At 37.6% G+C, this 144,179-nt stretch overlaps 1 protein-coding gene across 1 annotated transcript; it reads right to left on the bottom strand.

The window, feature by feature from the left end:
- Positions 1-52,057: 52,057 nt before the first annotated feature.
- Positions 52,058-135,559, bottom strand: LOC309807128 (E3 ubiquitin-protein ligase RLIM-like; the record flags this gene model as incomplete). The annotated part of the gene is made up of 4 exons (XM_082626399.1): positions 52,058-52,108; positions 77,103-77,557; positions 78,885-79,128; positions 135,491-135,559. 4 exons carry the CDS (start codon positions 135,557-135,559, stop codon positions 52,058-52,060), a joined length of 819 nt encoding a protein of 272 aa, XP_082482525.1.
- Positions 135,560-144,179: the final 8,620 nt, after the last annotated feature.

Here is a 144,179-nt window from a genome sequence, read left to right as displayed (position 1 = left end):
TCTTAAAGCTGTTTGGTCAAACCTAAGTTTATGTATATCTCTCTCAAATATGACATTCTAGGCAGAACTTTAGTAATATAATCAATGTTTGCAATTATGTGCTATTATAAGGAGAACAGATTCTTATTGAAATTATGCAAATAACTATATTGCCAAGAAAACAAGAATGTTCACTGAAAGCTTCTGAATTCTGGAGGAATCGGGTAGGGAGAAAAAGACAAATGATTCAATTTTTCTTACAAGGGTATAATTTACCAAACTGCTCTAAGCTTAAGAGAGAAAAACAAATTTTCCTACATTTGGAGAAACAAAACTTAAAAAAAATAAAACCAGCAATGTTTCAAATGTAAAAATCATAGGGCTTCCCTGGTGGTGCAGTGGTTGAGAGTCTGCCTGTGATGCAGGGGACCCGGGTTCGTGCCCTGGTCTGGGAGGATCCCACATAACGTGGAGCGGCTGGGCCTGTGAACCATGGCCGCTGAGCCTGCGCGTCCGGAGCCTGTGCTCCACAACGGGAGAGGCCACAACAGTGAGAAGCCCGCGTACCACGAAAAAAAAAATCATAAAATGGGGCTTTCCTGGTGGCACAGTGTTTAAGAATCTGCCTGCCAGTGCAAGGGACATGGGTTCGAACCCTGGTCCAGGAAGATCCCACATGCCGCAGAGCAACTAAGCCCACGTGCCACAACTACTGAGCCTGTATTCTAGAGCCCATGAGCCACAACTACTGAAGCCCATGCACCTAGAGCCCATGCTCTACAACAAGAGAAGCCACTGCAATGAGAAGCCCACGCACCACAATGAAGGGTAGCTGCCATTCGCTGCAACTAGAGAAAGCCCACACACAGCAACAAAGACCCAATGCAGCCAAAAATAAATAAACTAAATAAATTTATTTTTAAAATCATAAAATATTATAACCATCTTCTTCAGTTTACTTAGTCCCATGTAATTAATTCTTGTTTTGCTTGATCTTTTGTTAGAAGTTTTATGAAACCGTCAATTTCTCCATTAGGGTTTTGTAAATCCTTACTCAGTTCAGTGTAATGATTTGAAATTCATCAGAAACTTGTGTTCTAGAATACTTGTTAGATCCTTTTCCATGAATTTCTCTGAACATGAAACACATTTTCAGGAAGCTTTTGTAAAAGCATCTGAGTAAAACCATTGTCTAAGTAATAAAAGACAAATATCCATTACTAAAAATTTGATTCATTCTAATGGAATTGACAAGAAAATTTATCTCTGTGACACAAAACATTTAAGATAATAACTAGAATTATGACTGATAACATTATACTAGGACATATCCAATTTTAGGAATTTCATATACTTTCCAGAACATTTATATTAATAACATTCACCCTTATGATATAACCTAGAGTTTATGATCATTTAGTTAGCAATGCTTCCCACGTAAGTAACATACCAAAGAAGCCTAATGAGTTTCATAGCTCTCTTTTCTAATAAGATAAAACAAATCTTTGAGGGTGTTCCAAGGGGCCTCTGGAAAACCTGAACATTATTTCCAGGTCAATAAGACTTCATTTAGAATTTGACTTAGGGGAAAATCTACTTTTTCAAAAATAAAAATGTTTTAAAACACTTTGTCAAATATGATCATATGTCACTGTGAATTAATATTTAGTTATCAATTTAATCAAAGTGACAAAGATTCACATGTAAATACAGATAGTTAAATAGTGTAAAAAGACTTAGCTCTTTTAATATTGAAAGCACTCAGTTTTTCTTCAAAATTATCAGACTCATCAAGACAAAATGTACAATATTTGTTTTGCTAGACAGATTACATTAAATGTAAAAAAAAAAAGTCTTTGTTTATAATTTCTCATTAAGAGCAGACCAATAATTAAGAAAATTTTGCAAAAAGAGAGAAAAAACAAATTTTAATTTTCTACCAGCTTACTTTGGATATTAAAACTCAATCACTTTATTAAATTCATTCCAATCTTAGACCTGACTACACATAAAATTCCTTTCTAAAGATTCCTTTTTAACAAACCTCTTACAACTTTCTCTGCCCATTTTGATTTGTCCCTTGTTCTCTTTCCCATTTAGAAGTTACCAGCTTTAGGACAAAAATCACTTAACAAAGTTTTTACATGAACAAAAACGTCTCCATAGCTTACACTTTTTCTTACCCCAAAACATATTCTAATTTCCTTATAATTCCTAGTAGCTTTAACCACATATATTATTTACAATTCTTAATCCTTTGAAGCTTTAATTTTTTTGTAAAGATAAAGTTAAAAATTATTAACTGTGTAAGTATTTTGTGGCTTGGCAAACTTATAAATACATTTCATAATTTCTAGAAACATATTCTACTTCATAGTACAAGGTTTTTGTTTATTTATTTATTTATTTATTTATTTATGGCTGTGTTGGGTCTTCGTTTCTGTGCGAGGTCTTTCTCTAGTTGTGGCAAGCGGGGGCCACTCCTCATCGCGGTGCGCGGGCCTCTCACTATCACGGCCTCTCTTGTTGCAGAGCACAGGCTCCAGACGCGCAGGCTCAGTAATTGTGGCTCACAGACCCAGTTGCTCTGCGGCATGTGGGATCTTCCCAGACCAGGGCTCGAACCCGTGTCCCCTGCATTGGCAGGCAGATTCTCAACCACTGCGCCACCAGGGAAGCCCCATAGTACAAGCTTTTAATGAAGCACAAGACGTGTTTACTAATAGAACCAAACATATTTCGTGTGTAATAAGAGGTCAAAAGTAGGTAAACTTAGACTCGTGCAGCAATTAATATTTCAGTGTTTTGTCTTAGTTGGAAATGATCTAGACATTCAATTCATTTAATTTAACTTAGCAAAACTCTAAGGGTACAATTTGTCAAAGACATTTAGAAAACTATTTAAGTTGACTTAGCAAAAACAATTATTGCTAAAAAAAGTTTACCTAAAAGAATTCTTATCTTATGTCTATTTAATTAATTTGTCCTTAACAATCACTCAGATTACTCATGACAATTTCATAAGATGTTAAAGTAGTGTTAGCCATCATCTTAAATTATTATTATTATTACTGTTTTCTGAGAAATTTTGTAAAAGAGATAACATGAGCTTATTTGACTTTTAGTAAAACTACATAGCATAAAGCTATTATACTTAATGCTGATAACTCTTAAGATATGTCTGTATTAATTAAACCATTAAACCTGAACTAGATTTTACTTACCAAAAATTATCCAAGATCATGTGAATTTGAAAAATATTTGTATTCGTTTTTGTTATATTTTTGAGAATTTTTAGATTGCTTGTTGGAATAAATTAAGTTTACTCACTCAGATAGCTACAGTCTTTTATCAGTTATGGAGAAGACTTTTAAGTCTTCTTGCCCTTTAAGTGTACTTGCCCTTGATAAACAATTTTAAGGAGACTGTGATTTAGAGTTTGAGCAAGAGAGGGTTTTTTTGGTGGTTTTTGTTTAAAAAAAACACCTCTTTCCTTTTTTTTCTTTAAATTTTAGTTTCAGGTTCTAACAATTGAGATAATCTGGGCTCAGTCTCAGGCAATGTGGCTGTGTTTACGTTTCAAAGACATGGTAAGATTTATAACTTTAAGGGACAGAGAAAAAAATGTAAATTTTCTTCTGTGAGTTTTGGAGTGTATTTTTCTATTATCATAAGTCTCAGGGTAATTATTATTTTAAAAACTTTTTCTTCTTAAGTACAGGACAATTTTGCTCCAATTATCCTCAACTTTTATAATATCTACAAGAATTTGAGAGGAATAGGTTTCAGGGTTGGTGAAGATAAATGGGCCTTGACTTGTTCCTAAGTTGCATTTCTGGTTTGGTAGAGATTTGGAAGACAAAGATAATTGTTTCTATTAGCTCTTGAATATTGGCTTCTTCCAACTGATCTTTTCCTAATTATTTGTAGGAGGGCCTAAGGAATTGCTGAGGAGATGGGGCAATTTTTAAAATTTTTCTTACAAAGGGGAATTCACGTTGGATCTTTATTTTAAGTCTAATTTCTGTTATTTCATCTTAATAACGATTCCCTAAGGCTAGCTGTTATACATTATTTTTCCTTTCAATTTGATCCTTCCATAAATACCAATATGACAGCTGTTTATGATGAGAGCTCTCAAAAAGGTAATCTTTTAAATACAGCAAATTTAAAGGATCCATCATCTGGCCATTGAGGAGTAAGACCTTTCATTAATTTCAAATAGTGACTCAAATCAGTAAGGCTTTTTATGGAACGACCCAGAGGTAACTTTTCAGGCTTAGAATAAATCCTTACCATGGATGAAATAAGCATACTTTCAGATGGAGAGGGCACGGATGGTATAGCCCCTATAATGTGAAAATTCATTTCCAAGGATAATCTAAGAAAGCAAAGGCCTTCATTGCACAGGCAGTAAGGGTGGTATAGTGCAAACTGTGTCCCTGGTCTCTCCTGGGAATTTGAGGCACCTCTGATCCCAAACCTACTAATCTGTGACATCAGGCATATGCTGCTGGAATGGGACTTTTCCAACACTTACAAGGTAATGAAGGTTGAAACAACAAAGGCCCCTTATGGACTGGGTCCCCTTAGGACAAACTCCTCTGACAGCTGGCACAACAAGACTAGAGTGTGTTGTTTATGACTTTGCATCTCAGAACCCCAGTCAATTCAACTGGTTACCAGATGCACCCCAGTAAATACACCATCCAGATGGTGGAGACCAGAGAGAATATTCTCACTGGACAAAAAGCCAAACTCTCAGGACAGAGAAAAATACAGAAGGAAAAATCTTATCCAGTTTTTATATAGAGGACTGACAGCAAAGTTTGTCTTAATAGGCACTGGACTGGAGAGAACTGTTAACTCACCAGTCTGTGAGGCTGTCTCCAACAGCAAGCTTATAGGGCCTATGCCTGTACTCTGCCCTATGGTTCTTTCTTCTTATGAAACATGACTCAGGAGACAGACAAAAGAAAAACAGTGACTATCTCTGGGAGGAAAGGATGAAGAAAAACTGAGACGAGATTACTCATTTCCAAAAACCAGATTTTCTATGTCACAAGGATCTTGCTTGATAAGTATTTTCTTCTGCTAATCTAAATTTAGAGATAGAGAAAAGGAGACTCTTAAGCACTTTCCCGCCCACCAGACCTTACAGGCCTGGGAAGTTGAGGAGATAAGAAATTTTACCTTCTGCTGGCCTTTGTCATGTGTCCTAGGATCTCTCAGCTGCAGCAGTCTTGTGGTGGGAAGCAGGGTTTAGCCAGCCTCCTGGTTGTCTTGTCAGCTGTTGAGGAGGAAGAAATGTCCCTGCCAACCTTCTTGAGTTAAAGAAGTAACAAGGTTTATACAGCCTTCTTGACCCTGCCTTCCCTATCTCTGGTGCTAATGATGTCTTTCTACCTCCTGGTACAGGCAGGGCACCATTCACATGAGATATTAATTTCCTGCTTTCATGGAGACAGATAGGAAGGTCAGTGTGTCTCTCTTGCATCAGTCATTTCTTCAGTAACTTTAATTCAAAGTAATATTCCACTGAGGCATATTTTGGAGCATCCTGCCCTGGGCACCAACAAAGTCAAATGGTTTAGAGAGAAAGCAAGTCCCTTTGTCAGCAGTGACCTGTGCTCATGGTGATTGTTATTCCATCTCCACAATACCGTTGGGCTGGGTGCTCAAGAAACAGAGCTGTGAAAACATGGCTCCTGTCTCTTATAATTTATAGTACCAATGTTTCAAAGAAAAACTTTTATTTAGTGCCTCCTTTGTGTTAGACAATAATGCTGGTATATTTTCAAGATATACAAATAATAGAAAGAGACATGTATGGTACTTGAATTGTAGTGAGACATTAAAAATTTTCCCCCCCAAAAAATCTTTTTCTTTATACTTATAAGAAAAAAAAAATGTAGATTCATTTTGGACAAGATAAAGAAAATTTATGAAGTGATAAATCTAACCTGAGAAAGTAGAAAAGAACACAGTACATAGGCTCTGAGCATTCTACTCACAGAAAATATTGTCCTGTTCTTTTGCAATATGGACTTGTTCCCCTGTCCCTATGGCTGTCTCTTCCCCTCTCTGTTTCTGCTCCTCTTCTCTCTCTCCCTCACACATACAATTTTCCCCTACAGAAAAACCCATTGACTAAATGCTAATGGGCAGGCACTGTGCTCAAACTGAGGCTACAGTGGTGAGTTAAAAGCAGAGATCATTTTTCCATCCTCATCAAACGTATATTCCAAGATGGAGAAAGTGAATACTAACCAAAGAGTCACACAACCATAATATTGCAACCACAACTAACAACCATAACCACGGAGTTAAGCTAAGCAAGCCACTATTGTCAGCTTTCTCTCAACCCTCAGTAGAGTGTGTTCCACTTAAAGGCCTTGAGTAAGTCAATATTCTGTTGAGAAAATCCAGGAAATTTCTCAGTCTTCCACATCTGAAATTATGCAGTTTGGAATGTCAGGAACAAGAGTGAGGGGAAAGGTCATTCAGAACTGCAGCTAACCAGTTTCTCTCTTTCTGACTGCTGCAATAACCTCCTAGTCTATCCTGTGTTTACTCCTGTTCCTCTGGCCTGTTCACAGAGCTGCCAAAGTGGTCCCTTAAAATTTAAGCCTGATTGTGCCACTCTATACTCAAAATCGTCCAGTGAATTCAATTTAATTACAATAAATCCAAAGTTCTCACCAAGGCCTCAAAGTCCTTTTTGATCTCTTCTCCCCTTCTCCCATGTCTCTCTTGGCCTCATTCCTACCACTCTCTCCCTTGTTTTCTGTAATCCAGCCAAACTTGCTTCTTCTCCAGCTTTTACTAAAACACTACTTAGTAGACAAACAATTTATTTTAAATTAGGCAAAAACTTTAATAAGACACTTAACCAAAGAAGATACATGAATGGTAAATAAGCAACATTTTAAAATGTTCAGCATTATTAGTCATCAAAGAAAAATTAAAACCACAATGAAAATAACTTCACATCTACTAGAATGACTAAAATTAAAAAGATTGATAGCATCAAATGTTAGTAAGGATGGAGAACAACCAGAAGTCTCATACATTCCTGAAGAAAATGTGAAATGATGTACTACTTTGGAAAAGAGTTCGACATTAATACAACCCCCTAATTTCACCCCCTAGGAATTTACATGAGAAAAATATGTCCACACAAAATGTGTACATGAACGTTCATAGAAACAACTTTATTCATGATTGTGAAACTGAGTAGAATCCTGTGGGGCTTTCCCAGTGACAGACTCAAAGTGTTCCCTGCTTCTTGTTTGTAGAACAAAGCTTTAGTCTCCTAGGCCTCCCTTGATTTCCAAAGAGCAGTTAATGATTATAGAACTGACCAAATTCAGAAACAAAGGAAAAGCAGTCAAGCAAGAAAAGTAACAATAGATTGAAAAACAGTGTTGTCTCTATCCCTTTCTCCTCAAGGGATATAGATAACAGTCTGACACATATCCTTGATGTGGTGCTCCAAGGACAATGGTGCTTCAAGGACAAAGGACAACCCTCTCTGAAAAAGTGTCAGCGTTACACCCCTTATCAGACCCTTAATTGCCCTCCCCACCATGTTGTGATGGTTATGAAATTCCTGAGCCCAGCTGGGCGATGAGACCTGTCCCAAATAAGAAAAGGCATCTTCCCTGTCCCACTGCCACTCTATAGAAGGAAAGTATATGTGCCTCGACCAATCAGTAAATGAAATTTTCACCATGAACCATTCCTTTGATTTCTGGCTATAAAAACTGATCAATAGCACATGTTTGGGGTCGACTCCCCCAGACTACTAGGAAGTCAGCCTGCTGTTCTGGCAGAAAAACTTTCCTCTAATAAATTCTATCTTCTCTACATTCTGCCTTGTGTCCAGAAATTGTTTTCCAACCCACGTTTGGACCACGACACATGAGTGTTTTTTGTAGACACTAAGGCTCTCCACCTGATGGAGGATTTGACTACATGCTGATCACAAACATGTAGGTCCCAGACTGTTTGGAAAAAGAAGGCTGATGATTAAGGTTCCCAAGACATCACCCTGTCACCTCTCCACCAACTAATCAAAAGAATGTCCATGAACTGATAATTCACCCTGAGACCCTCACTCCTAATGTTGTCTTTAGAAACACTTGCCCAAAAGTCTTCAGGGAGTTTGGGTCTTTTGAGCATTAGCTGCTTGTTATCCTTGCTTCGCATCCTGCAAATAAACACTGTACTTTCCTTCACCACAACTGGTATCAGTAGATTGGCTTTGCTCTGCATTGGGTGAGTGAATCTGTGTTTCGTTTGGCAATAATTTTGGCAACCATGAAGGGGCCACCATCCCCAGTGGGCATCTCAACCATAGCACACTGGCCGCTGACCAGTGGCAGCTCATGGATACAACTCAGCAGCTGCTTGAGCACCTTTGTCTCAGAGATGGCCCTGAACACTTGCCACTGAGCAGGCATCATTGGCCCATGGCACTTTTGATTTCTGTGGTAAAGGGAAAAAGACACATGCTTTGCTGGTTGAGATTTCTCTAGTAAGTAGTGGAACTTGTGTGTGATAATACCAGGGTATTCATTCTCTTAGCCATCTGGGTCTGTCAGTGGCTAAACATTTGTTGGGATTTTCCCTTTTGGGCTGAGGAGTTTGAAACTCTGAGAGACAACATTTGTTTGTTTGTTTGAGATTTTAAGATTACCAGCCATAAACAACTGAGAATGGGTAATCAGAGCTCTGTTTCATCTTATATTCCCTACGGTGTATTTTGCAGAATTGGGAAATTCTTAGCTCTTAGTTTCGTGGGCTCATACCCATGAAAAGGAGAAGGTGATATTTTTCTAAAAATCATGTGGTCACAGTATTCTTTAGGCTCTGGAGAATAATGCCCCAGATGGGGCACTTTTTGACATTCTAAATCTTGTTTTTGCATATGAAAAAGCTGGCTTGTTAAAAGTATCTCTTCACTCTTCTGACCAGAAGGAAACAAATCTTACTAGGAGGAACTTACATTTTTCTCCCTGTGCCTCTGAAATGTAAATGTTCTTCCCTGGGCTCTAATGTACTCTCACTCACTCTTGTCTATACCATTGCCAATTCCTGAGACTGAGGGGGGAAAAGGGAGAAGAGTCCTTTTTAAACTCAGGCAGGAAAACTGTGAGATCTCTGTTTGTCTGGAATGTATGTATGTCCATGTGTACATTATAAATATATCTCTTTTCCTTTGGATGGTATTATCAAAGTTAGTTTGTAAATGAGCTCTATTTAATTGACTTAAAGGAAATTAAGCACTTACAGAAATTCTCAGAAATATAAAAGAAACTAACTTGAATGAATTTCAGATTCATGTGATCTGAAAAATATTCAATATTAAATTTGGGATAATGGCTGACTTGGTCTAATGTCTCATAAAGTTTTCTTGGGTAATCTAAACATAATTTTTGAGAACAAGTGAATAAAATAGAAGTAAATGAGACAAGAGTTTTTAGGTGAACTCTGGGAATAATTATGTTTTAGGAATGTCTACTTAAAAATAGCTTTTCTGGAAGTTTTAGTAACTTGAAATTTTAGAGTTTAACTAAATTAAGTTAAATGATGAGAATTCATTGAATATCGAGGTCTTTTCCAAATAAAATAATATACTGAAATATTAATTACTAAACATTGGCTTCCTTTCACAGAGAAAGTAAAGATATTTAAGACTATTAATAAATATGTTTGGTGTCACACTGAGACATTTTCCATAAGAAAGTACATATTTTTAGAAATAATAAATAGCATTTATTTATAAATTTGCCAATCTACAGAATGCTAATGTAAAGAACAGCTCATAATTGCTTACTTCTTAATTTTCACTAGGAATTTAGGTTTTTAAGACTTGAGAATTCTAATTAAATATTTAATTAAAGCCACTAGAAATAATGAGAACATTTTCGTATACAGGGTAATAGGATGTGTGTTTTCATTAAAAGAAGGTATGAAGAATAGGAATTTATTTTGTTAAAGAAAAAGGAAGTAATTTTGTCTTAAAGCTGGTTATTTCTAAAGAGGAAATAAAATAAAGGGCAAGTTAATATGAATATAGAAAGTTGTAGATTTCTGGGGAAAAAGTAATCTTTAGAAAGAAATTCTATGTGTTGTCAGGACTCACTAAGATTAGAATGAATTTAATTGAGTAAATGAATTTTAAGATTAAAAGTAAAGTGGTACAAAAACTTAAAATTTTTTTCTCTCTCTGTTAAGAGAAAAAAGTTTTCTTGGCATATTGATTTGCTTTTGATTACAGATTGTAAATTTTCTTTACCTTTTAAATAATCTGTTATAACTTTCTCTATTTGCTTTTAAAATCTTTCATTGTAACTTTGGTTAAATGGATACACATTGTTTCACAGTGAGCTGTAATCCTATTTGACCAAGTGTCTTGAAACTTTTTAACATTTTGGATAAACTTCTCAAGGATAGAATCCTAATGAAAGATATTTTGACCTCTAGATAGTTTTGGGATGTTTCAGAGGACCCCTAAGTCATCTCAAAGAGAGATATTAAACTAATTAGGATTATTTGGTATGTTATGGGAGGCACTGTCAATTGATTAGAGATAAATGTATCTCCAACATTTTAGGTTATACATTTAGATTATACTAAATATCATTAATATAGATATTCTTATGTTATATGAAATTAAATAAAATTTCTAAAATTTGAATATGTCAAATTTGTATGTTACAGAAGTAAACACATTTTTTTGTCAATTGCATTTTAACCAGCTCTTTAACTGTGTCTTTTTAAGTCTTTTTATCATTCATAGATGCTTTTGCAAAAGTGCTTCATCTTCAGGAAGATTCATACTAAAGACTTTCTGACAAGTGCAGGTTTCTGATAACTTTCAAATCATACCGTTGAATTGGGTAAGAAATTAAAGAATTCTAATGGAAATCCCGATGGTTTCATAAAGGTTAAGGCTGCAAACTGTAAACAGCTCAAATGTTCATCATCAAGTGAATGAGTAATTCACATCAGCAATAAAGGGGAATGAAATATTAATATACATAACATGGATGAATCTCAAAACATGCTGAGTGAAAGAAAACAGGAACCAAATACACACTGTTAGATTCTAGTTATGGAAATTTGAGAATGGGAAAACTATAGTCACTGAAAGCAAATCATCATATCACTTTTGTAGGAAGGTGAGGATTGACCACAAAGCAGCCTAAGGAAACTTTCTGGGTAATGGAAATTTTCTGTATCATGATTGTGGTAGTGATTACACAAATGTACATATTTGTCAAAATTTATCTAACTGTGCTATACACTTAACATGAGTGCTATTAGTTGTATGTAAATTGTACCCCAAAAGGGGTGATTAAAAGGAAATATATATTATGTATGACATATAAATATATGTTTACATATATTACATATATATCATGACAATAGAATAAAATATGTTCTTAGTGATTAAATTGCCATTTAGCCAACATCCAGAATGCCAAACATCCTTATTTTTTTCTTGTTTTTCCTTTCTCTAACCTCTCAAAAAGCATCATTTTTAAGTCACATCAACATTGCTGATTAGATTGGCAGTAATTTGAAAACACAGAAGACATTCCTTTTACAAATATAAACAAAAGCTTCTTTCATCTGCTCTCTAGATCTTTTTATTCTTATGCCACATTCTTTACACCAGTTGACCAATTGAGTTAGGCACTCATTTCCTTTTTCACAAATCTTTGTTGTGTTTCTGCTAGTTCTGCATTAGGGACTATTAAGGAGGAAAACCACTGACACAAAATGGTTTCATTTGTGCTGAAGCCCACGATACCACGCATATATTTAATGCCTAACCTACTTGCAATTTCGACCTTCACCAGAAATGTTATCTTAATTCTGAAATCTGGAATTTTCTGTTCGGCACCAATGTGGTAATCTATCACAGGGGCCCTCTCCATCTCCCCCAAACCAAGAAGAAGAGGCAATCTGCATGATAAACTCAAGGCTTCCCTTCCCTACAAAGAGAAGATAGTACTGGTCCCAAATAACCTTTTTTTCTTTTGCTAATGACTTTCTTGCCCACCCTCCTTTCTATAAAAACCTTCCACTCTGTATAACTTCTCAAAGTGCCCTTCTATTTACTAGATGAGATGCTGCCCAATTCATAAAGCATCAAATAAGGCCAATCAGATTTTCAAATTTACTCAGTTGAACTTTGTTTTTTAACAAGACATGATCTTAAACAAGATAAACATTGCCCCTGTTTCCATCTGAGGTGGCCTCAGCCTGCAGCTGCTTGAAGCAGGATTTTGGTTCCTGGCCAGAGATTGAAGTCAGGCCGGGGCAGTGAAAGCACTAAATCCTAGCCACTAGACCACCAGGGACTAGTGGCCAGTGACAAGTTCCTGGCCTGTCTGCTGTGTAGAAATGAATTTCCACAGACATGGAAAGTAGTGAAACAAGTAAAGTGTTTATTAGGAGGACAAAGAATACATGTGGCTAGACACATGGGTGGGCTCAGAGAGAGAGTTGCGCTCACTTTAGGTAGTTTGAATCACTTTTATGGGGAATTTCTTCCAGGTTTCCTTTGACCAATCATCTTGCTTTGCCTGGTTCTGAGTCCATATTTGGTATACCTCAGGGTCCTCCCGTGTTTATGTGCATCTCTTAGCCAAGATGGATTCTAGCGAAGAGGCCTATGGGTAGTTGACATCACTTACTATGGGGTGGTGCCCTCTCCCTTTTTGACCTCCAAGGAACCTTTCTGCACATGTGTAGCTGGGAAGGTCTCCTTGACTACGAGAATGAGGAACATCTAGTCTTTTATCTCTTATCTGGGCAGGGCACAGCCTCCTTTCTCGATTGCACTGTTATTGATATTTTGGAGTTTCTGTCCAGAGGGAATGAACTCCTGCTGCTTACCCTGGGGCCCATCTATCTCCTGCCTCACTTTCACAGAACTCACAATCTGCTGTGAGAGACAGTCAGAATATGAGCCCACACACACAAATAATTTTAAAGCCCGATAGATTTGAAGTCAATAGAAAAGACATTGAGGGCTTCCCTGGTGGCACAATGGTTAAGAATCCACCTGCCAGTGCAGGGGACACGGGTGCAAGCCCTGGTCCAGGAAGATCCCACATATCGTGGAGCAACTAAGTCCGCGAGCCACAACTACTGAGCCCGCATGTTGCAACTAGTGAAGCCCATGAGCCTAGAGTCCGTGCTGCGCAACAAGAGGAGCCACCACAATGAGAAGCCCTCAGACTGCAACGAAAACCCAATGCAGCCATAAATAAATAAATAAATAATTTTTTTAAAAAAAGAAAAGACATTGAAAAAGAAATGGGCCTCCTTTTGATAAGGAAGTCAGAGGTTTCTCTGTAACTTCTTTTGAGAACAATAAGCCATGTCTTTTCCTTCTTCTACATTTTCTCTCCCCACTGCTGACCCCAACAAAATGCTGAAGACTGAATTTGCACTCAATAGATTACCTTTTAAATTGATGTAAATGTATAAAGTATATTTATGTGCGTTAAAGTATGGAAGGGCATACATTTGGAGCATAAAAGCTCAGTACCTGCTGGAAATATCACATAATTGATGAATATAAAACTAATTATATAATAGGGAAATTAAAAAGAAATTTCAGGCTGTGTAGAGACTAAATTAAGAGAACAATAACATATATAATAGCTGAATATTTTGGCATTTGAAATTGGAATTTAAAAAATAGATAAGAGAGGAAGAAATAGGAGTCTTAATTAATAACTGAAGGACAAAGGGGGGATAGGTAGCTTATTTAGCTTATTTCTGCCTTTTTAGTTGCAGAAAATATCAGTTTTGAAACCAGATATGGTTGCAATGTATTAGTTCTGCACAAAGTGCTAGGATGAGTTTCCCCACACCCACGGTTTGGGGATAGTGCTTTACTCATAACTCATCTTTCATGCATTTGCCTAAATTCTCGTGGAATACAGCTGGACGTGCAGCTCATAAATATGACCTTTGGATGTGTTTTAAACACTACTGAACTCCATTTTAATTTTACATATTAAAGCCTCTGGGCTCTATTTACTCTTTCATTATATAACATTCATTTATCTTATGAAAAACGCTGTGATTCACTGTTGGTCTAGCATTTTTTTTTTCCACTTATTTGGATGATTTTTAGAATCCAAACTGTATTGTTATTTATCTTGGAAAACAGAAACACTTTCGGGAGTCAATTCTCTGAGTCCCAAACCCCTCACCTGACACCCTCTTGTGGTGCTGTGCCCTGGGGGGAGGACACAGCAGGATCTGCAGGTGGAGAGGCCTAGAGAGCTGAGGGTATTATGGGTCTGGTTTATCGCCAAGATTAGTCAAGCCCCAAATTATAGTGTTGAGGGAGAAATTTTTCACCTAATGGGGTATGGGGAAGTCATTTAGGCTTATACATGGTTCAGTGTAAACTTTGTGTGAACTGAAAGAGCCTGTCAAACACACACAGCACATCTGCTTTAACCATTAAGGAAAAGAAATGTCTGATTCACAAAGAAGGATAAATGACTCCCTTCTTACGATGCCCATGTTAACACCCTCTCGAAGATGAGCTTCCTTTCCCACGTGCCAGGATCCTACTGTCTCACTAGATATGTCCTCAATCTGTCTCTTTTGAAATCTTTAAGGAATAGACCCCTGTCATGTTTGATGTATGTTCTTTGTTCTGATAAAGCATAAGACTACCATGCTTCAGTGGAGAAGTTCCTTAGAGCCTTTTGAGGGGCTGCCTCCCAGATTATAGCCCTCAGCTTGGCTCAAATAAAACTATTTTCTGTTCCTATTATAAATTCTTTATTAGTTCCCTCCACAGTGTGTTATTCCTTATGAAGTCCAGCTGTTCTAGGCTGACACCAAGCCACCCTGAAGCAGCCATCGTGTCTTCATTGCCTCTTTCTCACATCTGGGTCCTTGAAGGTTGCTGAGATCACACTTGCTTGTCTGTGTCCATGGAACCCAGGGCAGAGCCCAGGTCCTCCCACCAGGGCCCTGGATTCTGGTACCAAACCCAGGAGAAGGTGTGCTCTAGTGATATCAGCCTCACCTGGCACCAAGGCCAAGATCGTCGTGTGTTTTTTCCCAGACTTCTTCTGTGGGAAAGGGTTTTGTGATGTTTTGTTTTCCCTAGTTCACCCTAGAGAGATGCAAGGAGGAAGTCTGATGCAGACTTTCCAGCTTACAAACATCTGAGGGCTGTGTCTCAGGTCAGGATCAATGTTCCCTTTTCCATGGGCATTCAAGTCAGTGAGGCAGCCTGACTTGAGAGCCAGGACTCTGCCTCTGTAGTCCTGGAGTTGATGGCTGAAGGCTGGGGACAGGGGCGCTGCAGTTCTGCCCAAGGGGAATTAAAGGCCAGAAAGCCCATGTTTCTGAAGGAGTCTGATCATCGCCTGAAATGTATGCCAGTTAACATATAATTTCTTTATCCTATTTATTCATTATTGTTATTTCTCATTGTACTTTGGGACTCAATTTTTTATTGTTATAGAAATCCAATGTTTTCAAAGATTCTCCCTCAAGGATTCTACTGTTAACATTTTTCATTAAGAGAAATGCCTGTCTATTCCAATCTTTCTTTCCCTCCATTATTGACTGTGTCTTTTCTAGGTCTTGTCCTTGTCTCCTGGGCCACAGTGAGTAATGTCTCCACTTATGTATTCTGAGTGTGTGATCATTTGGTCCAAGGGATTCTGCTGAATGAAGTATAAATTCTGATATCTTTCTCTTGCAAACTTTCAAAACCTACAAATAAAATGAAGATATGGGCAATATAAAATGAAAATATAGTTTTCCATTCTTATTAATATCTATCTCTATTTCAATAGAATTCAATTATTGGCCCCCAATGACTATATTTTTCAAAAGAATTCCCTAAATAATTACCAGTAATTCACTACTCCAATGTAATGTAGAAGATATTCTTAGTGTATTCTTCAAATTCATGTTGATGGAATGCTCAAGTTCCCTATATCAAATTGAGCTCCTATATTCCCTCTGAATAATAAAACTAAGATATGTTTGCTAAAGGTTGTTGAAAAACAACATTTTAGCTTGACATGGATGGTACAAATATAGTATCACTAAGGGTGAAAATTTAGTATATGTCCTGTGGACTACCAGTTTCATGTTCCACAATCACAATCAAATCATTTAAATACAGAATTATTTCCTAATTCTGTTAAATAAACCTCATTATAAATAACAAGCATTTTGAAAGCGTTAAATTTTTAACTATAGCTAATTAATTTGTACCTTTGCTCCTCTATCAACAAAAATTGACTTTCATGGTTAACTCAGTTAAAAAATAAAACAGCACAATAGGAAAGAAGTAAAATATCTCCACTGCCTACAATATATAATAATATATATAAATATGTTGATGAAAAAACGTGGGTCTGCTCTCCCATGTGCAGTAAAGCAAATCTACTGACACCAGGTTATGGCGAAGGAAAGTGTAGCGTTTATTGCAGGTGCCAGGCAGGGAGTTCAGGTCAGCTAGTGCTCAAAACACCTGAACCCCCTTTCCTGATGGGTTTCGTGAAAGCATTTTTAAATACCAGGTGAGAGAGGGGAATCACAGGGTATGTGATCAGCTCCTGCACAATTCTTTGGTTGATGTGAGGTAACAGAGCAGTGTCACAGTGGTTAACATTATCAATCCTCAGGCTCCAGTAAAAGATCTCCTACTTAAAACAGTTTTAAAAGTTAAAAAAAATAAACATTAACTGAGTAGAGGGAAGGTATCCTCAATTTCAGAACAGTGTAAAGTCAGCAAATATCACAACTGATGCACCCCTTGAAGATACTGATCTTGACTGGTTGCAATTTTTAAGAAAACACATTTGGGTAAAATTAACTCTGCACTTAAAAAAATTGAGCCACAGGTTTTAGGTTTTCTAAATGCTCTAAAAGTACTTATTTTTCCTTTCCAAGAAGGGACTTTCAACCTCCCCCAAAGTAAAAGGGCAGTGCCTCTTGTATTGCTTCTCTCACTGAACACACCGAAGAAAAATTGCATCATGTTGGTGTCTATCTGAATAATGTGCTCAGGGCTCTCCCTGAGTCACTGCATGGTTCTCATTTGCACGTGGGAGCCAATGGGTCTAAGTGCAGGCCACCACAAGATGTGCCACTATGGCATGTGGATTATTTTGAGCTGAAAACAATCAAGGCCCAAAAGACTCAGGAAGAGCCTTTGAACTTCCCCCTTATTGCCTAAAATAATTTAAGACAGGAGGCCTGTCCCAGGAAGAAGCTATCACTAGAGATAAATGTAGTATAATACTAGGTGTGGTAGAACAGGAGGAACGTTGAAAAGCCCATTTGATCAAAATCCTCTCTGTGGGGCTTCCCTGGTGGCGCAGTGGTTGAGAGTCCACCTGCCGATGCCGGGGACACGGGTTTGTGCCCCGGTCTGGGAAGATCCCACGTGCCGTGGAGCGGCTGGGCCCATGAGCCATGGCTGCTGGGCCTGTGCGTCCGGAACCTGTGCTCTGCAAGGGGAGAGGCCACAACAGTGAGAGGCACGCGTACTGCAAAAAAAAAAAAATCTCTCTCTGTCTCATTGTCTTTGGATGGATCAGCAAACATTTGTTTACCAAACATTAACTCTTTTTAACTTCCTGTGAATTACCTTACTTCCCCTTGAAATTTCAGACCCATACCTCCTTCTGATGCCGAAATTTGGCCTCTGTGCACTGGTATGGAATCGAAGTCGAGGGCAGAGTTTGGGTGAAGTAGAAAAGAATAGGTTTATCGCGTTGCCAGGCAAAGGGGGACACAGCAGGCTAATGCCCTCAAAACTGTGTGTCCCAACCTGGGGGGATTTGGTGAGGAGTTTTATAGCAATGGTTCAAGGTCAGGGTTGCTGATAAGGATTATGGTGTGTTCAGGGCCTGCAATCCTTTAATCTGGCCTCAGGTGGTCTCCTGATGAGCTTCTATGCTTCTCAAGGTTATCAAACTGTGACCTTCTCTCTAGAATGAAGGATGCTTCATCAAGCAGTTAACATCTTCCATTTGTTGGGGGTTTTAGTTCTGTAGAAGAGCTCAGTTATTGTTATATGTTTCCCTTGAGGCAGAACCAGGATCTTGTCCCAAAGCTGCACTATTGTTTCTTGACAGTTCCTCCCTTGTCTCTGCAGCCCCTCCCTTCCCTGATTAGCAACTATTTGACCCTACCCTTTGGAATTCAGGGAAGGTTGTGGAGGCTGAAGCCTAGTCCCTGCAAACAAGAAATGGGGGACACAGAAAGACTTTAGTGCCCAGGAGCGCCACAGGGTCCTGCTCAGTTTCACTTCTCTTTAGTCAAGAATATATATATGTCACCTTGTCTTGCTGTCTTTGGAATTCTTCATACTTACGTGAATTCCCCATGTGCACATAATAATTTAATTTTCTCTTGTTAATCTGCCTTATGTCATTTTCATTGCCAGCCAAAGAGCTAATGTTACCCAAAAACCTGGGTTTGCCTCTTGGTGGGCGTCAAGCTGAAAGGCACAACAAAAACAAAGATTGGGAGAAGAAAGGATTTGTTACTTGCAGCAAGTAAAGAGAACACCGGGGGTCTTTCCCAAAGCAGTGTCTTCCTGAACAGCAAAATGGGGGAATTTTTAAGCTAAGGGTATATGCATATTCATGAAGGGGTTTGGGTGGTCCACAGAGTCCAAGCTTTAGTGGACTGAAGTCATGAGGGTCAGAAAAGGTCAATATCATCATTCCTTATGTTCCCAGTTGGTCAGGCTAATCTTTACCATTGAAAGAGAACTGGGAGTCTTTACAATTATCTTTGTTATTGTTACTTTGACCTGAAAACAGTCCTTTGATTCTGCATTATTTTGTTCCCTTAAGATCATTAATTACTGAGACCCTTTCAACGGCAAGCATCCTGGCCAGGCTTAGATTGCAAAACGGCTTAGGCCAAAAATGACTCCTAGATATACATATTATTAAACTTTTGTTTTATTTTCTCCTGTTAATCAGTCTCACATCAATTTAATTCTTAGACCAGCTCAAAGTGTTACCTGAAACACTTCTTTTGTTGAGCCAAAAGACACAACCAAGCCAAAGGGCAGGAGAAGGAAGGGTTTATTACTTGCAGCAAGTACGGAGAACAGCAGGGATTTTCCCAAAATGGTGGCTCCTTGAACAGCCAAATTGGGAAAGTTTTAAACTGTCAACTGAAAAGAAAAAAGCACAAACTGAGAGTTGTGAGTTAAGTTTTATTTGGGGCAAAATGAGGACTATAGCCAAGGAAACAGCCTCTCAGATAGCTCTGAGGAACTGCTCGAAAGAGTTAGGGGGAAGGTCAGCATGTATGTGATTTTGGTGAAGGGGGACACATGTAATCAGGGACACATTTTGGCAGAAATTTGCTGCTAGTCACGAAATGGTGGCTGCTAGTCACAAGGAGCAGATGTCTCCATTAATGATTTTAGTGCTTTTCTAGATATGAGAAGATAAAAGAAACTGGGCTCATAAAATCTTCTGAAAATATCGAAATATCTGAAGGCCTGTTCTGCCGGGTTTTCTCAGAGCATAGACTGCCTCATTCTTGATCTCTGTCCTGAATTCCATTCAGGGTGTGTTGAAGGTTGTGAAACAAAATTTATATTTTATGGCAAGACAAGAGAAATTTAGACATAAATTCTTCTCTGCCCTTTGGTCTCCTCTCTCCCCACACTGTGCGCTGTGCATCTGCATTATACATTGACCAAACCTCCCCCATAGGCAGGGACACTTGCTCAACCATAAAGAGCAACATTCTCCTAACATCAACAAGACAACTCCCTCCTTAAGAGCTAACATTTCTTCTTGACCTTGTAAGGGGTTACATGACCAGCAGGATGGCACTTAGATCTGAATTATGTAAACGTTCAATAAAATGTCATTTGATGTACAGCCCTCTGTCTCAAAAAAAACTTATACACCTCCCTGGGTTTCTAATGGGCAGAACAGTTTTCAGAGTTTTCTGAGATGCTCTTCCCAGGTTATAATCCTCAAATTTGGCTCAAAGAAAAATTTCCAGTTCTCTTTTAGATCAAGTGATTACTTTTTTGTCAAGGTCAGAGACTACAGTGGCTAGTGACTTTATTCTTATAGAACCAGATGGTAAGGGACAATTTTATTTCACAAGATCATTAATTACTGAGATCTGTTCAAGAGCAAGCATCATGACCAGGCTGAGATCACAAATGATTTAGGCTTAAAATGGCTTCTCTTATGTCAAAAAGTTATATTTGATTCTTTTTCTTTGGGGAACCCCTACTCCATTTGCCTGCAGAAGGGCAGAGGAAAAGTTCTTCCTCTCTGACAGTCTTCATGACTGCCTGGAGAAACAATGATGGACTCAGGAGTTCTTCTCAGCCTCGATGTGCACAGAAATCTTTATGCCTATGGTAAAGGGGCATGGAAAGGAGAGGGTTCTCAATGTGTAGAAGTTCAGATGCTTTCAAAGGCAGGCAATGTGCCCTGCACTATAATGCCTGTTGGGCAGGAAGAAAGTTTCCTGTACCCTTCTAGATTTTTCTGGTTAGTCTAGGAATTAATTGACATGAGACAGATTAAGATTAACAGGAGAAAATCAAACAAAATTTAATAATATGTATACATGGAAGAGACCCAGGAGAACTCAGTAAATCTCCCAAATGGCTGAAATCCTCACCTTAAATACCACTTTCAACTAAAGACAAAGATGTTGGGTGGAGTGGTTTGGGACTTCAAAGGGGAGGAAGGCAATTCTTCCTCGGACCTCATACGTGAAGTCACCCTACCTCAAGGGGAAATTCAGTTTGCAGTACAACTTCAACTAAGGAACAGTTCTTCATGTAACACTGCCGGATATTGGAAGATACACAGGCCCCTCGGCCGACCGAAGGCATTCCTTCATTGAGGCAGTTCGCTAGCCTCAGAACACCCTGCTTTAAAAAGTTGATTCAGTTTAGGTCACAGTGGGTAGCTTGTGTCTCTTTTACTTGTTAGAAAACACACGTATTTAGGCTGCGTGTCAATCTAGACATGGCGTCTATAGCGAAAAGCCTGGTTTTCCCATTTTGAAAGCTCCATTCTTGCAGCCGGAAAAAACCTGAAAAACACTGTTGTTGCCGTGTTTCTAGTCCCTGCAGGCATGGCTCTGATTAAAAAAAGAGTTTTCTCGAAAGAAAGAGGGTGCTTCCAGGTCCTGGGTGGGAGCTCTTCCTGCCCTGCTCTAGAGCTAAGAGGAATCTCAACGGGGGCCCTAGCCTCGACGTAAGGTCTTGATTTGGCATCCAGAAGGGTAGGCGTGAAGCAGGTTCCCTGAGGCCTTAGTCGCAGTTCTGCATTCGTTTAATGGCAGTAAGTGTCTAGAGACTCGTGGGCCCGTCGCGTCAGCGCCAGTTTCAGGACAAGAACTCTGAGGACCCGCCGGCTCCCCTGGGCTTGCTGGGCCACACTCAGACCCGTAGGCCCTTCAGGGTGCCCCAGGGTAGGCCGAGGGAAGGGGAACACACTGCAGTCTACCTTGCGGGAGCTAGATGTTGATGTTACAACTACCGGGTATTTTTTTTTTTTTACAAGAACCCCTAAATATCCTGTGCCCTCCCTTACCTCTTCAGAACAGTCCCTCAGAGCTATCTGAGAGGCTGTCTCCTGACTTAAGTCCTCAGTATGTCCTCCAAATAAAACATAATTCTCAACTTTTAGGTTGTGCATTTTTTTTCAGTCAACATTTAATTGTATGGCTCATGTAGGCACTATGCCTAAATGTAATGGGATGAGCTGTAAATTATTAAAACTAGATAAATTCTGTCAGCTCTACCACTAGCTGAGATCAGGCTTTCATCTCTGGATACTTCTGTCATAGACCTTGGTAGATATGGGGTCTGTGTTGGTCTTAAAATTATTCTTAGAATTGTGGGGACTCATTCATTCTTTCAACAAATTTTACTGCTTATATTCTATGTGTCAGTTACAGTGCTGGGTCTTGAAATACAGAAGGCAACACACGAAAGTACAAGGATAAAACACATTTTCTACCATATTAACTTTTTTCATTCATTAATTCATCCTTAAGTCATTCAACACGCATCTTCTTATTGAATACTGATGAGGGATCAAATGCTATGCTAAACACTGAGTATATAACTGCAAATGAGATGGATAGGCCCTGATTTTGATGTCACTACTATCTTTTGTCGTGCCATATAGTGGGACAGCTTCATTATTCCCTTTACCGTAAGTTTTGGGTTTTTTTGCGGTACGCGGGCCTCTCACTGTTGTGGCCTCTCCCGTTGCGGAGCACAGGCTCTGGACGCGCAGGATCAGCGGCCATGGCTCATGGGCCCAGCCGCTCCGCGGTATGTGGGATCTTCCCAGACGGGGGCACGAACCCGTGTCCCCTGCATCGGCAGGCAGACTCTCAACCACTGCGCCACCAGGGAAGCCCTACCCTAAGTTTTTATCACAAATTGCTAATGAAAATAAAACTGTTAGTGGAGTTTCAACATGCATAGGTAAATGAGAACACAGAACTCCCCTTTCGCATGCCCCATTCTCCTCCTTCTAACTCCCTATGCGAACTCACTTTGTGCCAAGACCAAGAAGATGTGCCCCAATAAGAACCAAGCTGATTTCCTCACACTGACAGGGGCTATTGCTCACTTAGATGACTTGATGTTTAATTTTGATAAGCAACTAGAAGACCATGGAGACAACCTATAAAAATGATTTGTATTGGGAGAAAATACTAAAAAGGGTTAATGTGCTGTTTCACATGTCTAACCTCCTGGGATTAAACCACAGGCACCAAGGTCACCAAGGGTACTTGGCAACAATGAGCTAAAAATGAAAAAAAAAGAGCATCATACTGTTATTGTATTCATCTTCCCCCAAGGCACTCTCTGATAAACACCACAACCACTAAGGGAATTGAGAACAGCTTCCTTGTGGGGCAGGTTATATATGCATCTTTTTCCAAGAAGTTAAATCATATCCAGCTATCAGCACACCTTACTTAAGGTCATTGTAATGTATGAGATTAAATGTTCCTACCTGATTGGAAAACTTGTCCTCAATTCATTGGCTATACTGGATTATTTTTCTTGGGTCAGACCTTCAGAATTCTACCAGAAATCGTTCCTTTGGGGAAACCAGGCCTTCCCAGAAACTCAGGAAACTGAAATGGAGACAGCAAGAGAGAAGGAAATTATTTGGACATATAGACCTCAATTGTTTGGTTTTAAGTAAACGTCCCAGCAAACATCTTCTAAATGGTATAATAACTTTAGGGAAATTCACAGTTTATAAGTTTGTGTACTCATAAACTGAACATATTATGATAAAAGTACAGGTTGCATTTTGTGTCTTCAACTCAAGCAAAGACTTCAAAAAAGGCCCAGTTATCCTTTGTTCATTAAGACACAAAGAGAGGGCAAAAAGGGCAAGTTTCTAAGTCTTTTTCTTTAAAATTTACTTCCTTTCTTCAGTCTTCATCAAGATCTTCAGGAAATTAACTTTACTAAAGTTAATTATTCATAAAATAAACATAGGAACCTGCAGAAGACTATCTCACAGAGACCTGTAATGTACAATATCCATTGCATACATGCACCATGAGCTTGTCTTTTCTAGCACTGGCATACACAAAACTCTCTGTGTGTGTGTGTGTGTGTGTGTGCACATGTGTGTCTTTTTTTTGTGATGGAGCCATAGGGAGAAAATAAATCTATTGGCTGCAATTCAGTGATGTAGAAAGATTTAAGGGTAAAGGAAAAGGCTACATCAAGTGAAGCAATAAAGTCATGAGGTTGTGCTTCCATAATAATAACAATAGCAGTCTTCTGTAACCAAGGGAGCAGGCTCCTCAAATTATAGTCACACCTGTTAGACCATCTGCCCATAAATTTCACACTATCATTAATGGAAAACAAATGGCACTGTCTCTCCTTCCCTTTATCCATTGGCCATTCTCATATAAACGATTTTTCTCTTCAAGGTCGTGCTCTTTCCTATCTGTTTAAAAATATTAGGATTTAGGAGGGGTGATACATAATGTGCCATGCCTTGGTACTTGTACCAGTGATGGCTCTGTAAGGAGCACTGGATTGTTAGGAGGCTATAAATTGAATTCCCCTAGAAGCAGAACCTGAGGCAATAATTTGAATGCAAACTGTTCATCTGGGAGGTGCTTCCAGAAAACTCAGAAGTGGAGTGGGAATTGAGAATGGAGGCATGGAAGGAAGCCAACAGAGGTGCATTACTGAATCAATTACTCCTGCAGGGAACTGCTGCCAGTACTTCAGGGGAGTTCTGTGAAACTCTATAGAACATGTCTCAGAGTTATCCCAAGAATTGGTGAGAAACTTGAAGTACTTATCTTCCAGTCCCCTCTGTCCTTGGTTGAAAGCTACACCCAGATACATTAACTCCTGTACATTTCTGGCCTGCCCTAAGGTGGATAATTGCAGGTGGTAGCATGAGTCTATCAGCATATACTGGAATGATGAGTGCTGGGGAGATATGAGTGGAGCATTGAAACCATCTAATACAGTGGGGGCAGGAGATATCAATTATTGGCTTGCAAGTCCAAATGGGTAACCTTAAATTCCTGGGTTAATGGTTTTACTTTGAGGCATTTAAGCATGATGTATGAGTAAAAATTTCCTCTATTAAATCAAGTTGAAGATCCTAAGTCCCTAATCTTCTGGAAAACTGTGGGGATCTTTTTAACAGATTTTTGAAAAGTAACATGATTAAGATTCCAAACTGACCATCCATTCATTCATTCATTAACTCATTAAACAAACATTTATTGAACACCTAAAGTATGCCATGGGTTAAACTAGGCACCAGTGTTACTGTTACTAAAATCATTATCGTGCCACCTAGAAGTCAATGTATTGTGACACTCAAATAAGAAAATCCATAGTTACCGTAAAAATTATTACATAGTGCTATAGGAAGACACGGTAAGACCTTAATTCATGCTGTGGAGAGTAGTATATGGGGGATATCAGTAGGGCTTCCTGTAGAAGGCAATGGAAATGGATACGTAACATGAAGGAAGGGTGAATTTTTGAGGAAAAGAGAAGATAAATTCATGTTTGCCAGAAAATGAATGGTTAAAGATCAGTCCAGAAAGGAGTTCCATTCATAATCAGTATAAGAAATGTCACTGGGGCTTCCCTGGTGGCGCAGTGGTTGAGAGTCCGCCTGCCGATGCTGGGGACACGGGTTCGTGCCCCGGTCCGGGAAGATCCCACATGCCGCTGAGCGGCTGGGCCCGTGAGCCATGGCTGCTGAGCCTGCGCGTCCGGAGCCTGTGCTCCGCAACGGGAGAGGCCACAACAGGGAGAGGCCCGCGTACCGCAAAAAAAAAAAAAAAAAAAAAAAAGAAAGATATGCTCACTGGATTGTAAGAAAAGAAGACAAGGAGAGGGTGGTAGAAGCCAGACCATGGATGGTCCATGTATGTATACTAAGTGCTATGGTCTTGTCTTTGTGTTCCCCTCCAAATTTATACGTTGAAATCTTAATTTCTGGAGGTGATAGTAGTAGTAGGTGGGGCTTTTGGGAAATGATAAAGGTATTAGTGCTCTTATAAAAGAGACCCCACAGAGCTCCCTAAGCTCTTCTGCCGTGTGAGGTTACAATGAGAAGTCTGTGACTCAGAAGAGGGCCCTCATCTGACCATACTGCCACCCTATTCTTGCACTTGCAGCCTCCAGAATTGTGAGAAAAAAATGCCTGTTGTTTATGAGCCACCCAACCTGCACCATAATCTTACAGCAGCCCAAAAGGACAAAGAGAGTTTGCGTGTCAGATTTTACTCCAAGAAAGATGGGAATCCATTGAAGGATTTTAACTGGTAACTTAGAAGAGAGAAAAGTTTCATAACACAATCAAGTATTTTTATAAGAAAAATTTGTTTCATTTTCAGAAAGATCACTCTGGAAATACTGTGACTAGATTTTTGGAGAAGGGTGATGGCAGTCCCGGATATAGAAAGATGAGTTAGTAGTCCATTAATGTAAGTCAAACAAGAAAGTGGATATAGAAAGTGTGAATTTGTGGCTGAGCGTTCTTTTCTTTTAGCACTTGAAAAATGTTATGTCAATGCTTCTGACTCCAGAGTTTTAGACAAGAAATATGCTGTCATTGGAATTGGTGTTTCTCAATAAGTAATGCATTGTTTCTGCCTGTCCACTTTCGAGATTTTTTTTGTCTCTACTTTTCAGAAGTTTAGTTATGACGCGTCTTGGCAAGGATATCTTTGCGTTTTTCCTCTTTGGGTTTGTTCAGATTCTTGAATTTGTGTTTATGTCTTCTAAAAAATTGGGAACTTTTTAGTCATGATTTCTTTGAATGCTTTGTCAGTCCTACTTGCCCTCTGTTTTCATTCTGGAACTTTGATGATATGAATGTTAGTGCTTTTGTTACTGTTTACACGTTCTAGAGATCCTGTTCTTTTCCCATCTTTACCCCTCAATCTATTTTTCTCTGTACATGTGGTACATTGTATTGATCTCTTCTAAGTTCATGATTCTATGCTTTGTAATCTCCACTCTACTCTTGAGCAAAGTTTTTTGATTGTTGTAGTTTTCAGTTCTACTGTTCTCATTTGTTTTTATTGTTATAGCTTCTAGTTCTTTGTTTCCATTTTCTGTTTTTCCCATTTCTGTCAAGGAACACATAATTGCTAATTGAAGCATTTATGTGACAGCTTATTTAAAATCCTTGTCTGATCATTTCAATAGATGTTTTATCTCAGTGTTGGTGTATGTTTATTGTCTTTTCTCATTTATTCTGTGATTTCCTGGTTCTTGGTGTCATAAGTATTTTTCCATTGTATTCTAAACATTGTGAGTTATTATATGACTCTGTATCCCATTTAATTTTATTATTACTTTTTAGAAGGAAGTCATCCTATTTGAGGCGTAGTATGAGGACTGGGAGGTTACATACAGATTTCCATTGGGCCCTACTGACGATACCCCAGCAAAAGTGGGCACTTACATTGCCTCACTGCAGACAGATCAAGTAGAAGTTCAGCTATCCTATTGGCCCTTCTGACACCTTCCCCCCAAAGTGGGAACATTAATATCATTGTGTTGCCTTTTAGTAGGAGTGGAAGTTCATCTCCCCAGTAGATTTCTTGACACAGGGGAGGGGAGAAGTGAAGTGTTTGCTGTCCTGCCTCCCACTTCATTCCTTCTTGTTGATGCCGGGTGTGTGTAGAGGGTCAGCTTCCTGCTGGCCCCACTGACACCAGGGTAAGAGGAAGAGAACTGCCAACTAGCCCTGCTTGTGCCATCTCATTCTGTCTTACTGCCTCAGGATGGTTATGGGGATTCAGCACCTCATTGGGTCTCACTGACTTCATGTGTTGGGGGTTAGTGGGGTGCCTACTCCCTCCAACCTGTAACATCCTATTCTTATTGATGTCAGGGAGAGATGGACGCTATGTCCCACCATTGGACCCCACGACTGTGTGAGGGCAGCCCAGTGTTAACAAGCCTGTCAGGCACCACGTTATTTTTTGTTTTTAATAAGTAAATTTACTTATTTATTTGGCTGTGTTGGGTCTTCATTTCTGTGCAAGGGCTTTCTCTAGTTGCGGCGAGCGGGTGCCACTCCTCATCGTGGTGCTCGGGCCTCTCACTGTTGTGGCCCCTCTTGTTGCGGAGCGCAGGCTCAGTAGCTGTGGCTCATGGGCCCAGCTGCTCTGCGGCATGTGGCATCTTCCCAGACCAGGGCTCGAACCTGTGTCCTCTGCATTGGCAGGTAGATTCTCAACCACTGCGCCACCAGGGAAGCCCAGGCACCACCTTTTAAAGTCTGTTTGCTAATGGAAAGGGGTGGAGGCTCAGCTCACCACTGGACCACACTGAAACAACCCTGGTGGGTTGTTTCAGAGTGCTGGCTCTTCTGGAGGGCAGGAGTGGGGTGGTGTGGAAGATCAAATCCTACCTTGGCCCAACTGAAACCACAGGACATAGGGGATGGGTGCAATATTCCACTGGCACTTGGCTCGAGTAGTGTGTATATTCCACTGGCACTTGGCTCGAGTAGTGTGTATATTATTGCCCAAATGGTCTTCTCTCTTTAGCAACCCCTTTCCTCATACTTTGGCTAGGGGGAACTGGGTTTTGTGTTTTTTTCTGAAGCTTTTTTGTCTGTTGTTCTGTTGGTGGTTATTGATTGGGGGTTCCTGTAATACCCTCTCCAGGATGTATGGGAAGCAACAGGAAACACAGGGGACTCATCACCATGTTATTCCTCAAGTCCCAAAGTCCCCAGTTAAGTCTGCCTTCTCATTTCCACCTTTCAGGGTCTTCCTATGTTTGTTTGTTGTTATGTTCAGGGTTTTAGTTTTAAGTGGGAGAACCTGGGAGAAATGGGCTACTTCATCTTCTTGGAAGCAGAGGTCTGGAGGACTTTTGATGTTAAAAAGTACTGCTGACTGTAAATTAAAATTTGATGATATACACCTTGCCCTTTAAGAATTATTCTACTAGATGATGTGGCTTCCCAAAGTTGCTACAATTTGATTTTCATACTTCTAAAAGCCAAGTGTTTTGCTGGAGTTGAAATTTAAAGATAAGCAAGAGATGAGGCTAAGATGATCTATGTGGTAACAGACTAAAGTTGGAAACATCGATATACGTTCATGGTTAGCTTAATATTGCTTCATATTACCTTAATACACATGGTTATGTAGAGAGATACTTATAGATATGTGCCTATACATGGGTCATGCACACACATATTATCTCTTTGCTCTGTCAGCTGAGAAGATCTAGAAGCAATGACATCCGAGCAGCAATTAGCACACCCCACACCCAGATCCTGCTGTCTAATACCTTTCTCCACTAAAAAGACCTAGTTATCCATGAAGAAACAGCTGATTCTAGGACTGGGGCAGTAAATATACAAGATTTATAGACAAGACCATCTTATAGTGTCAGAAAGTAAGGAAGTTCCAAAAAAAAAAAAATACAGGATGGGGATACCCCAGAGTGGCACAAGAGCCAACTGAAAAGAGTTCACAAGGGTCAGGACTAGAGCAATTTGAGGAACAAAGTAACTAAAGCAGAATTAGATTATAACCCAAAGTATAAAATAAAAATCCATGAGTTCTTCTGATATAAATAAATAATTGGATACATAAATGCAGGAGAATAGATAAATCTCCAGTGCAAAGGAATTCCAAATAGTTTATGTAGTACTCCATCTTAAGCATAACTCCCTATTCCTTAGTTGTGGGCTGAGCATATTGACTTCCTTCCAAAAAAGGACAGTATGAAAAAGGGAAAACCGTAATCTTATGATGGAGAAACCTGAAAAACACTACTTCAGCCTGGTGATCAAAGTCGACCTCAGCATTCATAATGCATATTGATACTTTGTACACTTGATGTGATCTGACAGAATAACCCTTCTACTCTGTGGTCTTCCTCCCCAAAACACATAATCCCAATATTATCATGAAAAATGCATCAAACAAATTCTAGTAGTGGGCATCCTACAAAACCCTAACTACTCAAAATTGTCAAGGTCATCCAAGGAAAATCTGAGAAGCTATCAAACCCAAGAGGAGCCTAAGGAAACATGGCAACTAAAGGTAATGTGATGTTTTGGATGAAATCCTGGAATAGAAAAAGGACATTAGGTAAAAACTAAGGAACTGGACTAATGGATGGACTATAGTAAATGATAATGTATCAATATTTGTTTATTGATTGTAACAATGTAACATACTAATATAAGTGGATCATCATAGAGGGAAATGGGTATAGTGTATATGGAAACACTTTATACTATCTTCTCAATTTTTCTGTAAAATTAAACACTTCTAAAAAATAAAGTCTATAAAAACGCTGTGTTTTCTTGTTTTATGATTATGTGCCTGTATTTCCTAATGAATATGTCAATTTGCTTTACCTTCCTTGATACTGATATTACAGAAAATACTAAGTAACTCTGAAAGAATTTGTAACTCCAATTCAAGAAGCAATAATTCTTGTATTAACTTTTTTGAAGAACGCACCGAATAAATCAAAGCAAATTGTCTTTAAAGGCTGAATTTCTTTTCAGTGTTTAATCTTTTATATTATTAATGCATACCACAAAAAAGATTCTGTTTCAAAGGGCAGAAAACGTTGATTGTAGGCAATGTCTAAAGTACAGTGAAATATTAATGCCTGATGCTATAACAACTTTAATGTATTTTATGTTTTCAAAATGATGAATTGTTATTTCAGTCAATAAAGTATTCACTTTTATACATTTCCTACCCATCTTTTCCCAAGACACCCACAAGGAAATGATACTATCATCTGACATTAGGTTCATCAATTTAAATTGGAGTTTTTGGTAGCTGTGGTTGCCAATGGTCCTGGAATGTGTGATACTTTTACAAATCCTCTCCATGGCAAAATCTGATCCTCACAAGGTAAATCACAGGAGGTGCCTAAAGCCAAATGACATATTGCTTTGTAGCTAGATTACCAAGCATTTTACTTAGAGGCACAATAGGATGTAGAAAAGGCCATTTCTCTTTCTGTCTTTTTCTGCTCAAAGGTCACTCACCATCTTACTTTTTATCAGCCATTTCAAAAGTTTTCCATAAATTTAGACCATATAATGTCACTTAATGTGAATGTAGCTCAACCTTCTGTTTTAGTACACCTAATCTCACATTATTTTATTGGTGCTAAATATGTAAATCATCAGCAAATTTTTGTACGTAACTTTTTTTTTTTTGATGTGGACTACTTTTTAGAGTCTTTATTGAATTTGTTACAATACTGCTTCTGTTTTATTTTTTGGTTTCTTGGCTGTGAGGCATGTGGGACCATAGCTCCCCGACTAGGGATTGAACACACACCCCCTGCATTGGAAGGTGAAGTCTTAACCACTGGACCGCCAGGGAAGTCCCTGTACTTAACTTTTTTTTTTTTTTTTTGCGGTACGTGGGCCTCTCACTGTTGTGGCTTCTCCCGTTGCGGAGCACAGGCTCCAGACGCGCAGGCTCAGCGGCCATGACTCACGGGCCCAGCCACTACGCGGCATGTGGGATCTTCCTGGACCGGGGCACGAACCCGTTTCCCCTGCATCGGCAGGTGGACTCTCAATCACTGCGCCACCAGGGAAGCCCCCTGTACTTAACTTTTAAAAATAATTAAAATAAGCTATTCAACACTTTTTTCCTTAAAAAAAAAAAAAAGCAATTCTCCTTAGGCTGCCCTGGGCACATATGTGACTTTGCCATTTTTTCCATGGACTATTTTCTTATCTGTTTTACGGTGTCACATTTGTTCTACCTTCTCAAAAAGAAGCATTTAAAAATTCATCTACGCGTTCATGCATTCATACATTTATTAAATAAATCTATTGAACACCTACAGACGGCACAGAAAAAAAGGCAGAAAACTAATCTGGGTTGCACAGAAAGTAATGAACTCAGTTAAAATTTTTGGTGAAAACAGTTGTTAATCTACTGGAAATTACATTTCATTATGGGGACTCACAGACTCCAGGAAAACCAAGACCTAAATAATAATAAAGTAATAAAAGGACTAGCCATTTACTGAGTGCCTGCTTGTACCTGACTCTGAAACTCTAAAATCATTACGGATGTTCTGATGATTGTCTGATATAATTGTAATCTCCATTTTACAGATGAAAATAACAAGGTTCAGAGACATTAGGTTACTTGCCTAAAGTGAAGTGGCCCAGAAACTACAGAACTGGAAATTGAACCTTAGACTTCATAATGTCAAAGTCTGTGCTTTTAATCACAATGTGTTTGTGTGTGTGTGTGTGTGAGAGAGAGAGAGAGAGAGAGAGAGAGAGAGAGAGAGAAAGAGAGAGAATGTGTTTAATAGAGAACCTCTGAGAAATGGCAAGAAAACTGCCAGGTATCCATAAAACAATAATTTAGGAGCTTCTTACTATACAAGTAATTGTTAATCATATGGCTGGATTAAGCATCTCTCACTTTTGAACTAAGACATGAAAAGCTTCCAGAAGTTGAGTCTAAATTTTACACTTACATAAGATACTTCATACAGAATGCTAAAGTATAATAACTAAAGAGCTCTGAAAATACTGGAAGCATTCATATAAGTATGATTTCATAATGTGGATAATAGAGGATTTAAGAAATTGGCAGAATCAACTGCAGACTCATTTGTTATCATTTCTGTGAAGGGCAAGATAAATGAATAAAATGCGAAAAATGAAAAAAGAATGGCTAGCAATTTTAGGTAGTTTGCTTAATCTCCATACTAGGAAAGACTAAGCAAAAAAAAAAAATGCTTGAAATATTATTTTGAAAGCACCTACAAGTGTATATGGTCTTTTTATACCAAATAACTTGGAGTTATGAACTGTCAAATAAGTCTAATCTTCTCTGATGATAAAATTGCTGACTTTACTTGAAACTATGGAATGAAAAATGAGGTAATAATCAGAAATTCTTAAGAAAAGGAGTAGAAAAAACAAAATTATAAGAGTTATGTTAAGAAATATTTTGAAACAAACATAAAATCCCCATTACTGGTACAGAGCTTTTAAAACTTTATTTTGGTTTTAAGTTTTAATAAATATTTATATGTTTACATAATTACTGTCATAGGAAGACACAATTGTAGGTCAATTTTCTTCATTCTTTCTTTATTAAGCATTATTCTATTTTGCTCCATCATCTTGTAATTATACTATAGTAACTGTGTAACTTTCTACTAAGTGCATATTTCCTAAACTGTTTTCCTATTGTTAACAATTAAAGGTGATTCCAATTTTTTGTTATTGCAAATGACATGACAATGAGCATCTTTATATAATAATTTTCTGGATTATAAATCATTTATTGGCATAAGCTTCCAGAATTAGGGTTAATGTGTAAAAAGCTATTAACATTTTTATCTTGCTAGACATTGCCAAATTACTTGTCAAAAGATGGAACCAAATTATATTGCAAAAATCTTTGCCAACGGAAGACATTATACATAATTTTTGATTTTGCTAAATTAATAAGTTGGAAACCTATGTTCCATTTCTTTGAATTCTTTGATAACAGAGTGCTGCTGGAGGCTGGGAGGGCAGCCATGTCTGTGAAGGCTCCCCAGAGTTGGAGCGGGGAAGTGGAAAAAGGTAAAAAAAAAATACTAATTTTATTTAACCTCCATTGTTATCTCTCACTCTCTTCTGCCTCTGTGTAACTTATATCCAGGTAGCTGGAGAAAAATCATGTGGCAGGGCAAATTGATATTCCAATAAATTAATAATCACCAGCTTCAAGTGGATTTTCAAGACTGGAAATATTGCTCTGACTTACAGTAAGCTCTTTCTAATTCTCCTTAAGGACTATTTTCTTAGAAGCTTTACTTAACCTCCATCCTCTCTACTTCCTTCACTCTGAGCTGGTGAGGTGCTTCATAGCTCATTAAGAACACAGAAGTCAGTAAATAGTCCACTGCCAAATCCATTAATTCATTAGCATTTGCGTTGATCTTTGTATTCCCTTTTACTACAGGAGTTAAAGTTAAAAGGCCATGTGCACTACAGATAGCATTTCATTTTCCCTCACCTTCTCAAGTACTTCACAGCACTGCATTTTCTACAACCCATCTACTCCTTATGAATGATTCTTGCCAAAATTCAGCCTCATTCTAGACTAGTAACTCCAACTGAAAATGTTAAAAACTATACGTGTAACATGAAAGCCTCCCTCCTCCCCTAATCCCTGCATATCTTCTTTAGCCAATTCATGTCTGAGCTTTTCAAAATTGTTATCTTCATGTATTGTTTCCATTTCCTCACGTCCCATTTACTCTATAATTTACATCCATCTGACTTCTCTCACCATAGTCTCACTGCCCACTGTCCTGAAATTTTACTTATGAAGGTCACCAGTGATCTCCATGTCAGTATAGCCAATGAATAGTTTTTGTCCTATTTCTAGGCTCTTTCCTTCTTTAAAAAAGAAAAAGAATAAGAAAAACAGAAACCATTTTTTTCTTCTATGCTTTTACACTCTTATCATCTTCTGTCTTGGTATATTTTACTGGCTTTCTGTGTTTAATCTGATTTCTAATATTCCATTAGTTTCCTTTATCTTCAGTGGAATAAACCAGTATATGAAGGATTATTCTCAACAGTTAGTTCTCATAATAACAGTACTAGTAGCAGCAGTCAACACTCTGTGATGCTTATCATGTGCCAGACACTATTCTAAGACACTGTTTAAATACATATATACACACACACACACACACACATATATATATATATATGAGGTTTTCCTCATAGGCCTATGAAATAAGCCTATTATTATATCCGTGTTACAAATGAGAAAACTGAGGCAATGAGAGGCCAAGGTCACATGATCAGTACTTGGTGAAGCCCCGCCTGAGTTAATGCTGGAACTTTAGAGTAGACAAGTTAATAATGTCTCACAGATTGGCCTTAAATGTGAGCAGCATTTAATTAATGACTTGTGAAGTATCAGAAAAAAATGGAACATTTTAAATTGATTGGGAACTACTAAGTCATGTATCAGTAACTAAGAATGACTCTTATTGAATGAAATTATTTTTCATTATTCTTTTGAAAGAAGAATATTCTTGTGTTAGTGTTTCACAGTTTTTTTTATTCACATATTTATTCATTTATTAGACACACATTTCCTACACACCTTCTATGTGCCAGTGTCTGCTGCAAGCCTTGGAAGATTCAGTGGTGAGCAAAAAATTACAAAGTCCTTGCTCTTAAGCAAATGTCCAGTGGTGGAGGAAGACAGAGTAAACATGTAAATAAATTTTGTACAGCGACAGAAATACGACTGGACAATGGGACGGAGAGGCACTGAGGAGGCAGGTCTCTTTGGTCAAGATAGTAGTGGTGGCGTTTGAACCAAGACCTTAATGATCAGAGGGAAATTGGTCTGGGTAGAAGGATTAGCCAATCTAAAGCTGGGAGAGCAAGAAGTAGAGCTTGTTGCATCTGAGGGACTGAAAAAGACAACTTTGCCTCGAACCCCATGAAGGTCAGGGAAAGATGTAGTAAGTGACCAGAGCACATGGTCCCTGTGAGCCTGGCTAAGTAGTTGAAAATTTAATCTCTCTACAATAGATAGCCTTTAGAGGTTAGAAGCAGTGCAATAATAGCATCTGATTTGTGCTTTTTGAAAGACTACTTTGACTGTTGAGTGTCCTACAAAAGCAAAATACTTGTGTCTCTATGAAGTGCAGATAGTAAAATTTAAAAAGCCCAATGAGCTCATAAGCAGTTGGTTTACTAAGTGTAATCATTTATCTTAACTAGACTTCATTAATATAAGCTTGGTGACCTTGGGGCCCTGGGACATATTAGATTAGGGAAACCCAACTATTTTCAAATAGTGTGATTTAAAAAATTCTCGAAATTGTTGGGGTTCAGGAAGATTATTTTATTGCTGGGCCTGGATGGGAAGTTTAGAATAAGAAACGAAAGTATGATGGCTGGCTTCCATCTATTCTCCCTTCCTGTGGGAGAAATGATGGTGGGGTGACTACTTTGCTGTTGACCCAATGCTTACATTTCAGAGCTAGTTCAATCCAGTAAATATTTGCTGAACAACTATTATATGTTAGGCACCTTGCTGAAACTGGGAATATAGAGAATAATTAATAATAAAAGCAGGTATTACTAACAAGAGACAGGCACTGTGCTAATGCTAAACATGCACCATCTCAAGTTACATTAAGTTACACACTAACCATATAGGGTAGATGTATTTATGATACCATTTTCCGGGTGAGAAATCTAATCCCTTTAAGGGGCTTAAGTTACTTCTCCAAGGTTACACAGCTAGTTAGGGGCATAGGCAGTATTTGGACTCAGGTCTGGTATCAGCACCAATTCTCTTAGCCATTATGCTCTATAAGGACCTTACTTGAGAAGTTCAGGATTATACATATATGGGTACAACCAACCCTAAGACCATCTGGCAAAACTGGCTGCTTGAGAAGTCCTGGATTTATGTAAGATGCTCTTGGAATGGAGAAGATCGTGAAGGAGGGTCCCCAAAACACACTCTCTAAACTAAGGGGTAAAAAGAGAGAAAGAATTAGCCTACAGCAGTATGATATTGAGGACCAAGAAACAGTGTTTCTCTCTTTTGTGAATAGTTATTAAATTATTTCTACTTCAAAATATCAGAAAGAAATCACAGTACTATTGACAGTTTTCAGAGCCACCCTATCTTAGCGTGAATCCTGGCAGGTGTAGAGTTCATAGTATGACCCTGGCACCTAAGTGTAGTTAAGTAAGCTTTCATTTTTCTTTAGCCTTAAAGCAAAGTAGCTTTCTGATAGGTATAGTTTAGGAAAGTCTTCAAAGAAAATATTTAAAGTCCACTATCTCAGAGAAAAGCAATTTTGCAAAAGATCTGTCAGCAAAAGCAAGGCCAAACACACCAATTATTTAGTGAGACTTGTATTGTTATATCATTGCTCATGTTGTTTCTTTATGCATTTACCTGGAAGAAGGCTTTTAATGTTCAACAATTCTCAAAGAGATAAAGACCCACACTGACGTGTCAGAAAGAGCTGTGCCCTGGAATTAGATCAGTTTAGGTTTGACAACTTACTAGAATTAGGTAATGTTCTTAATCTTTCTGAGCCTGTTTCCTATCTGCAAATAGGTATAACACTATCTATTAGAGAAGGATGTGGTTAAATTAAATGACACATGTAAATGAAATATATCCTTCCAGACTGAGAACATACCTAGTAAATGTTAAGTGATCTGCAAATATTCTGCTTTCTTGAAATGGATGAAACCTGTTATCATGTTCTTAACCAATGGCCTAAATATCAAGACAATATTTAATTAAAAGTTATATTGGTTCTTTCACTGTCCATCTGCATTTTAACATATCCTAACATATTATCCTTCATCAACTGTGTCAATATTAGTAACATTTGTCATTTAAGCTATTATTGTTCATATGTTTAAAATATTTCAATGTGATAAAAGTCATTACTCAAAGGGATGCCTAGCTGGCTTTGTCAAAGATTTATTTTAAGTAAAAATAAAAGACACATTTTTCATTTTCACCAAGTTTTATTGAACAGTGTATTCATTAACTGTATGAACTCTGTGGCCAACCCAATACAGTAGCCAAGACACGGAAACAACCTCAGTGATTTTTGTGGATGAATGGATGAAGAAAATGGGGTGCATACAACCTACTATTATTCAGCCATGATAAAGAAGGAAATCTGGCTATTTGTGACCACATGGGTGGATTTGGGGGGCATTATGCTAAATGAAATGTCAGACAGAGAAAGATAAATACCTTAGGATCTCATATGTGAAATCTAAACTACTGAACTCATGATAGAAAGAATGGAATGATGGTTGCCAGAGCTCAGGGTTGGAGGTGAGGAAAATGAGTGAAGATGATCAAAAGATAAAAACTTCTAGTTATAAGATAAGTGAGTAATGGTGATGTCATGTACAGCTTGGTCGCTACAGTTAACAATACCGTATTTTCTGTTTGAAAGTTGCTAAGAGAGTAGATCTTGAAAGTTCTCATCACAAAAATAAAATTTGTAATTATGTGAATTAAGGTTAACTAAACTTATTGTTGTAGCATTTCACACTATATATATATATATATATATATATATATATATATATATATATATATATCATCACATTGTACACCTTGGACAGATACAGTATTTTATATCAATTCAATCTCAATAAAACTGGAAAAATCTCATTTATATTTTAGCATAAATATATCAAATGGGTTTCTTGACAAGATGAATAATAACTATAGATAAAAGGAAATAAGATATTGTTGTTGATGTTGTTTGCTTTTCCAGAGTGCAAAACACTAAAAAGGGGGGAGGTGAGTATGGGCTTGCAGATGCTGCTTCATGGGCCCTAATGCTATGATACAGACACTTAGTCCAGATCTGAAAGAGAACTTGAGTCATTTCAACAAATCTGCAAAACAGTCATGTTCAAACATGAAGAGATATCAGTAAATTATTTTTCACACTGCAAGAAATCTGCCTTCAGCTTTCAGCAAAACCTCAGTTTTTGGGTTATGAGGGTAACAGTTCTTAAGCAAGCAGTACAATGCTTCCACAAGTGCTTTCTCCCTATGATGAGTAAGTTTTCAGTCTCCCCACCAGTGCTCATCCCTTCTCCCCTTAATGTCTTGGCCAAAATTCAACCATCAGCCCAGAAAACTCCTTCCCAATTTCATTAACTGTACGTGACCACGTTATTTCAATCACCTTGGCACATTTATATTACCTACTTCCTAAGGTAGGTATTATATATATGAGATTTTAAATAAAAGAATGCCTGTAAAGTACTTAATGCTCAACTCCTAGCACAATATGAATATTCTGTAACTGCTGACTAGCATTATTATTATATCATTTACATTAAAACTAATCTGTACTTTCTTTCACACACCCATGTTCTTTGTCCCCAACTGGGGTAAAGGAAATAAATGAACATTTATTGATTATCTACAGTGAGAGTATAGAATGCAGTGTAGGCTATAGAATTAGTGGTGTTCAAGACTGAAACTGACCTGGATTTGAATTCCAGACCTCTCACCTACTTAGACTTTACCACGCCTCAGTTCCCTTACTGATAATTAGAGATCATAGACATTTCAGGGACCACGGTAAGGATTAAAAATATTATAATGTTTGGATCCAGAAAGGGCATTCATTACCTCATTTAATGTAAACTCTTAGATAATCTGATTGAGTTTTGAGAATCTGATAACGGCTCTGCATCCTTTTGCTATTTGCTAACTATTCATAGCATTTTGCATAGAATTCCAGGGCTTTGCTAATACGAAAATCAATCAAAGGCTTTAGTTGGCACAAAGAACTCAGAGAAATTGTTATGGGGCAAGAATTAGAATTCTTCTTGAAATACAGACTATCATCCTGGAGAAGAAAGAACAACATTTTAATGTGGTCAAATTTGGGTCAAAACTATGCACTGCCATAATGGTGTTTCTACCAGGTCTTGATTTCACTGGGATTGAAATTTCTGACATTACTGTCCCCATCACAGACTTGAAAACCTGGCAGACAATCACGTGTAACCTACAGTTAAAGGTCGCTCATCTAAAAAAAATGGGTATGTTACTACCATTCTGACAAGAGCGTTATGAAGATTAAGAAAAAGCACAAATAAACTCTCCTAACACCTGACAGCCAAGAAATACATCTTTCAGCTCTTTCAATTCTTTTTCCTTCTTACCTGACTTATTTCCTTCCTTGCTCTGAGTTCTCACTGTGTTTCACATCCCAAAATGCTGAAGTCATTGTAATGCTTTTACTCAGAAATCTCATTTAACATTTAGCATAGTAAATAAGAAAGCCTAAGAAGTGATTGAGGTAAACTGCCATTATTACATCATTCTGATAACCTGATTTGTCCAGAAATGTAACTATGTGATTCTCCTTTACTTCTAGTTGCTCACCATTCATGGGCACAAATTGAGTGTATATCAGATATATTAAATTCCTGCAAAATTCTCTGTGGTGTGATTTGGGGTTCTCTTTGTGTACTACAGCTTTCCTAAAACTAAACTATTATCATTTCTACTACTCTTCTGTCTGAAAATCCTCAAAACATAATTTCTAATTAATAGTTATACTAATTGGCATTATAGTCATTCTTTTTTGCTTTTTCTCTGATTATAAGTATCTTCTGACGCTTAAGTCAATCAAATGGGTTCTCTACATAGGAGGAAGTTCAAAGGGGAAAGTAGGAGGAGTAGGGTAAGAAGACATTCACACATAGAATTAGTGGAAGCCTTAGCAGTAACAAAGCTAGTGAAATTAGAGCTCATTAATTAGCAGTCAGGAAAATTTCATCATGTGTTGTCATTAATTGGTCGACTAGGGTAATTAGGCTTACAAACAATAGAAAGCAAAGAATAGAAAATCTATTGCTTCTTCCAGCTTCTCCTGCTTGTTATAAGCGTATTTTTCTCCTAGTTTATGAAACAATAACAGTTTGCTATTAGAATTTAAATGCCATCAATATAAGATATGGAGATATGTGAAGCCTACTACACTTTCTTCGTAAACTAGTACTATAGCATCATAACTTCCAGTAGAATGATTTAGTTGAAAGATAAAATTCATGCAGAGTACACTATTTGTTTAAACTTCAAAAGAATCAAAAAGGATTGCTATATCTTGGCACACTCTTCTTTGTAGAATATGCTAGAGCCGGCCTTTTTTTGATTAAGAGCTACTGTTCTGTAGAGAACACATTTTTCATATTCATAATCATCAGGCAAATAAAGGATCTGACTTCCTTAGAATCAGTAAGTGTTTTTTTCCTCACTTCTTACCAAAGAACAGAACAGCTGATAAGAAAACTAAAATACCTCTTTTTATTGATGTATAGATGATTTACGATATTATATTAGTTTCAGGTGTACAACATAGTGATTCAATATTTTTATAGATTATACTACATTTAATTATTATAAAGTGACGGCTATATTTCCCTGTGCTGAACAACAAAATCCCTCTTTTGTTAAAAAAATAGCAAATGATGGAATGTTAGAAAATTAATTTATTTCCCATGAATAATGATCAATAACTATGGGACACTGGCCCATGTAAATTAAGAGGCTTCTTTTTCCATGTGATTCTGAATACAAAATGTATCCATATTCAGGAATCGTTTTCAAAGTGAATTTTTTTTGGTTCCTTAATAATCATAATGGGTAGTAAGATCAATTTGTTTTAACACTTATGTAGATCAGTGTTGAATATAAAATGATAAAACGTAGGGTCTTTTCACTTTTTAATTTTAACTCTGTATATGAGACAAAGAAAACGAACTGCTTTCTATCATACTGTAGTTTTTGCTCAACTCCTACGACCAAGATCCTTGAAAGAGAGAATTACCTGTTTGTGTCCTTTCAGAACAAACCCCTTGCATACCAGGGCCATAAAAAAACAATAGCCTTGAGAGACCATTCAAGGAAATAATTGTTATTGATTCATCCCTCAAATAGGACCCAATTGAGCAACAAAATGATGCTGAAGTTTATCGTTTCTTCTCAGTGAATTTGTAACTCTGGCAGATTTAAATGTCTTTTCCTAGATGACAGAGGTGGCTTCTATACACATACTCAATGGACACATACACACAAATAACATCCTGATATCCATTTTACATCTGTAATTCCACTCTGAATACTCCCTGCCATTAACCAACTCAAATGCCACATTATTCAACTCCTTTCCCTTGCTGGTTGGATTGGGTTCAGGAAACAGGGAGCAATTTTAATGTCCTCTTTAGTAAACCTACACCCTATTTATGAACTAAGAAGAAGTAGTTTTGGTTTCTATTTTCTGATATCCTGAGCCTTTCATATGACTGCATCTCTCCAACTATATAGCTTGCAGAATTAGTATTATGACTAGAGATGCAGAAAAGTTTTGATGCCTAAAAATGTCTTCTCATCTACTAACTGATGGTTGGCACTCAACTCTCATCCCTTTATCTCGGAATCTCATCCCTTTAGCTTAAATCTTTTTTTCCCATTAAAATTCAAATACTGGTTGTGCTTTAAGATCATAGTCATTTTTACCTCAGCCTGAATGATCCAAAAGCAAGTTTTGATGATGTGCAAGAGGGAAGAGAACTTGAGGGCATAAGTGTTCTGCAGAGGGTATTAGGGAATAGAGAAGACAGAGCAATAAATAGACTCACAGGGGCATCTCAGAAAGTGGAGCCTGATGAAACAAGCAAACATCATGGTTTTGCTAAGGTCTATTCTAATTAGTTGTTATTTGTGTGTAAAAGTTTGCCTAAAAAGCATAACCTATGAGTGATTTGTGCCCCTGCATATTACGGATGTATAATATAATTCAAACAGTGCAAGGAACACACAGATTACCACATGGCCTCAGCCATGCTCCATTTTGTAGTCTGCCCACTTTGAGCATCAGAAAATGGATTGTAGAAATCTGGTTCATCTTATTTTACACTTCTCATTCCCCAAATTTGAAATAGTATTTATTTAAAAACTAGGCTCTTTATAAAGATTGCAAAAACACTATAAAGTATTCATTGAAAAGAACCTAACATTTACTACTGTAGTACATTATGTACAATTTATTGACTATTTCTACTGAATATACATTTATGTATTACATAATCTAACATTTATATTAAGTATAACTATAATATGATTCTTGTGTCAACCTTGACAAAGCTGGTGAAATCCTTTGCTACAAAAATATGTCTCTGCCTTATCTTTTTGTTTCAGTATTAGTTTCCACATTTGCCAGCACGATACTTTTCATCCTACTAAACTAATAGGCCACTTAGTTGAATACTGGATAAAATACAAATTGCAGAGAATTCTTCATTTTTGTTTATAATTTTAATAATTTCAACTAAAAGTGCAAAGTTTTTATCAATTTCTGTAGCTTGCTCTCTTCCTAAACCTACTTGCTTCTTCCATCAATATTTAAGTTTCTGGTTTTAAATAACTGTGACTCTCCTTTAATGTGTTCTCTGTTAAAGGCTTTCTCTCCCTTTAGAATTGTTAGTAGGAGAAGTGGTATTTTTGTGGGAAGAAAACTGCAACTTCTCTACTACTCAGCTGTCAGGACTATAGAGCTACATCCTCAGTTGTATAATCAAAAACCTGGCCTGGCATCAACTAGTGGGATTAAAAAGACTATGCAAAAAAGCCAGTTGTTTTAAAACATTATGGCTGGTGATATAAATGGCTGCAGCATATTATATCTACACCTGCATGTTTTTAACTTCCAGAAACTAAAAATCACCTCTGCAACATGCAATCAGCCATGAAGAAAGAAAGAAACAAACAAAAACCCAGTACTGAAAATTTTCTGCCTGATACGTGAATGTATTGGCGAACAAGCCTCCTACTTCTAGTATTTACATAAAGACAGTAGTCAAATAACCAATGCAGTAAAACAAACAATTCTTCTGTGAGAAAAAAGAATGATGCTACTTAGAGTTGATGGACATGAACTTTAGGAATTTTAGAGCTGAAAATAATCTTGGAGGCCTCCTTTTAGAGATGAGGAATATGAGGTCTATGGTGGTTAAGTGAATTGTCCAAGCCAGAGATGGGACTAGGGTCAAAGTTGAGGTCTTCTTCCAGGATGTTGAGCTTACTCTTTGAACTTGCTGGGTGTATACATATTGCATCAACAGAGCCTATATGTACTGGATTTTCTTCCATTTACTAATAGAAGCAAGTTAGTGCCTTTAAAGGTATTGTAGTATAAAATCAGCCCATTCAGCCAAAAATTAGTCAATCTAGGAGTCCCAAAGAGACAATGCTTTGCAGGCTTTTTCTTTTCTTTTCTTTTCTTTTCCACTGGAAATGGGAATTACATAGATAATGCATGTTTGTGTGAATGTATGTATGTATATATATATATATATATATATATATATATATATATATATATATACTTATATCTTGTTCAAATTTAAAAGAATACAATTTTTATAGTCTAATTATGTATGACATAAAAATAGAACATCGTTAATCAAATACATTTGCAGTATTTATTTTTGTAAATAACTTCCTTTCTTTATATATCTATACAGTTTTAAAGATAATGGGACGACACAGAAATATTATTCATTTTCAAGCTAACACTGATAAATAATGTTTTGTAAGTGCCCTAAATTATGTAAAGACTAAAAGTTCCATTGTTCTATCTATTCTATGGAAAGTGGTTGATGTTTAGCTATGAAATAATGTATCGATCTCAGGAAACAATTCTTAGGTTAAAAAAATCATTTTCCCTATGATGTCTTTTCACGAAGATTTAATTCAAAGAATTTACCTTTGTAAGATCTCCATCACTTTTCACCATTGTTCCCATGCATGTTCCTGTTAAGAGTGCCTGATTCTGTTGCTAAGCAACCTTGCAGTCTTGTTGGGTCATGATGGTGAACTAATGATTATTTAAAATGTGTCTGTTTGTACAGGGTCTTTTAAAGAATATCGTGATACTTTTGTGTAAGAGGCTGGGTAAGAGCGTTCTTCATTTCAACTTACAGTTCTATAGGAATATAAGTGATAGAATGATGTTTTCCAGAAGAGTTGGAAGAATGCCAAGAGTACACTAAAAAGCACTAGGTCTTACTTCCTCCCGGTATGCTTTTTGTCTAGAAAAGGGTAAAAGTCAGTCAGATGACAAGTCAAGAAATTTACCAAAGGATTTCAAAGAAATAAGAGGAACATCAATATTCCTTTTATTGACTAGATTAAATTATTATGTTTTTCCTTCTCATCCCAAATTCTTAAGAAAAATTGTCAAGCCATATTATGTTGAAAACTAAGTCCCATGTAAGCGAGACATGGGTATTTGCATTTTATCAGGCTTCCAGATAAAACTAAATTGTTGATTAAATCCTCTCCATCCTGCTTGCTCTTGTCCCAGACATCCCTCTCCAGTTCAGGAATATCCTCCTTTAAACAACATATTTAACCATATGGAACTGATGCCAGTAGCCTTAATATTTTCTGTACGGTATACTGGGATATATAAGGGGACTACCATCATATCTCTAGCATGTATTGAGTGTTGGTAAATAGCATTCCCAGTGTGTATCTGGAAAAACAAAAAGGTTGTTCCTTTAAACAATCTTTTTTGGTGATAAAGCAAAGAATCAAAGGTATTTCATTACTAAAGAATCAGAGAATGTCCTAACTCTAAGAGAAGAGCACTTCTAATGTCATCTCAATATCCATCCAATCCAGAAGCAGAGCTGATGGTGCTACCAAGAGACAGAGCCTCCTTGTGGGGACACCACCTTCAAAAGTTTTGGAAGGTACCCCCAAACATCACCAGTTTTCTTTACACCCTGGCTTGTCTCTAGTATTTAAAGATACATCTGATACTTATTGATTCTATTTATATTTTGAGGGTGATCCCTTCTTAGGGATATCATCTCATATGCAAAGTTAAAAGTATTGATCATTTTTCTCTCCTAAACTTAAACTATTATAATTTATGTTTAAGGCAGCCAAGTTTAATAGCTTTATGACTTGAGGCCATAAAGGCGAGTGTTTCAATCTTGGTTCACTGTTCTGTAGGTGGTATATGGCCACTCCAGGTATCAGTTTTCCTACTTATAAAATAGGGTTTGCAGTGCTTTCTTCACAGATGCACGATTAAATTTGATATGCTAACATAGTGTCTACCATATAGTGTACATTAAATGTGAGCCCTCTTTCCTATCTCCACTGGGTGTGGCCAACTTCTAGTTTTCTAGGATTTACTAGAAAATTTCATACCTTCTAGGAATATATGGCTTCTGATCATATTCCCTTACCATCTTCATTTTACTAACCTAAAGGCTCTTAATTTTTTTGTAATTCCCACATTCTTATTTCCTATCTCAGCTACTTTTCTGTTAATTTTTTAGAATTCAGTTTATTTTAGCAGGCATTAATTGAGGTAAGGGGAATTACAGTAGGTCCTGTGGTTACAAATGTAAACAGGATCCCTGTTCTCAGGTACCTTACAGTGTAGTGTCAAGAGTAGTAAACAGACAAAAAATTGCAATTTGACCTGATAAATTCTGTGATATTGGTAAGCCTGTGACAACACAAGTGAAATATCTAAATCAGATTAGGGAGGATGGGAGATTAAAGATAAAGGAGCTTGCCATACTTGTAGGCTTTTCTCTAGAGTTGGCAAACATCTGTACCTGTGTTCAAGGTTTAGATTGACCAAGACAGCCTTAACATTCCTTTCAGCTTAATAAAATTTTAGACAGATTTCTTCCTGACTTATAGGCCCTTGACCTCCCCTTATTCAGAAGATTTACTCTAAAAAACATGGAAATTCTTTTTTCACCCCTTTGACTCATAAATCTTCTTCTACTCATCTTGCCAGATTTACAACCCAGGAATGTCTTTCTCACGGACATGGGAGCCAGTTTTCGAAATGTAATCATCAAGAAAGATGGCACCACATTCTCTGTGGGAGGGAAAGAGTCTAACTTCAATAAGTGCTGATTAGCAAACACAGATGGCCTAATCACATTAACCAGTCTCCTCCTAATGTCCTCCAGTACCAGTCCACTAGCTCACTCCAGAATTGATAAACTGTCCCACTTTTTGTTTCAGCAGAGTTTAGTCCAATCTCTCTCTCCAATTGCAAATTTTCAATAAATTTTCCCTTGCCTGTTTAAGTCTGTCCTTGGACAGGATGCATCCAGGTTTTGTACAAGGGGAAAAAACGGATTTTTGCCCAATAATCTACTCACTGATGCCTGGCACTTGGTCAACTTTTGTAATTGCTGATTTAAATAAGTCCATCATGTCAGTGTCTAGGGGGAAATGTTTTCAATGGCTCTAAACACTTTGAGCAGTGATAAATGAAATCTCTGAGTTCACCATCTTCTAACTGGAACTAGAATTATTTTTCCAAAAATACATTTCTTTACACTTATGCACAAAATGAGCCTCTGCCTCAAAGAGACTGTGAGTAGGCTCAACTATCCACTTGTCCTAATAGCTTTATACTCATTCTTTTGGTATTTCAATTATCTCAAGTGTTCAGAATCATGAATAAAGTTGGGAGCAATTCATGATGATGTTAATCAATTATAAATTACTCAACAAGGGCTCCCCTTATTATAATCTCCATGAAGCTCTCTAGAGGATCAGCTCAGGTACTGGCCTCAGGCACAGTCTAGATTGAGATAGGATTTCAAATAATTGATGGCTTTAGCCAAAATTTTGAATTCTAAAAATGGATGGAAATTTGGAAATTCTAAATCAATCATAGCAAATTACAAATTACCATCAAGAAAGACTGCATAATAAAAATTTCTAAAGGTTACTGTAGAAATTAAGCTTAAATTCAAATTTAATTCTAAGGTAAATAAAACTATGTATTCTATTTTCTTTCTTCATTATAAAATTTATAAAACCAGAATTTTCCTTCTAATGTACGCATTTGGTGTACTTGCTTTTTATTTCCAAAAAAAGTTTCCCTAACTTAAGGACATATACAACATAAGGTACCTTAGAATTAAGGAAATATGGGAGAATGATTTTGATTACCTCCTCATGCTACATGAAAATTCATTACTTCAAACTTTCTTGAACAGTTTTTTTAAAAGATGCCAGTTACCTAACTCATACAAACACCCATATACATATGTACATCTTTCTTGTTGGGGAACAGACTTATATTCGTGTCAATAAGTGGTCATTAAAGTTAATGTGTTCATTTTATATAGTCATAATTTAAGATATAGTAGAAATTCGTTTGAACATGATATATACCTTTTTAAAATATATTAGAGACTTATAGAACCACCTCACAGTGACTATATTTGTCCATTATGATGTTTAGAATATACTTTACTACTTAAATGAGTTGAGTATGATATTTTATCATTATACCTCTGCTTTTATCATATATCGTGGATGTAGAGTCTTTGGTCAGAAACATACCCTCTATATTATAAAAACATCATTATAGAAAAATGTAGTATTCTTTTAATATATAATTTAACATGAAACTAGGACAGATTTTCAGCAAAAGAAGGGAGCTGCATATCGTTGGCTTTTACTGGCAGGCCTGTTTCTGCCCAGTAATTACCCAGTCTTTACATACATGTTACAGTTCAGTGCTTTGAAGGAAATCCAGCTTTCTTTGCTCTCTGATCTTTTCTTCTCACAAAATACTTAGCAAACACATAGCTATTAGCTCCATAGGAAGTGGTTGTATACATCAGGTATTTTTCCCAAGCCCACTTAACCAAGGTACCAAGTAATTTGACTAGAATCCAAACCAAATCAGTTGAAGAGCTAAGTGTGCAAAAAATCCTGTAACACACTAGATTCCATTGAGCCACAGTTTTATTAACACTGCATCACTTAGCAAACTCAGATGGGGTCTTTGGGTCTTTAGGTTGAGTTTCTTTAATTGGCAAATGCTTAAGAGCACACTTTACTGATTGATTGATTGATTAAAGAATCATCTTTTTTTTAAATTTATTTATTTTTGGCTGTGTTGGGTCTTCGTTGCTGCACGCGGACTTTCTCTAGTTGCGGGGAGTGGGGGCTACTCTTCATTGTGGTGCGTGGGCTTCTCATTGCGATGCCTTCTCTTGTTGCAGAGCACGGGCTCTAGGCACGTGGGCATCACTAGTTGTGGCACACGGGCTCAGTAGTTGTGGTGCATGGGCTTAGTTGCTCCACGGCATGTGGGATCCTCCTGGACCAGGGCTCGAACCTGTGTCCCCCGCATTGACAGACGGATTCTTAACCACTGCGCCACCAGGGAAGTCCCTAAGAGCCCACTTTAGATGCTGTTACACAATGACATCATGATAAGAAATGCTATAGGAATATAGGCATAGAAAAAAAAATTATCATCACTCACATATGCCCTGAGCATTTTCTGCTGGAGAATCTGAACTTCATAATGAGGGTACTAATATATTACATGCTTCTGATAGTAAGTTCTTATCACTTGAGAAATATCATTAAACGTTATATCTCTGCAGCTTAATCCTTCTTAACCTGAAATATACCTTTAGAAATAATATTTTAACAGTTTGAGAAAATTCAGCTATTACATAGCTATTTACCTAAATATTTACATGAGATAATTATGAAAGCATTCTATTAATAATTTTTTGAAGACATTGTAATAACAATTTAGTCTTAGAATTTTAGAAAAAAAATAAACCAATAAAGGTACTTCTTCTGGTTCAAACTGTACAAATGAAAATTCTGAAGCTAAGTAAATTGGGCAAAGTATGTTGCTGTTTCATAAGTTAATGAAAGTAAATTTATTTATTAAATTTTTATTTATTTATATTTTCATGGGTTTATAACACATAAGGTTCATGTGTATAATATTATATTTTGACATTTATATAAACTACAGTGTGCTCACCACCAAAAGGTTAGTTGTCAACTGTCATCATATTGTTGACCCCGGCATTGGGTGTCCAGCACTGTAGCTTGCTGGGCGTTGAATGAAGCTGGGTCTTGGTGTTGAGATGGAGATCTCTGGGAGATTTTCGCCATTTGATATTACATGGAGCTGGGAGGTCTCTTGTGGAACAGTGTCCTGAATTTGGCTCTCCTACCTTAGAGGCACAGCACTTTCGCCTGGCTGGAGCACCAAGAGCCTTTCATCCACACGGCTCAGAATAAAAGGGAGAAAAAGTGAATGAAAAAAGAAAGAAAGAAAGAAAGAAAGAGAGAGGAAGGAAGGAAGAGGATAAAATAAAATAAAATAAAGTAATATAAAATGAAATAAAGTTATTACAATAAAATATAATTATCAAGGAATCAATTTTCTTTTTAAAGTAAAGAACAAAAATGGACGGACAGAACCCTAGGACAAATGGTGAAAGCAAAGCTTAACAGACAAAAGCTCACACAGAAGCATACATACACACTCAGAAAAAGAGGAAAAGGGGAAAAAATAATATATCTTGCTCCCAAAGTCAACCGCCTCAATTTTGGGATGATTTGTTGTCTATTCAGGTATTCCACAGTTGCAGGGTACATCAAGTTGATTGTGGAGATTTAATCCACTGCTCCTGAGGCTGCTGGGAGAGATTTCCCTTTGTCTTCTTTGTTCGCACAGTTCCCGGGGTTCAGCTTTGGATTTGGCCCCGCCTCTGCGTGTAGGTCGCCTGAGGGCATCTGTTCCTCGCTCAGACAGGACGGGGTTAAAGGAACAGATGCTTCGGGGACTCTGGCTCACTCAGGCCGGTGGGAGGGAGGGCTACGGAGTGCAGGGCGAGCCTGCGGCGGCAGAGGCCGGCGTGACGTTGCACCAGCCTGCGGCGTGCCGTGTGTTCTCCCGGGGAGGTTGTTCCTGGATCACGGGACCCTGGCAGTGGCAGGCTGCACAGGCTCCCGGGAGGGGAGGTGTGGATAGTGAGCTGTGCTTTCAAACAGGCTTCTTGGTGGCTGCAGCAGCAGCCTTAGTGTCTCATGCCCGTCTCTATGGTCCGCGCTCTTAGCCGCCGCTCGCGCTCTTAATCCCCTCTCCTCGTGCACCAGGAAACAAAGAAGGAAGAAAAAGTCTCTTGCCTCTTCCGCAGGTCCAGACTTTTTCCCAGACTCCCTCCCGGCTAGCCGTGGTGCACTAACCCCTTCAGGCTGTGTTCAGACCGCCAACCCCTGTCATCTCCCTGGGATCTGACTGAAGCCCGAGCCTCAGCTTCCAGCCCCCGCCTGCCCCGGCGGGTGAGCAGACAATCCTCTCGGGCTGGTGAGTGCTGGTCGGCACCGGTCCTCTGTGCAGGAATCTCTCCGCTTTGCCCTCTGCACCCCTGTTGCTGCGCTCTCCTCCGTGGCTCCGAAGCTTTCCCCCTCCGCCAGCCGGAGTCTCTGCCCGCGAAGGGGCCTCCTAGTGTGCGGAAACCTTTCCTCCTTCGTGGCTCCCTCCCACTGGTGCAGGTCCCGTCCCTATTCTTTTGTCTCTGTTTTTTCTTTTGCCCTACCCAGGTACGTGGGGTGTTTCTTGCCTTTTGGGAGGTCTGAAGTCTTCTGCCAGCGATCAGTGTGTGTTCTATAGGAGCAGTTCTAGTAAACTCAGGTAGAATAAAATTTGTTTACATTCATTATTGTAATTAAACCAACACACATTTTAATTAAAATAACAAACTTAAACTAGGTTTTATTTACTGAAGATTATCCCAGATTAACACTTGGGTTAGTTTCTATATTTCTGAGAGTTTTAGAAGACCCAATTTTTTCAAGTACTTGACCTTCAACCCAACTAAATAGAGCTCTTTTACAAATTAATTTTGGCAATACCATCCTAAGGTAGAAAAATACCACACATATACAATGTACATATATAGACACACGTACATATATAGACACACATAAACATACAGGCAGATGCAAACAGGCCTTATAACTATAGTTTTAAAATTTTAGCTATGATTAAGGTACAGTAATATAAAACTCACTAGTTTATAAATGAACAGGTGGATCCAAATTTTGTTTTGGCAGTTGGAATAAGTGACGTTCACCTGCTCAGATGGCTAAAGCTTTTTATTAATATTTGTGGAGAGGACATTTAAGATTTTTTTTAATTGCCCAATTTCCAATTACCATCCCTCCCCGTTTTTCGGATGAGGAACATCTCCCTAAGATTTGCATTTTAGGGAATGGCTGTTGAGTCAATAGAGGAGATGGAGGTAGAAAATCTACATCACAGAGAAAGTATCCAAGTTTTCTCCAAGATGGAGTTTTTCAGGCATATTTGCCTGTTTTCAGAGGTCCAGGGTAATTACTATTTAAATTTTTCTTTTTCTTAAGTGCAAGACAGTTATGTCTCCAATGTCCTGGTTTTTAACAATATCTACAAGCATTTTGAGATGAATAGGGGAGGTTTGGAGATTGGTAAAATAGGTGGAATTTGATTTGCTTCTAGAGCCACATTTCTGGTTTTTTAGAGGTTTGTAAGACAAAGATTGTTGTTTCCAATTCCCCAAAGACCTGGTTAACAGCCTATCAAGGGACTGATGTGCCCATCCAACTAAACTTGCTTCTTTATATCAGGGAGATTTCCAACTAAGATGAAAATTAAAAGATTTCTAGAGCTTGAGGGTTTAATGCAGTATGCCTTCAAAAAGTCTGTCTAAAGCATTTAAGAAAGACCTTTCTGAGTACAAAATTCAACCTCAGACCAATTCACCTTAGGGAGAAAGCTGTACTATTGCTTCTACTAGCCCCTAAATATTGGCCTCCAGGTGACCCATTTCTCGATCATTTGTAGGAGGGCCTGGGAGAACTTCTGGCCATCTGTTTCCTCTGCAGTGGGGAGGTGTTCCTCAGGGGACTGCCTGGCTTGTCTGATAGCTGTAGTATAATCAAGGGTGGGAAGAACATCCCTTAACAGCCAATCTAGGTTGCTGTGAGTGTGGTTGTGAATGGCCACTAAGCTTTCCATTCCTCTCTAAATTTGGTAAGAGGTTCTGAAAGTTGAGGTAAAAGGCTTTATAACTTAGAAGATCTGCTGCTGTCTGGGGGCCATGAATTTTTTGTGGTGTGGGTCCTGAAAACAACCACAGAGGCATTGCATAGGAAGGCCTAAAGCTGGCAGAGCCTGTTTACAGAGGCCTGGAAAGTGGCATGTGTCATAAGGGATGGAAAAATGATCCCTACCATCTGTCTCTGGTACTTGTTCTAAATTCAGTTCCTTGCTTTTAGTATTTTAATGCCTAATCAGTATACCCCAGGCCTAGAGGTTAGGCCAGAGTGCTCTCTGTAAATCTTGTAAAGAAAGGGAAGTCAAAACAGGCAACTTGATGTTTAATGGATTTGGGGGGAAGTTGGAGGAATCTGGGGACCTAAGGGAGTTCACTGAGGTGATGGAGTTGGATTTTGAGAGGTAGGGTTTAGACCAGAGGCCCAGAGAGCCAAAAGATCTGGAGGGTCAGGGACAGGGAGTTGGGGGTAAAGGAATGTATAAGAGGATGAAAAAGGGGAATTTATGTCAGGTGTAGATGTTATTTTTGTTCTGAATCTAATTTCTGTTCTCTCGTCTTATTAAGGGAGTCCCTAACAATAGCCATTACACTTAAATATAGCCAATTCGAAGCTCCCATTGTCTGGCAATTGACAGGTAGGATCTTATCTTAATCTCAATATCAAATCAAACCAATAAGACTTTTTATGGCTTAACCATGGATGCAAGAAATGTCCCAAAGGAGACTGCAAACATGCAGCCCTAACAATATCTAGAATGAGACAATGAAGGTTGAGATGACAAAGGCCCCTTATGGCGCAGGGCCCCTTGTGACAGACTCCCCTGAGAGCTGGCATAGTCAGACAAAGAGATGCCAGTTGCAAGCCCAGATTGTTACCAGTGATTCTGATCAACTGGCTACCGCACTTGGAATCCCAGTCTTTTCAACTGGAAATGCACATAAGTATAGGTACCTTCCAGGTGGTGGAGACTAGACGTGATATTCTCACTGGTCATAAAGCTAAGCTCTTAAGCATAGAACAACACAAAAGGAAAATTTCCTGCACCTCTTTTTTTGTTTGTCATGTACACATGAATGGCTTCAGCTAAGCCTTGGGTCTCTTGGAGCCAAACTGATAGCTAAGAGGCATGTGCCACTGGATTGGGGATTGTGGTATTTTACCATGTACCTCATGACATGGGAATTTTCTTGAGGTTGGTGGTGACCTAGTCAATTTAACCCATTCATGGCCAACTTATCCTAACCTGGGGGTCTTGGAGTTAGGTTGCAAGTGCTCTAACAGCTTTTAAGTGCTCGACTGTGCCCACCAATTCTGTGGCTTGCTTCTGAAATTCCATTAGTCATAGCCTTTACCTCATGTGCACATTAACTCACAGTGCCTGTCTGGTGAGGACTGTGAACTCACCAGTCTGTGAGGCAGGCTCAAATGACAAGCTTATAGGACTTTTGCCTCTGTTATACACTGTGGTTTTCATCCTTATGGCAAATGACACAAAAGACATAAACAAAGAAAAGAAACAGTAGGAAAAGAATCAATAGAAAACAAGAGTACTCATATCAAATTTTTACCAGAGTAGGTGTTCCTAAGGAACGAATTCACCCAAATATTTTCTCCTGCTAATCTAAATTTAGAAAAAGCAAAGGACTCTCACCACCTTCACTTCCATCAGACCCTGCAGGCAGAGATCTGGGAGACTGACATGAGATTTCTCCTTTTGGCTTTTGTCAGAGGTCCCAGGTTCTCTCAGCTGCAGCAGCCAGAGTGAGCAGTGTCCAGCCAGTGAAGGTCCCTTCATGGTTGCCAACTCGAGTGGAAACATTTTCCTACTACCCTTCTAGGTTCTTTGGCTGGTCTAATAATCAAATTGACCTAAGACATTAACAGGAGAAAAACAAATTTAATTTTATATGTATGGGAGTCCCATAAAAATAAGAGCCCCAAAAGGCAGCCAGGGAATTGAAGCTTATATAACATTCTGAGCTAAGGAAAGGGGTAGGGGTCTGGGGGTACAAAGGGAAAGAAGGCCATTCACAGGAAGGAAGAGATGTTTAGAAAACAAAGTTTGCCCTGTTACGCAAGTAAGTCTCTTAGGTAAAAAGTTCTCTCTGGTAATAGCTTTTTTCCTGGTACAGGCTCCCTTTCCAATGAAAATTTAAGCTGTTGAGGGGCAGGTAAAGGGCTTTTCCTGAATCTGATGTATTTTGATTATCTTTCACTCAAAATAATCCTTATGCCAAAGAGACATCTTTTGGGGTAGAAAAATGTGTTCCCCTTTAATCCTCCTATAATAAAATACAGAGTAACAGGAATAAAAAGAGAATTTTAAAAATAAATTTATTTATTTTATTTTATTTATTTTTGGCCACATTGGGTCTTTGTTGCTGCATGCGGGCTTTCTCTAGTTGTGGTGAGTTGGGGATACTCTTCGTTGCAGTGCGCGGGTTCTCATTGCGGTGGCTTCTCTTGTGGCAGAGCACGGGCTCTAGGCATGCGGTCTTCAGTAGTTGTGGCTCGCAGGCTCTAGAGTGCAGGTTCAGTAGTTGTGGTGCACGGGCTTTGTTGCCCCGCAGCATGTGGCATCTTCCTGGACCAGGGCTCGAACCCATGTGCCCTGCATTGGCAGGTGGATTCTTAACCACTGTGCCACCAGAGAAGTCCCCAAACAGAATTTTAATAGCAGGTATACCTCCTATATACATGGGAGGTACCCAGGAAAACTGAGTATCTCCCCAAAATGGCCCAAGCCACCACCTGAGATACCATCTCCAGCTAAAGACAAAGAAGATGTTTAGTGTGGGGGGGCAGTTATGGGAGGTTACCGGGCAAAGCACAGTAAATAAAGATATGTTTGTTATGCAGATTTAAGTCATTTTCCTCTCTACTGATAAGAGTTTCTAGAGATTTAGAGTCATCCTTCCTTTTCTGATATACAGGGGGAGACACCCTTACAAATGGAGATTTCCCCTTGTAAATGTCCTTTACAAAAGGGTAACTTCTACTTGGTTTTCTGAGTTTCTCCTGAGTCTGCTCTTTTTTTAAAAATAACCAGTCTAAAATAATTCTTATGCCAAAGAAGCATATTTTGGGGTCCCAAATTTTCCTCCACTTTTGTATAATGGATGATAGAATTGAATTAATGTTAATTTTCATAAGTGTGGTAGTGGTGATATGTGTTTGTATCCTCATTACAGGCATAATGAAGTATTTAGAGGTGAAGTATAATATCCTCAGGCTAATATCAGATTGTTTGATAAAAGAGACATAGGTGTGTGTGAGTGTGTGAGTGTGTGTGTGTGTGCGTGTGTGTGTCTGTGTTTGGAGAGTGAGAGAGAGAGAGAAAACTGGCACTGTTGGACATTAATAGTTGGTATATTTATTCATTATACTGGTCTTTCAACTTTTCTTTGAGTTTGATACTTTTCTCACAAAAACGCAAAAAATAAAATATGAATTAAAAATTTGGTTTAACTGCTTATAGACATTATCAACTGTATGTGTATTTATGGGATTTTATAGATTTTAATATTTCATCTTTTTTTCCATAAATAATTGCATACCAAAAATCTATGGAACATCAATTTGAAGGAAACACTATAAGTACGAATACCAAAAGTGTTGCGTGTAGTGAGTATCAGCTCATGTTTTTTTTGTTATGTATATAGATGATTGTCAATGAATCTATCTGTGGACTCAAGGGACATTTTGATATCAGCATTCAGTTCTCTCCTTGAGTCCATAGAATAAATGTACAAAAATCATAGTTGACTATGAAAGAGAGTTTGACTTAGAATAGATTTTCAAGAAAGGCTCACAGTATTTTTAAAGAACAGTAGTAAAATTAATGCTAGAGTGGATTAATGTCTGTGAATTTGGATTTTTTTTCAAGTCTTGAGATATTTCTCTCCAATTAATTTCACGGAATTATTGTATAATGTGTCACCCAAGTAGAACTAACTATAACATATGGATGTTCATACATTATTTCAATTCTGTTTTGTTCTTTTTATACTATGCAATCTCATTATGAGGACACTGCATAATGATAGGTTTTACTCAATCTCACGGTAAGCTTAATATTCTCTTTTCATATTGTGTGAAATAATGTGGTTTGGGGGGGAATACATATTACTTTTAGAAATCATAACCAAATCGGGTATATAGAATGGATTGAAATGGGAATTAAATGATCTGGTTAAAAGTATTCTAGCAAGACCTAGTAACTGGAAAGAAAATATTTTTAATAAAAACGATTATTTTGTAGTTTCATTTTCATTGCTAAAGCATATATTTCACATTTTTATGTTCAAAAAGCTAAAATTTCCATTATTCTTTCTTTCACCTTCCACACTTGAGAAACCTATTTTTCTGTACCAGCGAGTGTCCTACTTTATAATAGTAACGCAAGTGCAATCCTGATAGCATTTATGCTATCATAAAAATTGGCCTTCTACTCTCACCTCTCTTAAAAATTATACTCTTAGATTAATAGATTACCTTCGCATGCTAGATATTTAATAGTCTCCCACCAAAGTTATATATAATTGTGCACCAGTAATTGTGCACTTTAGTCATAAAAGCTTTGGTTCCACCAGTGTTATATGATGTCACTTTCTCTACAGAAACTTTTATTTGCAAAAATAGGTCTACAGGATTCACATCAGAATCATATTTAGAAAATTCCTCAGTCTACAATTTTCTGTAGTCTAGCAGTTTTCTGGAAAGACATCTAACAAAGCAATTTTTACCTAATATACTGATGCTAGTTAATTGTTTCTTTTGTTTTTAATGCTCTTTAAGATAGCTTTCTAATTATGGTACATATTTTCACATTTACTAATGTTGAGGTACTCTGTAGCACATAACAGAGTTTATTATAATGGTTCACTTCTTGGAAGACAATTGTGCTATTTTGTGAGGAGTTTATGTTTATGATAATGGCTTTAGTTTGCAAAGCTCATTCATGTGAATTATTCATGTCAACACATGTTTAATGTGTACTTACTATGTTCCATATACAAGGTTATGTACTAGAGATAAAAGGAAAAGGAGGAAGAGAGAAGGACTGGCCCAAGGAGGAGGAGAAAGCATGATCTAAGACTCAGGACTTAGTAAAGGACATTGATCCATTACAGTTTTTTTTTTAACTTTTACTGTTTACAACTATTTAAACTTAATAAAACAGCACAGAATCACTAGTATATCCAAAACTCAGAGTCAAGATGTGATTTTTCCCTATTTGATTGGTACCTTGTTTTAGAATAAAATATTAGTGATACACATGAGAGCTCTCAAAGTCCATGGCATTTTCCTTGCTGCTTAGTTACACACTGTCTAAAGTTTGACTATACTCTAGCATCCATATTTTTGTAAATCAAGAATTTGTTTATAGTTAGAAATCCTATTCTACTCTTTTATATTTTGAACTTGCATAAATAATATATTTCCATTAGTAACTTGCATTTTTCATTCAATGTTATGTTTTTCCCCTCAACAGATTTGGAGTTTATCTATTCTAATTCTAGATTTTTAGTAATTAAAGGTCGAACATTCCTACTTGAGTGATCACAGTCTTATATTTAATAGCTCTAACCCTTACAGAAAACAAAATTGATGAGTTTCAAAGCATTGGTTCTGATTGTATTTTATATCATCTCCATGTAATTATCATCTCTATTTTGATTGTACTTATTTATTATTATTATTATTTTAGTTTCTAATTTCTTTTTTTAAAAAATATCTATATTGGAGTATAATTGCTTTACAATGGTGTGTTAATTTCTGCTTTATAACAAAGTGAATCAGTTATACATATACATATGTTCCCATATCTCTTCCCTCTTGCATCTCCCTCCCTCCCACCCTCCCTATGCCACCCCTCTAAGTGGTCACAAACCACCTAGCTGATCTCCCTGTGCTATGCGGCTACTTCCCACTAGCTATCTATGTTACGTTTGGTAGTGTATATATGTCCATGCCACTCTCTCACTTTGTCACAGCTTACCCTTCCCCCTCCCAATATCCTCAAGTCCATGCTCTAGTAGGTTTGTGTCTTTATTCCCATCTTACCACTAGGTTCTTCATGACCTTTATTTTTTCTTAGATTCCATATACATGTGTTAGCATACGGTATTTGTTTTTCTCTTTCGACTTACTTCACTCTGTATGACAGACTCTAGGTCCATCCACCTCACTACAAATAACTCAATTTCGTTTCTTTTTATGGCTGAGTAATATTCCATTGAATTGCACTTTATTTTATTTTATTTTTTTTATTTTTTATTTTTTAGTGTTTATTTTTACTTGTTGACAGTTTTGCTTTATTTATTTATTTATTTTTTGGCTCTGTTGGGTCTTCGTTTCTGTGCGAGGGCTTTCTCCAGTTGTAGAGCGGGGGCCACTCTTCATCACGGTGCGCGGGCCTCTCACTATCGCGGCCTCTCTTGGTGCGGAGCACAGGCTCCAGACGCGCAGGCTCAGTAATTTTGGCTCATGGGCCCAGCTGCTCCGTGGCATGTGGGATTTTCCCAGACCAGGGCACGAACCCGTGTCCCCTGCATCGGCAGGCATACTCTCAACCACTGCGCCACCAGGGAAGCCCCTGCACTTTATTTTTGACTTGGCCCCCAAATTAGTCACACAATTACACAGTGTTTAACAGTTAAACTTCTTGGATTTATCTACCTGTATATCACTTTCTTTGCTCAGTTTGTTCCTTAATCCCACTTCTTCACAGTGAGTTTAATTCCCTTCAGTAAGAAACCTATTCCTTGGAAGTTTTAGTATTGAAGATCTATAGGTAGAAATTTCTGTCTTTGTCCGAAAATGTCATCTCTTTCATTTTTTAATATGGTTAGTTAAATGTTCTATTCTAGGTTAAGAGTGATTTTTCCATTAGTACTGTAAGGATAGTGCTTTCAGTTATCTTCTGGCATCTATTGTTACTGATGAGAAGATTGCTACTAGTCTACTTGCTCTTTTTATTTGATATTCTTTCTTTCTTCCAAGTTGCTTTGTAGACTTTCCTCTTTGCCATTATGTGATGTGGTTTACCAGCTGTTTTTTAGCCTTGCTTCCCCAGAAAGCAGAGCCACAGGCCAAGAGTTTATGTGCTATTATTTAATTAGAGAGTACAATGCAAGTGAACCGGATTGCAGGGCAAAAGCAGTGAAGCAGGGAAGGATGGCGATTCAATATGAGAATGCATGATCAAGCTGGGATTTGACCTCTGGAAGTTCTGTAAACTGGATCTCAAAATTATGGGGAGGGAATGTGAAGAAAGGAGAAAGAATTCATCCATGGGTTTAGCCTGTGGGGGAACTGAAAGGGTTGCTTTAGGAATATTCTCACCTGCTGGAGTAAGGAGAGAGGTGGAGGATAGATTTGTTGGAATCATGAACACAGTGAGACACTGTCAGATTGTATATATAAGTAGTCTGCCAGTGTTGCACATTCTTTTAATGTGGAACAAAGGAAGGATCAGGCTGAGGTGAGGTATACGATACAGGATATAGTCATATATTTGTTTTTATTTCTTTTACTGGTGACTCCATGCACTTCTTTTATCTGAGGATTTATTTCTAACTTAATCTCTGAGAAGTACTATTTCTTCAAATACTTGTTAAATTCACTCTAATCTCACCTTCTAAAAATATTATTAGATGAATGTGGGTCCTCCGTTTTATCCTTTATTCCTTTATCATTCACATTTTCATTTAATCTCATCATTTTTTTCTTGCTTATTTTCAACTTATAAAATTCAAATTCAGTTTTATCAAATATGTTATTTAAACTTTCTATGGAGTTTTGAACTCCAATGAACATACTTTTTCTGCTTTTTTCTGCATCAATTGAGATGATCATGTGGTTTTTCTGTCCTTCATTCTGTTAATGTGGTGTATCACATTGATTGATTTTTGTGTGTTGAACCATTTTACACATAAATCCCACTTGGCCATGATGTATAATCCTTTTAATATGGTGTTCAGTTCATTTTTTCTAGTTGGATTATAGCTTATCTTTGAAGGTTCCAGCTTATCCTTGATCTCCTAACTTCAGATCATCTCTCATTCCTGACTGCCAGCCCTACTGACTTCAGGACTGGCACCAAGAGGCAGGGGCAGTGGATTTACATAGACGGCTTAACAAAGCCCCACTATCATGTAAGGTTTAGTCTCTATAATAAAGTCCTTCTAGTGGTTCTACTTGTCCAACCAAACCTTAATATAGAGTTTATCGAATGTCATTTGATATTCTGATCAAGGAAAAAGGAAGAAAGCCAAGGTATAAAGTATAGGAACAGAAAGAAAAATAACACAAAGGGAAATATATTAAATTTAGGATGATGCACGGAACATAAATATGCTGTAAAAATCTAAAAACTGGATGAAATTGATTATTTCCTAGTAAAATATATACCACCAGAATTGATTCCAGAAGAGTGTAAAAAACAAAAGAGAACCCTTAGAAGACCTTCATTGCTACTTTTGGTGAATTTGTCCACATTTCCATCTGGTTTGGCTTGGAGATCCCACCTCCATATTCTCGTGCTGGGCATGTGACCAAGACCTGGCCAGTTAGAATTCCCTGATCTTGAGGTTTTAACAGAAATCCCAAGCTGAGTCAGTCTTTTGTACAAAGGCTGTCTCTTTGCCTGGGTTCAGTAAATTGGTAATATACAAAAATAGAGTTGTGTTTGGTCATTTTTCTTGCCACCCCTTGGAGAAAGTTTTCCCCAAAATAATACAAAACAAAACAAAACAAAACAAACAAAACAAACTGCAGAGGGAAGAATATCCAAGTCAGAGAAACATTTTCTATTTATATCCTTTGGGCCCCCACACTTACCTGTGTCTGAAAGTATCAGCACTTTCAAACTTTGTTGTATTGTGAGTCAATAAATTCCTTTTTAGCCTTTAAACTAATTTGTAAGTGTTCTCTAAAATTACAGCTTAAAATTAATACAATGACCATGGCAGCAATTGCATAAGATTTCAAGAAGCTAATTTTCTTGCAAAAATGAAGTTATGGGTATATACTCTTTCAAGTTCAAATACTCTGAAACCCTTTCCCTCTTGCTGAATTTTTAAATTCCTTTATATTGGATTTCAAAATACAAAAGAAAATGGGCTCTGCTTCAAGATGTTTGTGACTGCAAGCATACGTAGCCATTACCTTTGCCTCTCAAAAACCTATCATAATAATGGTGAAATCTGAAAGAAAGGGAAGTCCACTACTATAATATGCAAGGAGGGGACTTCAGCTTCTGAGATATATATGTGCTCAGCAGAACTCCTGAGTAACTCAGGATGGCAAGAGGGAGACGTAGACTGAAAGTCTATGTGGGGCAGAGTTACTTCACCTACACCTTTTTCTCCAAACAAAAAGCCTGACAGAAAGGCATTTAACCACCCTCTTACCAATTCTTTCTTTTAAAAAGGAGCCTTTTAAAAAAGATATGTAAAGACTGTTTCCAGGTGATCTATAATGGCCAGTGTGTTTGTTACAGTTCCTGCCAAAGACTTATTCTTTCAACATTTGTATGTGTTTAGAATAGTGGCAGGTCTCCATGTGTTCATGGTAAAACTAAGCCTTTCAGGTTCTTTCCTAGTCCATGAATTATTCTTATTTCTCCCAGGATTTATTTTGCTATTTTTAATATTTATCTTATTCTCTCTTATGTCATGCCTATCTCAAATATCTCAACAAATATTTATGGAACATCGACTTTGGGCAAGGCAGTATTTTTGGGGTGCTATGACTATTGTAGTGAAAATTACAAAACCCTTGCTTTCCTAGGAGTTTACATTCTTCTTAACATCTAGAGATATTTTGTTTTCTCTTCATATTTACGAATGAAGACCATGAGCTCTGTGTTTATGATTATCTTTACACCTCTCATTTTTCTGTCTTGATTATCTTTGCTAGCTTCATTATGTCTGTCTTCTTTATAATTCTCCTGTTCCAAAGGATTCCATCCATCTCCCTCCACTACTACCATGGAACATACTTTCACAGGCAATACCTCATACTTCTTTGACTTCAGTCTGGCATCTTTATCCTGATTTTAGAAGCATACTTGATATTCCGTGATAGCGAGATGAACATTGCCACTAAAATATCACTCTGACATCTCAAATCTCAGAGATTCCAGCTGAATTGTCATCTATTCCTCTACTATGACAAACAAGTTATATTGCATTTCTTATATCAGTGGAACTTCTCACCATCTACTCAGTCACCTAAACCAGAAACTTAAGGTCATCTTTAAATTATCCAAGCTGCCACCAAATTTTATTGTGCTTCTTTAATACTACTTGAATCTATATGCATCCATATCTCAACTGTCTCACCATTATATCAGGACTTTATACTTTTTTCTTCCAGTTAATGCCATAACACCATAAGTGGGACAATCTAAATTTTGACAAACTGTTCATATCCCTGCTAGTATGACCATTCTAAAAATTGAAAAATTTTATTCCTATTAGAAAAATCGGACCCCGGAGGAAGATGGCGGAAGAGTAAGATGCGGAGATCACCTTCCTCCCCACAGATACATCAGAAATTCATCTACACGTGGAACAACTCCTACAGCACACCTACTGAACGCTGACAGAAGACCTCAGACCCCCCAAAAGGCAAGAAACTCCCCACATACCTGGGTAGGGCAAAAGAAAAAAGAATAAACAGAGACAAAAGGATAGGGACGGGACCTGCACCAGTGGGAGGGAGCCGTGAAGGAGGGAAGGTTTCTACACACTACAAGCCCCTTCGCAGGCGGAGACTGCAGGTGGCGGAGGGGGAAAGCTTCAGAGTAGCGGAGAAGAGCACAGCAACAGGGGTGTGGAGGGCAAAGCGGAGAGATTCCGGCACAGAGGATCGGTGCCCTTAGGCACTCACCAGCCCGAGAGGCTTGTCTGCTCGGCCGCCGTGGCGGGGGGGCTGCGAGCTGAGGCTCGGGTATCGGCTTTCAGTCAGAGCGCAGGGAGAGGACTGGGGCTGGCGGCAGGAAGAGAGCCTGAAGGGGTTAGTGCACCACGGCTAGCCCAGAGGGAGTCCGGGGAAAGGGTCTGGAGCTGCTGAAGAGGCAAGAGACTTTTTTCCCTTTTGTTTCCTGGTGCGCGAGGAGAGGGCATTAAGAGGGCTGCTTGGGGAAGCGCCGGAGAGAGGCGCGGACCTCGGAGACGGGCGTGGGACGCTGGGGCTGCTGCTGCTGCCGCCGCCGCAGGGCCTGTGTGCGAGCGAGGGTCACTGTCCGCCCCGCCTTCCGGGGTCCTTGCACCCCGCCACTGCCGGGGTCCCGGGACCCGGGGACGGCTATTCTGGGAAAGTGCACGAAGCGCCTCGGGCTGCTGCAATGTCACGCCGGCCTCTGCCGCCGCAGGCCCGCCCCACACTGCGCGCCCCTCCCTCCCCTCTGCCTGAGTGAGCCAGAGCCCCCGAATCAGCGGCTCCTTTAAACCCGTCCTGTCTGAGTGAAGAACTGACGCCCTCCGGCGACCTACACGCAGAGGCGGGGCCAGGTCCAAGGCTGAGACCCGGGAGCTGTGAGAGCAGAGAAGAGAAAGGGAAATCTCTCTGTGCAGCCTCCGAGGCAGCGGATTAAAGCTTCACGGTCCATTTGATGTGCCCTGTGTCTGTGGAGTGCATAAATGGACAGCGAATCATCCCAAATTGAGGAAGTGGACTTTGAGGACAAGGTTTAAGACTTTCCCCCCTTTTCATCTTTTTACAACGAATTATCCCAAATTAAGGAGGTGGACTTAGAGAGCAAGATTTCAGACTTCTTGCCCTTTTCCTCTTTTTACAACGAATTATCCCAAATTGAGGAGGTGGACTTGGAGAGCAAGATTTTTGATTTTTCCCCCTGCTCTCTTTTTGTGAATGTGTAGGTGTAATCTTCTGTGTAAGATTCTCTCTGTATAGCTTTGCTTCCACCATATGTCCCAGGGTTCTATCTGTCCGTTTTTTTTCAATAATTACTTTTTAATTTTAATAACACTACTATATTTCATACTTTATTCTATTTTACTTTACCTGATCTTTCTTTTTTTCCTACCTTCCCTACCTCCCTCCCTCCTTCTGCTCCTCCTTTCCTTCTTTCTTTTTCTTTCCTCCCTCCCTGCCTCCCACCCTTCTTTCCACTTTCTTTTACTTTCCTTACTCCCTCCCTCCCTCCTGTCTTTCTTTCTTTCTTTCCTTCCTCCCTCCCTCCCTCCCTTCTTCCATTCACTCTTCCTTTTGCTTTCACTCCTCCCTCCATCCCTCCTTTCTTTCTTTCTTTCTTTCCATCCTTCCTCCCTCCTTCCCTCCTTTCATTCTTTCTTCCTTCCTTCCTCCCTTTCTTTCTTTCTTCCATCCTTCCTTCCTTTCTTCCCTTCTTCCTTTCTTTCCCTCTGTCTTTCTTTCTTCTACTAATTCTTTCTGCTTTTTCTCCCTGTTATTCTGAGCCGGGTGGATGAAAGGCTCTTGGTGCTGCAGCCAGGAGTCAGTGCTGTGCCTCTGAAGTGGGAGAGCCAACTTCAGGACACGGGTCCACAAGAGACCTCCCAGCTCCACATAATATCAAGCAGCGAAAATCTCCCAGAGATCTCCATCCCAACACCAGCACCCAGCTTCAGTCAACGACCAGCAAGCTACAGTGCTGGTCACCCTATGCGAAGCAACTAGCAAGGCAGGAACACAACCCCACCCATTAGCAGAGAGGCTACCTAAAAACATAATAAAGCCATAGGCACCCCAAAACACACCACCAGACGTGGACCTGTCCACCAGAAAGACAAGATCGAGCCTCAACCACCAGAACACAGGCATTAGTCACCCCCACCAGGAAGCCTACACAACCTACTGAAACAACCTTAGCCACTGGGAACAGACACCAAAAACAACGGGAACTACAAATCTGCAGCCTGCAAAAAGGAGACCCCAAACACAGTAACATAAGCAAAATGAGAAGACAGAAAAACACACAGCAGGTGAAGGAGCAAGATAAAAACCTACCAGACCTAACAAATGAAAAGGTAATAGGCAGTCTACCTGAAAAAGAATTCAGAATAATGATAGTAAAGCTGATCCAAGATTCTATTTCCAAGATCCATAATCTTGGAAATAGAATAGACAAAATGCAAGAAACAGTTAACAAGGACCTAGAAGAACTAAAGATGAATCAAGCATCGATTAAAAACACAATAAATGAAATGAAAAATACTCTAGATGGGATCAATAGCAGAATAACTGAGGCAGAAGAATGGATAAGTGAGGTGGAAGATAAAATAGTGGAAATAACTGATGCAGAGTAAAATAAAGAAAAAAGAATGAAAAGAACAGAGGACAGTCTCAGAGACCTCTGGGACAACCTTAAATGCACCAACATTCGAATTATAGGGGTTCCAGAAGAAGAAGAGAAAAAGAAAGGGACTGAGAAAATATTTGAAGAGATTATAGTTGAAAACTTCCCTAATATGGGAAAGGAAATAGTTAATCAAGTCCAGGAGGCACAGAGAGTCCCATACAGAATAAATCCAAGGGGAAATACGCCAAGACACATATTAATCAAACTGTCAAAAATTAAAAACAAAGAAATCATATTAAAAGCAGCAAGGGAAAAACAACAAATAACACACAAGGGAATCCCCATCAGGTTAACAGCTGATCTCTCAGCAGAAACTCTACAAGCCAGAAGGGAGTGGCAAGACATAATTAAAGTGATGAAGGAGAGAAGCCTGCAACCAAGATTACTCTACCCAGCAAGGATCTCATTCAGATTTGATGGAGAAATTAAAACGTTTACAGACCAGCAAAAGCTGAGAGAGTTCAGCACCACCAAACCAGCTTTACAACAAATGCTAAAGGAACTTCTCTAGGCAAGAAACACAACAGAAGGAATATACCTACAATAACGAACCCAAAGCAATTAAGGAAATGGGAATAGGAACATACATATCAATAATTACCTTAAATGTAAATGGACTAAATGCTCCCACCAAAAGACACAGAGTGGCTGAATGGATACAAAAACAAGACCCATATATATGCTGTCTACAAGAGACCCACTTCAGACCTAGAGACACATACAGATTGAAAGTAAGGGGATGGAAAAAGATATTCCATGCAAATGGAAATCAAAAGAAAGCTGGAGTAGCAATTCTTATATCAGACAAAATAGACTTTAAAATAAAGACTATTAGAAGAGACAAAGAAGGACGCTACATAACGATAAAGGGATCAATCCAAGAAGAAGATATAACAATTGTAAATATTTATGCACCCAACATAGGAGCACCTCAATACATAAGGCAAATACTAACAGCTACAAAAGGGGAAATCGACAGTAACACAATCATATTGGAGACTTTAACACCCCACTTTCACCAATGGACAGATCATCCAAAATGAAAATAAATAAGGAAACACAAGCTTTAAATGATACATTAAACAAGATGGACTTAGTTGATATTTATAGGACATTCCATCCCAAAACAACAGAATACACATTTTTATCAAGTGCTCATGGAACATTCTCCAGGATAGATCAAATCTTGGGTCACAAATCAAGCCTTGGTAAATTTAAGAAAATTGAAATTGTATCAAGTATCTTTTCCGACCACAATGCTATGAGACTAGACATCAATTACAGGAAAAGATCTGTAAAAAATACAAACACATGGAGGCTAAACAATACACTACTCAATAACGAAGTGATCACTGAAGAAATCAAAGAGGAAATTAAAAAATACCTAGAAACAAATGACAATGGAGACACGACGGCCCAAAACCTAAGGGACGCAGCAAAAGCAGTTCTAAGGGGGAAGTTTATAGTAATACAATCCCACCTTAAGAAACAGGAAACATCTCGAGTAAACAACCTGACCCTGCACCTAAAGCAATTAGAGAAAGAAGAACAAAAAACCCCCAAAGTTAGCAGAAGGAAAGAAATCATAAAGATCAGATCAGAAAAAAATGAAAAAGAAATGAAGGAAACGATAGCAAAGATCAACCAAACTAAAATCTGGTTCTTTGAGAAGATAAACAAAATTGACAAACCATTAGCCAGACTCATCAAGAAAAGAAGGGAGAAGACACAAATCAATAGAATTAGAAATGAAAAAGGAGAAGTAACAACTGACACTGCAGAAATACAAAAGATCATGAGAGATTACTACAAGCAACTCTATGCCAATAAAATGGACAACGTGGAAGAAATGGACAAATTCTTAGAAATGCACAACCTGCCAAGACTGACTCAGGAAGAAATAGAAAATATGAATAGAACAATCACAAGCACTGAAATTGAAACTGTGATTAAAAATCTTCCAACAAACAAAAGCCCAGGACCAGATGGCTTCACAGGCGAATTCTATCAAATATTTAGAGAACAGCTAACACCCATCCTTCTCAAACTCTTCCAAACAATTTCAAAGGAAGGAACACTCCCAAACTCATTCTACGAGGCCACCATCACCTTGATACCAAAACCAGACAAGGATGTCACAAAGAAAGAAAAGTACAGGCCAATATCACTGATGAACATAGATGCAAAAATCCTCAACAAAATACTAGCAAACAGAATCCAACAGCACATTAAAAGGATCATACACCATGATCAAGTGGGGTTTATTCCAGGAATGCAAGGATTCTTCAATATACACAAATCAATCAATGTGATACACCATATTAACAAGTTGAAGGAGAAAAACCATATGATCATCTCAATAAATGCAGAGAAAGCTTTCGACAAAATTCAACACCCATTTATGATAAAAACCCTGCAGAAAGTAGGCATAGAGGGAACTTTCCTCAACATAATAAAGGCCATATATGACAAACCCACAGCCAACATTGTCCTCAATGGTGAAAAACTGAAACCATTTCCACTAAGATCAGGAACAAGACAAGGCTGCCCACTCTCACCACTCTTATTCAACCTAGTTTTGGAAGTTCTAGCCACAGCAATCAGAGAAGAAAAGGAAATAAAAGGAATCCAAATTGGAAAAGAAGAAGTAAAGCTGTCACTGTTTGCAGATGACATGATACTATACATAAAGAATCCTAAAGATGCTAGCAGAAAACTACTAGAGCTAATCAATGAATTTGGTAAAGTAGCAGGATACAAAATTAATGTACAGAAATCTCTGGCATTCCTGTACACTAATGATGAAAAATCTGAAAATGAAATCAAGAAAACACTCCCATTTACCATTGCAACAAAAAGAATAAAATATCTAGGAATAAACCTACCTAAGGAGACAAAAGACCTGTATGCAGAAAATTATAAGACACTGATGAAAGAAATTAAAGATGATACAAATAGATGGAGAGATATACCATGCTCCTGGATTGGAAGAATCAATATTGTGAAAATGACTCTACTACCCAAAGCAATCTACAGATTCAATGCAATCTCTATCAAACTACCACTGGCATTTTTCACAGAATTAGAACAAAAAATTTCAAAATTTGTTTGGAAAAACAAAAGACCCCAAATAGCCAAAGCAATCTTGAGAACGAAAAATGGAGCTGAGGAATCAGGCTCCCTGACTTCAGACTAGACTACAAAGCTACAGTAATCAAGACAGTGTGGTACTGGCATAAAAACAGAAAGATAGATCAATGCAACAGGATAGAAAGCCCAGAGATAAACCCACGCACATATGATCAACTTATCTTTGATAAAGGAGGCAGGAATGTACAGTGGAGAAAGGACAGCCTCTTCAGTAAGTGGTGCTGGGAAAACTGGACAGGGACATGTAAAAGTATGAGATTAGATCATTCCCTAACACCATACACAAAAATAAGCTCAAAATGGATTAAAGACTTAAATGTAAGGCCAGAAACTATCAAACTCTTAGAGGAAAACATAGGCAGAACACTCTATGACATAAATCACAGCAAGATCCTTTTGGACCCACCTCCTAGAGAAATGGAAATAAAAACAAAGATAAACAAATGGGACCTAATGAAACTTCAAAGCTTTTGCACAGCAAAATAAACCATAAAGAAGACCAAAAGACAGCCCTCAGAATGGGAGAAAATATTTGCAAATGAAGCAACTGACAAAGGATTAATCTCCAAAATTTATAAGCAGCTCATGCAGCTCAATAGCAAAAAAACAAACAATCCAATCCAAAAATGGGCAGAAGACTTAAATAGGCATTTCTCCAAAGAAGATATACAGACTGCCAACAAACACATGAAAGACTGCTCAACATCATTAATTATTAGAGAAATGCAAATCAAAACTACAATGAGATATCATCTCACACCAGTCAGAATGGCCATCATCAAGAAATCTAGAAACAATAAATGCTGGAGAGGGTGTGGAGAAAAGGGAACAGTCTTGCACTGCTGGTGGGAATGTGAATTGGTACAGCCACTATGGAGAACAGTATGGAGGTTCCTTAAAAAACTACAAATAGAACTACCATATGACCCAGCAATCCCACTACTAGGCATATAACCTGAGAAAACCATAATTCAAAAAGAGACATGTACCAAAATGTTCATTGCAGCTCTATTCACAATAGCCCAGAGCTGGAAACAACCTAAGTGTCCATCATCGGATGAATGGATAAAGAAGATGTGGCACATATATACAATGGAATATTACTCAGCCATAAAAAGAAACGAAACTGAGCTATTTGTAATGAGGTGGATAGACCTAGAGTCTGTCATACAGAGTGAAGTAAGTCAGTAAGAGAAAGACAAATACCGTATGCTAACACATATATATGGAATTAAAAAAAAATGTCATGAAGAACCTAGGGGTAAAACGGGAATAAAGACACAGACCTACTTGAGAATGGACTTGAGGATATGGGGAGGGGGAAGGGTAAGCTGTGACAAAGCGAAAGAGAGGCATGGACATATATACACTACAAAACGTGAGGTAGATAGATAGTGGGAAGCAGCCGCAGAGCATGGGGAGATCAGCTCGGTGCTTTGTGACTGCCTGGAGGGGTGGGATGGGGAGGGTGGGAGGGAGGGAGATGCATGAGGGAAGGGATGTGGGAACGGATGTATATGTATGACTGATTCACTTTGTTATAAAGCAGAAACTGATAAAAAAATTTAAAAAAAAAGGAAAAGAAAAATCGTGTTGACTGTGCATTGCTTAGAAGATCTAGTTCAACTCTTCAGCCTGATACACAATACCACTTGTTACCTCTTTGGCCTCATCTCTTCATTTCTTGCTAATGTACTTACATCTCTTCCTCTTCTACCCCAGAGCATGATGATTCATACTTACTGTTTACTGAGCCCTAAATTTTCAGTGCATCTTTACTGTTGCATGCAGTGTTTATTTTGCTTAGAATAAAATTAATGACTTCATTTCATTGGCTAATTGCTACTAGTCCTGTAAGATACAACTCAGATATAACCCAACTTTAAGGAGGTTTGAATTATTAGTGTAGATTTCTCCTCCTAGATCATTCCATTTTATCCTGTATCTGAATCTGTGTCAGGGCATCCCTGACATAGAGTGTTACTGTAAGTTTATTCATCTGCCTTCTTTAAAATGTAATACATTTCTTCATGATAATTGCTGTACTTCGTAACTATAACCCTAGCACCCAGCATCGGGCATGGCACATTCTTGGTCAGTGTTGAACGCCTGAAATAGTGATTTAGAAAATGGTTGGCAGATATTATAACTTAATAGGCAAGAAACCCTATACAAATATGTTAAGTAAGTGAGAGAGATCTAGGTTGAAATACATCAAATCCTGGATGGTAGGTAACAGTATTAAAATAGGTTTTCTTTGGAGAATAAAGGGTGAAAAATAAGTCTGGGATGCTCACAGTGGCCAAAAATTCTGAAGCAGTGTGTGTGTGTGTGTGTGTGAGTGTGTGTGTGTGTGTGTGTATGCCAGTAACTGTTCTAGTTTTTAGAAATGTAGTAGTAATTTTAAAAAAAAGAAAGATCTTTTGGAGCTTCTATTTTGGGATAGGAATGGGGAATAAAACAAGCACAAGATAAATAAAAAATGTTTTAGATAGTCACAAGTGCTACTAAAGAAAAAAAAAATACACTTCCAGAATAGAAGATGACAAGGCCAGGGGTGGTAGATAACTGTGTTGTGAATAGTGATGTGAGAATGGAGAACCCAGAGCCCAGAGTTGGCTTATAATTAGTGTCTGTCCTCTACGAATGGTGGATGAGAGAAAAAGGATTTTCCCCAACATGCTTTTCCAAATCTCCACATTTTTGCAGTGATGTTAAAGATGCTGGCTTGATGCTTAAAAATGGAGAGTTTTGAATATCACACAAAGGAGAGCCTCTTATTTCATAGGGAGAAAGCCTGAGTTAGGATGGTAAAGAATTTTCAAATCTTAAATAAAGTGACAGAAAAGAAATGCAGTTCAGTTTCCATTCGAAATTCTCATACCAGGAACTTCTCATTGAAGGGAGTATACATTCACGTCTCAAATAATGAAAAGACATGAAATGTTTGGTTAATTGTAGTAAAGAAGATACTGAAGATCTCAAAGTATTGCATATGGATAACAAGTAATATTACTTAACAGAATCGTCACATTTCTTTGTGAACTTTCCAGTACATGCAGTGTTTTGATGTTCATGTTGTTCGATGCTCAGGCTTGTTTGCATTTACAAAAGAATCTTTATACTTAATTCTTCATGGAATATTGAGAGCACAACTTATTTTCATGGTTAGCCAAAAAAGATAGACTTTATATTGCTATCAAAAACTTATCCACAGGCTATAACTACTTTCAAAAAGAATTTGTTATTCAGATAAGGGTTTTTTTTTTGGAATTAGGCCAAAATAAACAAATGTTTTAAAAACTACCAAGAAAATACAGAGAAAATTCTTAAGATGGAAATATTTATGCTCACAACCACAGTGATGCTGTGTATTTAAACTGATATTCTGTAATGTAAAAAACGTATCAGGTTGAGCTCAGAAGATTCAGGTACAAATCTTCTCCATTTCTGATTTGTCAGGGCAGACAGAGGAATATGATTTGGAAGAGCAATATAATACTCAGCAATCGCTTTGAGAGCAAAATAAGTGGCTCTATAGTTTCAAAGTCAGAGTGTTAAATTGGGTTTATGATATAAGCAGCATATACTGGTAGAATGAGATAGGGTGATGTGAAGTAAAGTTAGAGCGATACGATATTGGTGGTTGTTCAAACAGGAAGGATACTGTCTTCTAGCAGCTTCAGTAGCAGGAATTAGGGATTCCATTTTTGGGAAAAATGGTAGAATATAATGTTATAGTGGGCCTAGAACCAAGACATTAAGCCATTTACTTGTCTAGGACTCATTATAATCATTTTCTAGGTACAGGATGGATCCTAGATGAGAAGTTGTATTAGTTGTCTGTTGCTGCATAAGAAATTAGTACAAATGTAATGGCTTAAAACAGCATCCCCTTATTAGCTCACAGTTCTATAGGTGGGGATACTGGCATGGAGTGACTAGGTTCTGTGTTCAAGGTCTTAAAGGTCTGAAATCAGCATTTTTAAACCCTTGTCAGATAATTCTAACATCTAATTCATCTCTGTTGGCATCATCTGTCACATCTTATTCAAGCTGTCATGTATCTGGTTCTTGGTATAAGTAGTGATATTTTATTGTCTTTTGGACATTTTGGCTATTATGTTAGGATACTTTGGTCCCTATTTAAAGTGTTTTGGTTTTTTTAATTTTTAGCAGGCATTCACTCTTTATAGGTTTGGCACACATTTCCTGTACTTTTATGGACGGTGGTTCCATGATAACCTAATTTTCTGACCCTTTGTGGTACTCTTATGGTCTGTTTCTCTTGTGCAGGTGGGGTTACCTCTGGTCCCTTCTCATGCTGCTTATGGGGCCTGAAGTAGCTTCCCCAGGATACGGCACTTGGTGCTTCTGGTGAGGGAAGGGAATCTCTGGAACACGTGATGAAGAGTCCTTCCTGGGCCAGGCACTTGTGACAGGGTCTCCCTGGACTGTAAGGAGTGGAGGGTGCTTACCAGGTTGAGAGCTTTCTGTGGAGGGATCTCCGTTGCCGGTACCAGCAAGTTGCCTGATGTTTCTGGGGAGGGGAGAGGAGTCTCAGGCCCATCTGAGGAGAGCATTGTCCAGGTGGGAGCTTTTTGTGGTAGGAGCACTTTTGCTGGGACCCTTAGCCACTGATGTGTCTGGGTGGTGAAGGGGGATCTCAGGCCCAGTGGGGAAGGAAAGCACTTTCCCTGGTCACTTAGTGTCATCAGGGCTTCCAATTGTTCGTCGTTGCAGGTTCTGCAAGGCTCGCCTGGTGTTTGGGGGATTCCCATTTGATGTGATGGAGGAAGAGCCTCTTTGAGCCACTTCCTGTTACTAAGTTGGGAGTTAGGAAATGCTGGGCCTGGATCACATTTTTTTGTTGGTAGAGGGTCATAAGGTGCCCTGCCATGAGGCTGTTCATCCATTCTGAGGGTCCCTAGGCAATTCACCTTCTCTAGACCTTTCAGAGATCTCCTTTGGTTGTCTCATATTATTTCCAGGATATATAGTTGTGCGTATAAAGGGGGAGCAGGGAGAGGGAAGTATAAACCATCTTATCTGGATTAGAAGTCCTCTCTGCGCCTTTTAAGTGCTCACCTGATTAGGTCAGGCTCACTCTGGATAAGCTCCCAATCAACTGTGCTATATAACATAATCTAATAATGGGAATGATATTCCATCACATTCACAGGTCTCATACTCAAGGGGAGGGGCTCCTACAAAGATCATTGGGCATCATCTTAGAATTCTGTCGACCACAGAAGGTGCATGTGAAGGTACTGAAGCATTAATTAAGCAATTATCATCCTTTGGAAGGTTTTAATCTGTTAGGATAGTATGAAAGCCAAGTACTGTTATAATTATTCTACTCACTTTAAGTGAAGTATATCTGATATCAAAAATACTTCCTAAAAATCAGACTATTCAAACAACTTTCAGAAGTTAATGTAAATTTCAGAGGTTTGAGCCAAGCCTTTATTTCTGGCCATGCAGATATCTTCTGTGTGAAAAATATGCTACCTCAAAGATGTTTTCAAAAACTTCACCACCACTCCCCATTTATATTTTGTAGTTATGTGCAAATACTGTGGCTGCCAGCAATTCACATAGAAAAGAAAGGTCAGTGATGTTTCTGACTTTAACTTTTTAGAGAAGGTGTATACTTAACACTGCCTACATTTGTATAGGCTGCACATTGCACAAAATTTCTGATTATTGCTTTAGGTTATAATACAATGTACTCTCACCTATACCAGGATTGAAAAATTTAAGCAAAATTTTCTGGACTGGCCAATACAACCCCCCAAAAATAGCCTTCAGGCTGAATTAGGAGAAAAATCCTTCACTATGTTTAGGTTGGAAGGAAGCATGACCTAAATTTTGATTTCAAATACTCGGGGTTTTGGGTGATGGTTTTACTGGGGACAGTTAGAATTGAACTATGTAGACATGTTTCCTGAAGCCAAGGTTTAGCTTTAAGGCTTTCATATTGCAGCTTGTGAGGCTCCAAGCAGCAATTGGCTACTTTGGGTCATTCACATGAATTCACTCTTAATCATATGATTGAGTCATATATAAACCATAAAACCCTTTGTAAGAAATTAGAATCTGTTTTAAAAATTAATTATATGAACTAAACATATATAGAAAGAAATTGAAGCTTGAATATATTGAAGAAGCAAAAATTAAAGACATACCTATAACTGCCCTTTATCCTTAGTTGTTTACAATCACAGCAAATCAAAGTGTGACATGTTTAAGAGAAAGGTAATTAAGTTCTAAGGCTTTGTCATCTTATCACTTTTAAAAATACAAGATCTGAGTAAATGAAAGAAAATAGAGAGGGTTGTTAAAGAGCTGAGTCATAGAGTGGAATAGAGAACAAGCGGAAGCGGAAGAGGCAAGAAAGCATACACAGGCTGGGTTTGAAGAGAGTTGGGAATGCTGGTTGTGGTAGATGGTCTCTGATTTGCTTACCGGATCTACTCGCTATCCTTCTTAACCCTGCTTCGTGATTCCAGGAGGCTGATCTTTATCAGCTTCATGGACCAGTCTCTCTGTGTCTTCAGGTTGGGTTTGGTTAATATGAACTACTGATAAGTGATTAGAAGTCAGGAGGAAAGAAGGCAAGGGTATTTATTTCCATGATCTGCCCCCTTCCAAACTTTAGGTTGGCAGTGGATGCCATTTTCTAAGGTTACATCTCTTGTTGGGTGGGCTTCTCCTATAACTCGAAGACATTCTGGGTTGCAGGAACTGCTATCTCTCTATGCCCCTTCAAACCTAGTGGTTATAATACTGGCTTCTCACAGCTGCTAGCCTCAGGGTACTTCATCATCTCTTGGTTTCCCCTCATTCTTTACACACTTTAGTCTCTTCATTAAATGCTATTCCATCACTCTTTTAAAGTGTGCCATCAGTTTTTAGCTAGAACTGACTGATACATTGGTAGTGGGGAATAGGCGAAACGTTAAGGTAGTGTTAGGGAGGTGGGATAAACTGCTGTGGAGAGAGATAGGAAGAGAAGGGTTTCAAAGCTTTTTATGGCATTCTAGGAATGTAACATGACTTCTTTAGGTGAATGACTCTAATGTAGTCTTAAATGGCTTCTTAATTATTGATATTTGGTTGGGTTTCTGTTTCTTTGCATGCACAACCAGGATTGAACAGGGCTAAGAGATGTCTGGGATTTACATGACGAGATAATACTACTAGGATCTATCTAGATTCATTATATCATATTAAGACATTTCTCCCATGGAATCAGGAACATCCCAACCCAGTGCACATGCTAAGTTTTTATTGAAATTCAGTGAACTGCTGTGGTGTGAAATTAATTTTTATTGTCAGTCCCCTGCGTCGGCAGGCCGACTCTCAAGCCCTGCGCCACCAGGGAAGTCCTATAACACTTTATATAGCTGAGAATTCATCGATCAGGATTTTCACTCTCATTGGAATCCACTACTTGCCTACGACAAATCGGACACGTAGAGTTCTCAGACAGCCAGCGATCAATGCAGTGAATGTGATATTCATGGGAGCAAGGTAGTATGTGAAGCTTGCTGTTTTCTGTGTACTCTGTAAGGCAAATGCTACAGGCTTTTAGTGCATCATTTTCACCAAAAGATCTTACAGCCAAGCTGTCAATCTGTGCTTTGGTGAGTCCTGTAGTTTGCAGATTATGGGAGGACCCAGAGTCACTTTCATCATATATTATTAGGCTAATTTGTCTAACCCCTGGGCTGGTCTCTGATGATAAGTTTGTTTCTTCAATGCCTTCAAACATCAGTGATCTAATTCCTGAATTTTCATCACTTGAGCTGGAACCAGAAATAGGACTAGAACTGGAACTAGACGTACAATTGGGGCTTGAATGCCAACTCAGTGTGGAACTTGAATGGGTATCATAGCTAGCATTTGAATCAGAACCAAATGTACCACTACTACTACCATTAGGTGACTCTAGCCATTCCATGTTTTGACTTGGACGTGAGACACTATGCTCTAAATTACTGTCACTGTCCATAAGGTTATTTGAGTTACTAAATTCTGTCATTGTCTGCCTTAACGTGCTCTGAGTTGGAACAGATGTTGAATCATTTAAGCTAGTATTTAACATTCTGCAAACGGGATTTCTAATGGTATTGACATAAGCTCTCACACCTGCCTGCTCAGAATGTGAATACATATGCCTCAGTCCTCGTTCACTTTCAGAAGTGACAGTGTTGTTTGCTGTCTCAGATGTTAACTGAGTTCTACTAGCTCTGCTGTCTCTCTGAGAATATGCTCCAGAATGAACTTGTCCTACTTCAAGATTGAAGGGTATGGTTGGATATATTTCCCTCATTCCCCAAGATTCACCACTGCTGGTTGTATCTGGAGAATTTTCTCCATGAACGGCATTCCTTGTTCTAGAAGTTTCAATAAAACCGCTATTTTGCAACTCAAATCCAGTCATTTGCTGTGTCAATATTTCTTGGTGCTCAGTTCTAGAAAATCTCGCATTCTCACTTAGCAGAGGCTGCTCAAAATTCTGAGAGGGTATACTATGATTAAGTCTTTGTACAATTTCCCTAAGTGAACGTGGAGGCGACCAACTTTCAATTCTTGCTCTGGTTCTCCGATACTCTGGACTCCTACTTCTTGCTCGTCTCTGACTTGTGGTAGGTGGGAATTCCATTAATGTTTCAGTTGTATCTTGTTCAGGCATAGATGGTCTTGTAAATATTGATTCAGATTGGGGACTTTCCACTTGCCTTTGGCTGTCTTCCATATTTTCTCTTCTGGGAAGTCTTGCAGATGCTACATATTCACTCTCTGGATTTGGACTCCCATTATCAAGGTTAGCATTTATTTCTAAACTGAATATGAACTGATCACTTTTAGGATTAATTTGGCTCTCTTCTCTCCAAGATTGGTTTTCTCTTTGTCCACTTGTCATATTTTCAGTTTGTCCAGAACAGTTAAGCCAGTCTATTAGAGAGTCACCACTAGACACGTCATCTGAAGAGTCTCCTCTGTCTGTTAACAAAAAAAATGGGGAGGGTGCATAAAAGAACTACCAAAATTAGAACCATCATAAAATAGCACTCTGAAACTTTGTTTCAAAAACAAAAAATGAGAACTTAAATACTCAGATATTTTAAACTGATTTCACATTTATAGAGTTAATATTTTATAAACTGCACTGTGTAGATTTATAAGTAAAGGTAGAAAAGTTTCGATTCCATCCAAAAAGAGTGAGCTAATCCTAGATAAACTTAGAGAATTTTTTAAAAAGGGAATCCGGAGGAAGTCTATGTTTCAGTATTTCATCATATACACAGCCCTGTGTACCACTCTCAGAGGAATGTCAAGAGACTTTTTTTTCTGTCCACTGTCAAAACACTAATGCAATTAAACAAGGTAAACACCAGTTAAGGTGCAATGCTAGTAGTTTAGTTCAATTTACATTATTGTCTAATTTTCATTAGTCTCCAACATGACTACTTGTAGGCTCTTCACTTATGTGCTTTTGATAATAGATAAGCTGTTTTAAAATATAAGGTTATTGCCCAAACATAAACAAGTTTTATAGGTTTAAAAGTGTTTGCATTTTGAATACTTCTTAATGTTATCAAGATTTTTAATTGACATTAAATTGAAGGTCAGATCAAATGAATAGACTGAACCTAGCATGGTACATATAAGACCATATTCAAGAGCCAAAGTATTATAATATCTTCTTCATTAGACAGCAAAATCCTCTACTTCACACTGGAAGGGAAGGCACCAGACCTGAGTTCCGAGCAGGGTTTCTCAGCCTTAGCACTATTGACATTTTGGTGCTGGACAATTCTTTGTTTTGGGGAGCTATCCTGTGCATTGTGGGATCTTTGGCAGCATCCCTGGCCTCTGCCCACTAGATGCTAGTAACACCCATGCCTCCCCTGTGACAACCAAAAATATCTCTAGCCATTTTCAAATGTCCCCAGGTGTTGAAGAAAGCACAATTGTCCCCAGTGGAGAATATTTCTGTTTGCTTTTTTTACATGTCTATGTAGAAAAAATAATTCAGGAAGTAGGAGGGACTTTCAGTTGAGGTAGAAAACCAAGAAAAATACAAATAGGCTACTTTGCACTGTTTCCCAATTAAAACAACCCAGATGTGAATCAGGAAAACAAACAAACATACCTTGACATGCTCACCAAAAATCAAGTAAATGCCAGTTCTTTTTATGAGAAGTTACTTACCAAATTAATGTAAGTCACTTCTGTATAATTTACTATTTACTATTATGAAGTTACTATTTCCTATTATGAAGTTCCTTAGTCATCCCATCTGATTCCCTCCAAAAGCAAAATATACCTGTATTTTCATCTGAGTCTTGTGGTGCGTTTTCTTTGATTAGCTGAAGTCTTCTCAGCAACTCTTCTTCCGTACTTTCACCTGGAATGCCTAGAAGATTGTTGTCTCTCATAAGTTCGTAATCTTCTTCACTCAGATTATTTACGAACCTGGAGAAATCTTCTTCCCGAACCAATCGGTCCGTTTGACTTATGTGTTGGGCCGAAACTCCATCTCCTTCATCGTTGGAATCCGAGTTTTCCACCTTAATAAACAAGTGGAAAATTATCTGAAATTCACGACGTGGTGTTGAAATTCACCAATGGTCGTTTCGTTTTCTTCGCTTTCTACTTCCTGCCAGAGTGTCCGGTTCCGACTCAGTCGGATGACCCTCCGCACAGATTCCTCCCTTCTCCCTTCCCGACTCAGTTCTGTGGCCCCTGGTGACGCAACAGTTGGGAGCCGCCTCTAGCCCAGAACTTGCTAGACGTTGCCTAGGCACCCATTATCTTCCCCACTGTTACCGAGTAGGGACTGGATTCAGGTTAGGTTTCATTTCATTCAAAGCCAGCCAATGTTACTGAGAGTTTATAGTGTACCAAGCACCGTGCTTCACCTCGTTTCACCCACAGGAGCCTATTCTCAGGTTTTCAGGCTCTGATATGCTCTATTTATTCGTTACATTCCATATGACTGCCTTCTTCAAAATGCCATGCCAAAGTCAGCCTAGTTCAATGCAGCAATTCTCATTTTCAGGTGCCCAGGGACCTCCGCCTTTTCTCATGAATTTCTCAAATCCTAGACTCTCACTAAGAAAGCCCACAATTTTTGATAATTTACCAGAGCCCTGGCTGAGTCTCTTTAGTGTGTCCTCTCCCTTTTAACTGTTAATGGCTTCATCTTGCATTATATGGTCCTTTAGTCTTGTTTCAAACAAACAAGAAACACCAAAACTTTGGCAGGCTTTTCTGCTCAGCCAGGGAATTCCTTCTCCACAAAAGCATCAGGTTCATTTTTGTCCTCCTTTCTCATAAATATTATAAATAGTACTTAAGCAAAACTAGCCAGAACATCACAGGAACTTTTAGGACAGATACATAATAGTTACTTTGTCTGCCACAGTGAGTACTGACTTTGCTGATTTTGTCGCATGTATCACCTGAAAGGCTTGGTGAAAATAAAATAACGCTCATTTGCAATGCTATCTGGAGGAGACCTCTAATTCACTCTCAGTACACAGCTTAGAAGTTTAAGGAGCTGTGTAAATGCACAGTTGTTGTTTTGTTCACGGTCCACAGCAGGCTTTCTTGTTTGTTCTCAAGGAGATGGAAGGATGGTAACTTTACTGGTGTGACAGTGAAGAATCTAAGTCTATGTCCTGCTTTTGACATTTGTTCCATGCCTTGTTTAACTTAAGCTAGAAAAATCAATCTTTCCCCTCTGAATCAAATCTCAGCAAGACTTTGGATGAGAACAGAATCCCCTAGACTACCCTGCCTCCTTTATGGACTTCTGAGTGTATTTGTTATCTTTTACTGAAGTTATTCTTTTCACAGGGGAACTCTGTTGTAATCTTGTTTGCTGTGCCTCAATCAAAACTAGAAGTATTATGAAAATTCAGCGTGATTTGTACTCTTGATGCAGGAAACCCTCACAATCGTTAGTGTTCTTGAGAGTGATTGATTCAGTTTAATTCCATTCAATCAATTCAAGTGTCAAGTATGTTTAGCGTTTGTTAAATGTCAGTCATATTATCGGATATTAAGATACAAACATGAGGATATTTAAGAATCTGTTGTCATTAGAGTATAACAAACAATTGAGCTACACAGAGGTAAAATTACAGTTTTGAGGAGAAAGTGATTTGAGTGAGAGAGAAAATCGGTTTCACTGCATTTGGGTTTTAAAGGATGAATAGGAGTTTTCTAAGTGAATGAAAAGGGGAAATATTTTCAAAAGTGAGAACAGCAACTGCTAACACTCACAAAACAACAAGGATAGTAGATTTTAATTACTAAAAAAAGACATTAGTTAAATTGGCAGAGTAAGGTCAAAAAATGGAGACCTTTATGACATGTTTAGAAGTTGGACTTTATCATTAGTGCAATGGAAAGATGTTGAAGTCTTTAGACAGTTGATGGTCAAATTTGCAATTTAGAAATAATATTGATAGTAGTGTTGAGGATGAATATGAAGGGCAACAGTTCAGATGGGAGGGTCAGAAATAGATAGAGGGCAGCCTAGGCTAGTGATGATAAGGATCTGAATCAGGGCAAAGGAATATGATTAAAATGTAGGACTTTAACAGAACTCTAGGCAGCAGAACTGATTAAACCTAGTAATATATGGGAAAGAGGGAAAAGTGGGGAGGGGGAATATATGAGGGAAAGGCAGGGGTCAGGATTACTTCTGTATTTCTGTCTTTGCTTAGTGGACAGTGGTACCAATAAGAAGTAACACCTGATTCTGAAGTTGTATGGTTTAGCTTAAGAGGGAGCATGATTGCTTATGATTAGAATAGTATGCAAGTTACCTGAAGATTCAGAAAGTCTTACAGTCTTTCCAAATTTAGGTACAGAAGCACATGAACTATTAGTAGCCCCGGATGTTTGGTGTCCCCTGTAGTTGGCTCTCAGTGTCAATGACTCTAGCTTCCTGAACTATTTGTTCCTGGTTATGTCCCAATTCTGGTGCAAGTAACAGGGTATAGGGATCATCATCCCAGAGACCTACTTATTGACCTTGATTATTTAAATAGAAGCCACCAATACAGCTGTGCTTTACACTTAGTTCTCTCATGTCTTGACTTTCCTTCTGAATATTGCAGTGTAGGTTCAGTAGTTTTTCCTCTGGATGGCAATATTGCTGCTTTGGCCTTTGTTCTATCCCTCGTCTTGATATCAGAAGTCTTCTGAAGATATTTTTTCTTCACTTCTCATTTCAGAGATGGGAGATGCATCAGGAAGTCCTGAGGTTGACTAGAGCATCACTCTAAGTTGAGTTGGAGGGGAAGAGGTTGAAGATGGAAAGCTGCTTACTTTCAATCAGAGTCAAGCACTTAAAAATTTGGCCAATCCATTGTTTATGATGTGGTGAAAAAATGGGGTGTGTGTGAGCAGATTTGGCTGTTCTTTTATCCTGGTTGTAATAATGGAGTTTTGTAATCAAGAGTTTTCTTTTACTGACTCTGTCCAAGGAAGCTTCTGAACAGATTCTATGACTCAAAGGGAGACTGAAAATAAGCAAGAGATAGCATTCTCCCTGAATATGGGTAAAAGGAGTTCCGTGGCTTTAGAACTGTAAGAAATGATCAAGACATATATTCCAGATACCTATTGCAGTATAACAGACCATTCCAAAACGCAGTGGTAGATACAATAGAAACCATGCTGTTATAGTCAGGACTTTGTGAGCTAAGAATAAAGATAAAGAATACTGGGGATGGCTCATCTCTGCTCCATCATGACTGGGCCTCAGCTGTGGTGGCTTGAATGATTGGAGATAGATTAGACAACTTGACTGGTGTCATATGTCTGGGGCCTTGGTTCTGGCTAAGTTTTCTTTGAGTCACATCTTTTGGTGCTGAAATGTCCAACCAAGATGGCATCTTCATTCACAAATCTGGGGCTTGAGGTGGGCTGCACAGGCTGAAAAATTTGGGGCTGGCTTTCCCTGTGTCTCTGTCTTTCTCCATGAAATTTCTCGGTGTAGTTTTGGAGTCTTAGCCACCTGGATATCTCAAAATAGTTGAATTCTTACATAGTGAGTGGCTTTACCCAAAGTAAACATCTCAAGAGACTTGGCTGGAATCCGTAAGTCTTCCTATGACTTAACCTCACAAGTGCAAGAACACCTTTTCTCTTGCATTCTGTTGATTGAATAAGCCACTGGATCAACCCATATTCAAGAAGAGGGACACCACATTCTACCTTTCAATAGAGAGGTAACAAAGATTTTATGGTTGTATTTAATGTACTATAGCACATGATGAAAAAAATCTTATAATGATGACTTTTCAGTTGAAGTGGAAATTAATCTCTCCCTCTGTTTTCTGAATTGCATTATTCTCTGGGTAAAAATAAAAAAAAGGAGGACATAAAATCTGAAGTTCTTTGCATTCAGCCTGATTTTAAAGATACCCGATTAAGGATCTTTTTATTATGTGATAGTTTTCCCACATCACAGACCATTGGTAATATTCAGAGCTATTTACTGAGCAACTGTAATTGCTAGACACTCTGCTTGTGTTTTAACTTATTTGATCTCAAGCCCCATGCAAGATAGGTATTACTATTCTCAGAGATAAAGGCATTGAGGCTGATGCAAATTAAGTGATTTTCTCAAAGTTACAGTAATAGATAATATGTTTAGATTCAAACAAGGTCTATAGGATGACTCTCCCTGTTTCGCTCTACTCCGCTATGTTTAATGAAAACACAATTTTAGACATCATTACACAAACGTAGTAAAATCTCAGTTAAATGAGATGCTTGAATCATGCTTGATCATTTTCGTGTGCCATTTCAATTCTGCTTTGGGGTTAGTCTAGAATATCTTCGTTTTAACTTAATAAAGAGTAATTTTAAATCAAGAAGTAAACATAATTAAAGCTTGATAAGATATTTCATATATTTATGTCTTTTTCTTTCCCACCAGAAGGATGGGTTAAAAGCTTGAAAGCATTGATGCAGAAAAATGAATATAAATATGCATGTCTCATGGAATCTACTGGAATTGGTTCTTTGACACAAATACTTGTTTTGAATCTAAACAAGAAATTCTTGTTAATTGAAATCACACCCTTCCCACTTACATAGGCTTGACACTAGGAATTAGTTTCATCTCTTCCTATGCTTACCTCTAATTATGGAAATAAAAATGTATTTATTTAGCAAGGTCTCATCCCTCTTATGATTTCCTTTCTTCCCGGTTCTGCTCAGATTTAAACTTTTGATAGCTTTTCTATTAGTGCCGTGTCAGTGGATAGTTTGCTTCTATGCTTTCTCTAGTTTTGAGCCATTTTACACACTTTCTCTGAGGCATGCTCCAGGTCTGTTATTCACAAGCAAGTTAGTTCATATTTCCGCACATTTGTTTATCTGTAAAGTCTTACGTCCTAGATTATTGTAATAAATAAATAAACTTACATATACATAAATAATATTCTGTTTGTTACCTATATAGATATATTTAAAGATGAATTTTACGGTTCCAAGGATGAAACGGATATCAGGTTTGTTTCTCAAAACAAATGAACACAGAGAACACAAAATGAACAAGCAACACAAAAGCTCACAATATATGAGCAAAACCAAATTAAGCAGGCCTGCTGTATACAGATTCACAGGTTGTGCCCTCTAAAATTCCCAGGGGTCACCATTCATGTAAAGAAGAAAGTGAATGACACTCCTATAAATATGCAGTGCACCACCTGTACAACTGAACATGCAGACCCTGAAAATGAGCTTTAATGCTATCTTCTGCCTTCCTTCGACCCAGTAGGGAGAAGAGAAGAGGATAATGAACTCAGGGAGAGTAAATAGTTACTTTATTACTTGTTCTTCTCCAGACCTAGAATTTTATATGCTCCTATTGAAGGGAGGATGGTGATTCTGTTCAGTAGCCTGCAGTCACAGGGAGGTGCACTGCCTCTTTCACCAAGTATTTACACCAGTAGGTGTAACCACAATGGCAGCGTGTGGTGTGGGTAAAAATGGTCACCTCACATCTCTGTCATGTCGACTCTCCCTTTTATGGTGCTAATTGGGTGTTGTAGTCGCTCTTATGGAGAGTCACTGAATGGTCAGTCTGGGTTGCCTATTCAAAGAAACTCACCACATTTTCAAATTACTTTACAAAAAGGCCCCTACATTTCAGGCATACCATTTTGCTTAAATTCAAACTACTGTACTATAATCAAGTTGCCTCTCTTGCTTAAGTCTTAATATCCACAAACCTCAACAAATTCAATGGACAGTAGGTTGACCAAAGGGTGAAAGTTTTTTTAAAAAGTAGCATTTGTATTGGGAGCAGAGTTAGGGTTTCCTTATGGTCGGGTTTCCTGGGGCCTCTTTAATATTCAGGCTAAATGCAAGCTCTTATCCACACTATTAGAATGCATCCTCTATCTTCAAACACATTTGACAACTTATTGCATATAGAATAAAGTAAAATGTGTAGTAAGTCCTTACAAAAATCACTCTAGATTTGCCAACATTACTACATTTTCATCTTTCAAACTTCAGTTTAAATGTCACTTCCATGGAAAGGTCTTCCTGACCAGTTTATCTAAAATAAAATTGTGCATGTCATGCTCTGTCACAGGCGCTTATCTCTTCCTCCAATAAACTGTATACTATAAGAATAGTGATCTTTATAGCTCAACCTGTGTTTTCCATCTATTCAGTTCCTTAAAGTAGATACTAAATGAATATGCGTTGGAGAGTGAAATAAGTAAAGTAAGGAAGAAAGGCCAGAGGGAGGAAGGGAGGAAGGAAGGACAAAGATTCTCTCTCTGTCTTTTTTCATTCTGGCTGCTGTAACAAAATGCCACAGACTGGGTAGCTTATAAACAACAGAACTTTATTTTGTAATGTTATGGAGGCCTGAAGTCCAAGATCAAGATAGCAGCATGGTCTCATTCTGGTGAAAGCCCTCTTCCTGATTCATAGCCAGAACCTTCTTGCTGTGTCCTCACATGGTGGAAGGGGGCTAGTGAGCTCTCTGGAGCCTCTTTTAAAAGACATTGATCCCATTCATGAAGGAATTTGTGGAATCTAAAAAATACAACCAACAAGTGAATATAACGAGACAGAAACAGACTTACAGATGTGGTGAACAAACTGGTGGTTACCTGTGGGGAGAGGGAAGGGGAGAGGGTAGGGGATTAAGAGGTACAAACTATTATGTATAAAATAAGCTACAAGGATATACTGTACAGCACAGGGACTATAGCTAATATTTTATGATAACTATAAATGGAGTATAACCTTTAAAAATCGCAAATGACTATATTGTACAGCTGTAGCTTATATTGTATACCAACTATATTTAAAAGAAAATAATAATAATAGTCACAAAAAATCTGAAATAAAAGACATTAATCCCATTCATGAGGGTGCCACCCTCATGACCTAATCACCTTCCAAGGGCTCCACCTCATAATACCACCAATTTGGGGGGTTAGGATTTCAACATATACATTTTGAGGGAACATAAATATTCAGACCATAGCACTCTTCTTTGACCAAACGTGAGTCAGCCTTCTCTGAGTCCTCTTTCTAACTGGTCCCTGACCTTAGGCTCTGTCCTTGGCCCATTTAGACTAGTATTAGCATGAATTCTGGTGGGTCAGTTTAGCAAAAATCCTCTACCCTTGATATATGATCAAACTCTTTATCCCTCACCCTTCATGTCTTATCACCCTAGCCTGACTACAGAAAAAACTTCTGTCAAATTGATTTAGCCAGAATTCTCCTTAGCCCTGATGTTTCCTCTTAGTAATTTTCTACTGACCCCCACCCTGCTCTTTGCCTTTATATCTCTACTTGTTCTTATTATATTAGGAGTTGAGCCCCATCTCCCTCTCCTACTACACAGCCCCTCTGTAGTAGTCTCCCTGACTTATCCTTGCTATCTTTAACAAGTATCATGTAGACTTGTTTTCTTCAATACCTTCAAGGCTTTCCTTACCTACATCTCTCTGCATGTGCTGTCACTTTTTCCATGCCTTTGTTCACATTGTAATCTGTGCTTGCAATGCCCTACCCTTTATGCCCTAGTTCATATCAAACCTCTCTGTAATATCTGTACCCTTCTAGTCCTGTATTAAATACACTGCCCTTCAAGATGGCCTGTAAAACTCCTGTTTGCATAAATATTTGCCATTTTTCACCCTCCTCTTTCCTCTTAGACTCTTAAATAGAACAATGTGTGCACTTGCCTTCTACTAGATTGTAAACTGTAGTGATGCAAGAAGTAGGCATCATTATGTGCCCCTCTAATGCCTAACACCAAATGTTATGCACAGTTAGAAACTCAATAAATACCTGATTAGTTGAACTATGGTCCTATTATATAGTGAAAAATTCAAAGGCTATTGAATTGGACTCTGATCTCCCCCGCTCATGAGCTGTGTGACATTGGGTAAGTTATTTAATCTCTCAGTTTTAGTTTCATTATTTGTAAAAGGCAATGATAACTAAATGGGTTGTGGTAAACTTTAGTGACATTCTATGTAAAATAAAGTAAATGTGATACTATATGTAAAGGTGTCTCCTGCTTGAGGTCAGGAATCCATTTGTAAAAATCAAGCAGTTTTGTTAAAATGTAACCAGGAAAAAATTTCCTATTATTTTAATGGAAACCTTTAATATGTTTTATATGTTTGCCCAACAACCCCAACAAATTTCCTGAAACGCAATGAAACAAAAGAAACAAAAAATTGTTATAATATAGATATTTAAAATCATCATATCCTAACCACTTAATAATTAATATGGTTTTAACAAACATTGCTTTGCAGTAACATGGCCTCTCTTAACCCCAGTAACATCAGAGTTGCACATCCTCTTCTGTGACACTTTGCAGGCTTTTCAAAATGTCTACACAGGAGTCTGAAGTTTTACCCAATGTATTTGGAATGTAACTCAAGATTTTCTCCAACCACTGTGTTCTTATAAAAGTTACCTTGAGTTTGCAGATGCAAATATGTTTTATTGCTGTATAATCACTGGCTGAAGAATATTTGATTGAGAACTAATTAAATTCTCTGTAGTGTAAGTATTAAAGCAAAGAGCTCTTCTAACAGGGAAGTAATAGGAGATATTTTGTGTGTTATATCTTCATATAGGATTGCTAAACAGTGTTGTTCTTAATAAATGTTATTTTCTAACTTCCTTCCATTATGAATCAAATTAATTCTAAACCCAAGATTTAAGTTAGTCTTCATTTCTCAAATTCAGTTAAAACATTCATTTTTGGGGTTTTAAGAATTTAATTCAGTTATGCAAAAATATATCTAGGTGTTTATTTTATTTTTTATTTTTTATTTAATTTATTTTTTTTCTTGAAGTATAGTTGTTTACAATATTGTATAAGTTTGTGGTGTACAGCAAAGTGATTCAGTTATGTATGTATATATATATATATACACATATATATACATATATATTCTTTTTCAGATTCTTTACCCTTATAGGTTATTACAAAATATTGCATATAGTTCCCTATGCTATACAGGAAGTCCTTGTTGGTTATCGATTTTATATGTAGTCGTGTTTATATGTTAATCCCAAACTCCTAATTTATCCCTCACCCCCTTCCCCTTTGCTAACCATAAGTTTGTTTTCTATGTCTGTGAGTCTTTCTGTTTCATATATAAGTTCATTTGTATAATTTTTTTTAGATTCCACATATAAGTGATATCATATTATATTTGTCTTTCTGTGTCTGGCTTACTTCACTTAGTATGATAGGTCCATACATGTTGCTGCAAATGGCATTATTTCATTCTTCTTTATGGCTGAGTAATATTCCATTGTGTGTATGTGTGTGTGTGTATGTGTGTATATATATATATATGGAACACATCTTCTTTATCCATTCATCTGTTGGTGGGCATTTAGGTTGCTTCCATGTCTTGGCTATTGTAAATAGTGTTACAGTGAACTTTGGGGTGCATGTATCTTTTCAAATTATGATTTTCTCCTAGGGCTTTATTGATAATGACATACACTCTAGCCCACCTACCTCACTTATATTTCCATATATCCTGAGTGAGTCAGTCTCTTTTTTTTTGGCTTTTTAAGAAATCTGGATGCTTTCTAGATAATAGCTATCTCCATATGCACATCTGAACCATTTGCATGGTTTCTTTGTAAGTTTATTATTAGGGAAGCTTAGAATAATTTCATAACAACATAGAAAGTGATTGTATACAAAGTTTATTTTAACTGTGGACTACCCCCACTCCTACCCCAAATACTCATAGACTGAAAGGTCATCAGAGATGAGCTTGTCTTTGGGAATTGGAGCGTGGAAATCAGAGAAAGGAAGGAAATCACAGAACTACTTCAGTTGGAGATGAAGGAGTGGGTAAATGCCCTTTTCTTGGAAAAAAGATGAATTTCCTACTAGAGGAGAAATCTCTTAAAATATTCAGCTGTGCCAGTGATTAACTCTGTTGCAAATTTAGTTGCATTCGGTAGGAACTGCAGGGAACAACTAGTGTGTATGCCTTGGCATAGTAAAAAAAAAAATATGTAGACAGAAAGTATATTTCATTTATCTAGTTATTGAATAGCCTGAAATATAGAGCAGTCGAATACTATTTGTAATTTGCGTGAGTGTGTGTGTGTGTGAGAGTGAGCAAAGCTGTGTTTGACACTAACATCCATTTTTCCTGACTTAAGAACAATATTTTAATAGATAATTGTGGTTTAAAGAACTGATTGATGCCAGACAGGAAGCTCCCCTCATATTGATTATGTGTAAAAATGCCTAGGAGGGCTTGGGACTGACAGAAACCATCAGTAAACTTCAAAACTCAAACGAGAATTTAGTTGACAGCAGGGTGTTCAGTACAGAAAATAGTTTCAGCACTGACACTGTCTTCTAAGGATCAGTATCTATCCATCTGTATAACAGATATCTGTGCGAAAGACAGTGTGGTATGGTGGAATGAAAACTGAACTTGTAATTGGAATATGGGGATTAGGTTCCAGCTGAGTTCTTTCTCCTGGTGCTATCTTGGAGAGTTACACCTCTAAGAATAACATTCTTTGTTTTTAAACTATGTCTAAGGATCTTTTGAGCTCTATATTTCTATGAAACTCTGATCCTATTTTATCATTGTAGGGGTACTGTGTGTTGGAAGATAGCTAGATAGATCAATGGATGCATGTACGGGTGGGTGGAAAGATAAGTGAGTACATACACACACATATACATATACATACATATGTATGCACAATATATACATATAAAAATATATACTTATATATATAGGACTATATATGTGTGTGTGTAACACCTACAGGTTATTTCCATGCATATGTTTCTACATAGAGTGACATCACAAATTCTGGCCATGGTTTTCCTTTTCATTGGCAAATATGACAATAAATCATCTATCATCTATTATTAAAGAGGTAAGACCTCTTAACAGCAAATGGGTCTTGAAAGAGATTTTAACATTGTGAAAGATACATTAAAATAATCCACAAATATTCATATGCATGTATTGTGAAAATGCTTCTTAGTGGATACAAATGTAAAAGGTGAATAATAAAAGTATCATGAATTCTTTATTCTTCATCGATAAAGAATTCCAATATTGAAAATTTACTGGGCAGTACTAAATAAGTGAGTATCAGGAGTCTGATCTTGCCAAAATCATAACTTTAACTTTTGATGTATAGTATAAATACTATTAGCAGAAACATATTTTTCTAGCAATGACCTTAATAAAAATAAAGCTCCTGTAAATAACACACGTGAAATCTACATTTTACTCCGTTAATCAACATGTTTAGGTTCATGGGACACTAAAGACCACAGTCATCAATATTACAGAGCGTTTTATTAAGTATACATTATTACACCGTAAGTGGGTAGACATTTAGATCTGTTTTCTACACAGACTGAGTGCATTTCTGCGGCATAGTTGTCTTTAGCTGAGTGGAATAGGCCCATCGGTGAGAGGTCACAAGTAATCAGCTATCTATATATACTTGGAAGTTTAGAAATAGTTGAGAGTTTATTTATTTACTTTACTTTAAATGTGTACAGTTTATTATATATCAATTACACCTCACTAAAGCTAAATAATTGAGTTTTCTTGGGATTAGAGACAATGTTTTGAGATGGAGAGAGAATTATCTTAGAGAGTAAATGAAGAGTTGGGATAAATGATCATTTTCTCTGGAAGGAAAAGGGTTTATAATAGGAACCCCTAAGAAGGCATATTGAACTGGCCTTATTTAACATTTTTATCAAGGGATCAAGATAAGAAGTACCATGGGAGAATTTCCAAATTTGTGCACAGAACTAAGTTCTTCCAGGTAATAAAAAGATCATCAAAGTAGGATGAACAGGAGTTGAAATGAGCAGAGGAGCTCTAATGAGAGCAGGGAGAAACAGTTCAGGTAAAATCATTGAAACTCTTCTATGAGATGGAAGCCTCTGAGAACTGATTATCACTGCGGAAGAAAACCTAAGGACTCCGTTGCCTGAAGGTTCAGTCTAAGATTACGACCAGGAAACCAACACTGACCAAATTTGTTGGACATTATCACAAAGGATATTGGAAACACAGTGAAAGGTATTGTCTTACCCTTGGACAAAATAGAAATTTGTTTGAACCTAGAAGTTCTTAAGAAGTTTTGATAAGTACACCTTAAAATACAGAGGGAAGCAAAAACCATCGAGGGAGAGGAGGAACTTCCGTTTGAGAATAGGCGGTTGGAAGAACTCCTCAGTCTGGAAGACATGATGTGGGAGTGGGAGGGAATCTGAGTAGCTCATGTAACGTGTGTATAGATTATTCACTAAATCTTGAGTTAGCTCTTAAGATTGGGAAGAAGCAGCATTAGGGAAAAATAAAGCAAGCTGTCCTCCACATCCTAAGACACGGTACCAACTGAGACTATAAATCTGCAGGTCCAGATTCATTCACAGATGGTAGGCTGATGGGAAGCTGTTAGCCAGAGTTAGGGGGGTAGGGAGCAAATCCCCAACTTCAGATGCTGTAGAGGGTAACGATCTGCCTCTCTCATGCAGGGGGGAGATGGAATTCTCAGCTCAATGCCTCAGGACTCCGGTCCATTATCATGGCTGTTCTAATCTGTTTCTGAAGTGGTCTTTTCTACAGCATTTAAAAAAGTGACTGCATTATCCTGAACATTTTTATCAAGTAACAAATCAGCTGATATAAATGCATAAAGTTGGCTGAAAGCAGGCCAGGATTTCAAAGCCCCTTCGGCATGTCTAGGTTGGGCACACGTCATGGAGCCTAAGAGTTTATTTAGATGGGGAGTCTTAAAAGCTGCAAATAAAAGTGACCATAAAATCATCAAACTTTAAAGTTGGAAAAAGCCTCATTCTTTTTCAAATGTAAAAAAGCATTAACTGAGTCATTAAATGAGCTTTTAAAAAAGCCTCCTGGCAAGAGAGTGACAGATATAGAACTTTAAACCCATGCCTCTGAGGCCAATGCTCTTTCTATCACAAAATGTTTCTCCCTAACATTTGATGAATCAGAACATACACACACAAACACACACACACACACACACATAACGTTAAGACCCAGGGTTCACTCTTCAAATTGCTTTCAACCATATGGAAACTTTATGGATTGAGTCTTTCAGATATTATTTCAGAGCAGATAAGCCAAACGCTATTTCTCTCACCTGGCTCCAAGCACTGTTCAGTCTTCTCCAACTGGGTATAATTATTCACTAGGGATCTCACCTATTGTTCAACACTCAAACTTGTGATGGCCATGCTGTGGACTCCATTGTCTTGAGAGGAAAGCTTACACACCAAAACATTTGGGTGGGTGAAAGGAACACAGGAGAGGAGACTAGAGGAAAGGTATCAGTGAATATGTAGTGAGTTGTTGCTTTTCTACCTTGATTATGCCTGAATGGCTATTTTTATTAACATGAGCTTGCGCTACATGCTTGATGCATGACACACGCAGACTCCCTTAACTTAGAACATAATTGTGGCACATGTATCTCCAGCTACAAATATAGATACCAAAGAGCCTAAGGAGCTCTGAGAGTCATGTACCTTCATTTATTTTTTTGAGTTTTTCTTTTTTTGTGAGAATTGAAGAGAAATAAAAGCTAAAAAAATATCCCTTATTCACCTGGCAATTTCTTTTCATCTTCCTTTTCTCAGGTAACATCTCCTCTAGGAATCCTCCCATACCCAGGAAAAGATAGTTTCTCCTGCTCTTTACAATCAAAACCCCCTGGGCAACCCTTCCTCATATCTTTTATAGCAGAGTGTTGAATTGTGGATTTACTTGTCTAAATCTTCTTTAACCTGTGAGAAAATTGAGTGCAAGGGCTGAATCTTCCAACAGTGTATCTTCCAGTGTCAAGCACAAAAGTGTCAACTAACATGTAGCTTTAAAAGAAAATATCTTGTATATATTGTAAGTGTTCAGTATATTTGTACATCAAATACATGAAATAATCAAGGCTAAGAAATATGATAGGAAAAAATTAATGTTAAGGAGGATTTATAAATGAGTAGAAAGGGGATTTTAGGGAAGAAATCATGATTTAAGATTATTAGTTTTTTTAACCTGGTATATGTTGAGGATTGCTATAGAAGAAAAGGCAGTTCAGTACTTTGAAAATGTGTGAAGTCTATATTCATTAGTTCATCAGATAAAATAAGGTGGTATGCCCATAGCTGCTCATCTTTCAAATTTTTTCATAAATGTCAACTTGTTGAAAATATTTTTGAAACTAATTTTTCTTTACCTTTTAAATTCTCTTGGAATTAAACGTGGTGATTTACCACTAAGACCTTCAAGATGTATTTATTTATTTAGGCCACCGTAATAAATGTCAGAAAGAGTCTTTGTACAGAGATGCATTTTAAAAAACACAGTTAATCACCAAAAAGTAATTTATAAAGCAATTCAAATTTTAACCATTACTCATAAAAAAAAGGTGAAAGGAATTAAATTCATAAAAAGTTGAACATTCTTAAATCTTCATCCCCCTACTCAATTTTCTTGTACTTCAGTGCTGCAGAATCTCTAATACAGAAATCCTCAATTATATCCAGCACTTTTTGGCTTTTCCCTTTTCTTTACAAAACCGCCATTATTTTCTTTTTCTTTTTTTTAAACATCTTTACTGGAGTATAATTGCTTTACAATGGTGTGTTAGTTTCTGCTGTATAACAAAGTGAATCAGCTATATGTATGCATATATCCCCATATTCCCTCCCTCTTGCATCTCCCTCCCACCCTCCCTATTCCACGCCTCTAGGTGGTCACAAAGCACCCAGCTGATCTCCCTGTGCTATGCGGCTGCTTCCCACTTGCTCTCTATTGTTTTATATTTGGTAGTGTATATATGTCCATGCTACTCTCGCACATCGTCCCAGCCTAACCTTCCCCCTTCCTTGTGTCCTCAAGTCCATTCTCTATGTCTTTGTGTTTATATCTGTCCCGCTCCTAGGTTCTTCAGAACCTTTTGGGTTTTTTTTAGATTCCATGTATATGTGTTAGCATACAGTATTTGTTTTTCTCTTTCTGACTTACTTCACTCTGTATGACAGACTCTAGGTCCATCCAACTCACTACAAATAACTCAATTTCGTTTCCTTTTATGGCTGAGTAATATTTCATTGTATATATGTGCCACACCTTCTTTATCCATTCATCTGTTGATGGACATTTAGGTTGCTTCTATGTCCTGGCTATTGTAAATACAGCTGCAATGAACATTGTGGTCCATGACTCTTTTTGAATTATGGCTTTCTCAGTGTATATGCCCAGTAGTGAGATTGCTGGGTCGTATGGTAGTTCTCTTTTTCAGTTTTTTAAGGAACCTCCATACTGTTCTCCATAGTGGCTATACCAATTTACAGTCCCACCAACAGTGTAGGAGGGTTCCCTTTTCTCCACACCCTCTCCAGCATTTATTATTTCTAGATTTCTTGATGATGGCCATTCTGACCGGTGTGAGGTGATACCTCACTGTGGTTTTGATTTGCATTTCTCTAATGATTAGTGATGTTGAGCATCCTTTCATGTGTTTGTTGGCAATCTGTATGTCTTCTTTGGAGAAATGTCTATTTAGGGCTTCTGCCCATTTTTGGATTGGGTTGTTTGTTTTTCTGATATTGAGCTGCATGAGCTGTTTATAAATTTTGGAGATGAATCCTTTGTCAGTTGCTTCATTTGCAAATATTTTCTCCCATTCTGAGGGTTGTCTTTTCGTCTTGTTTATGGTCTCCATTGCTGTGCAAAAGCCCCATAGCAGTACTGTGAGTGTCACTGAAGCAAACTTGAGTCCACTTATCCACATGCAGTAAACCCAATCTACTGACACTGGGTTGTGGTGAAAGAAAGTGCCGTTTTTATTGTAAGGCGCCATACAAAGCGTCCGGGACAACTAGTACTCAAAAAGCCTCATTTTCCTGATGGGTTTCAGCAAAGTGTTTTTAAAGGCAAGGTGAGGGAGGGGAGTCCCAAGGTATGTGATCAGTTTGTGCACAGCTCTCTGTTTGGTTGATGGTGAGGTTACAGGACAGTGTCCCAGGGGTTAAGGTCATCAATTCTTTGGCTCCAGTAGGCCTGGGGGCTATGTGCTTATGGTCATTAAGTAGTTAACCTTCCATTTGGTGGGGGTTTTAGCATCTGTAAAGCAGGAAATGTGCATCAAATACTGTGATCTATGTACTTCAGAGAGGAGCTAAAGTAGAGGATATGGGGGAGGGGTCTGTCCTAGGAAGGCCCCATAGGGTCCTCCTCTGTTACATGAGCCCTGATGTTCTTTCCAAAATCCTCTTAAAGTTGAGGACAGACAGATTCGGTTTCCATTTTTTGCTACCAAAAGCATCCTAACTTATACACTTGGCATAAAAATACTCTACTAATTTGGTACCTGCTCAGAGGTCTTGCTCAGGGCTGTACACAACTCCAGCATGTGTCATTCTCATTGACATTGTTATGAATGGTACCCCCTGGAGTTGTGCAGTCCCCAACTTTCATAGTTGTAAAAGGCTGTGCTGCTTTGTATCTGCTCATCTTTCCAGCTCCCCTTCAGTTGTCTTACATATGTGAGCTACAGTTGAGTCAGTTCCAACTACTTTTGCTCTCCAGAGGAACCATGGTATTACTTGGGCTTTTTGTGATCACTTTGTTCCCAATGCCAAATACAGATTCTTCACAGTTTGTTCATCTGACAAAGTCGTGTTTATTCTTTGCTGGTCTTCTCAGATATCACCTTTACTATAGAACTTTTCTTGTCACATTATTTTCCTGCCATAGACCTTAGGCACTCATAGTAAATGACTTTATCAAATGTAAACATAGCACTCTGTGTACATTTCTATCAATGCATCTCATGATGGTTTTATGTTAGTCTTCTGTACTGACCTATGTGCTTTTTGAGCAAACAGATTTTTCTAATTGTGGCCTAGTAGAGGAAACCCTAGCACACAGCAGATGCTTAAAGGACTCTCTCTTTGTGGACTGTTTAATGTGTTCATTAACACTCATAATTCACTGAATGAACCAAATCATTTAATATTTACAGTTTTCCACAGCAAGATCTTTTTCGACCCACCGCCTAGAGTAATGAAAATAAAAACAAAAATAAATAAATGGGACCTAATGAAACTTAAAAGCTTTTGCACAGCAAAGGAAACCATAAACAAAATGAAAAGACACCCTCAGAATGGGAGAAAATATTTGCAAACAAAGCAACTGACAAGGGATTAATCTCCCAAAGATACAAATAGCTCATTCAGCTCAATATCAAAAAGACAAACAACCTAATCAAAAAATGGGTGGGAGACCTAAATAGACATTTCTCCAAAGAAGACATACAGGTGGCCAACAAACACATGAAAAGATGCTTAACATCACTAAGCATTAGAGAAATGCAAATCAAAATGACAGTGAGGTATCACCTCATACCAGTCAGAATGGCCATCATCAAAAAATCTACAGACAATAAATGCTGGAGAGGGTGTGGAGAAAAGGGTACCCTCCAACACTGTTGGTGGAACTGTAAATTGGTACAGCCACTATGGAGGACAGTATGGAGGTTTCTTAAAAAACTAAAGATAGAGCTACCATATGACCTAGCAATCCCACTCCTGGACATATATCCAGAGAAAACCATAATTCGAAAGGATGAATGCACCCCAGTGTTCACTGCAGCACTATTTATAATAGCCAGCACGTGGAAGGAACCTAAATGTCCATCAACAGAAGAATGGATAAAGAAGACGTGGTACATAAATACAATGGAATATTACTCAGCCATAAAAAGGAATGAAATAGTGCCATTTGCAGAGATATGGTTGGAGCTAGAGATTGTCATACAGAGTGAAGTAAGTCAGACAGAGAAAAACAAATATTGTATAGTACCATTTATGTGCGGAATCTAGAAAAATGGTAGAGATTAACTTATTTGCAAAGCAGAAATAGAGTCACAGATGTAGAGAACAACCTTACGGTTACCAAGGGGGGAAGGGGTGGGTGGGATGAATTGGGAGATTGGGACTGACATATATAACTACTATGTATAAAATAGGTAACTAATGAGAACCTACTGTATATCACAGGGAACTCTACTCAGTGCTATGTGGTGACCTAAATGGGAAGGAAATCTTAAAAAGAGCAGATATATGTATATGTATGACTGATTCACTTTGCTGTACAGCAAGAAACTAACACAACATTGTAAAAGAACTATACTCCAATAAATATTAATTAAAAATTTTAGAGTTTTCAATCCCCCATTATCACATATATCCAGATGCAGCAATATTTACTTCTTCTATCAGTTGCCAATGTCAACTAAAAAAAAAAAAACAAACAATACCAGCATAGTAAGGAGAAACTTTACTGAAAAGGTTAAGTGCAAGGAGGGGTCTATTGCAATTGGGGGAGGAGAACTATTGCATTAGGGAGAATGCTGTGACCCTAAGATCTGCAAGCCTCTCAGTGGTTAATCAAAAGGGGTTTTTCTTCTCTTGAGAGTAAGTAACAAGGGTATTAAGGGTAGGCTGTGGGAAAATGGGATAAAAGAGTAGCTTGAGTGGATGGTAGATCAGAGAATATTTTACCTTGAGGTCAGCCTGTTCTTAGGAGAGATTATATGTTGACTCAGTCTGACAGTGAGTCCGAGTTCTGGAGCCTGGAGGAAGGAGTGAAACTTTACAGTTTAATTAATTAGCAGTTTGTTCCAATTGATTAGTAGCAATAAACACTTCAGCTGATAATTTATGAGACCAAAAAAATGGCAATTTGGAATATCTTTGTCTGGCATTGCCATTGGTAAACAAGAGGAGGCATCTGTGGTGGTTCTTAGGATTAAGCTGTTTTCCACAACACAAAGGGCAGAGAGATATCTTAACTTTTGCTGTTTTCCAGGATTCGAGGGCTCAGGTAAAATTCAACATTGTCACTAATAATTGTTTTCAGTATTGAAGGACACAATTAGACTATATAAAACTTTATTTTCTTTTCCAGTGGTCATCACACAGCCAAGCAAATGTATCCACTTGTTAAATTTCATTACCTTTTATCTTAGAGAGTTCCCCCAAATTAAATAGGTCGGAAATTTTTATAAAGAATCAAATATTGCTTTCGTGTCTGAAAAGTGTGGACTGAGTATCAGAGACTTATCAGATTCCTTTCAAGCTAAAGTCACCTTCATTCACTTGATAAGACTGTAGAGGGCACAATTGGACTGAAACAAAGCTTGAGTGAAAGAGTGTGAGAACTTTATTACACCTAGCTAATACCCAAATGTGTGCTGTCAGTGATTCATATCTGCCTTTCAGAGCAAAGGTTTTTTTAAAAATCTTTTTAAAAGAGGGTTTTCTTATTTGTCACTTTACTTTCTTTTTACTTAATCCTAACAACATTTCATGTGGGAAAATGTGTTTGAAGAGATGGAATTATAAATGAGTCCAGCATTATTGTTATAGTCCCTGTATTAAAGTGTTACTGTAAGCTAAGGCAAGGAAGTCAAAGATAGTAGATTAAGAGAAAACTGCTGGGGAAATGAGCAAGCATTATTAAAAACAAGTGACAGGTTTGTATTACTCTATTGGAAGCAGCATATAGTAGTGGAAAGACTAAGGAATTAGTTGGGCTATCCGTAAGCTATTTGAAGCACAGCTTTTCCAAAGCTAAGTAAAGTTTTCTCTAATCCTCAGCTAATTTGTGGTTTCAAAATCCTGTAGTGTTCTTGATGCAGTTACCACCAAAATGAAGCATGCCCTTCTTCCTAATGGTCTACTCCTCCCCTTCCTTGTATTATATGTGCAAAACAAATGACATATACACTTTATGTTATCTTTTCACCCTGCTTTCATTCCACGTTGCACCAAGATTTTATTTTCCACATCAGTAATGCTTTATAATTTGCAAATTCAAAGGTTCTTCTTCTGTCTCATTTACCTTAAAATCTCAATTGCTTTTGATTTTTTTGCTCCTCACAGATGACTCATCTTTTTGCTGTAATTGTGTTGACTATGTACTACCTGTTACACTTTTCACATATTTAGCAAATCAGTTTGTTACTTTGAGTGCTTCTTTTTGATTTTTCCCATTCCATTATTTTGGGAATTCACCATACTTCTGTATTTTGTGTGCTGGTTCTCCTCTATCAGACTATTGATTCAATTTTATGTTTCCAGCTAAAACTTGTCATTGGATTGGCTATTACCTCAGTGGGAAATGGCTATGGTATCCATGTAATGTACTCTCACTAAAGCCCCAACTTTGTATTGCTAATTGTCTTCTAAATATTCATAAATGGATTTCTTGCTATTCCTTGAAAGATAGCTATTCAAAATCATTTTTCTCTCCAAACCTAGTCCCCCTTTCTGATTTTCTCATTCTTCTATCTCTGCCGTAGCCTTTAGATAGAAAAAAAATTGAATGTTTTTTCAACTAACACTCTGTAGGCTCCTTGCTATCCCCCTAGGCCAGGTCTTTGGGCCAAGGTAACTAGTCTCTGGATCCATTAGAAAGTCCAAGGGGGGAGAATTTTCTTTATGCTTTATTCATTAATGTAGCCTAATCACAAAAGATGATAACTAGCTCAATTAATATTCATTAATAAATGAATGAGCCCAAATACCCAAAGTTGTTAGGTTCTCCTGTTATTTATTTTACTTTAATTACCAGATAAATATTTTTAATACCACTTTTGTATTGCTACTTTTCTGATCAGAAACTTCATTTAGTCTATTTTGTCTCCTTTTTTCTGACTTTTAAGATTGTCCATTTTTCTATTCTAAGGAGGTCCTAAGAAAGTGAATTAATGTTGTGGGTAAGAGTGAACGTACTGGAGTTAAACAGCCTGAGTTTGATTATTGTTCTTTCATTTACTAACTGGGACAGATATTTAATTTTTCAGTGCCTTGATTTCTACATCTGTAAAATTGAGATAATGATCATTGGATTGATGTTAGGATGAAATAAGTTAGTGCCTCTTAAGCACTCAAACAGTGCCTGGTATTTAATGAATGCTCAATATGCATTATTACTATTACTATTAACATCTACATTTGAAAAGCGTCTGTACAGTCAGTGACATCCAAATGTTTAATACAACATATCCCATCTTTCAAACAAAATTTTACATGTAATCTCAATAACTTTATGAAATACACAATAAGTGTGGCTTTGATTATTTGTATCCTCCACTCTTTCATAAACTCATAAGTGTCCTTGACAAAATCCCCAAACTCCAAGAACTACAATTTAAAAACCACTGGTCTCAGTAACTTTTTTTTTTTAATATTTATTTATTTGGCTGCACTGGGTCTTAGTTGTGGCATGCAGACTTCTTAGTTATGGCATGCGGAATCTTAGTTGCAGCATGTGGACTCTTAGTTGCAGCATGCATGCGGGATCTAGTTCCCTGACCAGGTATTGAACCCGGGCCCCCTGCATTGGGAGCACAGAGTCTTACCCACTGGACCACCAGGGAAGTTCCTGGTCTCAGTAACTTTTGATATAAGTATTTATTGATTGACTAAGTCATTTTGAAAACCATTAGATTGTAGAAAGAGCAAGCATGTTAATAATGCATCTATTATATTCCTGTCTCAAATGAGGGTATTGTAAGACAAGGAAGTTACATTTGAAAATATTATCTAGCACAGACAATTTATATCTATTTTAGTAAATTAATTTAGATCAAAAGAATGAACTTTTTTATAATAAATGAGGGGTAAGTTTGAATTAGAAATCATATTTAAGGAATCAAAGTATTGTGTTTATATGGTTGTCATATATAGAATAGATTATTTGCCCTTTGAGCATTTGGAGATGACTTAAAACATTATTTGTTTCTGAACTAAGCCTATAAGATGTAAAAACAATTTTCTAAATGATAATATTCATATTAACAATACTTATCCTTTTACTTTCAACTCTGTAAGCTTAGTACAACTTCAGACTTTATTGATATCCCCATATCTAAAAGATATTTATCTCTACTGCTTAACTGGAAATTTTTGAGAAAAAATTAATTGATGTTATTAAAAGAAAGGTGTCATCTAAAATTACACTGTCGACTAATATCGAGGCCCGGAGGAAGATGGCGGAAGAGTAAGACGCGGAGATCACCTTCCTCCCCACAGATACATCAGAAATTCATCTACACGTGGAACAACTCTTACAGAACACCTACTGAACGCTGACAGAAGACCTCAGACCCCCCAAAAGGCAAGAAACTCCCCACATACCTGGGTAGGGCAAAAGAAAAAAAAGAATAAACAGAGTCAATAGGATAGGGACGGGACCTGCACCAGTGGGAGGGAGCCGTGAAGGAGGGAAGGTTTCTACACACTACAAGCCCCTTCGCAGGCGGAGACTGCAGGTGGCGGAGGGGAAAAGCTTCGGAGTAGCGGAGGAGAGCACAGCAACAGGGGTGCGGAGGGCAAAGCGGAGAGATTCTGGCACAGAGGACCGGTGCCCTCAGGAACACACCAGCCCGAGAGGCTTGTCTGCTTGGCCGCCGGGGCGGGCGGGGCTGGGAGCTGAGGCTCAGGTATCGGCTTTCAGTCGGAGCGCAGGGAGAGGACTGGGGCTGGCGGCAGGAAGAGAGCCTGAAGGGGTTAGTGTACCACGGCTAGCCCGGAGGGAGTCCGGGGAAAGGGTCTGGAGCTGCTGAAGAGGCAAGAGACTTTTTTCCCTTTTGTTTCCTGGTACGCGAGGAGAGGGCATTAAGAGGGCTGCTTGGGGAAGTCCGGAGACAGGCGCGAGCCGCGGGTAAGGCGCGGACCTCGGAGACGGGCGTGGGCCGCCGCCGCCGCCGCCGCCACCGCCGCGGGGCCTGTGTGCGAGGGCGGGTCACTGTCCGCCCCACCTTCCGGGGGTCCTGTGCACCCCGCCACTGCCGGGGTCCCGAGACCCGGGGACGGCTTTCCCGGGAAAGCGCATGGAGCGTCACGGGCTGCTGCAATGTCACGCCGGCCTCTGCCACCGCAGGCCCGCCCCACACTGCGCGCCCCTTCCTCCCCTCTGCCTGAGTGAGCCAGAGCCCCCGAATCAGCGGCTCCTTTAAATCCGTCCTGTCTGAGTGAAGAACGGACACCCTCCAGCGACCTACGCGCAGAGGCGGGGCCAGGTCCAAGGCTGAGACCCGGGAGCTGTGAGAGCAGAGAAGAGACAGGGAAATCTCTCTGTGCAGCCTCTGAGGCAGCGGATTAAAGCTCCACGGTCCATTTGATGTGCCCTGCGTCTGTGGAGTGCATGAATGGACAGCGAATCATCCCAAATTGAGGAAGTGGACTTTGAGGACAAGATTTAAGACATTCCCCCCTTTTCCTCTTTTTACAACGAATTATTCAAAATTAAGGAGGTGGACTTAGAGAGCAAGATTTCAGACTTCTTGCCCTTTTCCTCTTTTTACAACGAATTATCCCAAATTGAGGAGGTGGACTTGGAGAGCAAGATTTTTTATTTTTCCCCCTGCTCTCTTTTTGTGAATGTGTATGTGTAATCTTCTGTGTAAGATTCTCTCTGTATAGCTTTGCTTCCACCATATGTCCCAGGGTTCTATCGGTCCATTTTTTTTTTCAATAATTACTTTCTAATTTTAATAACGCTACTATATTTCATACTTTATTCTATTTTACTTTACCTGCTCTTTCTTTTTTTCCTACCTTCCCTTCCTCCCTCCCTCCCTCCGCTCCTCCTTTCCTTCTTTCTTTTTCTTTCCTCCCTCCCTCCCTCCCACCCTTCTTCTTTCCACTTTCTTTTTATTTCCTTCCTCCCTCCCTCCCTCCTTTCTTTCTTTTTTCCGTCCTTCCTTCCTTTCTTCCCTTCTTCCTTTCTTTCCCTCTCTCTTTCTTTCTTCTACTAATTCTTTCTTTCTAATTTTTCTCCCTGTTATTCTGAGCCGGGTGGATGAAAGTCTCTTGGTGCTGCAGCCAGGAGTCAGTGCTGTGCCTCTGAAGTGGGAGAGCCAACTTCAGGACACGGGTCCACAAGAGACCTCCCAGCTCCACATAATATCAAGCAGCAAAAATCTCCCAGAGATCTCCATCCCAACACCAGCACCCAGCTTCAGTCAACGACCAGCAAGCTACAGTGCTGGTCACCCTATGCCAAGCAACTAGCAAGGCAGGAACACAACCCCACCCATTAGCAGAGAGGCTACCTAAAAACATAATAAGGCCATAGACAACCCAAAACACACCACCAGACGCGGACCTGTCCAAGAGAAAGACAAGATCGAGCCTCAACCACCAGAACACAGGCATTAGTCCCCCCCACCAGGAAGCCTACACAACCTACTGAAACAACCTTAGCCACTGAGGACAGACACCAAAAACAACGGGAACTACGAATCTGCAGCCTGCAAAAAGGAGACCCCAAACACAGTAACATAAGCAAAATGAGAAGACAGAAAAACACACAGCAGGTGAAGGAGCAAGATAAAAACCTACCAGACCTAACAAATGAAGAGGTAATAGGCAGTCTACCTGAAAAAGAATTCAGAATAATGATAGTAAAGCTGATCCAAGATTCTATTTCCAAGATCCAAAATCTTGGAAATAGAATAGACAAAATGCAAGAAACAGTTAACAAGGACCTAGAAGAACTAAAGATGAATCAAGCATCGATTAAAAACACAATAAATGAAATGAAAAATACTCTAGATGGGATCAATAGCAGAATAACTGAGGCAGAAGAATGGATAAGTGAGGTGGAAGATAAAATAGTGGAAATAACTGCTGCAGAGCAAAATAAAGAAAAAAGAATGAAAAGAACAGAGGACAGTCTCAGAGACCTCTGGGACAACATTAAATGCACCAACATTCGAATTATAGGGGTTCCAGAAGAAGAAGAGAAAAAGAAAGGGACTGAGAAAATATTTGAAGAGATTATAGTTGAAAACTTCCCCAATATGGGAAAGGAAATAGTTAATCAAGTCCAGGAGGCACAGAGAGTCCCATACAGAATAAATCCAAGGAGAAATACGCCAAGACACATATTAATCAAACTGTCAAAAATTAAACACAAAGAAATCATATTAAAAGCAGCAAGGGAAAAACAACAAATAACACACAAGGGAATCCCCATCAGGTTAACAGCTGATCTCTCAGCAGAAACTCTACAAGCCAGAAGGGAGTGGCAGGACATAATTAAAGTGATGAAGGAGAGAAACCTGCAACCAAGATTACCCTACCCAGCAAGGATCTCATTCAGATTTGATGGAGAAATTAAAATGTTTACAGACAAGCAAAAGCTGAGAGAGTTCAGCACCACCAAACCAGCTTTACAACAAATGCTAAAGGAACTTCTCTAGGCAAGAAAAACAGCAGAAGGAATATACCTACAATAACGAACCCAAAGCAATTAAGGAAATGGGAATAGGAACATACATATCAATAATTACCTTAAATGTAAATGGACTAAATGCTCCCACCAAAAGACACAAAGTGGCTGAATGGATACAAACACAAGACCCATATATGTGCTGTCTACAAGAGACCCACTTCAGACCTAGAGACACATACAGATTGAAAGTAAGGGGATGGAAAAAGATATTCCATGCAAATGGAAACCAAAAGAAAGCTGGAGTAGCAATTCTTATATCAGACAAAATAGACTTTAAAATAAAGACTATTAGAAGAGACAAAGAAGGACACTACATAACGATAAAGGGATCAATCCAAGAAGAAGATATAACAATTGTAAATATTTATGCACCCAACATAGGAGCACCTCAATACATAAGGCAAATACTAACAGCCATAAAAGGGGAAATCGACAGTAACACAATCATAGTAGGGGACTTTAACACCCCACTTTCACCAATGGACAGATCATCCAAAATGAAAATAAATAAGGAAACACAAGCTTTAAATAATACATTAAAAAAGATGCACTTAGTTGATATTTATAGGACATTCCATCCCAAAACAACAGAATACACATTCTTCTCAAGTGCTCATTGAACATTCTCCAGGATAGATCAAATCTTGGGTCACAAATCAAGCCTTGGTAAATTTAAGAAAATTGAAATTGTATCAAGTATCTTTTCCGACCACAATGCTATGAGACTAGACATCAATTACAGGAAAAGATCTGTAAAAAATACAAACACATGGAGGCTAAACAATACACTACTCAATAACGAAGTGATCACTGAAGAAATCAAAGAGGAAATTAAAAAATACCTAGAAACAAATGACAATGGAGACACGACGGCCCAAAACCTAAGGGACGCAGCAAAAGCAGTTCTAAGGGGGAAGTTTATAGCAATACAACCCCACCTTAAGAAACAGGAAACATTTCGAGTAAACAACCTGACCCTGCACCTAAAGCAATTAGAGAAAGAAGAACAAAAAACCCACAAAGTTAGCAGAAGGAAAGAAATCATAAAGATCAGATCAGAAATAAATGAAAAAGAAATGAAGGAAACGATAGCAAAGATCAACCAAACTAAAAGCTGGTTCTTTGAGAAGATAAACAAAATTGACAAACCATTAGCCAGACTCATCAAGAAAAGAAGGGAGAAGACACAAATCAATAGAATTAGAAATGAAAAAGGAGAAGTAACAACTGACACTGCAGAAATACAAAAGATCATGAGAGATTACTACAAGCAACTCTATGCCAATAAACTGGACAACCTGGAAGAAATGGACAAATTCTTAGAAATGCACAACCTGCCAAGACTGACTCAGGAAGAAATAGAAAATATGAATAGACCAATCACAAGCACTGAAATTGAAACTGTGATTAAAAATCTTCCAACAAACAAAAGCCCAGGACCAGATGGCTTCACAGGCGAATTCTATCAAACATTTAGAGAAGAGCTAACACCCATCCTTCTAAAACTCTTCCAAACAATATCAGAGGAAGGAACACTCCCAAACTCATTCTACGAGGCCACCATCACCTTGATACCAAAACCAGACAAGGATGTCACAAAGAAAGAAAAGTACAGGCCAATATCACTGATGAACATAGATGCAAAAATCCTCAACAAAATACTAGCAAACAGAATCCAACAGCACATTAAAAGGATCATACACCATGATCAAGTGGGGTTTATTCCAGGAATGCAAGGATTCTTCAATATACACAAATCAATCAATGTGATACACCATATTAACAAGTTGAAGGAGAAAAACCATTTGATCATCTCAATAGATGCAGAGAAAGCTTTCGACAAAATTCAACACCCATTTATGATAAAAACCGTGCAGAAAGTAGGCATAGAGGGAACTTTCCTCAACATAATAAAGGCCATATATGACAAACCCACAGCCAACATTGTCCTCAATGGTGAAAAACTGAAACCATTTCCACTAAGATCAGGAAGAAGACAAGGCTGCCCACTCTCACCACTCTTATTCAACCTAGTTTTGGAAGTTCTAGCCACAGCAATCAGAGAAGAAAAGGAAATAAAAGGAATCCAAATTGGAAAAGAAGAAGTAAAGCTGTCACTGTTTGCAGATGACATGATACTATACATAGAGAATCCTAAAGATGCTACTGAAAAACTACTAGAGTTAATCAATGAATTTGGTAAAGTAGCAGGATACAAAATTAATGCACAGAAATCTCTGGCATTCCTGTACACTAATGATGAAACATCTGAAAATGAAATCAAGAAAACAATCCCATTTACCATTGCAACAAAAAGAATAAAATATCTAGGAATAAACCTACCTAAGGAGACAAAAGACCTGTATGCAGAAAATTATAAGACACTGATGAAAGAAATTAAAGATGATACAAATAGATGGAGAGATATACCATGCTCCTGGATTGGAAGAATCAATATTGTGAAAATGACTCTACTACCCAAAGCAATCTACAGATTCAATGCAATCCCTATCAAACTACCACTGGCATTTTTCACAGAATTAGAACAAAAAATTTCAAAATTTGTTTGGAAAAACAAAAGACCCCAAATAGCCAAAGCAATCTTGAGAACGAAAAATGGAGCTGGAGGAATCAGGCTCCCTGACTTCAGACTAGACTACAAAGCTACAGTAATTAAGACAGTGTGGTACTGGCATAAAAACAGAAAGATAGATCAGTAGATCAGGATAGAAAGCCCAGAGATAAACCCACGGACATATGGTCACCTTATCTTTGATAAAGGAGGCAGGAATGTACAGTGGAGTAAGGACAGCCTCTTCAATAAGTGGTGCTGGGAAAACTGGACAGGGACATGTAAAAGTATGAGATTAGATCATTCCCTAACACCATACACAAAAATAAGCTCAAAATGGATTAAAGACTTAAATGTAAGGCCAGAAACTATCAAACTCTTAGAGGAAAACTTAGGTAGAACACTCTATGACATAAATCACAGCAAGATCCTTTTGGACCCACCTCCTAGAGAAATGGAAATAAAAACAAAGATAAACAAATGGGACCTAATGAAACTTCAAAGCTTTTGCACAGCAAAATAAACCATAAACAAGACCAAAAGACAACCCTCAGAATGGGAGAAAATATTTGCAAATGAAGCAACTGACAAAGGATTGATCTCCAAAATTTATAAGCAGCTCATGCAGCTCAATAGCAAAAAAACAAACAACCCAATCCAAAAATGGGCAGAAGACTTAAATAGGCATTTCTCCAAAGAAGATATACAGACTGCCAACAAACACATGAAAGAATGCTCAACATCATTAATCATTAGAGAAATGCAAATCAAAACTACAATGAGATATCATCTCACACCAGTCAGAATGGCCATCATCAAGAAATCTAGAAACAATAAATGCTGGAGAGGGTGTGGAGAAAAGGGAACAGTCTTGCACTGCTGGTGGGAATGTGAATTGGTACAGCCGCTATGGAGAACAGTATGGAGGTTCCTTAAAAAACTAAAAATAGAACTACCATATGACCCAGCAATCCCACTACTGGGCATATACCCTTAGAAAACCATAATTCAAAAAGAGACATGTACCAAAATGTTCATTGCAGCTCTATTCACAATAGCTCGGAGCTGGAAACAACCTAAGTGTCCATCATCGGATGAATGGATAAAGAAGATGTGGCACATATATACAATGGAATATTACTCAGCCATAAAAAGAAACGAAACTGAGCTATTTGTAATGAGGTGGATAGACCTAGAGTCTGTCATACAGAGTGAAGTAATTCAGAAAGAGAAAGACAAATAACATATGCTAACACATATATATGGAATTAAAAAAAAATGTCATGAAGAACCTAGGGGTAAAACGGGAATAAAGACACAGACCAACTTGAGAATGGACTTGAGGATATGGGGAGGGGGTAGGGTAAGCTGTGACAAAGCGAAAGAGAGGCATGGACATATATACACTACAAAACGTAAGGTAGATAGATAGTGGGAAGCAGCCGCAGAGCACAGGGAGATCAGCTCGGTGCTTTGTGACCGCCTGGATGGGTGGGATGGGGAGGGTGGGAGGGAGGGAGATGCATGAGGGAAGGGATGTGGGAACAGATGTATATGTATGACTGATTCACTTTGTTATAAAGCAGAAACTAATAAAATAAAATAAATAAAATAAAATTACATTGTCTTATTCTTAGAAAGAATTTCCGGAGTAATCCAATGAACATGTGACTAAGAGTCATGTACCCTTAAAGGGGTTGAGAACACGTTGTTCATGAGATATTTTATTCCCTTCATTTTACAAATGAGAAAACTATGAGCCTGCTTAGCTAAGCAATTTACCAAAGATAGATGATTGCATATTAAATATTAAGAAGTATTAAAATCTCTCTTCTCAAGCCAGTACTCTTTCCACCATTTAGAAAATTAATCATACAGTCTCAAACATCAAAATATTTTTTCCTGTATCCAAAAGAGAACAGAATGTCATGTTTTAGAATCCAGATGTCATATCAACTTAAAAAGCAACATAAAAAACAATTTTAAAATAAAACTTTGGATTAAGCAGATGATGACTGCTTGATTGGTAGTGGCTTATACTGGAATATAAAGTAAATCAATAAGCAGAAATACTGCAGTCATCTGTTTTTCTGAATGTCAATAAACAGCTGTTCTAAGAAGGATTGAGAAATAGCAAAAGGCTGGTCTTTCTCCAATATGTGGTTGTCTTTATTGAACTCATTTTCTTTTTTCTTTGCCCTTTTAGGTGCCTCTTATCTCTGTTCTCTCCTTCTCCTACCAAAACTTCTTCTAGGAAACTTATACCAAACTTGTACTGAAATGTAAATGGCTTACAAGCTTTAAGGTGCTGCCTCTCCCAGGGAAGTGTGAGGAGTTAGATTTAAGAGGTTCAAAGAAAGGTAAAGTTATAGAATATATATCTAAATATGAAATTTTAAGCATCAATGAGGAAGAGAGTAGCAGTTTTAAATTGTAGGAGGACACACTTCCCAGTGATTTTAAAACCATTGTTAATCTCCACAAAGAAACAAAAACCAAACAAACAAATATGCAACAAATATAACAGCCAAACACAAAAACAAAAATAAAAAACCCCAAATTAACGGGACTTGACTATATTGAAACTGAGATTAATATGTGAAGTATTGATTTCTCTAATAAGTTGAGTCCCTCAGTCCATGAACATGGTATATCCCTTTATTTAGGTATTCTTTAATTTTTCTCAGTACTGCTTCATAATTTTGCATATAGAAATCTCCATATCTCTCATTAGATTTATTTTTATGTGTTTCACTTTTTAGATATTACCATCAAGAGCATCGTTTTCTGAATATCCTATTTGTTGTTGGTCTGTACAAATACAATAGATTTTTAAAAATACTGACCTTGGATTCAGCAACCTTGTTAAAATATCTTATTCAAATGGCTTACCTGTAGAATTTGTTTCAAATACCATAATGATTAAAAGATCAATTCTCTAAAACAATGTAATAAATCTAAGATTTCATACAAACAATAATGTTTTTAAAAAGTCATACAGCAAAACTTGACAGGAAAAGAAGAATAAATATGTAAATCCACAATCATCGTGGGAGATTTTTTTTTTTTTTTTTTTTTTGCGGTATGCGTGCCTCTCACTGTTGTGGCCTCTCCCATTGTGGAGCATAGGTTCTGGACGCGCAGGCTCAGCAGCCATGGCTCACGGGTCCAGCCGCTCCGTGGCATCTGGGATCTACCCGGACCAGGGCACGAACCCGCGTCCCCTGCATCGGCAGGCAGACTCTCAACCACTGCGCCACCAGGGAAGCCCTTTGTGGGAGATTTTAACACAACTCTCTCAGTAGTAGGTAGAACAACCAGCCAAAAGTCCATGGAAGATTTTTAATACAAATACCAAACTCAATCAATTTGAAATATATAAAACGCTCTATGCAACAATGATGGAAATCACACTTTTAACAAGTATATATAGACTATATTACAAAATTAATTATATGGTTGTACATAAAGCAAGTCTCAACATATTTCAAAGACTGAAATACAATAAAATATGCTTTCTGACCATAGAGATGTTGAATTAGAAATCAGTAACCAAAATTATTTAAAAATAGATCCAAATGTTCAGGAATTAAACATTTTACTTAAATAATCCACAAAGGGGCTTCCCTGGTGGCGCAGTGGTTGAGAATCTGCCTGCTAATGCAGGGGACACGGGTTCGAGCCCTGGTCTGGGAGGATCCCACATGCCGCGGAGCAACTGGGCCCGTGAGCCACGGCTACTGAGCCTGCGCATCTGGAGCCTGTGCTCCAGCAACAAAAGAGGCCTCGATAGTGAGAGGCCCGTGCACCACGATGAAGAGTGACCCCCCGCTTGCCACAACTAGAGAAAGCCCTCGCACAGAAGTGAAGAACCAACATAGCCAAAAATAAATAAATAAATAAATGTGGGTTTTAAAAAAAAATAATCCACAAAGTAGAAATCACAATTAGCATAAGAAAAGCAAAATTTTAGGTATACTCTCATGGTTTATTATATATGTGTGTACTCTAACACCATCACAGTTTCCCCCACAAGCATATGCACTAACAGAGTTTGTATCCTATTTATCTAGTTTCCTTTAGGGTCTGATAAGGCCAGTTGAAGATGCTTACTAAATGCTAATTGGGTGTATTGGCAGAACTCTTGGTTTTAAGCAACATGATATAACTTAGATAACTTTAAGAAAAGAAATATATTACAATGATATAGAGTAGCTCACAAAATGGTTTAGAGAGTCAGAGAACCGTGGGTCTAAACTATCAGCCAGGAGAAATGTCTAAACTTATTTCATGGTCTGATGGGGTGAAGATGAGATTGCCACTACTGCTGGATTACTTGATTACTCTGCAGATTATAATGCTGAGCTCACAAACACAGAACGTCAGACGCTGCTGGAAAGAGGATATTGCTTCCACTAGGGTTCTTTTGTGTGACCAGAATAGATTCTACAATTGCTGTTTTCCATTCACTCACTGGCAGCTTTTAATTGCAAATCTGGGGCATATGCATCCAACTGATAGAATTCCGTTTTTGTGCTAATGCCCTAGTTTCAGAGGAGGCTGAGAAAACAAGTACTTGAGATGTTTAGCTTCTATGGTGAAAGGTGGATTCGCCTCATAAAGAGGGAGATTCCTAAAACATAGGGAATGGACAAGGTTCATGCAATTTATCTATGACTTTCATGCAGACATGGGTCTTGCCAAGACACTTTGGATAGTCTATTTACTGATCTGTAGGTTCTCTGAGCATGATGTCATTAAAATAGAGGATAAGTGTGATGCCAGAAGGTCAAGGTCCCTATGAGCTAAGCTGTGATATAGAATGAAAAAGTTGAGACAATACAGTGAAATTAATACTGCTGCCTTGTGATTTGCAAGCAAATTGTTCTGATGTTCTCAGCTTTTCAGAGTAAAGGAATAAAAGCATGTGCCTAATCAATAGCTATCGATTACTTAGAAAGCAAAGAAGGTTCCTTAGAACCTTGTTGATTTGTTCTAGTGAAGAGACCACATATAGAACAACAGCCTCAATTTGCTGTCTCTAGCTGATCAAATTTATAACAGTCTTCTGTTTTACTCCTGAATACTCTGACTTCTACACTAGACAAATTGAAATTTTAAAAGGGAATATGATAGAAATCACCAACCCTGAATTTGTAAAATCTTTAGTAGTAAAACTAATCACTGTGATTCTCTTAGGGATTTAACCATGCTTTTGACATATTATTATAATAAATAGAGGAAGCTCTTGGGGCTTTTAGTGGGCTCTTCCTAAAAAAATATTATTCCCTGAGACATGCAGCCAAGATGGTGATTCTGCTTGTGGCTGAGTGTACTACTTTAATGATATACTAAGAAACTAATGAAATATTTATGGACATTTGGGGCATCCTACTAGTCCTACTGGGAGGCAGACTTAAGTCAAACTGCCATTTATTATTTCATCTTCATGTCTCCACCCTGAGAAGTGGAGAATAGTGGTATTGCAAGTACCAAGAATCAATACAGTGAAGGCTAAAGAGGTTGGGATGGGAAAAAGTGACTTCCATTTTCTAGGTAACTCTTCTTGGCTAAGTCATTACATGTCTCCAATCATGGCAAAAAAAATGTTACTATATATTGTAAACTTGACTTCTCCTTAGAAAGATGGCAAGTGAGGGTTGGAGAGTCCTTTCTTTATTGGAATCTACCATTATATCCTCATCCCACTACAAAGAAGTCCAGTTCTTTTTCAGTCAATGCCCCATTCCAAAATGCCAATTAAACTCTCATAATAAAGAGTCATCAGAATTAAAGGTTTAGAGTTATTCTATCTCAACCTGTGGATGCAAGAAGTAAGACTTTTACCATATTCACAGAAAGTTAATGATATTTAGCATTACCTTGAGCTGGGAATTTAAGACTGGAATATTACATTCTTATTACATTGGTGTATCCTGTTGTCTTTATTTTTAATTTATTTTATTAGTTTATGAAAAGAAATTTTATTGTGGTAAGAAAACAATATGCGATCTACTCTCAAATTTTTAAGTGTATAATACAGCCTCTGGCAACTATCATTCTATTCTTTGTTTCTACGAGTTTGACTAGTTTAGATATCTCATGTAAGTGGAATCATGCAGTATTTGTTCTTCTGTGAGTGGCACATTTCACTTAGCATAACGTCTTCAGGTATATCTATGTTACTGCACATGGCAGATTTTCCTTCTTTTTTAAGGCTGGACAATATTCTATTGTATGTATATATTACATTTTAAAAATGTATTCATCCATCAATGGAAATTTAGGTTTTGTCCATATCTTGGCTATCATGAATAATGCTGCAGTGAGCATGGTAGTGCAGAAATATCTTCTAGATCTTGGTTTCAAATCTTTAGACTATATACACAGAAGTGGCATTGCTGGGTCATGTGATAATTCTATTTTTAAGGTTTTGAAGACTCTCCATACTCTTTTCCATAGCAACTGTACCATTTTACATTCTTACCAACAGTACCCGGTAGTTCCAATTTCTCCACATCCTTACCAATACTTTATTTTTTTTATTTTTATAATAGCCATCCAAACAGGTTCGGGATGATATCTCATTGTGTGGTTTTTGTTTGTTTGTTTGTTGGTGGATTTTTTGGTCTGCACTGTGTGGCATGTGGGATCTTAGTTCCCTGACCAGGGATTGAACCTGCACCCTCAGCAGTGAAAGCACAGAGTCTTAACCACTGGACCACCAGGGAATTCCCTCACTGTGGTTTTGATTTACATTTTCCTGATGATTAGTGATGTCGAGCACCTTTTCATATATCTGTTGACCATTTATATTTCTTCTTTGGAAAAGTGTCTGTTCAAGCCCATTGACCATTTTTAAATTGGGTTATTTGGGGGTTTTTTTGCTATTAAGTCATAGGAGTTTCTTATAAATTTTGATTATGAACCCCTTATCTGATACAGGGTTTGCAAATATTTTCTTCTATTCCATAGGCTGCCTTTTCATTTTGTCGATTGTTTCCTTTGCTGTTCAGAAGGTTTTTAGTTTGATGTAGTTCTACTTGCCCATTTTTGCTTTGTTGCCTGTGCTTTTGGTGTCATATAGATAGGACATCATTGCCAAAATTAGTGTCAAGGATCTTTTCCCCTATGTTTTCTTCTAGGAGTTTTACAGTTTCAGATCTTATGTTTAAGTCTTTAATCCATTTAGAGTTGATTTTTGTGTATGATACAAGAGTCCAGTTTCATTCTTTTGCATGTGGATATCCAATTTCACCAACACCATTTGTCAGTTCTGAGAAAGAGCAAAGTTGGAGGCATAAGAATTTCTGATTTCAAAAAATATATTACAAACCTACAGTACTCAAAACAGCATGGTACTGGCAAAAAGACAGACTAATGGAACAGAATAAAGAGACTAGAAATAAATATATGCATATACAGCCAACTGATCATTGACAAGGGAGCTAAGAATACAATTGGGAAAGGAGGCTCTCCCAGTGCCCTTAGAAGTAACCATGACACCCTACAGATTTGGAATACCCAGGGCCTTCATACTTTTTGAAAAGATAAATTTATTTATTTATTTTTGGCTCCATTGGGTCTTCATTGCTGTGCACGGGCTTTCTCTAGTCGTGGCGAGTGAGGGCTACTCTTCATTGCAGTGTGTGGGCTTCTCATTGCCGTGGCTTCTCTTGTTGCGGAGCACAGGCTCTAGGCTCATAGGCTTCAGTAGTTTTGGCACACAGGCTCAGAAGTTGTGGCTCATGGGCTTAGTTGCTTCCCGGACCAGGGCTCGAACCCATGTCCCTTGCACTGTCAGGTGGATTCCTAACCACTGCACCACCAGGGAAGTCCCAGGACCTTCATACTTTTGCATGTAATTTACTACTTGATTTTCCCTAGTCAGGTCACTAGTAGGCTTTAAGTTCCAGGACATTCTAAGGATAATTTTTTCTCAATTTGTTTCTTATTGCCAACTAGAGATTTACTGTCTCCAGTGACAACCAAGCTAGATAACTGATGGCAATTTCCCCTATATCCTCAATGAGCTGTTGTCTCTGATCTCTCCTGGTATCAATTTTTATGTTAGAGCAATCGGTGACTTACTCTGGTTTAGTTAAGTAGAAAATAAACTATTAAAAAGATATTGGACAGGGGCCTCCCTGGTGGTGCAGTGGTTGAGAGTCCGCCTGCCGATGCAGGGGATACGGGTTCGTGCCCCGGTCTGGGAGGATCCCATGTGCCGCGGAGCGGCTGGGCCCGTGAGCCATGGCCGCTGGGCCTGCGCATCCGGAGCCTGTGCTCCGCAACGGGAGAGGCCACAACAGTGAGAGGCCCGCATACGGCAAAAAGAAAAAAAAAAAAAAAAAGATATTGGACAGTTTATGGAATCTCTAAATAAAAGATTCAACAACCAGGATTGGTGTTTGGAAGTTTAAACTTATGTCTAGGAATCATGCTGTAGAATTGGTCCAGGGAACAACCTAGTGCAAGAGTCACTGGGCAGAGACACTTCAGCTAGAACTACAAATATCAATGATAGGGGATGCTAAATACAGTAATATGAATCACTGATACATTTGTTCTGGATACTGAAAACAGTGTGTGCTTTCCACTTCCAGAATATATTCTAAGCAGTCTTTTCTTCTTGTCAGTAGCTTCTAGTCCAGTCTCCAGAATGGACATAACTGATTGTCAGAGCTAAGGTCATATGCTAGCCTATGGCTTTAAAGGATACTCAGAGATTAAGTAGGTGGCATTTTCAGTCTGTATAACGAGAGACAGATTCTTCCTCATAAGATGGGGATTTCCATGACTTATATATGGGTTCACACACTGGAAAAAAACGAGGAGTAGAACTCTCCATTAGAGTTTATTCATGAATAAATACCACAGAAGTCATAATTTTCTGTACAATAATATTTTGGAAACAAAAATAAGGAAGTTATATACACACACACACACATACACACACACATCCATATATGTATATATGGGTGTGTGTGTCTCTATAAATTCTGACTTTATATAAAGTAGGCCTCTGTTTTTTACTGTTACTGTTCTGAATGCAGAATGGGGATCCTTTTAGTTACAAAGAGGAAAATGAAAACTTTTTTCTGAACTAAACTACATGAAATGTGAACATGAAGATTAACACCATCTCTGAGGCAGGAACCTCAAAATTATACTCCTTCTCAATCAATGCTATTGTCAGTTCTTAGTTTTATTAATTATTAAAGGAAAATATATATCCAAGACATTCCTGCAAATAAATATTTTAGAATATGTCTGGCTTTTCCTGTACAGTGAAAACATTTTTATAATATGAAATGTAAGAACAGATATTTTTCCAACATAAGTTCTCGTTGCATGTTCTCACATATTATAACCATATATAATTACTGTTAAGTGAAAAGCCTGAATTAGATGAGTAAACTGTTACAGCCAGTGGTAAGAAAATTATTATATTGTTTTTTTAGCACAGTATTTAAATTTGATATTTAAGAAACTTTTGAGGGACTTTTCATCTAGCTAATAAGTGAGTTAACTTAAAACAGAGGAACGTTGTGAAGAGTGGCACCATGGTGTTTTTAGAATCAGAGGGATATGAATTCAAATTATTCAATGATAATTTTTGAGATCCTACCACAGCCAGGTACATGGCTTTTACATTTTCTCTAGGAATTTCATTTTCATCATCTGAACAATAGATATAAAACATTTAACTAATAAAGTTTTTGAGAGCAGAACAAATCTTAAAGGCAAGACACAAAAAGGTGAAAACCTTTCCAAGTAACCTGACTATGTTCCAGAGCAAAACTCAATAATATTTATAGAAATACAAAAATATTCATCACTACTACAAGGCAAAATTAATAAGTATGGCATCCAACCAAAGATTACCAGGCATACAAAGGGACAGGAAAAGATGAACTATAATAAGAATAATCACTTGAAAGTGACCCCAAACTGGCACAGATGTTAGAATGAGAAGATAAGGAAGTCAAAATAGCTTTTATAATTGTACCACACATGTTAAAAAAAGTTATGTCGAAATATAGAAGATATATAAAAGAACCAAATTTAACTTCTAGAGATGAAAGCTACAGTTATTGAGATTAAAACAAAGCAACAAACAAATCATTTGATAGGTTTTGTGTGTTTGAAACTTAGTTGTTTGAAAATTTGTTTCATTTGTTCTACCAGTCAGACCTGGTAGAAGAAACAGTGTTTCTGGGTAAGAGATGATGAAAATACCAGTACTCCGGTTAGTTCACTGTCACTGTCAGAGAGCTTAAAAGAGAACTCAGTGTGGTCGAACAGTAGCCCAGAGAATAAGTTGGAGGGGGTTATTGCTGGAAGTGACAAAAGTATGACATGGCTTCCACTTTGGTGGGGTTCTTCCGTTTTAAAAGAGGCAAGAATGAGGATGAACCCTAAACTCTTCCCATGCTGAAGCCACAGAGTGAACCCATTCCATGTTATTAGAGGCCACTGATATCAGAGGCAGAAGACCAGGATCATAACTGCTAATGGGCAGCTAATTGTGCTTGTAGTCAGAGGAGGGTCTCCCTCTTTTCCCCTTTTTCTTTTTAATTCTAAACTCAGGGTTATAATTAAACAAAACAGGAATTTAGAGAAGAGCATGTGGGAAGCTTTTTGGCTATTTGGAGTTGTTGCTTTGAACAAATATCCCCCCAATAAAAATAATAACATAATAATAGTGGTACATGAAATATCCATATAGTTACTTACACGAATTCTTTAAAATTGGATGTAATTTTTGCTCTAGACTGCAAAAGCATTAAATTTCCCTTGTAGCAGTTACTGAAAAAAAATAAAACATTTAAATTTTTTTACTTCATCAAGATTGAATTTCTCAATCAAACCACATATGATTAACCTGGTTTTCCAATGTATCTTTTATAACAGACACATAATCTGATAATAAACATGGCATTGTTTTCTAAATTATTTTTAATGACATACATGATAGAACATGAGAGGATCTTGGCCCATTTAGCAACCCCCATACTTTTATTTTAATGGAACATATAGTTTAGGTAGAAAATATAGTCTAGTGGATTTAAAAAGAATTATCTTTGGAAATGAAAAATAATGGAACTGAAAGATTATGTATAAATTAGAGACTATAAGGATTTGATTTATTTGAAATACAGAGTCCTTAAATTGTGCTTCTGCTTAATAAACTGGCTTTAGACATTGGACAAAGGTCTGTAATTTCTTCTACTACAGTCTGGTATTTCAAGAGCTACCAAGAAAACACTGTTGAATGGCTTTAGGTCTCAGAAGTTAAGACACAAGAGAAGTCAGATATCACCACTATGGTGGTAAATTCCCTCTATGCAAAACAATTTAAAAAAATTCCACTTCTCTCATTAGAATACCACAGTGCAGAACTTCCGTTGTGGCACAGTGGTTAAGAATCCGCATGCCAAGGCAGGGGACATGGGTTCGAGCCCTGGTCCAGGAAGATCCCACATGCCCAGAGCAACTAAGCCCGTGTGCCATAACTACTGAGACTGCATGGCACAACTACTGAAGCCCACGTGCCTAGAGCCCGTGCTCTGCAGCAAGCAAAGACACCGCAGAGAGAAACCCACACACCACAATGAAGAGTAACCCCCACTCGCCGCAACTAGAGAAAGCCCACGTGCAGCAATGAAGATCCAACGCAGCCAAAAATAAATAAAAATTAATTAATTAAAGAAGAAAAATGAATACCACAGTGCAATGTCATCATCTCCTCAAGAAAAAGTGCCATATAATTCTGTTCTCTGTCTTCAGTGTTACGCAGTAAGACAAGATTTGTTTTCTCCAAGTCCCCCCTCCCTTTTTTTGGTCATTTCCCCCTCCTAGAAGAGAGCCTTAGCTTAGATGATAAAAGAAAGTTTCTATTATCATAACACCAAATAAAGGCTATCAACATTTGAAAGAGAAATTTTGATTGTAGATGTTTAACTGAAAGATTAAAACATATTTCCGTAGGACCTTCAAGGTACCTGACCTCTCCCACAGCCTATCTTGCTGAGAAGATGAAAGGAGCCTATTGACTGCTAATCAAGCCTTGCAGAGTAAGAAGAAAGCTAAAAGAAACCAAGGTCATGGTGAAGAGGAGAAAAGTTAGGGAGAACCTACAGAGATGCAGCTTTAAGCTGAAACCTGTATAGACTTTAAATGGAAAAGAGGACAACACTATCCATGCTCTCCACTGTTCTCTATGTGTTTTGTATTGTAAAATAGGCTTTTCTTCTAGTAACAGACCCACTTTCATGCTCTTACAGATATTCAAGTCTACATAAATGAGGATTTATATACTTGTGGTCTTGTCTGAGATTACTGTACTGTGACATAACATAGGGCTGTGCCTCCATCTAAGACTACCATAGAAATTAGCCAAGAAATACTCCACCGTTTATCTAAACTACCAGATTGTTGCTGAGGAAGGGGAGTGCTCACAGCTTTTGTAAACTGATGCAATGAATACTCTTTCAGCAGGGGAGTAACTTGAGAAAAGTAGTAATCTTGGCCTGGAAGCACTGGCCGAGTGTCAAGTTTGAGAATGCATGGTTTAACATGAATGCCTAGGTTAATACTTTCTAGTGAGTTTATTAGTTTCCCATAGGAAAATTTCACAAGCTGTTATCAGGCTATGAAGAGAGGGAAGAAGTCTGGGGAAGGTCATTTGTGTATCTGCATCATCCAAAATGGATGATAGAAGGGAAATTAGATTGTTTATGAAGACGGAGGAAAAGTCCCTGAATGACATGGCAATATTGATGGGGGCAATGCAGTTGATACAGTATTTGACTGCAGCTACATTTGAAACAGGGCTTGAAACTAGTGAGAAGACAGCCAGTAAGTACGTGAGAAGAAGAATGCATTGTTTAGGAATTCATGATTCTCTGCCATTCTCAAATAATTCATTGAATAATTAATTGAGAGGATGGGTAAGGGAAATTGATTAAATAAGCTTTAGAGGAACTGATATAAATTATTTAGTGGACAGTGTATATTATGATTGATTTAAGAGATTTTCAAGGGTAATTTTGACTTTAGTCCCTTAAACAATATTTTCCATTGATTTTAGCACCTAATCAAATATCGGAGTAATATTTGACTCCAATTTGTGGACAGCTTTGAATATACAAAATCTTAAGTAACCTAAGAATGGAAGGCAAGTTTAAAGAGAAGTTATAAGGTATGAATACAAATTTTTCCTCTCAATAAGCAGTGCAAAAAGAGAACTACAGCTGTAGAACCCTAGAGTTTGTAGAGCTTTTCAGTGTGATTGAGCATCAGAGATCAATGTTTTATGGTACCATAGTAGGAAATCCTATATTATGATATCATAGTACCGAAGTTAGTAATCTTATTCAATTGTGATGGTATTTTAAAAGACTAAGAAAATTAGGATGTGTGTGTGTTTGTACTAAAGGAAGTTGAAGAAGAAACTATTAATCATTAATTTACTATATCCCAAATTCAGAATTCAGAAGTTAGCATGGTATAGATTCAGGAATTTTTTTGTCTGTGTTAGATTTAAGGAAGGAGTGAATATTATTTGATACCCATAAGAAGACTAAACCTAAAGAGAATATAAATACTTTTTTCTAGGGAGATTTTTTTTCCTTTGAAAAAATGCTTCAGGGCAACACTAGAGTCTAAACTCTTTGGGGACAGTGGCTATTGGTGAGAGTATTTGGAAGTGTAGGTATAGTTAAATAATAAACTTGATTCTTGGAGTTAAGGACTCTGAAAAAGCAAGAAAAGTTACTTCTCTAAGGGCAAGATCACCTTAAGGAAGTTAATTTGAAAATGTCATTTAAAAGGTGTGAGTTTTGACACACTTCAGTGAATATGTGCACCATGTTGTTTATTGACAAGGGGAAAAAGAATTACTTATCTCATTAACAAGACCACTTCTTACCAATCTGAAAGAACTAAAGATATTTGGAGAGTTCAGATGGTATTATAATTGATTCATCCAAGATTACTCCTAGAGTGAAATAAGTGGATTGGCATTCAGCATCTATTTGATCTATAGACATTTCCCTTTATTCGAGGTTTCATTTTCTGCTGTTTCAGTTACCCACGGTCAATCGAAGTCCAAAAGTATTAAATAGAAACTCCCAGAAATAAACAATTCATAAATTTCTGAGTAGTGTGATGAAATCCTGTATCATCCATCCACCCACCGGGGTATGGACCATCCCTTTGTCTGGCGTATCTCACCCTTTAGTCACTTAGTAGCCCTCTTCCTTATAGAACTGACTGTCTCAGTATCACAGTGCTTGTGTCCAAGTCACCCTTATCTTACTTAATAATGGCCCCAAAGCAAAAGAGGAGTGATGCTGGCAATTTGGATATGCCAAAGAGAAGCTGTAAAGTACTTTCTTTAGGTGAAAAGGTGAAAGTTCTTGGTTTAATAAGGAAAGAAAAAATCATTTGCTGAGGTTTCTAAGATCTATGGTAAGAATGAATCTTCTGTATGTGAAATTGTGAAGAAGGAAAAATAAATTCATGCTAGTTTTGCGGTCGCACCTCAATTTGCAAAAGTTATGGCCACAGTGCATGATAAGTGCTTAGTTAAGATGGAAAAGGCATTAAATTTGTACAATAAGATATTTTGAGAGAGGAAGGGACCACATTCACATAACTTTTATTATAGCATATTGCTATAATTTTTACATTTTATTATTAGTTATTGTTAACCCCTTACTGTGCCTATCTTATAAATTTTATCATAGGTATGTAAGTATAGGAAAAAACACAGTATATATAGGATTCGGTGCTATCTGCTGTTTCATGCAACCACTGGGGTCTTGGAATGTATACACTGAGGATAAGGGGGCTACTGCATTTTCTAGTATACCTTCCTAAGGCAGAGGATAGAAGTTAAGAAAAAAAAAATCCCAAACCCTCTTTCAGCTTGGGATCTTTATATAAAAGAAATTCCACAAACTCAGTGCATTTATGTGAGACTTGGAATTTGAAAATAAGGAAAGGCAGTTATCCTGGTGCTTTAGCTTTTGTGGCCAGCAAGCATCGCTGTGGAGACATAAGTATTCATCTGTAGCATCAGTCCTGTGTACCTAACTCCCTAGGTAGTAAGCACAATACCTGTTTTTCTTTGTGAGTTTAGATGGAAAATCTATAGACTCTATGTACATTTAATGAAAATTATGAAGCAGTAACAATTGTTACAATCACACGGGTCAAGAAATGGAACATTGGCAACAACCAAGAATCCCCTCCATGCCTTGCATCATCACAAAACACTCCCATAGCACAAACAATAACCACTTACCTAACTTTTATGTTAACCCATTCATTGTTTTTCTTTGTAGATTTATTACTTATGTGCACATTCCTGTAATACTGTTGATAGATATTTGTGTTGTTTTCTATTTATGGCTGTCATGAACAATGCTGAACAAGATACATGTTTATATATGTATCCTAGTACACAGGAGAACACATTTCTCTAGGGAGTGAACTACTGGGTTATAGGGAAGTTTCAGGAATGAGATGCTGAGTCACAGAGAATATATGTCCTTAAACCACAACATAATGACAAGTGGTCAAATCAACTTACACTTCCAACAGTGGTGGTGACTGATATTTAAATTCCTTGACATTAGTTGTTATCATTTATTTTAATATTTCCTATCTAATCTGTGTGTAGTGGTACCTCATTATGGTGTGAATTTTAGTTTTCATGATTACTAGTGAAAATATAAATATTTTACAATTTTAAATATAGTTATTGGCTTTTGGGATTTGCTGTTTTTTGAAGGGTCTATTGAATTTTTGGCCTACTTTTCTATTGGGTTATTTGCCTTTTTATTCTTGCTTTTAAGAGTTTATTTCATTTTTTAATTGAAGTATAGTTGATTTACAATATTATATTACATTCAGATGTAGAACATAGTGATTCAATATTTTTATAGATTATACTCTATTTAAAGTTATTATAAAATATTGGCCATATTTCCTGAACTGTAAATATATCTTTGTAGTTGATTTATTTTACACATTTTATACCTCTTTATCCCTTACCCCTATCTTGCTCCTTCCTCCTTCTCTTTCCCCACTGGTAACCACTAGTCTGTTCTCTATAACTGTGAGTCTATTTCAGTTTTGTTATATTCATTCATTTTATTTTTTAGATTCCACATATAAATGATAACATACAGTATTTGTCTTTCTCTGTCTGACTTATTTCACTAATCATAGTACCCTCCATGTCCATCCATGTTGTTGCAAATGGCAGGATTTCTTTCTTTTTCATGGCTGAGTAATATTTCTCTGTGTGTGTGTGTGTGTGTGTGTGTGTGTGTGTGTGTGTGTATCATACCACATGTTATTTATTCATTTGGCTGTTAGCAGGCACTTAGGTTTCTTCCATATCTTGGCTATTGTAAATAATGTACATAATGCTGCTGTGAACATTGGGTGCATTCATCTTTTTGGATTAGTATTTTCGTTTTCTTTGGATATATACCCAGGAGTGGAATTGCTGGATCTTATGGTAGTTCTAATTTTAGTTTTTGAGAAACCTTCATACTGTTTTCCATAGTGGCTGCACCAATTCATATTCCTACCAGCAGTGTACTAGGGTTCCCTTTTCTCCACATCCTTGTCAACATTTGTTATTTGTAGTCTTTTTAATGATAGCCATTCTGACAGGTATGAAGTGATATCTCATGGTGGTTTTGATTTGTATTTCTTTGTTGATTAGTGATGTGCATCTTTTCATGTGCCTATTGGCCACCTGTATGTATTCTTTGGAAACATGTCTATTCAGGTCTTCTGCCCATTTTTAATTGTTTTTTAAAATTGAGTTTTATGAGATGTTCATATATTTTAGATATTAACCCCTTATAGGTCATATCATTTGCAAATATTTTCTGCCATTTAGTAGGTTGTCTTTTCATTTTGTCAGTGGTTTCCTTTTCAGTGCAAAAGCGTTTAAGTTTATTTAGGTCCCATTTGTTTATTTTTGCTTTGTTTCCTTTGTCTTAGGAGACAGATCCAAAATAATATTGCTATTATTTTTGTAAGAGTGTTTTGCCTATGTTTTCTTCAAGGAGTTTTATGGTTTCTGATCTTGTATTTAGGCCTTTAATCCATTTTGAATTTATTTTTGTATATGATGTGAGAAAGTTTTCTAATTTAATTGTTTCACAAGTAGCTGTCCAGTTTTCCCAGCACCACTTATTGAAGAGACCTTTTTCCTATTGAACATTCTTGCCTCCTTTGTCTTAGATTAATTGACCATAAGTGTATATAGGTTTAATTCTGGTCTCTCTATTCTGTTCCCTATGTCTGTTTTGGTGTCAGTACCATACTGTTTTGTTTACTGTAGGTCTGTACTATAGTCTAAAGTCAGGGTGTGAGATACCTCCAGCTTTATTCTTTCTAAGTTCTTTTCATATTTTGAATAGTAGTCTCTCTATTGGTTTTATATGTTGCAATGATCTTTTCAAACTCTGTGGCATGACCTCTCTTTTAACTATCTTTGTGTTTTCTTTTGTTGGAAAATATTTCTTAATTTAATGTGGGTAAATACATCAATCTTTTCCTTTAAAGCTTATACTTTTTTCCATCTTTCTACTTTGTAGCTTAAAGATAGCATCCTATATTGTCTTTTAAAATATATATGGTACCATTTCACATATAGGTCATTAATCCATCTGGAAATAATTTTGTTTACAATATGATACAATTTTAATTATTTTTTCTTTATGGATACCTTAGTGCTCAGCATTTTTTAATTGAAAAGTTCGTTATGTCTTTGTTGAGGTGCTGTGATACCTCTGTTATACAGAGGTGCCATACGTATGTGTGTGTGTGTGTGTGTGTACATATATATACATATGGTTTTGTTTTAATAATATATGTTTTGGTTTGTTTTTCTGTTTCTCTATTAAGTCTTCTTTTGGTTCATTTGTTTGTCTCTGTATCAAAACTGCACCCTCTTTGTTACTATAGCTTTATAAGAACACTAAATATTCAGTAGAACAAGTTTTCCCACATTTATATTATTCTTCAAGTGTGTGGTGGGCTTTTGTAATCTGTATAAATTTTTAAAGAAGTTTTTCAGGTCCAAAACAAAATCTTTGGCATTTTCACTTAGATTTTGCTTACTCTATAACTTAATCTTTAGAGACTTAACATCTTTTCACTATTAAGATATCCAACTTATAAACACAAAATATATCTCTATTCATTTCTGATATCTTCAAGGTCTTTGAAAAACTATTATAATGTTGTCTGTAAAGGCTTTGTATATCTTATTGGATTTATTGCTACTTCAGCTTTTTGGTGCTATCTAAAAGGATTTCTTTCTTTTTACTATCACTTTCTGTTGGATGCTATTATATAAAAACACAATTTATTTTTATTGATTTTTATCTAGAAATCTTAAGAAGCTCTCTTACAAATCCTAGCTATTTCCTGTACATTATTTTGTATTTTCTCTGTACACAACCATATCATATATAAATAGAACAAGTTGTGTGTTTTCTTTTCTAATCCTTAGACATTTTAGTTCTTTTTCTTGACTTTCTCCACTGGCTAAACTCTCAAGTACAATACTGAATAGAGTGGTGACAGGGGGCATCCTTGTCTTCTTCCTGATCTTTAAATCTTTCATCATCTCACCTGTATCTATAATGTTACTCTATGGTAGATTGCTAATTTTCATTTAAGAAAGTTTGTTTCTACTTTGATAAGATTAGCTGCAGGTTTTTGTAAAATCATACATGACTGCTGAAATTATAAGAAACTTTTGATTTAATTTTTTTGTATGTTTAATTTTATTAATTTTGTTGTGTAAAATAATTTTGGTTGTCTGTCATGAAATTAGCTTTTTATATTGGACTCAGTTTGCTTATATTATATTTATCATCTGTTTTCCTGGGTAAGGTCACCTCTAATTATGCTTTCTTATACTACCCTTTCCTGTCTTGAAATGAAGAAAATATTAAAAAGTAGTTGAATAGTGTTCCCTCTTTCTATTCTCAAAGAGTTTGTGTACTACTGGAATTCTTCCTTTCTTTAGAACACACTAGTGAAAAATCTTGGATTTCAGCTTTCTTCATGGTGAGAGTAGTGAGTGCTGATTCAATGTCTGTAATTTATAAATGTATGTATAAATTTCTATTTCTGTTTGAATCTATTTTGATGTTATATTTTTCTAGGGGACTGTGACTTTTATAAAATTTAAAATTTATTTGAAAACACTTTGTTCATTTTTTCCTTTGTAAAGTCTGTAACATGTATGTGATATATGACCCTTTTACCTTTCTGATATTGGTTTCTTGTGCTTTCTATCTTTTTTTATTCGTTTTTGGTCTTGAGAAGCCTCTCAAGTAGATAGCCATTTTTATTAGTATTTTCAAAGAGCCAAGTGTTAGCTTTTGAATTTGTGTTGTTTATTTTCTATGTCATTAATTTCTGCTCTTGCATTTATTATTTACTTCTTCCACTTTCTTTGGGTATGTCTCTTGAAGATAGCACATAGTTCCATGTAATTTTATACAATCTGACACTTATTTTCTTTTCATTTGGAGCAGCCAATCCATTTGCATTAAATGTAGTTACTAATTTGGTTTAAATCTTCCTTTTTTTCCTACTTGTCTAAATTCTTTCATATTTTTCTTTTTCTTCTGGAATCATGAAATATTTATAACAGTCTACTTTTACTTTATTAAGTTTGAAACTGTAAGCTCTATTTTATTATTTAATGACAATTTCTGTCAGAATTTACTAAATATTTAGAGCTGAAAAAAAAAAAAACCCTTGCTGGGAACCTGTAAATCAATACTTGTAATCTGTGTGACACACACACACACACACACACACACACATATTTGAAAGGAAACTTATTAGAAATTAATTAGCTAAGTTTGCAACATAAGAATTAAATAGATTGTGCCATAGAAGAAGAGATAATTAATAAAACAAGTAGGACAAACAGAAAATAAACTTTAGAGGGTATCAATAATCTACAACTTGTAGGAGGACTCACACTTCACACTATTTAAAAAAATAGTGGTAGTACAGTAAAATGGCATCACTCAATTGAAAACCATCTAAGCAGTTCCTCCAACAATTAAACATGAAATTACCATATGACCCAGCAATTCTACTCCTAGATGTATACCCAAGAGAAATGAAAACATATGTTCACACCAACTGAAGAAGAATGTTTATAGCAACATTTTTCATAGTAGCAAACAAGTGGAAACAGCCAAAATGTCCATCAGCTGATAAATGGATGAACAGAATTGGTATGTCCATACAATGAAATATTACTTGGTTATAAAAAGGAATGAAATACTGATGCATGCTATCACCTAGATGAACCTTCAAAATATTATGCTAAGTAAAAAAGTCAGTCACAAAAGACCTTATATTGTATGATTCTCTTTCTATGAAATGTCCAGAATAGTGAAATCTACAGAGACAGAAGATAGATTAGTGGTTGCTTAGAGCTTGTGGCAAGTAGGGTGGGAATATAGGGAGGTGATGCCTAAAGAACATTAGATTTGTTTTTTGAAGTGATAAAAATGTTCAAAATTGACTGTACTGATGGTTGCACTTATACGAGAACATACTCAAAATCACTGAAATATATAAATAGGTGAATTCTATGGTATGTGAATTATATGTCAGTAAAAAATGGGATCTAAATAGACAATAGAGAGGATCAGTAAACTTCAATTTTGTTTCTTTGAAAATATAAAGAATGGTATTTTTTTATGTTCATAGAAGAGGAAGGCACAAACAAAACTATGAAAGAAAAGGGGTTTTATTTACATATATTTGAAGTTTTACTAATTATAGGAATAAAGTAAAGAGTATTATGCCATTAATACGAAAATTTATAAAAAATTGAATTAAAAAATAAAATTAGCACAATTGTCTTAAGAGGAAATAGAGAAACATAGTATACTAACAACTTTTACATGAATAGGATAGTCTGGTCAAATGTCTACAAATCAGCAAACAAAAACACCAGGACCAGACATTTTAAAAGTGACTTTGCAAATCCTTCAGGGCTCAAATTAACCTTGATCTTATATAAAATTTTTCAGAGAGTGAAACAAGAGGGTATACTCACTTTTTCAATATACAATAGCCAAACCAAAACAAATAAATAAATAAAATATACAACACATCCATTTATAGACATCAATAAAACTATTCCAAATAAAATATTAACACAAGATTAATTTATATGTACCGAAGCAAAAGCCAGTGGAAAATATATGTGAAAACAAAAAAAGAGGTGGAAAATGTCTGCATACAAAATACAAGAAAATCTAATCTCTGAACTTGCTGGATGACTGACGTACAAAAACCAATAAGAATTTAAAATATTAGCAACAACCAGTAAGAAAATGTACTACTATTAGTAAATACTATTCCATTAATACTTTTACTATTAAGTAAAAATATCATTCACAATAAAACAATAAATATCAGGTATTTGAGAATAAATATAATGTGAGTCAAATATTCATAGAGAAAATGAAGCTTTCTTAAAGGATGTAAAAAAATTAAATGGAACACTTTGTAACATTCTTTGAAAACATGAATCAATATCTTATAATTGACCATGGCAATAACTTGTGTATGCATTGCTATTACAATGAAAATTGCAATAGATATTTTCATAAGGCATGACAAGCTAAATCTAAAGTTTATATGGGAGAGAAGTGTATTAGGCAGAGTTCTCCAGAGAAACAGAAGCAGAGCCAATAGGACATGTGTATGTGCAAAAAATCTGCAGGGCAGGGCAACAGGCTGGAGACCCAGGGAAGAGCTGATATTGCGGTGTGAGTCCAAAGGCAGTCTGCTGGCAGAATTCCCTCTTTTTGAGGGGCCGTCAGTCTTTTTCTATTAAGACTTTCAACTGATTGGGTTAAATGTTAATCTCATCTAAAAAATTCTTCACACAAATATCATGAATAATGTTTGACTAAATGTCTGGTTACCGTGTCTTAGCCAAGGTGACCATTAGGTATAAGTAGGGAGTTGAAAGTAGCCAAAAATTTTTGAAGAAGATATGAAAACATTAAGAAACATGAAGAAAGGGCAACCTATGCTACCTGATATAAACACTTAAAGTCATATTAATTAAACAGTGTGGTACTGGCACAGCAAAGGTATAGACAAACGAAATTGAACAGAATATAGGGCCCAGGAACATAGATAGATTAAAAAAAGACTAATGTGGTAACATTACAGATTTGTGGAGAAAGGATGAACCTTTTAATAAATGGTGTTGAGATTATTGGAAATTCATATGGACAAAGGGTTAGACCCCTATCTTAAAGAAATGAGAAAAAAAATTCCAATTCAAATCAAAAATTAAATATGAAAGAAAAAACATTAATACTTTAAAAGCAAAATATGGATATAGCTTTATGAAATCAGGTTAGGGAAATGTTTCTTAAAGACAACATTTAAACAATCACAAAGTATGAAGAAAAGCTGAGCAGATTATATGACATTAATATTAAAACATTTCCACAGCAGTATAGACAAATGGACAAATAAAAACACAAAAGAATACATCTGGGTGGCCACGAAAATTATAATAGAAAGGTCAGCCTCTCTATCATTAAGGAAGTTCTTATTTATCTACATTAGAATCTAGGTGCATTGGAATATTAATGTAGTGCTGTTTATAATAAGGTGGATGTTACCTAAATTCCCTTCTTAAAGGTAATTGATAAATAAATTATGGTTTGTTTTCAAAAGTATTATATTATACAATAGGTAAATTGAATGAAATGTTTTTGTGTGTATTAACATGGGTGGATCATAATAACATAATGTGGATTTAAAAAATAAATTGCAGTTACAAAAAGAGTATGTAGGTTTACAAATATATGAACTGAAGGGATGGGTGTGTGTGTGTTTGTGTATGTATGTGAGAGAGCGAGAGACAGTGTGTGCATGAGTTTTTGTATGTGTTAAATAAGAATATATATGTAGTCAGATATGGCAACATGAACATAGAAGATTTACATACCTTTTGGTTAGAGATCTCTCTAATGATTGGGGATGATCTGAAGCGAAATGCAGGAATCAGATCTTTGGAAACACGGTCAGGCTCCACGTGAAGTTTTGAAAAATTTACCACTTTAAATAAACATTTTCTTCTCTGAGTCTGTTAAGATTTATTGCAAGTTCGATCTAATGAGCTGTATAGTAGAATGAACTTTTCAAAGTATGCTTGGTGAGGGATAGATTTCAGATCATTGATTGTTCCCTTAAAGACTAAGGCTATTTGGTGAGGAGGCTCCAAAACAAGGATTTTGTCGATATATAAATCTGTTTTCTTGAAGAGCTAATTATTTGTAGTTATGGCAGTATAATTTACTGAAGCTTTAATTTGTGTTTATTTTCCCCAAGAACTCTATTACCACCACTTCAAGATGGTAGTTAACATTTGCTGTTAATTACTTCAGGGGAGATTTGTGTTAGGGTGAAAAGCTGGTGTTTCCTGGAATTGACAGATTTTCCTTTGTTCTTTGAAAAGCACAAATACTTTGAAAGAATAATGTTAGGTGAGAGAGAGAGAGAGAGAGGAAAAAGAGGAGAGCCATTGAGACTCCAAAGGAAGAGGGATAGATGTCCCTGAGGCTGGAGAGAGGGACATATCTTCATGTAGCAGAAAACTTAAACATTCACTATGGCAATGTGAAAATAGGGCATGTCTCCAGAGATAGAGAAAGATTTCAGAAACAGTGGTTATGCACTTCATGCAAGTAATATGGGTTCAGGCACCAACTTTACTGTGATTCCAGTTTATCAGTGAAGCAGTAGAGTCAGCAGATTTAAAGCCACCATGAAAGTTCAACAAGATGTATCTTTTGTTTAAGGCCCAAATACAGAGCCTCTACCACACTTTCTAGGGTTATTTTAAGCCTCTAGAATGTTCATGTGACCTAATGAAAGAAATGGATTCTTGAATGATGACAAACTGGTAGAGTTTCTTCTTTGCCTGATGGGATGAGGGCTTACATTATTATTAAATTTGAAATAAAAGAAGTAAATGAATGAGTCTCTTCTTGACCAAACACTTGAAATTCACTTTAATGAGAATACCAGTATGGTGTTGTAGAATAACAAAATCTCATGCAAGAAGGGAGCCTAGAGATCACTCCATCCAGCCTACCATTTTGTAAATAAGGAACCTGAAATTGATCAAATGTGGACAACTTGCCCGAACTTAATATTCTGGTAATTAATCAAGCTGCGATTCAAACTCAGGTCTTTTGATTCCAGGTCTAGTTTATTTTTCCCATTATATTAGGCTTTGTTTAAATAGATATAATTTAAAAGTACATGATACCTTTACTCACTGTGGGACAGTATTCCAACATGAAGGTTTTATTTCTATTTGCCTTTCCTTGAACCTAGGACAGTTGAGGATGACAAACACACACACACACAGACACACACACACCACTCAGTAAATCTTCATTGCTTGGACTATCAACCCATTGGTATTTTAGCATTTCCTTCAGAGATATGATGCATCCTAAGAAGGTATATTTTCAAATAGCATATTTCAGATGAATTATCTAAATGTGTGGGGGTTAGTTCCTGAAAATCTATTTCTCAGTTAATTGCTAGTTAATGTTTTTCTATTTTTACCACCTTAATCTGCTATCCTTTACCTGGACTCTTATAAAGGGCCTTCTAAAGTTTCTTCTTGAATCCCTGTTTACTTGTCTATAGGAAACTCCCCATAGGTAATCTTTTGTGTGTGTGTGTGTGTGTGTGTGTGTGTGGTATGCAGGCCTCGCACTGCTGTGGCCTCTCCTGTTGCGGAGCACAGGCTCCGGATGCACAGGCTCAGTGGCCATGGCTCGCGGGCCCAGCTGCTCCGCGGCATGTGAGATCTTCCTGGACCGGGGGACGAACCCACGTCCCCTGCATCGGCAGGCGGACTCTCAACCACTCCGCCACCAGGGAAGCAGCCCCCAATAGATAATCTTAAAAAAATAAATTAGACCATTTTTCTCCCATGTTTAAGCCTCCAAACCCAACTCTGCATTGCACTATCCTATTGTAATTGAATAAAATCAATATTTCTCACCATTGACTAAAAAGCTTACATGATATGGCATCTCCCAAATACTCCTTTGTTTGGTCTGCTATGACAAAAATACCATAGACTGTCTTTTTCTGTCTTATATCACTTATATATGGAATCTAAAAAAGCCAAAGTCATAAAAGCCAAGAGTAGAATGGTGGTCCAGGGGCTGGGAGTGGGGAAATTGGAAAAATGTTGGTCAAATGATATAAACTTGCAACTGGTAGTGATAGGTAAATAAGCCCTGGAGATTTAATGCACAACATAGTGATTACAGTCAGCAATACTGTACTATAAACTTCAAAGTTGCTAAGAGACTAGATCATAATTATTCTCACCACAAAAAAAGAAATGATAATTGCGTGACATGATAGAGGTGTTAGCTAATGCTACTGGTGGTAATCAGACTGCAATATACAAATGTATCAAACCAACAAGTGTACACCTTGCACTTACATAATGTTATATTTCAACTATATCTCAATAAAAATACTATAGGCTGGGTGGCTTAAACACAAATATTTGTTTCTTATAATTCTGAAGTAGTATTTCCCCCGAATACTACTTCACTATTGAGTTGTAAGATCATCTTACATATCCTGGATGCCAGTCTATGTTATGTATATATCTATATCTATAGCTATATCTATATCTATATCTATATCTCATGAATATTTTCTCTAATCTGTTGCTTGCCCTTTCATTTTCTAATGGTGTCTTTAAAAGTGCAGAAATTTAAAATTTTAATGTAGTTATAATTTTTTTTATAATTATCAAAATGCTATTTTTAAAATTCTGAGGTAACGTGGTTTTAATTATAAATTGAAAAGCAGATAGTATAAGTATGTGATTTTGTATCTCATTCAGAATTTGGCAGTCTGGTAGCTTGTGAATATTTTCTGTTTGTACTATTATTGCATGTATGAATTTATTTACGATAAATATACTTACGTGATACATAGAGAATAGTTAAATTGTCAGGATTTGCTATTTCCCCATAACCTTTCTCCTCTCAATACTCTGAAGACTTGAAATGTTTACTTTCTTAATTGGTACAAGGCCTTTGTTGAGGTTGGGGGTGGACGGGAGAGAGATACAAAGAATGTAAAGAATACAAATAATAGCCCAGGCTATTCTCTATGAGGAAGAATGAAAGAGGGCAGAGGGGTAAGAAGGATAGGGAACAATAAAGGAAGGGTGAGGACAGGAGAGAAGAGGTAAAAGGAAAGAGCAGTCACTATCAGGAATGGGATTTAGGAAAGGGAGTGTGTAAAAAATCGTTCAGAATCCTAGCTGTGTGCTGCCTCCATCTTTAAAACAAATCAACATGATCTTCAGTGCTTTCTGCAGGTTGGTTTCTGTTTGTGTGCATTATCATACCTAGGCTGTGATATATTTGACATCCTAAATTTTCATGGAGTTTATTTCCCACTCTGACATCTATGTATCTTACTGACACAACTTGAGTACTTCCTACTTTTTCTCATGTCCAATCACCATAAACTCATCAATACAAGGGACTATCATAATGCTTTTGTGATATCCAGATGACTAATCTCCCTATGGACTATAATATTATAGACATCGGGAGACTTGGCATAGCACTCAGGTAAGACAGAGTTTGAGTGTACTTCTGTCTCTGTCAGGTAGAAGTGAACTGCTCCATTACCTTTGCTGTTTGATGTGGAGACAACTATTCGCCAGATCAATAGCTGTATATCAGGAGTTAGAGATGTTTTGATTTGTTCCAGGAAAAAAAGGCCCATAAAATCCAGCAGCTCTGATTAGAATTAGTACCTCATTATCTTATGATAATGAACAATCATTGTCCATGACTTATTTGCCTTTTTTACAGGCCAAACAGATTATTTAAATGGGGCAGGTGATGGAGATTACCATCTGCATGGTTATTTTAGTCTCTGCAAATTCCCCAGATATGTGCTATTGCTAATTTTTGGTATTGTTTTCATGTAGGGACAGTTCCAGGAGCTTCCACTTGGCCCTTCCTACGTATTTTTTTCCAGTTGTGGCAAAATATGCATGACATAAAAGACACCATCTTAACCATGTTTAGGTGTACCATTTAGTGGCATCAAGTACATTCACGTTGTTGTGCAACCATCATTACCATTCATCTCCCGGACTTTGTTCATCTTCCCAAACTGAAACTCTGTACCCATTAAACAAAACCTCTCCATTCATCACTGCACCCAGACCCTGGCAATCACCATTCTATTATCTGTCTATATAAATTTGATTACTCTAGTACCTCATATGACTGGAATCACAGTATTTGTGTTTTTGGTTCTGGCTTATTTCATTTAGCATAATGTCTTCAAAGTTCATCCGTATCGCAGTGTGTGTCAGAATTTTTTATCTTTTAAGGGTCATTAATATTCCATTGTATGTATATACTACATTTTGTTTATCCATTCCTCTGTTGATGGACATTTAGGTTGTTTCCATCTTTTGGCTATTGTGAATAGTGCTGCTAAGAACATGAAATTACAAACATCTGTTCAAGTCCCTGCTTTTAATTCCTTTGGATATATACTCTGAAGTAGAATAGCTAGATCGTATGGTAATTCTGTTTAATTTTTTGAGGAACTGCAATGGAGAAGGGTTCAGATTTCTACACATCCATGCCAATACTTGTTATTTATTATTGTTTTTAATAATAGCTATCCTAATGGGTGTCAGGCAGTAGCCGTTCTTAATAGCACTTACCTTGTTTGAGAGTTCTGTCATTTTCCAAGTATGTGTACTCCAAAAATACATTCAGATATGGGGAAATATAGTGTAGGTCACTGCACAAGATTTCTAGTGAGGTGAACTTGTGTCAAAATTTCAATTATCACATGGCTTCCATAAGCCCTATTATGACCTGAAGACCACAGTGATGTTTTGGAACCTCAGTTGTGTAAATTTATCTTAATAACCTCTGAAAAATTCTGAGTTTTGCACTTTTCTTTCTAAACATTCCCCCTGGAAAATTGTAAACACCTTTGAGGTAGACCTGGAGAAAAAAAAATCACACTCTATACTTTTGACAGTTTTGCAGCAAAGTTTCTGAAGCTATTGTAGCCACCTGATCTCTGGTTTAGGTCTGGGCGAGGCTGTAATTTTCATTCCTGGAAAATCAATGCAGGTTTCTGCTCATTGTGCTTGAATTTTATTTTCATTTATACACTTCAAGCCTGCTCATCAATGTAATTCCCAGTGTAAATGTGATTAATCTGTTACTGCTGGAAGTCATTTTGGGTGAAAATAGTGCCACTCTGCCCTGCTGACCTTTATGATAATTGCACTCACCTTGTTTCTCATATTAAATGCTACCACTTAACCTCTGCTACTCTGTAACCCCATATTCCTGTTAAAAGCATGGGGGCCATTTCATTGGTGCTATCCCGCATTGTCATCATTAGCCCCCAGAAGACAGATTCCACAGAGGTTTTCAAGGATGCTTGTATTTCTCTCATCAAAGAATGTCTTAATTTCTTGAAGAAGAATGTTATCGATGACCTCTGTGGGGGCATAACTGTGGGATAGTTGAGTGGGTTTTACATAATTAATCCACTCCAACATTCTCATTTTAAGTGCATGGATTCCTTTGTCCACATTCTGTCAGATAAATTATGGCATCTTGCCCTCTTTGAATGTTGCTGACTATTGAATCTATGTATCAGTCAGCCAAACAAGCCAACGATTAGAGCCAATTCCATCAGCTAGAGCTAATACTTTGAATCTCAGGTATGTTTTTATAATAAATTCAACCCCTTCCAACTTTATATTCCATCTTTCTCAGTCTAGCACTTGTAAAACATATGCCAGGGCTTCCCTGGTGGCACAGTGGTTGAGAGTCCACCTGCCGATGCAGGGGACACGGGTTCGTGCCCCGGTCCAGGAGGATCCCACATGCCATGGAGTGGCTGGGCCCGTGAGCCATGGCCACTGAGCCTGCGCATCCGGAGCCTGTGCTCTGCAACGGGAGAGGCCACAACAGTGAGAGCCCCGCGTACTGCAAAACAACAAACAAAAAAACCCAAAAAACCATATGCCACACACACATTCTACAGGTTTCTGCTGATACACATTAGCAGGATATAGCATTTCTTTTGATGTATATGCTAACTCCTACCACGGTGGACATTATACTTGCCTCCTGGGGCCTGGTGGAATCTGACTGTAGTTTTTAGGATGCAGTAAGTGCTGATGTGGGTGGGTCTTGAGAAAAGTAGAAATTTCCTTGAAAACTAACCTATTTAGATGAGGTCTTTAGAGATATGTTAAGTAAGGGAAGGTTAGTTTCCTCAAATGGGGAGGAAGAAGGGTGGCTTCCTTTGGCGAGGAAACCACAGGAAGATTTGGGTTAAAAATTTTCATATTAATCTGAGTCTGCCTACCTGCACTTATCCTAAATACTCAATATATCCTTATCTTAATACCCAGCTCTTCCTGATCAATGTCCTGATATTAATCTGTGAGACTTAGCATAGATGTACGTTGAACTTGCATTTTAATTCTGCAACTCACTTTTAGATTTGAAACTTGATCCTCAGCCATGTCTGCTGTGTGGCTATAAGACATGAGAAAATTTTAAGGCCCTCAGTGTGGCTCTCTGTGTCTTCCCATGCCTCGATCTGAGAGTTTAAACACCTAACATCTTTTAACATTAAGTGTAAACATTTTCATTTTGTAAGCTCTCTGGTGCTATAAGAAGCAGCTAATGGTCCCCGTGGTGCTTGTAGTTATTACTGCTGTAATAGACAAAATCAGCTGCCGCTTGACATGTAAAAGTATTGTCTTCAACTGGCAATATGTTCAAAGCAAATATTGCTGGTAATTTATTTATGGCTTCCACTACTCGGAAGAAGCACTTGTCTTTGCATTGGCAATGGAGTCACTACTACATTCAAGCTCAAAACCTTATTCCAGAGTCCCATCTTGAGCATCTTTTTCCTGGGATTACTCATGCAGGACAGGAAATCTGCTTCAGGAAGTTTAGAAAGTAGATTTTAATAAAAGGAGCTTGTTTCAAAAGTTATAAAATCTGGAGTCAAATGAAATAGGAAGGCAACCTAGAGTTTGGAAAGACTGAATCCCCTAAGCAGAACGGGAATGAATGTAGAGACTGCTGGTGGGTGCTGGGGACATGGAGGGAGAAGCCCTTGAGCAGGAATTGGATGCATGAGGGAGACGAAGCCTCAGTTGTATATACAACTCAAAGAAAGAGGGCATTCTGGGTTCTCCCCTATCCCCTTCTTCCAAACTCTCACCATTCCTTCCTTTACTCAAAATTAATTGGAAGCTAGTTGCCAGTGAATCCTGGGAAACCGAGTTTTCAGGAGTCAGTCCTCTAAAATAAAAATCAGAGCTGGAAAAAGAGAAATAGTCTTTAAAAATTATTAACACAAATATGCCATCCCTTTACAATAACTTCTCACATTCCAGTTCACTTGATCAAATACACCACCACTATGATAGTACTTTTTTTTTTACTTACTTTTTTTTTATTAGTTTCTGCTTTATAACAAAGTGAATCAGTCATACATATACATCTGTTCCCACATCCCTTCCCTCATGCATCTCCCTCCCTCCCACCCTCCCCATCCCACCCATCCAGGCGGTCACAAAGCACCGAGCTGATCTCCCTGTGCTCTGCGGCTGCTTCCCACTATCTATCTACCTTACGTTTGGTAGTGTATATATGTCCATGCCTCTCTTTCGCTTTGTCACAGCTTACCCTTCCCCCTCCCCATATCCTCAAGTCCATTCTCAAGTAGATCTGTGTCTTTATTCCCGTTCCCAGAGCTGGAAACAACCTAAGTGTCCATCATCGGATGAATGGATAAAGAAGATGTGGCACATATATACAATGGAATATTACTCAGCCATAAAAAGAAATGAAACTGAGCTATTTGTAATGAGGTGGATAGACCTAGAGTCTGTCATACAGAGTGAAGTAAGTCAGAAAGAGAAAGACAAATACCGTATGCTAACACATATATACGGAATTTAAAAAAAAATGTTATGATAGTACTTTGACGCAAGTCTGTTTACCCCCTTGCTTTCTCCTGATACTGCCTTTGTATCTCTCCTTACTCTCTTACATTCCAATGTCCATTATCTAATAGTGTGTTTGTCCCTAGCCCTGTTCCAGTGTCTTTTAATTATGCTGGATCAACCCAAACCATTGCTTTCTCTTTTCTTGACCTCCAGCTTTCAAAGTCTTCCCAAGTAAAGTGTATAATAGTTTAGATTATTTCCTTTATAAATTCATGATCACTAACCTAAAAGGTCCTTTAATATTGCCCTTTAATTTTGCTACATTAATCTGGACCCATCATTTCCCACTCTTTACACTTTGTTCTCTCTTTCTGCACTATTCTTTGTTTTTTTAAAAAAATCTTTATTGGAGTATAATTGCTTTACAATGTTGTGTTAGTTTCTGCTGTATAACAAAGTGATTCAGCTATTGCACTATTCTTAAATGGCATGTCCCCACCATTTGCTATAATATCAGGAGATAATCTCTTTTAATTCACAGAAAAGAAAAGAAAAAACAGTAGGAGAACTTTCCTGTTAATTAACATAATAGAGTTACTACATCTGCTGCCATCTTTATCTCCTTTGGTAATTTAAGAGAACAGAAGCTCTATTCCTACTAAACCCAATTCCCTTACTCCTGATTTGGATTGCATCACCTTGCACTCTCTAAGGATCCTTATTTTGTTCAATACCTTCTCTAATCTGGATCTTTTCCACTGTCTTTTTTAAACATTCTAAAATCTTCCAAATTGGGAAAAATAATAAAGAAGAGTAAAGCAAAAAAGAAAAGCAAAACCAAACTCACCTTTCTCCACCTGACTTCTATTACTAATTACCACACTATCTCTTCTTCAAAGGCACAGTTTTTAAAATAATTCTTGAAAATGTTTTTCTATATCTTGGCAATTGTGAATAATGCTTCAATGAACATGAGAGTGCAATCTTTTTGAGATCCTGATTTCAGTTCTCTTATACATATATATACACACACACACACACCCATATATATACATATATATATATATCTACATATATCCATTCAGAAGTGGGATTGCTAAATCATATGATAGTTCTATTTTTAATTTTTCGAGAAGCCTCCATACTGTTTTCCATAGTGACTATATACCATTTTGTATTCCCACCAACAGTGTACAAGAGATCCAATTTCTCCATATTCTCCCCAGTACTTGTTACCTCTGTATTTTTGAAAGTAAGCATCCTAACAGGTGTGAGGTGATATCTCTTTGTGATTTTGATTTGCATTGCCCTGATGATTAGCGATGCTGAGTACCTTTTCATATACATTTTGGCCATTCATATGTGTTCTTTGGAAAATATATATTCAAGTTATTTGCCCATTTCTTAATCGAGATATTTGGTTTATTTGCTACTTAGTTGTGGGAATTCCTTATAAATTTTGGATATTTACCCCTTACCAGATACATGATTTTCAAATATTTTCTCCCATTCCATTGGTTACCTTTCCATTCTGTTGGTTGTTTCCTTTGTTGTGCAGGAGCTTTTTATTTTGATGTAGTTCTACTTGTCTATTTTTGCTTCTGTGGTCTGTGCTTTTGGTGTCATAGCCAATAAATCATTGCCAAGATCAATGTCAAGAAGTTTTTCCGAAAATGTCCATCGACAGATGAATGGTTCAAAACATGTAGTATATATTTACAATGGAATATTTTCAACTTTAAAAGAAGAAGGTGGTTCTACCATTGTGGCAACAGGGATGAACCTGGAGGACAATATGCTAAGTAAATAAGCCAGTCACAGAAGGGCACATACTGCATAATTCCATTTATATGAGGTATCTAAAATAATCAGACTTCATGGAAGCAGAGAATAGAATGTTGGTTGCCAGGGGCTGGGGAAAGGGAGAAATGGGGAGCTGTTGTTCAACAGGTATGAATTTTCAGTTATACAAGATGAGTAAATTCAAGAAACCTGCTGTACAAATAGTGTCTGTAGTTAACAATAGTGTTAAGCACTTAAAATTAGTTAAGAGGGTCAATTTCATGTTAAGTGTTCTTACCACACACAGAAAAAATGGGACACAAGGAAGCTTTTGGAGGGGACAGATATGTCTATTACCTTGATTGTGTTAATTGTCTCATGGGTTTATGCACATGTCCAAACTCATCAAATAGTATATATTAAACATGTGCCATTTGTTGTGCATCAGTTGTACCTCCATAAAGCTGTTTAAAAATGTTTATCTATATTTGATATCTTCACTTTATTACTTCCTTCTCATGCTTCAACCCACTCCCAATAGAATCCATCTTTTATTACTCCAATAAAAAGGTACTTCATAAGTTATTTCCAAATCCATGGATGCGATGTGAAAATTTTATCTCCTACTTACTTGACCTGTAAGTAGGATTTGCTTCTGTCTTTGAGACTTGATTTTCCTTGACCCAAAAACTCTTCTGGTTTTCCTTTAATCTCTGCGGCAGTTCATTCTCTATCTTCTTTGCAGGTACGTATCCTTCTCCTCAGACATTAAATGTTGAAATTCTGCAAAATTCAGTTCTAGGCCATTATGTCCTCTCACTCTAGAACTCATAATATGATTTCACAGAAACACACAGCTTCAGTTACCAACTCCATAAAGTTTGGACATTTGTGTACCTGAGACCTCTAATCTGAATTCTGTAAATCCAGTTGCTTATTTAACATCTAAATCTGTTCATTTAAAATATACATAAAGCTAAATACTCATGGTCTCCCTAAACTGCCGAATCTCTCCTCCTTCATTTTCACTTGTCTTAGTGTGTAGTGACACCATTCACCCAGTTGTATAAACCAGGCACCTAACAATAATCCTTGAGTTCAACCTCTCGCATCAGCCACTATATCCTATCCATTATCAATCTTATCCATTTTACCTCCTAGATACTTCCTTAATCTATCTAATGTCCTCTATCTACTCATCGTTGTAAGTGGTAAATTAATGCATGAATATAAATTTCCCTGATTGCTTTGCTTGGTACCTATAGTTTTTATGGCAGAAAAATTTATATAAAAAAAAAATCCGGGGTTCCCTGGTGGCGCAGTTGTTGAGAATCTGCCTGCCAATGCAGGGGACACGGGTTCGAGCCCTGGTCTGGGAACATCCCACATGCCGCGGAGCAACTAGGTCCGTGAGCCACAATTACTGAGCCTGCGCATCTGGAGCCTGTGCTCTGCAACAACAGCGGCCGCAACAGTGAGAGGCCCGTGCACCGTGATGAAGAGTGGCTCCCACCTGCCGCAACTAGAGAAAGCCCTCGCATGGAAATGAAGACCCAACACAGCCATAAATAAATAAATTAATAAATTAAAAAATATATATATTAAAAAAATCCGTTCATCTTCCCTATATCTTCCCTTCTGTTCCTCCATCCTCCTGTCCCCATTTCAAGCAAGTATCCAGGACTCCCTAGAAACCTCTTCCTCAGGAAATATGCCATTTCTAAGCATCAAGGTGTGAAGGAGGAGATTACAAGGCAGTTGGAGGATTAAAAGCCATTGAGTACAACAAGCACTGCCTGACACTACCTTTTTACTGGATAGAGCCTTGGAGCTGCACCAACTCATTAGAGGGATGTAGTTGAGAGAGATATAGGGAAGGCATGTAATAGGCATGAGGTATCTATCTCATCAAATATTTCAACATCCCAAACATTATACAGGAACATTTATAAATGGGACATAAAGGTACAGGTGTCCCGGTCTCAGAAGACCAGAAGGACCTCCACAACACTTTCATGTTACAGGGTTTTTATACCACTTTGGCTGTATAAGGTACCTCTAATAATGGCTGAGTCTAAATTCTCTACCTGCTCAGTTATTTAAAGAATTAAATTCATTTAAATCAAGTAAAGAAACAGTAGGCTTATAGCAGCTCATAACTGCTTACTTTTAAAAATTTATTTATTTATTTATTATTTTTGGCTCTGTGTTGGGTCTTCGTTGCTGCACGCGAGCTTTCTCTAGTTGCGGAGAGTGGGGGCTACTCTTTGTTGCAGTGCGTGGGCTTCTCATCACAGTGGCTTCTCGTTGCGGAGCATGGGCTCTAGGTGCACGGGCTTCAGTAGTTGTGGCGCATGGGCTCTAGAGCTCAGGCTCAATAGTTGTGGCACACGGACTCTAGAGCGCAGGCTCAGTAGTTGCAGAACATGGGCTTAGTTGCTCCGCGACATGTGGGATCTTCGGGAACCAGAGCTGGAACCCGTGTCCCCTGCATCGGCAGGTGGATTCTTAACCACTGCGCCACCAGGGAAGCCCCTTAAATGCTTACTTTATGTAGAAATGCTGTCACCAATATATGGCAAGAACTTTGCTTGTATAATTTACACTAACTGGTATAATACACCTTCTACAAGAAAACTGAACAAGAATGAACTAGGGAGCAAAATATTTTTATCCTTTGAGCCATTCTGTTTTTAAGGGTTCTTGTAAGCTCTGATGTTTTATCTCTGAGAGAAAGAAAATAATTTTTTTTAATTGGAAATTTAGAGATTTTTTTTAATCTTAAAATGAAAGATCTTGGTAGTAATTGAGTGTATAGTATTGTCATGTGTTTTATCATTCAATTTATAGAACTAATTGCCCATGTGTTCTTATAATAGGGGAGGAAAAAATAACGGTTTTAGTCCCAGTATAGATATTGCATGATAAAAGGAGAATGATGACCATCTCCATTTCCAAAGGGAGAACAGGAATTCAAAACATGCTATGTCATAAAACGTTTAATTCAGCATTTTAAAATATTTTGAGCATTTTGAACTCAATGTTTTGTAACTTCTAAAAAAGTATAATGTATATACATAATTTCCACACATTTAAAATGAGTTGTTAAATTGTTGAGCCCTGACTTCTTTCTCAAAATTAAGGTATGCTAGTCGGACCTGAGAATAGCCTCCAGAGGGCGACCAAGTTTCATCCCTGCAAACAACTGCATCAAAATTTAACATTGCTTCCAACAAAAGCAAGGACTTTCTAAGGTTAAAATTTGAAAAGCCAGTGATAATAGTTAATCCTTGAAAAAATACCATGACCCAAAGTCTGAATAGCTCTGCAAATATTGGTTGTTTAAGAAGGAGACCACCTCTAATTTGATGGTTTAGTAGAGCAAGGGTCTTTGGATCCAGACAAATCTCACAAAGCTACTAGATCAGCAAAACTTGTCATCAGTTCATGCATGCTCTAATTTTCCTACTCCCTGAAGTCTACCTATTCTAAGCACCTTGTATTAGCAGGGTTTGGCTCTTGCATTTCAACAGACGTAAGGCCTTAAATTCAAGGGTCAGCTCTACAATTGGTTGATATATTACTTTGTAAACAGAGTTTCATCTACGGAATGGGATAAATATCTTCCTTATGTCTCATTGTTTTGTGAGTATTAAATTAGATAAATATATGAAAACACTTGACACAATGACTGGTAGGTAAACTTACTTTCTGCCCATTTCTTTTGCCCTCCCTTTTTTCTCCTTAAGTTGAGAAAGATAGGATCTTATTATGTCATTCACTTCAATGTTTTAGTGCTATATCACTCTTCCATTACTTTTCCCCAAAGTATATTTTTAAAAATCTCACAGAAATAAAGTAGTGATTAAGTTTAAATAATTGATATTTCTCAATCCCTAGACAGAAGTATATCTAATAAAAGTAGGTTTGTTAATCCTTGACTGATAATGACTAGAAAATAAAGAAGTATTTCTAATTGGGCAATCCATCCAATTGGCTCTCACCGTGTACCAATGGATTATTTTTTTTTCTACTTATTTCATCTTTATTAAAGCTACAACACAGAGAACATTAGTTGAGTTAACTTTGTAACTGCCCTTTCTCATTATTCCTGACCTGTATCTAACTAGCAGACAGTTACTTTTGATTCTTCTGAGAAAGTTTCTAAAGCATTGCTTTTCTTTATAAAATAACCTTCCTGAAGGTAATGCTAATTTTAACTACTGATCAAGATGGCCTTAATGT

The sequence above is a fragment of the Mesoplodon mirus genome, assembly GCF_964341445.2.
Source record: "Mesoplodon mirus genome assembly, chromosome: 1".
NCBI classification, from domain to species: domain Eukaryota; kingdom Metazoa; phylum Chordata; class Mammalia; order Artiodactyla; family Ziphiidae; genus Mesoplodon; species Mesoplodon mirus.
The sequence above is the reverse complement of the archived record's forward strand: the minus strand, read 5'-3'. Positions and strand labels throughout refer to the sequence as shown.